The sequence below is a fragment of the Adelges cooleyi genome, unplaced genomic scaffold (genome assembly GCF_023614345.1).
Source record: "Adelges cooleyi isolate 19-005CV unplaced genomic scaffold, UGA_ACOO_1.1 ACOO_flye_CR_arks_rails_tigmint_CR_PRNA_248, whole genome shotgun sequence".
In the NCBI taxonomy this organism is placed as follows: domain Eukaryota; kingdom Metazoa; phylum Arthropoda; class Insecta; order Hemiptera; family Adelgidae; genus Adelges; species Adelges cooleyi.
Window position 1 is genome coordinate 447,622 of NW_026095913.1, and position 144,179 is coordinate 591,800.

The 144,179-nt window shown below is 31.9% G+C and overlaps 8 protein-coding genes, 2 long non-coding RNA genes and 1 pseudogene across 14 annotated transcripts; 9 read left to right on the top strand and 2 right to left on the bottom strand.

Moving 5' to 3' along the window:
• Positions 1-30,967: 30,967 nt before the first annotated feature.
• On the bottom strand, positions 30,968-32,062 carry LOC126837379 (uncharacterized). The gene is made up of 6 exons (XM_050571288.1): positions 32,006-32,062; positions 31,781-31,931; positions 31,494-31,570; positions 31,244-31,415; positions 31,118-31,176; positions 30,968-31,027 (listed from the first exon to the last, which is right to left on the bottom strand). The coding sequence occupies exons 1-6, from the start codon at positions 32,060-32,062 to the stop codon at positions 30,968-30,970; spliced, it is 576 nt and encodes a 191-aa protein (XP_050427245.1).
• An 11,739-nt stretch (positions 32,063-43,801) lies between these two features.
• Positions 43,802-46,993, top strand: LOC126837292 (uncharacterized). Its single transcript, XR_007685491.1, has 5 exons — positions 43,802-43,967; positions 44,686-44,789; positions 45,282-45,473; positions 45,735-45,963; positions 46,562-46,993. It is a non-coding gene; the product is annotated as an uncharacterized LOC126837292 (long non-coding RNA).
• A 1,212-nt stretch (positions 46,994-48,205) lies between these two features.
• LOC126837340 (polycomb protein Sfmbt-like) lies at positions 48,206-55,875 on the top strand. 3 transcript variants are annotated; one of them, XM_050571212.1, is made up of 16 exons: positions 48,206-48,340; positions 50,420-50,562; positions 50,683-50,923; positions 51,240-51,439; positions 52,101-52,343; positions 52,414-52,543; positions 52,614-52,748; positions 52,843-52,960; positions 53,048-53,166; positions 53,254-53,501; positions 53,742-53,966; positions 54,048-54,294; positions 54,392-54,513; positions 54,590-54,697; positions 54,778-54,909; positions 54,977-55,874. In XM_050571212.1, the coding sequence occupies exons 2-16, from the start codon at positions 50,425-50,427 to the stop codon at positions 55,115-55,117; spliced, it is 2,547 nt and encodes an 848-aa protein (XP_050427169.1). In that variant the 5' UTR covers positions 48,206-48,340; positions 50,420-50,424; the 3' UTR covers positions 55,118-55,874. The 3 variants fall into 3 exon arrangements, with proteins under 3 accessions (XP_050427169.1, XP_050427168.1, XP_050427167.1); XM_050571211.1 differs by lacking the exon at positions 48,206-48,340 and adding an exon at positions 48,746-49,094 and having other exon boundaries at positions 50,470-50,562; positions 54,977-55,875; XM_050571210.1 differs by lacking the exon at positions 48,206-48,340 and adding an exon at positions 48,747-49,094 and having other exon boundaries at positions 54,977-55,871.
• Positions 55,876-56,973: 1,098 nt separating this feature from the next.
• Positions 56,974-84,764, top strand: LOC126837284 (transcription factor AP-4). The gene is made up of 6 exons (XM_050571126.1): positions 56,974-57,452; positions 60,607-60,832; positions 77,010-77,175; positions 82,585-82,781; positions 83,515-83,907; positions 83,998-84,764. Exons 1-6 carry the CDS (start codon positions 57,370-57,372, stop codon positions 84,124-84,126), a joined length of 1,194 nt encoding a protein of 397 aa, XP_050427083.1. The 5' UTR covers positions 56,974-57,369; the 3' UTR covers positions 84,127-84,764.
• A 2,007-nt stretch (positions 84,765-86,771) lies between these two features.
• Positions 86,772-96,467, bottom strand: LOC126837283 (transient receptor potential cation channel subfamily V member 5). Of its 2 annotated transcripts, XM_050571124.1 has the most exons (17): positions 96,196-96,467; positions 95,828-96,006; positions 95,484-95,568; positions 95,227-95,403; positions 94,908-95,097; positions 94,657-94,810; positions 94,147-94,297; positions 93,975-94,078; positions 93,828-93,910; positions 92,232-92,673; positions 91,959-92,138; positions 91,716-91,867; positions 90,442-90,551; positions 89,777-89,958; positions 89,214-89,330; positions 88,978-89,103; positions 86,772-87,051 (listed from the first exon to the last, which is right to left on the bottom strand). In XM_050571124.1, the coding sequence occupies exons 1-17, from the start codon at positions 96,284-96,286 to the stop codon at positions 86,905-86,907; spliced, it is 2,670 nt and encodes an 889-aa protein (XP_050427081.1). In that variant the 5' UTR covers positions 96,287-96,467; the 3' UTR covers positions 86,772-86,904. The 2 variants fall into 2 exon arrangements, with proteins under 2 accessions (XP_050427081.1, XP_050427082.1); XM_050571125.1 differs by lacking the exon at positions 86,772-87,051 and having other exon boundaries at positions 88,991-89,103; positions 91,763-91,867.
• A 3,868-nt stretch (positions 96,468-100,335) lies between these two features.
• Positions 100,336-102,776, top strand: LOC126837320 (uncharacterized). Of its 2 annotated transcripts, XM_050571180.1 has the most exons (6): positions 100,336-100,436; positions 100,565-100,665; positions 100,971-101,142; positions 101,573-101,652; positions 102,289-102,460; positions 102,657-102,776. In XM_050571180.1, the coding sequence occupies exons 2-6, from the start codon at positions 100,579-100,581 to the stop codon at positions 102,716-102,718; spliced, it is 573 nt and encodes a 190-aa protein (XP_050427137.1). In that variant the 5' UTR covers positions 100,336-100,436; positions 100,565-100,578; the 3' UTR covers positions 102,719-102,776. The 2 variants fall into 2 exon arrangements, with proteins under 2 accessions (XP_050427137.1, XP_050427136.1); XM_050571179.1 differs by lacking the exon at positions 100,336-100,436 and having other exon boundaries at positions 100,495-100,665.
• A 2,431-nt stretch (positions 102,777-105,207) lies between these two features.
• Positions 105,208-107,231, top strand: LOC126837318 (uncharacterized). Its single transcript, XM_050571177.1, has 5 exons — positions 105,208-105,367; positions 105,673-105,844; positions 106,201-106,283; positions 106,830-106,998; positions 107,155-107,231. The coding sequence occupies exons 1-5, from the start codon at positions 105,281-105,283 to the stop codon at positions 107,223-107,225; spliced, it is 582 nt and encodes a 193-aa protein (XP_050427134.1). The 5' UTR covers positions 105,208-105,280; the 3' UTR covers positions 107,226-107,231.
• A 5,741-nt stretch (positions 107,232-112,972) lies between these two features.
• Positions 112,973-115,664, top strand: LOC126837319 (uncharacterized). Its single transcript, XM_050571178.1, has 5 exons — positions 112,973-113,237; positions 113,575-113,746; positions 114,494-114,573; positions 115,195-115,366; positions 115,565-115,664. Exons 1-5 carry the CDS (start codon positions 113,151-113,153, stop codon positions 115,630-115,632), a joined length of 579 nt encoding a protein of 192 aa, XP_050427135.1. The 5' UTR covers positions 112,973-113,150; the 3' UTR covers positions 115,633-115,664.
• Positions 115,665-123,244: 7,580 nt separating this feature from the next.
• LOC126837360 (uncharacterized) lies at positions 123,245-124,057 on the top strand. The gene is made up of 3 exons (XR_007685510.1): positions 123,245-123,390; positions 123,459-123,665; positions 124,011-124,057. It is a non-coding gene; the product is annotated as an uncharacterized LOC126837360 (long non-coding RNA).
• Positions 124,058-129,722: 5,665 nt separating this feature from the next.
• LOC126837353 (uncharacterized) lies at positions 129,723-132,384 on the top strand. Its single transcript, XM_050571243.1, has 5 exons — positions 129,723-129,832; positions 130,146-130,323; positions 130,578-130,657; positions 131,134-131,296; positions 132,213-132,384. Exons 1-5 carry the CDS (start codon positions 129,746-129,748, stop codon positions 132,272-132,274), a joined length of 570 nt encoding a protein of 189 aa, XP_050427200.1. The 5' UTR covers positions 129,723-129,745; the 3' UTR covers positions 132,275-132,384.
• A 3,206-nt stretch (positions 132,385-135,590) lies between these two features.
• Positions 135,591-138,574, top strand: LOC126837381 (60S ribosomal protein L38-like; annotated as a pseudogene).
• The last annotated feature ends 5,605 nt before the right edge of the window (positions 138,575-144,179 follow it).

A 144,179-nucleotide genomic window follows, 5' to 3' on the forward strand; every position in this document is an offset into this window, starting at 1 on the left:
AGTCTTAGTTGACAAAGAGCATATTTGTAAATAACAAATGCTATTTGTATATCAGATGTTTTTATTAATATATATTCCAAAAATAATGTGACAACGATTTTTATTTTTAATTTATTATGTTTTGTGTTTAATCAAATTATTTTAGTCTACGTGTACATGTATAAGGTTATAAAATAAAATGCCACGTTGACACATTCTATTTAATATCCAGTTGTTAATATATATTTGTCTTATACAAGAAGTCAGTCATACACAATGTTATGTTTATTAATCTATACAATAAATCGGTATTTTGACGCTAATAATATTTTAAATATTTTTATTGTAACCTTTCCCTCAACGCCGTATGCGAAACCCAAATTGTAGAACCAATTGTTTAAAATTTCATCAACGTAACAATTGTATTCGTTTACTATATATTCCACCATAGTCGCTTCCTCGGGTATTATCTCGTTTTTCTTTTTGGATATACAATCTTCATACAATTTCGATGTAGTCCATTCGGTTTCTTTCGGAATAACGCAATGTCGCTGGACGAAATGACACACGTTCTTATCATATACTTCGGCGAAATATTTGCCTATGGTTTTTATTTCCACATCGATCACTTCCACGTCGATACGGTGTGAGGACAATTTTGATGACGTTGCCGGCCCTACAGTTGAAGTGTACTGGGTCAATCTCTCGGTAGCGACCATTATACTATGCTTAGGTTTTGATTTTGGAACTAGCGAGTAAATTAATTCTAACGCGTCTTTCATGCAATTAAATCTCGATGACACGCTGTGGAGTTTGATCAGAAACAGACGAAAACAAGCGTGATATTTTTGACGCACATCGTCGGAATATTTTTCGTTTCGGCAAACCCGTATAAAACGTTGTATGAGAATCTTGTACTTATAAATTATCTCGCTGTACTTACACATAAGCAATATCCAGATCTCCCTATATCTTTCCAGGACGTTGGACTCGTCGACCGGATTCCGGTTTGTCGATATGGCTTCGAGTATTACGGACATGGGATCCGAGATATCTTTGTTTTTTATTAATCGAACTTTAACGTCTTGCATGCCATCCCGCCATCCCGAATGACGTACCAACATGTTTAATTTATAAGCTAGTTCCGATTTTTGTAAATGGCTCGTATCATCCGAAACAACGTTTATAAAACAAAGTGCAGCCACCCAAACTAGTATTAAAATCAACGTTTTCGAATGCATTGTCATAGCGACTATAAAACAAAACACGGTATCATGACACGGTGTTAAAAATTGTAATGAGATGTTAAAAAATTAAATTTTTCATAAGCACACCTCACGAATATTTCCTTTTATTAGTTTTTACACTACATCCCGCTGTTCAATAATTCAAAGGCATTTTTAATTGACACGGTGACAGCAGAGTCGGCGTGAATCCGTATATTCATATGTTTCCACAATTTAATTAAAATCACATATTGGTTTAGCGCATGTAATAATTAAAATTTTGCAAATTAAAAAAAAAATCTATCCTTTGAACAAATAATTTATTGCGTTATTGTATTGTAATTTGTTTTCTTTGTATCAATAAACAACTTTAGCCTGCTCGAAATAAAGTAAAGGGACTAAAGTAAAAAATCACCACTTTTATAAGCTAGTAGGGTTCGCTACAATTTTTGAGAAAAAAAATTAGGGATTTTGAAAAATTGAATTATGGAATGACTAAACGGATTTCTTTGATCATAATATGAACTAACTTTGCTAACTGTGCTTTGTTCGGATTGTGTTGGCTTATACTGAGCTTGATTCAAAGTTCACTTTGTACGGGTTGTGCTTGGTTTAGACTGTGCTAGCTTACACTGTACATGTTTAGACTGTAATCGGTTTGAACTGTGCGTGATTCGGGCTGTGCTTGGTTTAGATTTTTCTTACTATTTCCAAATTCACATCGAAGCGTATAATTGTGAGAAAATAACAGTAGTAATTACTTTGACCCAACTTCCTTTTTACTTTTTTATACGGTATTTAGTTTAGAGTGTACTGGTTTATACTGTGCCTGTTATTAATGTACACAGTCTAGTTTTCTACTTCATTAATTTTCTTAACAAGGTTTTTTATTATGATAGTTTTATATTATACACAGATTCGCTTCAAAACGTTTCATCTGATTAAATTACTTACAGATACTTACTTCCTAATGTATTGATATCTACTGTGTCTATATTTTATGCTTTACTAGGTACAGATTGTGTGATCGATACTGTATTGGTTAAAAACTGTAATAGTTTTTAACTAATACTTGTCTACCTTTTTTTTAACTAGTTAATTTTTACTGTATATAGTATTTTTTTGTATTGTAAAAATATATTTTAACAGTCTGAACCTAGCACAGTATGAAATTACCAAACTAGGGTCCAGTATTTATAGATTCACATCGAAGCGTTTTCTAAAATGTAATTTTATTACTACCTTTAAAATCACAGGTTTTATTATATTGGTTTATAAACCAGCTACAAGATTAAATACTGGTACCTAATTATAGAACCTTACATCATATGCTAAATTATATATAACTAGTTTAGGTTTATTATTCAGATTTTCTAGACCTGGGATTATATTTTTGCAAATTGTTATATGATGACCACGTCATCAATATAGGTAAATTTATAAAAATAAATAGGGGCAGTGCTTCCGATGACTCGAGACTGATTACTAAACAATTAAATTAACTTAACGCTTAGTTGCAAATTGTAAAACAATATAAAAGGCAATACATGGTTCGTCGCTGTCCGTCTACAAGGTTTAAGTTCGAGAGTTCGTTAATTTAACACCTAGTAGTCTCACATTAGAGCTACATTCATTTTTATTTCAACAAATCTCTCACTAAAAAATAAATGTAGGTATTTTGAAAAGCACTAATTTTAAGTTGCAAGGTTTTTATATCCCAAGCCCAAATGTCCACCAATGTTCCACACAAATTTTTAATATACTATATGCGTTTGTTTAATGAATATAAATATCCTTGTCTATTAAGCAACAAAATACCTAGGTATCATCCTTCGGCGGCTCGGTAATTTTTTTATGTAGCCTTTAAGCTATTAGGGTGGCTAAAAGTAGTATTTTCGAGTTCATCTAAATGGCGCAAAATGGTAACATGTTTTGTACCACGGAGTCTAGATTATGCGAAAGCAATATAGATGCAAAATACTGGGAATCAGTTGTGATAGACTAAATGAGCACCAAAATCACAATTAAAATTAATATAAACCATCTTTACAGAGCTTACCTTACAGGCTATAGTAGTTTGATTCTTCCACAAATAGAGGAATTAAAATTTCCATGTCTTATTTGATATAGAGAATATTTGTAAATAACAAGTGCTATTGGTATATCGGTTTTGTTTAATTAATAAATTCCAAAAATTATGTGACAGTGATTTTTTTTTTTTTTAAGTTCATTGCTTTTTGTGATAACTCAAATTATTTTAGTCTACGTGTATAAGGTTATAAAATAAAATACCACGTTGACACATTTTATTCGATATCAAGTTGTCAATACATGTTTGCCTTAAACAAAAAAAACAGAAAAACACACTTTTATGTTGATTAATCTACACAAACAAAGCGGTATTTCGATGCTACTAATACAATTTTAAATAATCCTTATTGTAACCTTTTCCTCTACGCCGTTTGCGAAGCCCAAATTGTAGAACCAATTGTTTAAAATTTCATCAACGCAACAATCGATTTGGTTTACTATATATTCCAACATGGTCGTTTCCTGCGGTATCAGCTGTTTACTCTTTTGGTACTTAAAATCTTCGTACAATTTCGGTGCAGTCCATTCTGTGAGCATCGGAATAACGCAATTTCGGTGGGTAAATTGATATACGTTCTTATCATATACTTCGGCGAGATATTTGCCTATGGTTTTTATTTCCACATCGATCACGTTCACATCGATAGCGTGTGCGGACAATTTCGACGAAGTTTTCGGCCCTACGGTTGAAGTGTACTGGGTCAGTCTCTCGGTGGCGATCATTACACTATGTTTAGGTTTCTGGTTTGGAACTAGCGAGTACATAAAGTCCAACGCGTCTTTCATGCATTTAAATCTCGGTGACACGCTGTGGAGTTTGGTCAGAAGCAATCGGAAACAAGCGTAATACTTTTGACGCGCATCGTCGACATTTTTTTCGTTTCTGCAAACCCATATGTACCGTTGGATGAGTGTCTTGTACTTGTAAATAATCTCGCCGTACTTGCACATAAGCAATGTCCAGATCTCCTTGTGTCTCTCAAGGACGTTGGATTCGTCGACCGGCTTTTGGTTTGACGATATGGCTCCAAGTATTACAGACACGGGATCCGAGATATCTTTGCTTTTCATTAATCGAATTTTAACGTCGTGCATGCCATCCCGCCATCCCGAATGACGCACCAACATGTTCAGTTTATAAGCTAGCGCCAATTTTTGTAATTGGCTCATATCAGCCGACACAACGCGTGTAAAACAAAGTACAGCGACCCAAACTAGTATTGTATTCAACGTTTGCGAATGCATTTTCATGACAATTAAAAACAAAACGCTGTAGAACGACGTGCGACAGTGTTAAACAATTTAAGTAAATTGTTTAGCAATTCAATTTTTATTTAAACACATGCCCAGACTATTTGCCAATAATGTCGCATCGACCTCTTGATTTATACGCAACGTCCTGTTTACTTTTTTATTAGGTCGGCAAACATATTTTTTTTTTTTGAAGTCATGTATGCTCTGAACCATGGTTATCTACTCTGTGTATCTACCGTTTTAACCCTAAAAGCAAGTTATATTAATTTATTAATAATATAAATTTATATTTTCTTATATTTCGGTATCCAAGACTAAAAATAAATATTTCATTTATACTAATGTTTTATACATACAAGAAATAATAAATATCTATAATTAACTAATAAATAAATAACTAGCAACTGATATTCAAACAATAGTTAAATAATTGTCTTGACCAGAACAAAAACACTATACAAATAGTATTGGAATAAACAGCTATATCTGATAAAAATGATGTTTTATTTCAATATTCTTAGTTTAGGCATTTAGGATCAATGATTGAATTTGCTTGGATGTTTGATAATTTATCCGTAAGATAGCGCTAATAATTATGTGTGTGATTTTTTTTCTGATAGTATAGTTAGTAACGAATATAATATTGAATAGTATTTCATAATAAAAACCAAACCAAGACGATAAATAAATGCTCACGTCCCAACACGGTTGGTTGGACAATGTGTTAAGAAAACGCTTAAGCATTTTCTCTTTGATCATATTTTGAATAATTTATTATTACTTTTAATTGACTAAACATATAAATGAATCCGTGCTAGTAATTTCATAGTTATTACCATAAAAACATGTCAATTAATTTTTTATACTCGGGGTAGTGCGTTTCATTAGTATTAATCGTGTAACATCTAATGAAGCGTATAAGGGTGTGATATCGAATGTTAATCGGGCGTCGCACAGTGGTCTAGAAATGAATTCTAGTCGCTCAAAAGTCCTAATATTAAATATGCAAAAAATTGACAAATCATATAATAAAAAAAAAATGCATTTGGGACTCAAACCACTGAACTGTTGACAATTGGCATCGACCGGCTGTAAGTGGTTTACCTTAAGTGCACGCTAAGCGGCACTGCGTACCGCATTTTCGAACCATTTTAATTTGCGCGGTTATTGGCCACGTGATTACACCATGATCCCACTTTATCTCTTGTGTTATCAATACACTAGATGATCATGATAGCATTGATTATTTATGTTGTCTTATCAGTGTGTGATGGTAGTTCAAAGTGGTCGGATTTGACACCGCGGCACTCCGTACCGCTAGCGTTCTAAAATGTTAGTATATTTTTATTATTTTTGCCGCAGTTTCTCCTTGTTTTTTTACTTTTTCTAAACCGTTGTACAACGTAATTATAGTCATTAGATTGCAAACTTTATATGTAGATTTTTAATTATGTTAATTTTTAAGTGGTCATAGTCCGGAAAGCGGCCAAAATTCGTAGTTTATTATCACAATGGTCGGGTAAATAAAAATACACGACTATTCGGGTATTCAACCACAGTGTTATTCTAATGACGTGTCAAAATTCAAAACATTGAAATATCGATAAAACATTTTTTCGACTTGTGTAGTTTTGCAATGGAGGCGACGTTATACTCATTTTATTCACTTAGGTAATAGAAAAAAAAACTGCAAGTTGCCCACTTGAATTTTATCAACGTATGTTTCAATTTTTTTAGGTCCTTTCGAAAAACGTTTCATAGACCAGATGATGTCGCAAGGTTTCTCCAAGAACTATCTGAAAAAGAATAGGACGAGCCTTTTGATTTTTCGTGATGGCGACGATGAAATCATCATACAAGACAACCATTCCAGTAACAGTGAACTTTCGGCTGATGAAGATAACATACAGCCAACTGTAAATGTAAATGTATGTGATTATGAAGTATATTTTGGGAAGAACGGTGAAACATTTTGGTTCAGTAATTCGTTGGCCCTTTCTACCAGAAAAACAAAATCTAAAAATATAATCAAAACGTTGCCTGGACCTACTCGTATTGCAAGATCTGCACAAACTGAGATCGATGCTTTCCTCAGATTTTTTCTTTTGAAATGATTGACAAAATAATTGAATATACCAATTTATACATCGAGAGAAAGCGTTCAGCCGGAGAATATGCCAGAGACAGGGATTACAAAATTACTGTTATATCTGAAACGATGGCTCTCTTCGGAATTCTGTTTATGTTATCAATAAATAAAAGCCACAATACTGATGGTACCGGGTTGACGATATGTAGAGCCGCGTTTGGCATTAATAGATTCCGGTTTTTACTTAGGTCACTCGGGTTCGATGATTTGTCGATTAGAAGAGATAAAGAAAACCCTGATAAATTGGCAGCAATAAGAGAAATTTGTTCTCAACTAAACGATATTTTTCAGAAAAAAGTTTTTCAGCCGAGTCTACAACCACGAATGAGCATTTTCATGTCTCGTTGAAGTACCGAATAAATATAGATTAGTTGTGGAATTATAATTTAAAAAAAAAAAATTACATGGAGCTTCCAGTTATTCATTCAAATTATGTACAATCATGTTTCTGGCTAAAATTGTAGTGTTTATTATCTGGCCAAAAGTAACTTAACATAGTTTAATATATAGAGAATTAAACTATTTTGAATTTATTATTTAGTTCTAATTTGAACGTTGAACGTACAACATATCTCTTATCTCTTATCTTCTATATCTTACCCCTATCCCCTACCCACTATCTACCGTCCCCATCACTCACCCCTATCCCCTACCCCTATCTCATATCTCATATCAGATAACAGCGAAACACTTTTTTCGTTACGCTTTTTTGATAACGCTTTTTTCGGTTATGCACCACAGCTAATTCCCACCCCAACCCAAACCCCATTCCCACCCCAACTTCGTCTTCAACCCCATTTATTTTTTCGTTACGCTTTTGTAACGAACGCTTTTTTCGGTTATGTGCCAGAGCTAAGACATGAAAATGTCAAATTGGTTACGGTTAGGTTAGGTCGCCGGCGTTGCGGTCTTCGGCCAGCCTCGGCACTCGTCGGACGGCAGCGGCATGGTAGCAGCAGACCATGTCGTCGGCGGCGGCGGAGCGTCTGCCGTCTAGTTCCTTTGCTGTCGCCTGTCATCGTCGGCGGCAAGGTTGTCTGCGTCTAATAACTCCGTCGTCGACACGACGGCTGTAATAATAATTATTTTTTATCATTAGCACATAAGTGTCATTTTTTTTTATTGTTTATTATTTTGATATAAGCGACATAACACAGAGCCCTGCAAAAAAAAAAAAAAATCTCAAGATGACAGCATCGCACTATCGAGCGATTCAAGCCAAAGGTTAGTTAACTGTTTATTTTATTATGTAAAACAGTATTTTATGAAATAATAATTAATTATATAATAATCAAATATTAATAATAATAATGGTAGAATTATTATTTAATTTTTGGGCACAAAATCCCTGTAAGTATATAATATTTAAAAGATTTAAAAGTAATACTTTAGAAGTTGAAAAAAATAATAATAGTTGTTTATTATTATTATATTATTATTTATTATATTATTAATTTATATAGAGAAAAATGGTAAACTATTATTGTTTATCCAGTGAGTAAAAAAATTGTATTTAATTATTTCCACTTGGCTTATTTTATTTAAATTTTGAACATAGTTGGAAAAATAACATAAAATATAGAACAAATAACAACTAAAAATAAGTGTATGTTATACCTCTAGTTGTATTAGAAATGTTTAAACGATTTTTTCTTATTTTCCCAAAATTGCAAAGAGTGTTGATAATTAGTTTTGGCTACTCATACTTTATTTATCGACTAATTTTAATTCGATTTTATTTTTGATAGAAAAGGATGTCGACCGTAACAAGTGTTATTTTATGTCTGGTTATTGATGACAGTGATATCGACGGGGGTCAATATATTACCTATTATTATATATTATTGTATTATTTATTGGAATCTCGCCGAGGTACTGTCTTTAAAAACAGAACGAATGTCGATCTTAAATTCAAATCTTTACAAAGTCATAAGTGGCGACTAATTGCTAAGGCCCCTGGATACCGACCGTTTTTTTCAGCCAAAACGCATCTTTTTTTGTCCATCGCACAGGTCTAACCAGTGATCCGATTAGCAATCTAAAAAAATGAATTTTTTATGAAATTCACTTGAGATCGGTCAGAGCTTTTTTTTTCAATTTTTAATTTTAACCCTTTCCAAATTTAAATTTGAATTTTGAAATTTTATAAAATGTTCAAACGTGTTTTATGCGTAATAAGAATAAGATATCAAAAGAGTACGCTGACCGATCTCAGGTAAATTTCATGACAAATTCAAATCTGTTTTCAGATTACTTATCGGATCACTGGTTCAGCATGTGCGATGGACAAAAAATGTACTATTATATTAACTAAAATGGCTTTTACTCATAGACAAAATGATTTAAATTAAAAATAATACCATGATGCTTTTAAAAATTAACCGGTAAATTAATTGGCATGGTCGAAATGTGTTAAACCACTTTTTTCTTAAATATTGCCTATAGACAACTCCTTAAAAATGATCGGTATCCAGGGGCCTTAAGAGTTAAAAATTCAAACGGCAATATTTAAAAATTTAATTTTTTCCTATCAGGTTAAAATTAAAACTTTTTTATTACTGGACCAATTCCTTCGAGTAGCAACTCTATAAATACAATTTAAACTGGTTTAAGACTGGTTTAAACAATTTAATCTAGTTGGTACTGGGGGGGGGGGTAAAAGTTTAAAAAGTTTATTTCTTCACATTTAAAATTTGAAAAAACCAAAAAAAAAACATAGTAGGACGGTGAATGGTGCAATCCAAACCAAGCACAATGTAAACCAGCAGAAAGTATTAAATTGCGGTGCTGTATTTACAAATAAGCATCAAAGCATTTATTTGAAAGTTATTTTATTTACTTTTATCACTTTAATTTATAATAATGTCTGTAGACCTGTGACCACTTCGTCCCCTGTACGCTTTGATTCCATTATGCCTATACTCTACTGTGGTCCTCTTGGATAAAATCACTTTCAGATTAACGCTTTGATGCATAATTAAAATATACGAAAACACAGTTTTCCGGCAATAAAAGAAAATCTGTAGTGCCGAATTTTTTTTCGTTTAATATGTTATGGATATATACGATTTCTAACTAATGACGAATTTTCAACTTAAAGGTCCTGAAATTTTGGCTAAGAAACCCAAAAAACAAAAAAACAAGTACCAACTAGATTAAATTTGTGATTTATAGAGTTGCTACTCGAAGGAATTGGTCCAGTAATAAAAAAGTTTTAATTTTAACCTGGTAGGAAAAAATTTAATGTTTAAATATTGCCGTTTCAATTTAATATCAGTTTTCAATTTCACTAAGCCAAAAAAAAAATTAATTAAAACCTAAAAATGGTACTTGAGTATCAAAACTTAATAGTATCCTTCTGAATAGATGTACATAAAAATGACGTAATAATTTGATAAAGATTATACATATTTTTATTTCATACGTTTTATTAATTTTGTATTTATATCCAATATGTGGGCCTGGTGCAGTCGCACCAATTGCACCGTCCTTCTGTCGGTCCTGGTTAAGACATTTATAAATTATACATGAACGCAATATAAAAAATATTACAGGATAATTATTAGAAAAATAATTTAAATTTCTGTAAAAGTTTTCAATTAAATTTTTTAATATGCCGTATAATGATAGTCTGATTTTTTTAGATGACTACATACCTACATACGCTATTTTTTCATAAACGGAATATTGTAAGTTTTGCAATTTTAAACGTCAACCGTTTTCTCAAAGAATATATTTTTTTATGCTATTTAATAGAAAATACAATTTAACGGCCTTTAAAAACGTGAAAGCAATTTAAAATGCAATATTTTTACTAAAAGAAATACAATACTAATAAAGTACCTGTTATATAATAATATTAAAAGGATGTCGTACAGCAAATTTTCAGCAAGTTAGAACATATCTATATTCCGTTCCAATTAGGAAGGCAGTTATTTGCGAATCTCGGCCTCTAGCACTGCCAATTTGTTTCTTTTATTATACATTTATCAAGAAAATATATCATTATTCTTATTATCATGACTATGTTTCAGCGTATTAATTAAAAAACCAGTACAGTGGGGTCAGGGCATAGCGGGGACGGGTAGGTCACAGCTCTACAGAAATTATTATAACTGAAAGTGATAAAATCACTTTTAAATATACACTTCGATGGGAATCTGTGGATAGTAGAATAAAACCAGTACAGTAAAAAAGTATTATACGTGAGTAGTGAGTAAGGGAGGCTGGAGGTTCAGAGTATACAGATAAAAATAAAAATATCTACAAAATAATTTTACCTAATGACAATTATGTGCTTAAAAATTCATTTTTAGCATTAGGGTGGATATGTCTAATGTATTGCCTAATTACCCATGTATCGTAGTTAACAATATAATACAAATATTTTTTATTACATGTTGACTGTTGATTCACTTACGAATAGCAACTTGAAAATTGATTAAGGTTGAAGTGTAATATTCCCTCCTTTTTGAGAGGATTTCCTAAAAAAAAATAGCTTAACAACAAATTTTTGAGAAAATTGTAAATTTTATAGTTCCATTTTAGATTTACTTTCGGTCTAATTTTCAGAACTAAATCCCTTAAACTTGTTTTTAAATCTGTTGTTCCGTATGACCAATTAACTTTGGTTTGTAATTTTTACCACTGAATGTTACAACCTAACACCGTGTTTGTACTGTCATCGGACAAAGTAAAATGGCAACAGAATAAACCAAATATTTAAATTCCAATTCAATAAGCAAGGGCTAACGTCGCTGTAGCGTAATTTTTATACTGGACATTTTCATTAAATTGCGTTATTAAAATGTGCTCTAAAACTGTGAATAAATAAACACATGTATATTATATAATGTATATTATACAATATAACAAAGTATAAAATCACTTTGACGATTGATGGTATTGACTATAGACATTGCTTACTCAATATTTTAATTTTAATATTTTGTTTATTTTGTTACACATATTATTAGGAGTCCTGTGTATACATGGAGTTTTTAAATTTGTTGTAGACTAGTAACTTGTTCTGTGAAATAATGGTATCAACTAAACAAGTTTTATTAGAGCGTAGCTATTACAATATATTGCATTTGCTTTTCCAAATTTAAATTTAATGTTAAGGTCTCGTTTGAAACTTTTTAAACTAGAATAGACCAAAATAAAGAGCTTTAAAGGAAAAAATATAAACGTTACATATTCTTTATAATTTCATTATTAAGTGAATAAATAAATAAATTACTGCCAAATACAGAATAATTACAGATGAGTAGACTATTCGGTATTTTCTGTTTTTCTACGCTTAAAATGTGGCATTCCTGAACTTGAACCCATAACTTAATTTATTACATTATTAATTATTATTTTTATTGACCTAAAACTTTTTTAGCCAAGATACCTATTAAGGTCATACAAAAAATGTCTGTAAAGTAAAATGTTGGCCATGCATTATTAGAGATCTTTAGACAGAATTCTTTCTTTTGTTTGTTATATTGTACGTATATTTTGCGGTTTTTGCAACAAATTAAATTAACTACGTATTAAACGATGCACTACACCGCGTTAAATATGAAAAATAAAATGAAAGGATTTAATCATTGTTGTATATTTACAAGCCTTTGTGTTAATTTAACGCATGGATAATTTCAGACTAATCTTCTGTGCTTATTGTCTAGAAATAATACGAAAACTTCGGCTTTGAATAAGCCGGCTCTTGTTTATTTTTTCCCTTTTATTATTATTATGGCTATAGTGTAAAATAAACGGGTCGATTAATGCCGTTTTATGGTGGACCCTTCAAAGCATTAAAATTGTTTTCCCCTATACCTATCTCTTGTTTGTGTTGTGCGTTCAGTTAAGAACCGCGGCTATACTGCGCTGTATTAGTAGGGAAAAAAAATTAATCACATACTCATACCAAACTTTAATGCATTGTAGCTGCAAATAATAACTTACCTTTGGCATTAAATAATGTATTATTTAAATATGTATTTTTTTTTCTTTTTAATATCGTGTCTACGTGGCATTTTGAATAAGCCTATACCCATTCAAAGTGAACCTGCAAAGCATTTTATTTCCTCTTCACGGGACCATTGTTTTTTTTGCTGTATGTTTAGCTGTGGACCTCGATAATACTGTGATACATTTATCTTTACCTGGTACCTATTATAATTTATATGTTTTCAAGTTAAAATAAATCATTATTTTATAAAATAATAATTGGAAATGGAGCTTGGGATAACAGCTTGCGTACGAGTCCGCAACCACGGAAGACATTTTATATTTTTTTAAATTATATATAAGGATATCAGGATATATAAGGGTATATAAGGATATCAGGATGTAAAGATATAAAAGGATATATAAGGATGGAAGACCCACGCTTTTTTATTTAGTCAAATATTTTTTTCGGGCTTTACCCGGTTTGACTCCCGGAAGTTGACTTTTTCGACTTTTGATTCTCCAAAGTACCAATCGCATACGACTCCGGATCTAAAAATGGTGCTGCACAAGTAATTCGGTTCACAGGAAAAGCGATTTTATCACAATTTTAGTTATAATAATTTCTGAAGTCGTATAACCTTGCCGCAAATCGTACTGGCTACTCCAGGTGGTGCGATAAAACCAGTAGGTAGGCTTAGGGTGCCAATTTAACAAACAGTTTGTGCTTAGAGCAATACCGGTGGACTTAACTGTATTTTTACTTTGAATTGTTTTATAATATATAATTAAAGAATCGTCTTTTGTTTTCAGGTATGAGATGGTTTCTTGACGATGTCACATTTTCGTTGGAAGTATACTGTGAAAATTAGGATCAACGCCGCTTGTATCTACACGGATACACCAAAATTAAAATGTTTTGCAAATTGCAGGTAGTATTTAAAGGTTATCACAGTAAAAATGTATTGCCCTCGTGTGTTTCACGTAGTCTGCAGAGTATATAAAAACCCATGTACCGTAGCTTAATTAAAGAGAAGTAATTTATTTATTAAATCACCCGGAGAAAGACATTTGTTAATTTCTCATTTTACAGTATTATATTATTCTGTTATTACACTTGTAACAGATAAAAATAATACATTTTACCGTAGTGCTTATTAAAGACCTACTAACAGGCAGACGGCAGATGTATTTAGACAATAGTTGATGAAGAAATAACCATTAATCGGCAGAAGGGAAAAATATAAAATATATATTAAGCTGTTTTTTTTACATTTTTGTTTGTTTTTGCTACGGATTACTTTCTGGTGAACCTATTGGGCGATTAGATTAGATAATAATCCTATTGGAGTTTTTATACATTACTTTTGTCGTTAACCGGTGTAAATTATTTAACATTTTTCATAAAATTAAATAAAAAAGTTGATATAGTTTTTGTTTTCTTAATTTTATAGTAAATACGGTTGAGTGCATCCATTTGAAATCAACACAATAATACTCCAACTCAGTTAAGTCTTAAGTTTTTGGTATTTATTCCAAATAGTAAAAACAGTTATTATTAATATCTTTAGTTTATATTTTGAATGTTATAGATCATATTTGCTTTCTCTCCCTCCAACATTTTTAAGAACTAAAATAATAAGAATTATTTTTTTGTTTAAATTAAAAATCAGTATTTTTCATCTAAAAATGTTGCCTTTATTAATAGTCTATAATTATAGTATATTCCTATCGAAGCTTTTTAGAGTTATAACTAAAAATATTAAGAGGACGCCAAAACATCCATTAGTGTAAATTATACGACTTTACTTTTTAGCCAATTATTTATTTTACATAATTAAGAAATGAAGCTTACCCAAAAATTAAAATAAAGTTCCCTTAAGTAGACAACGTAATTTTTTTTTTTTTAATATGTTTTACACCCTGATCGTTATTTTGGCTTGTCATATGCGATTTGGATTCTCGCTAAACTCACTTGGAATCGATTGGTCCGTTGCGAGACGATGGAATAATACCAACACATTATCAACACCTAACTGCACTTCGACAAGAAATCGTTTGCGTTCTTTGAAAATCATAACAATAGATCAAAATGTTCTAGCGCCGAGATTTCACACCAGGTATTCAACAAATAGGGTTTATTGAAAAAATATATATTAAATACACAACGATGCAATAACTTAGTAGGTAACAGATGGCATTAGTAAAAAAAGGAATCACGATACAATTTCTCGGCTCAGTGAATTTACTGGATTTCTTATATTAAATACTGGGGTATTATTAAAGTGTTTGTTGTATATTATATAACAGAAATATCCTGTAATAAATAAATAACAAACATAAAAATCCTCCCCTCTACATGAAATTTAAAGACAAGCATGCCATTCCCTTTACTCGCATTTTCAGGAAAATATTTGCCGTCCCTCTAACTCGAGAAACATATGTCTATGCAAACCGCCTAAATACTAGTGTAGACTGTAGAGACCCCTAGTTACACAAGGTTTCCAAGACTTCAAAAAAAAAAAAATGTACATAATTAAAAATGTTTTTAGGACATCCCCACTAATGGCTGGTGATCATTTCCATATTTATGTTAATTTTTCCATCCTTCACTTAGTCTATCTACAATCTCCTCCCTCCATATATTTACAATAGTCTTATAGTTTTCGGAAAAATTATGTCGGACAAACGGCAGCAGGAGTTTTATGAAGAAAACTCTAGATAGGCCCACTCCATTCTAAAGTGGATACTCTACAGTATATTTATACATGTATATATATATTTTTTTAGATATAGTAATTAATCAATAATACTTTAATAAAAAAAAGCTTTAAAAATATCTAAATGACTAAATACCAAGTCCGATTTAAATGTATGTTTATTACTTGTACGATAAATACTGTACATGCACATTGAAGAAAAATATTGACCAAAATAAATGACATTTAATATTCTCAGTATTTTATAAAAGGTTCCACAGGCAGTTTTTATAATTCTCAAGTCTAATTATGTATCTAAACAAGCACGAGAAGATAGTATATATATTAACTTTTGTTCCAGTGAATTTTTATAAGATTTTTTTTTTTTAATTAATTTATATTACCACTTTTTTTATTGCACTTAACTATTTTACTTATTTTAATTATTTTTTTTTGTTTTTTCAAGATATTCTTTACACCCAGAATAATTTTTAAAAAAGAATTGGTGAAAAAAATAACAATTATTCATGTTCACATTTTTCAATGTTTTTTTTTTTTACTGATTATACAGATACTTACAACTTAAAATATTATTGCTATATGACTAAGAACTAAAATTATGGGCGTATTTTGCAGGGAGCTTCTAGACTTTGAATTTAGATAGTGTTAAATGTGTATGTAGTGATTAAGTGTAAGCTGTATTCGATAACTGGTGAGCACTGAGCGTTGAGCGTGATTCCGTGCGAACAATATTTAATAAGTGTAAATGACAAAATCTTCAGAACCAATGCCTGAAATAGACTATTGTGAGAGTCTCTTTAATGAGATGGTGGACTTAAAACAAGTTTGTTATACATACTCATTTATAAAAAAAAATAAGATCTAATATTATATAGATATTGAAAAATAATTCTTAACCTATTATGCCTAGAATGTCATAAGCTACCAAATAACTAACGAGAAAGATGTAAATTTATACGATTTAAAAGAAGGGAGTTTACAAGAAAACAGCCTCTTTTTAATTAAATAAAACAATTTTTTTTAAAAACATGCTTTTCTAAGAATATAGTAAAAAAGTGAACTAAAAATTTAAAAAAAAAATTTTACTACAATAACAATATTTACCAATCAATTGTAGCACATTTTATTTCAAATGTCATTTACTTTGAAAAATTAACTATAATTTTAAACATAAGTTTTGACTAAAAAGAAAGCGTGAGCCCTATTCAAAAAAGTCTCTAATAAGTTTATCAGATAAAATTTCAGATAATGTTTTATGTTGTAAGTTATTTTGTAATTTAAATTTGGTTGAATACTATTGTGTGACACATACATTTCATAATATTTAAACCAATGAATTTGGACTTTGTTGAATAGGACCTGCCCTTTTCTTTTTAGTCAAAAATTAAAGATGTTAAACATTATTTAAAATTTTAGTTTAGGAAAATTACACACTAAATAATAAAATACAAATATTACAACTGGACAAGAGTAACAAAAGCGATGAAATAATAAAAATAAAAATTGAAAAATGTGAACATGAATAATTGTTTTATAATAACATGGTTCGATGGCTTGACATCCATATTAAACGTTAAGTAAAATTTCCAATTTTCAATACTTTCATAGTCATAAAACTTTTTAATGGATGAATAAAAATACATTTTTTTCAACAATTCTTTTTCAAAAATTATTCTGAATGAAATGGATATCTTGAAAAAAATTGTGAAAAAAAGTAAAATAGTTAAGTGCAATAAAATATCTTTTAGTTTTTCTCCGGCAATTTAACAACAGTGACACTGTACGGCAACATTATGGTGACAACGAGCGACTCAGGACACCCGACACCAGGTCCAGGTGGGCACCGGATCGTCCAAGTAGTAGAAGGGTACGTCGTCCAAGCACACAATAACGATCACAATGTCCGGAGATTTGGCCAGCAAGCACCGACAAAGTGGACGGCCCCGCTGGCGGCTCCGACAAGACCGACCAACAAGCCTCGCCGGGTGGCTGCAGCAAGTAAAATTACTGCTCGAGCACAAGCAGTGCATATCGCTGTCCGAGGATCGAAAAGCGGCCAAGACGTTGGGCGTCATCATGGTCGTGTTCGACGTCTGTTGGCTGCCGTTATTCTTGACCTGTCTGTGCTTAACGTACTGAAAATATTGCTGTCCCAACCTATCCTAAGCGGGTGACCACGTCGATGAGCACCTTGGACGAGGGATAGCAAGATTTGCAGAACGTTAAGTCCGGATAGTTCAAGAAAAACGGCAGCCAGCAGACGACGAACACGCCCATGAAAATACCCAATGTCTTGGCTGTTTTCCGTTGCTTGAACTGCGATATACAGTGCTTGTTCTCGAGCCGTTGTTTTGCTCGCTTGCAGCCGCCCGACAAGGCTTGGCGGTCGGGTTTGCCGGGCCGCTAGTGAGGCCGTCTACTTTGTCGCTGCTGCGGACCGAATCTCCGGACATAGTAGACATTTTCTTGCGCTTGGACGACGCATCCTTGTGTTGCTTGGACGATCCGGCGCCCACCTGGACCTAGTGTCGGCTGTCACAATCTACCCGAGCATTCACATCAGGCGCAACACGGACTTCCAGAATTGGTTCAAGAAATTCCTGCACGTGGACTACAGATGAACTAGCGTTTGAATTTAACTCAAACACCCAACGCATAGTGTATCGTTTTTAGCTGATAAAAATATCGAATATATACAATTTTGGGTATGCAAATTACGCTTTACTATTTCAATTATATGTCATAAGTATAGTAGCTGCTGTAATTATTCAAAATATATATAATAATGACATTTTATCAAGAATGACACTTAGAGACATAATGAGATTGATAAGTTAAGGTTATTTTAAGTAATTAGTGATGATTATTTTATTATCATATACTGCCTCGTCTTAATTTGATATTTTAATTCTTTAAAAGTTTATAAAATGTTATAGTAATAGATGGAACTATAATATGGATTATAATAAAATGTATTTCAACGTTTCTTGATTTTGACTGTATATGACCTATTTGTATCATTACCCTGTCCAATATAAATACTTCTTATTTATTATAAAATACTTTATTTATTCTCTATCATTGTTTAGATTGTATGTGCGTATCTAAAAACAAAAGCATCTACTAGCAGTTAATGGCATGTGTAATATTTAATAATAATTTATAACAGACGTGCTCCAGTTCATTTACAAAATGAAAAAAATATAAATCTAAGATTATTTCAGGATTTTAATAAAATTGTACATTGTTTAAAATTAATTTTAATTAGATTGAAAAAATTGTATATATTTTAATTTTTAAATAGGATGATCATAATTTTACTTTTCATACACTTATTTATTATATATAAATTATTTTATCTAACAATAATCTAAGTGAAAATTTTTCGAAAAATTAGTATGTATTAAAATTAAAATTCTTGTTTTTTTTTTTTAATCTATTAGAATTCTACATATTTGATTTACTTTCTATCCATTTTTTTAACAAACTTATGAGAATAACTTAAATAATTAGATTAAAACATTTTTTTAAAGAGTTTCTTAAAACGGAATAACCCCTAAGTTACCTTACATAGTACATGACATTTTACATTTGTATTCATTTGCTCTTATCATATTGTTATAATGTTATATTTAGTTGAAACTTAAAGGCCTTTTTAAAATGATTTCTATTTATTTTCATCGTATTGTTTTTTTTATTTGGCATAAAAACCCATGTTTAAGATTATTTTACTGCTTATTGTTTACATTTTTATAATTTTAAGGAAAACTGTTTTGATTTGTATAATACAGTATTTGTTATTAATTATTAACTATCTTTTATGTACTAATATTTGTCAAAAATTTGTTTTCAACAACATTCCTCGTTAGATTTTTTAATAATCGTTGTTTAATATCACTAATAATAGTCGTTATGCTGATTTGAGTAAATATCTGTCATTTATCGAAAAAAATCCTACTAACATTCAGTTTAAGTTATGAAACAAAATAAATTGTTTAAACTATGATTAAATTTTTTTTTTAATTGCTGTACATTGCTTGTGGAACAGAATAATTGAGTTTTCTTTGATGGTTTGGGTAGGATCAATAATCTGCCTTATTCACAAAAATCATGAGGTTCCTTTATTTTTTATTTTTTATATTATCTATAGAATTATAGTTGCAATAATACAATTTTTGAGTTTGTAATGATTAAAAGGTGCCTAAAATCTGGTGGTCACAGCTAAAGACATTGTAAGTTAATTGTTTTAAATATAATCATTATGTACATAATGGTTCGATGTTCAAAGAGTTGAAGTTTAAAGTTTAGGAAATAGTACCTAAATGTAAACCGAAATAAACAATTTGTTTTTTAGGCATATTGATGTTTTAATTGAGTTTATCATTTCATCGATCTACAGCTATAATAAAGTTTGGAAATTATATTTGATGGTTCAAAATTTAAAGCTAGGAGAAATGAAAAATTAACTGATTAATAGGTATTTGTAGAGAACTAATTTTACTACAACACACAAATTCTACATCAATAATATTATTGATTTGATATGCCAGATATTGTTATTAAGCTAAAATATCTCGATGCTCGAAAAAAACCTTTTCTAAGGCATTTTTTTATGTAAAACTGCTGAGAAGTTGTAATTAAGTAAAATTTAATGACACCTGTACCTTACTATGTTAATATAATAGATTGAACAATACATATACTCTCTAATATACATTTTTGCATTTCTTAATATTAAAAGACAACGTGACTTTACACAGGGGTGGACTGAGCAAAAGTGATCGAATATCATAAATAATAAAATACCAAGATAAGTGGAGTGAATAAAAAAAAATAATTTTACTTAGACATCCTCTTTGGATGGGATGTAGTTTAAGAAAAACTATTATGTTCTCAACAAAGTATCCGCAGAGTGGCGCGGCGGTTTGTATACGCAAAATAGGTACATGAATGCGTTGGAAACATTTATTTGTATACTCAACTTAACAACTACAAAGTGCGCTTAACCCCGAAAAAACTTTTCCAAAGAACACCTAGTTTGTGTACAGTAACTTATTCTGAATTATCAAAATATTCTGAATAAAATTGTTATCTGAAAAAAATTTTTTAAAATGTAAAATAGTTGAGTGCAATAAAAAAAGTGGTGCTCACAATGCAAATTAGTATAAATTAATTAAAAAACTTAAAAATATTCACTAGAACAAAAGTTATTTAATTAGTTTTTTCTTTGTGGGACAATCTGTATAATATATATTTATATCTTTTAGTTTTTTTCCGGCAATTTAACAATAGTGACACTGTACGGCAACATTCTGGTGACAACGAGCGACTCAGGACACCCGACACCAGGTCCAGGTGGGCACCGGATCGTCCAAGTAGTAGAAGGGCGCGTCGTCCAAGCACACAATAACGATCACAATGTCCGGAGATTCGGCCAGCAAGCACCGACAAAGTGGACGGCCCCGCTGGCGGCTCCGACAAGACCGACCAACAAGCCTCGCCGGGTGGCTGCAGCAAGTAAAATTACTGCTCGAGCACAAGCAGTGCATATCGCTGTCCGAGGATCGAAAAGCGGCCAAGACGTTGGGCGTCATCATGGTCGTGTTCGACGTCTGTTGGCTGCCGTTATTCTTGACCTGTCTGTGCTTAACGTACTGAAAATATTGCTGTTCCAACCTATCCTAACCGGGTGACCACGTCGATGAGCACCTTGGACGAGGGATAGCAAGATTTGCAGAACGTTAAGTCCGGATAGTTCAAGAAAAACGGCAGCCAGCAGACGACGAACACGCCCATGAAAATACCCAATGTCTTGGCTGTTTTCCGTTGCTTGAACTGCGATATACAGTGCTTGTTCTCGAGCCGTTGTTTTGCTCGCTTGCAGCCGCCCGACAAGGCTTGGCGATCGGTCTTGCCGGGCCGCTAGTGAGGCCGTCTACTTTGTCGCTGCTGCGGACCGAATCTCCGGACATAGTGGACATTTTCTTGCGCTTGGACGACGCATCCTTGTGTTGCTTGAACGATCCGGCGCCCACCTGGACCTAGTGTCGGCTGTCACAATCTACCCGATCATTCACATCAGGCGCAACACGGACTTCCAGAAGTGGTTCAAGAAATTCCTGCACGTGGACTACAGAAGAACTAGCGTTTGAATTTAATTCAAACACCCGACGCATAGTGTATCGTTTTTATTAGCTAAAAATATCGAATATATACAATTTTGGGTATACAAATTACGCTTTACTATTTCAATTATATGTCATAAGTATAGTAGCTGCTGTAATTATTCAAAATATATTTAATAATGACATTTTATCAAGAATGACACTTAGAGACATAATGAGATTGATAAGTTAAGGTTATTTGAAGTAATTAGTGATGATTATTTTATTATCATATACTGCCTCGTCTTAATTTGATATTTTAATACTTTAAAAGCTTTATTTATATTTAACCATTAAAGTTTATACAATTTTAAGGTAATAGATGGAACTGTAATATGGATAGTAGTTAATGTCATGTGTAATATTTTATAATAATGTATAAGAGACGTGCTCCAGTTCAAATGAAAAAAATAAAAATCTAAGATTATTTCAGGGTTTTAATAAAATTATACCTTGTTTTAAATGTAATTTTAATTAGCTTGAACAAATTGTATTTGTTTTATCTTTTTAAAATAGTATGACCATAATTTTACTCTTCATACACTTATTTATTATATATAAATTATGTTATCTAACAATAATCTAAGTGAAAATTTTTCGAAAAATTAGTATGTATTAAAATTAAAATTCTTGTTTTTTTTTTTTTAATCTATTAGCATCCTACTTATTTGATTTACTTTCTATTTTTTTTAACAAACTTATGAGAGTAACTTAAATAATTAGATTAAAACATTTTTTTAAAGAGTTTCTTAAAACGGAATAACCCCTAAGTAGTTACCTTACATAGTACATGACATTTTACATTTGTATTCATTTGCTCTTATCATATTGTTATAATGTTATATTTAGTTGAAACTTAAAGGCCTTTTTAAAATGATTTCTATTTATTTTCATCGTATTGTTTTTTTTATTTGGCATAAAAACACATGTTTTAGATTATTTTACTGCTTATTGTTTACATTTTTATAATTTTAAGGAAAACTGTTTTGATTTATATAATACAGAATTTGTTATTAATTATCTTTTGTGTACTATTATTTGTCAGTAGGGGTTGATTTCAGAAGCTCATGTTCGTCATCAGAAGATTTGAGCACAGTTATATAAGATGTTTTCAGCGACTCATACAGCACATGTAAGTAACATAATATTGATCATTCTAATATTGTATTATTTAAAAAACAACTGCAAAATTTCCACTTTAATTATTGAATTGTAATAATTAAAATGCAAAAAACTCAACTTTTTTAAAAACGTTGTCAAGGGTTGTTTAGTACATTTTTGTATATATTTTTCTATAAATAAGTGAAGCGCGAATTACATTTTTAGGATTTTTCCCATTAAACAGTTGTATTGTTAATTCACATTAAATATTAGAAAAATATGAGTTGTTAAAACTATGGACTCTTATATAGTTCATAAACGTTTAAAATATAAATTATTACTTATTTGATTCTTATTTCTAAAAATATATATATATATATATATATATATAATGCTTTCATTTACTTAGAAAAACCTAATAGTAGGAATATTTCAAATTTGAGAAATTCAAATCGAATATAAGCACATTTTCAATTAAAATATCAAATACTCATTCCCACATTAGTCTAGAAAACAGGCCGACAAACTCAAATATTTTTACAGAATTAAAATCGGACCACCCTAAGTAGACGTTATTCTGTCAGGTATTTAAGACTAAAACGTCCAAGAAACTGACCCCATTCAATCCCCTTAAAGTTAGTCGGCATATTTAAAATGGCTACTTCATCAATTTTTGTAATATATGCCTATCCTGTGCCCCTTAATAAATAACACTTTCCGTTACCCTTAAGAGAACGTTATACCCTTATTTATTAAAGCGTTAGGTTTAGGCAATTCGTTACAAAATTGTAATTTAAAGGTTAAACTGTGATGTGTAGTATTAGTTCAGTAATTAGTTTTTTTATTTGATAGTTAAATGACTTTTTGGACTATCAAAACATCCCTGACAGCGATTTTAAAAAAAAATGCATCTAAACATAGTCCTGCATGTTCTATATTATTGACTAAAATATAATAAAAGTAGACATTTTTTTGCCACTATTATACGAGATACGAACATAATATAATATATTTTATTGTTAACTGAAAAAAGACTATAATATTACCGTTTACATAATTTAAATCTTAATAGGCTTACGTGAAACTTGTCATGATTTTATGGACACCCTTTACATTAAAAATAATAACTAATCAAACGTGTTAATACATCTGTTCCTAGTCGTTATTTACCACGACTTGTTCATGAAATTGTGCTCTTATAAACTCTTGCCCATGTCATCTGAACCGGAATGCAATACATATACAAAAGGAGTTTCCACTAGATTACTTTTTCCTTGCATACCTGTATATTACAAAGAAAAGTTGTTTACGTACTGCGTTGTTAATTTCACATCCCAATTATTGTTATCGTACACGGTACGTTCGTTGAACTTATATGGCAATTGGCATTCCTTGAAATCAAAACTTAGTATTGTTAAGACTTAAGAGAAAACGAGACGCGCTGGAAAATCCTTTGTCGCGCATTTCAGTAATGTTTCAACGATTCATCTATACATATATACCTATGTTTTTCGCAAAACTAAATGTAGGAGGGTTACGCTTTTATTTCGTTTAGACGTATTTAAAGTTCCATTACCTGTACAACGTACATTCTTCGCGCACTTCTCCAGTACAACGCAAATGAATGGTATTTAATTAAATCTCTGTTAATCCTGGAACCGTAGAAGCCGGATCCCAGACACAGACGTTTTCAAAATAATTATTTGAAATATTTTCAAATAAAATTCGAAACTTGACTTATTTTTCACTATTGGTGTGAAGAGATACGATCACAATTTCTGAAACCGACAGCAAATAATTTATTTGAGTTAAAAAGCCTTAATATTAAACAATTGTATAATATTATATTATAAAAAGAAAATTAGATTTAATATATAATGTAAATATTTTACTTAAAGGGTGCGTTTAGAGGATCAATTTTAAAAGTGAGATAGAATTTTACATATTTTATTTGCTTCGTGAACGTACAATAACCTTATATAGGCTAGTCGGTTACCACTTTTAAGTGAAAATATAGAAAAGAGAGGCAAATAAAAATAACATAACAGTCCACCCCATTCGTCTCCAATATTTTTAAACGATAAAAACAAAGAAAGTATATTTTATTCAAATCTGGTTATCGATCAGGTTTTATTTGTAATACATTAATCAACATAATATATCTGCAGGTGTTGCTATTTGACTTTTAAAAGTCACCCTCGTGGCTAGCAATAAGGAAATAAAATATGTAAAATTCTATCTCGCTTTTATTCTCTAAAAGTTTCCATTTACATACAATTTGTATACTATCTATAGCGTTTTTTTTTTTCAATAATATTATACAATAAGTCTTATTAACTCAAAGAAATTATTTTATAAAAATAACGATTGAAAAGTAATATCTACGTTATATTTATTTTGTACTGCCATAACATATTATACATTAAAAAAAAAATTTTGAATTACTAAATATTTACACATATTTTTTTTAAAATAGCTTCCTTCACCATCCGTTGTATAAAGTTTAATTCAAACAATTGCGTAAACATATACAGTAAAAAATAAGTACTTAAAAGTTAAAAGTTACAGGTCACTAAAGTCACAAGTTTGCATTATATATTAATCAACACTAAGGCATTGAGTTTGACTAAATCGTTATCTTGCATTTAAGCTTTACCAATTTTTTGGCTAAAGAAAAAATTTAGTCAGATCAATATTCTAGTTAAAACTTTTGAGATCCATTTGATGCCGTCTTTTCTTGATCTCTAATACTGACCACAATCTCAGATGTGAACAACCTGATATCAAAACGTTTTAATTGTCTTTATTGAACAATTTAAAGCAACATTTTTACTATAACATTATTTTCTTTCTGTGTTTCACGGTCATCACCAAAAGCTTTATGTGCTTAAGTTAGTTTTAAGGTGAAACTATTTGAAATAATAAAAGTAGTTTTTTGGATATTTTTCTCGATTTTGAAGGTGCAAACTTTTAAAACTGAGTAAACTCCGTTAAGAATATCCACATTTCATGCAGATACATCAATACATGGATATGTCCTGATAATTATATGGTTATTTCCGATCTATAATCTCCTTGCGATGTATGATAATAGTATAGTTCCAAATGTATGTTCTGACTAAACGTTTTTTAGTAGTTTTATAATACCTGGCCTTCATCAATTTACTGGCAATCATTATTATTACTCTGACCTGGCAACATTTAATCTATCGATATTTAACATTTTATTTCTCATAAATACGTTTCCGCGGTTAGGTTAGGTTACCTGACAAATTAATTTGACTATCTTTATTCCTTATATATTTATATTATATCCTTCCATAATCCATAATGACGTCAGTACTGGGACACTAAATGTGACGGACAATTTTGCAGAATAACCCCCAGTCATTAGACATATTATTCATGTCATCAATAGTAGTAAAATATTGAAAATACCCCTCACCACAAAACAGAGATACTTAGGAAAGCGCTGAATATGATAAAATTATTATTAAAATACCCGCACACCGGATATGAGCTACTGTAAAGTGTAACACTTGTAGTGAATGGTAACGTTTATATTTGAATTGCCTAACAACAAGATTTTTTACGAGTCATTTCAAGGTTAGATAGTTTTATTCAATGGTTTAACGTGTTTTTAATTTAAAGTACCTAGGTACTAAAAATCTATATGAAGTTTTGTAAATTTACTCGGTAGGTAGGAATTGGGGGGAAATTAATGGGAATTGAGTAGCGAGTTCACTGTTTGTTTTAGGTTTATTTCGATTATGGTCCTTACTGGTTTTCTTTTAGTTATGATATTTTTAAAGATTTCAAATCCTTTGTAGTTTGCCATAATGATCTTCGTTGCAGAGGGCACATCTGGCCGATGAGTGTTAGGATTTCTGTGACATTCTGTTGAGGAATAGCTGTTATCCCCACATTTTACGCAACGTGGTTGATGAGACGAATAATTGTTTGTATGAAAGTAAGCGTGACAGTTCATGCACTGAGGAATAATGTTATGTTTTCGTGGTTTTTCAATTTTAACACGTGTACTTAGAAAAAATGAAATATAAAATATCTGAGTGTTGCTATCTGATAATTCTAAATCAATTCTCCAAAAAGGAAAGGGAAGTTTTCTACAGCGATGATCATTTGTTCTACGATTTCTGGATTCAAGGGTCTTTTGCTTTGTTCTAATTTACTGTCTCTCTCTCTCTTTAGATTCTTTGTCATAATAAAGTTTTTGAAATAAATTAAAACTTTTTTTTTGAAAAAAAAAAGAAATACTATGGGGGTGGGAATGGGAACGGAGACGGGGTTGAAGTATATATGTTGTATTCACATCGGTCCATCTATAACTAAAAATAAATTCAATATTTAAGAGGTCATATTCCTATGAATGAATTGTTTTAGGCCAGATATTATGAAAACACTAAAATATTAGCCAGAAACTTGATATGTTCACTAGCCATTTTTGATACTAGCTTGTTAATATACTATTTCATAATCTATAATTCCACCACTACACTAAATTTATTCGGTACTTCAACGAGACATGAAAATGCTCTTTCGTGGTTGCAGACTCGGCCGAAAAATGTTTTTTTTGTAAATATTTTATTTAATTTAGAATACATTTTTTTTATGATAAACATCTCCGGCATGACCGAAGAATATTATATTAGTCATATTAATCTTATAGGTATATAAGATAAGGTATTAATGCTTTGAAATAGAATTAACTTCTTCTATCAAACATATCAGTCATATAATATATATTATTTATATATATATATATATATATATATATATATATATATGTATATAATATTTATCAGGAAATTTCTCCAAGGGAAATTGCTATTATGAAACTCTGAGTTTTCTAAATAAGTAACTTGGCATTTTCATCTCAACTGAATACAAATTGATTTTCTAAAAGCCTTCGCAGAAAATAATTATTTCTAGCGTTATGTCATTTAAAAGGGATGAAAAATTAATGCTTGTCCGATGCACGTCTTGGCAGTTGGACAGTTTGCGTAACCTTTCAAGTAGACACTTTATTTGAAGTGATAGCTTTTCATACTTTGTTCTATTTATGAGACCGGATAAATCCACGGTACTACGTCAATTACAATTAGTACTCGTCTGACAATTACTTATGCAATTTCAATTAAACTCAAAAAACGTCATCGCAAAGACGGCTTTGTTTGCAAGACCTTTCTCACGTATTAAACAAACCTCTCGGGACACGGTAGTATTAATTTTCATACTATATAATATAATTATTGTGAAAATCATTAAAACACTTTAAAAATTGCAATTTTTCACGTATAAATTTACTAAAAATATGTTCCAAATATTTTTTTCAAAAACATTACATATATATAGTATTATATAAATTTGTTTGTATTAATTTATAAAGTTAAAAAAATAATAATCAAAAAATATTGACTATAAAATTACTCGTAATTTTTTTTTCATCAATTATTAATTCCCATTAATTCTAGTAAAAAAGTCGTGATTTGTGATGTAAAATATCATAATATATTTAAGAAAGTACACAAACATTTTAGTCAGCAATTAAAATTTTAAAGCCGGCATCTTCATTTTGACACCCCCCCCCCCTTGAATATTTCTTAGCACCGGCCCTGTGGACAGGTAACTGATTATTATTTACAATGTCATATATCTGTAGATTAAGTAAGAGATACGTACACTATATCTATATGATAATAGCAGATATTCAGATACCTATGTGATAATTGTATTGTAATACTACATATACCACTACTTAACACCGACCTTTAGACTTTGTGTTCCGACTGTTTGCACGAAATACGCTATAACTGATAAGTGTGACACTTAAGTTTTTTCTACACTTAGGTTTTTTCTAACGATTTTTTATTTTTAAATTAGATCTATTCGATCAGGTTCGATTATAATGTTTACAGTTTATAGCAACAATTAATAGTGTTGATACTTCTAGAATATTGTAAGACTGTTTTTACATTTTAGTATGCATACTTGTTTTGTGTGTCGTTCAGGAACTAGTTGGCTTGCAAGCTCTAGGAGAGGTGATTGTAATGATTTCGAAATGAAAACATAATTTTAACGGTATTACATTATTTATTTAATCGTTTTATAAATGAAAACATAATAATGTAATAATAAAATAAACATATGTAAGTAATAAAACATAGTACAACACAAAAATAAAACATCAAATTTAAAACTGATAACCCATAGTTAGAACACCCACAAAAAATATTCGTATGTAAATCATTCTGTATAATTTTTAATTCAGCAAAAACACAAACTTTTATATAAAGAGGGGGCAAGTGCCACCCCGTTGACAAAAAATAATATTAAAAACATTAGTATACGCCTATTCTCAGCTATATTATAACATCATTCCTCCTGTAGAGTGTCCTCTCTTATGAACTCGTCGACGCTGGGCAAGCTATTGTCCACTTCCTGTAACCCATAGATGAACTCCACTATGTCCAATTTTTCGTCATCTAAAAAGTACAATATTTTTAGTTAAGAAGTTTATTTTATTTTGTCGCTAGATTTACTTCAACGTTTTGGCCACTATAATATATACAGATTTATTGTGATAAAAGTCAGCAATCTTTTTCCCACGAAGCTTTGTATAATTGTAAAATTACTTTTTCCCCGAGATGTTGAAATTATGAAAATATCCGTGTAGAACAATTAACAAATGTATTTACCGTATCCTTAAAATATCAACCCTAACGATCATATAAAAACCCCAAGAAGCTTTATCATTAGCATAACCTTAAACTAATGGATACTTTTCCTTTTTTTTTTAGAGGTAGTTTTTGGATCTGTAATAATAAGAAACAACTTTTTTTTCCCGGCTTATTTACTAACCCCAACTGTAACACATGCAAAACCACCCAGGTCCTACTTTATGCTCTTCCTCGATATGGAAGTTATTTAAAAAAATTAAGCCGATTTCGTTAACGTTATAATTTGCAATCTTACTATTGGCGTCGTGACTTTCTAGTTCAGTCTCAAGGTATCTGTCACCGAAATGTCTAAGTTCATTTTTGTTGAGTAAACCGTCTTTGTCTGTGTCTAACTCATCGAATTTCGATACAATTTGCCTAACTATATAGGCAGGTATAGCTGAAACCTGAAATATCAACAAAGTAATTAATATAGTGGGTACTTCTTCAGATGCACACGAGGGCGTTATTCACTCGACATTAATAGTTGTAGTCTGACAGCATGGGGTTTGCATGAATAAAATAATATACTCTATGGGCTGTGATAGTATTGAGTCCACCGGATTTTCATAGTAAAATAAAGGAGCATAATACCAAAGGCAATTTTTTTTGGTGGATCCGATAATTTTTTTGTCTTTACATTTTTACACTTTAAGTTTTTTCGTATTTTCTAATAAATTATTAAAATTTAGTCGAAACTTTAGCTTTCATTCGCGCAGAACAGCTATATTAATGTAAAAAAAAATGTATAATGTTTTTCTATAGAAATAACTGTGATAGCCTGACAACATTGCTGTACTAATATGAATGTACACTATGGTGATTTAACGAAAAATGTCCTATACTTTACTTTACTTTAAATGAGTGTGTGCGCCGTCGTAAAAGCAAATAGAACGCAATCGTAATCAAATTATTAAACTTACACCGTCTCCTTTACTGTATTCTGCTGTGATAACTACCAGTTCTTCTAACTCCAAAGCAGCTTGACCTATAATCGAAATAATGAATACATTTTTTATTTTACTAAAATATATACATATTACATATAATCATAGAATCAGAGTTGGGAAAAATGTTTAAATAAAACAAAATAATAGAATAAATCTTAGTTAAATTACAGTTGTTTCGTAAATAACAAAAAAAAGATAACATAATTTAAAACGATATAAATTCAATAATTGTAATTGTAATTAATTTGTTTATTCGTTTTATTTTATAGATGACAAATTTTCTCGATTAATTTAAAAATAATTAAACCACATACTATTAAGAATAATATCGATAACAAATATTTCGAAGCTAACAACTAGTGTTGATTAATTTGTTCATAAAAAAGTCAAATAATAAAATTCGATCAAGTAAAAAGAATTTGTTTTACTTATTGCTTCGTTTAAATAAAAAGTTATTTTGCCAAACCTGAATAATAATAACAAACGAGATAATATTAACAATATATTCTTACGAATTGGAGTAAAGTTCAAAAGTTCCTTGAGGTCTTCTCCGACTATAGATAACTTTACGAAAAAGTCTGTTATTTCTAAATCATTAATTTGATTGCCTGTTTTTTTTTCTTTTAATTGGGCAAGTTCTTCAAGCTGTGCCATGTTTATACCTCCGTCCTAAGTACAAGTATATAAATCATGTAAGTATACGAATGGATTTTTTTCTGTATATGCGCCAAAATGTATAATACGACAAAAGTATTATAGTTATATGTGTGCTTCGTCGAGGCTTTAACGAAACCATAAATACTTACTCTTGGTTTTACACTCAAATAGGCTTTCACTAACTCCGCGGCGTTAATTGCTGTGTCATCTAATAAAATTAATTTAAATCATCAACCTTAGTAATAGATTTAACTGCTTAGCTAACTCAATAATACCTGTGTCAAATGCGCCTTTTAAATCATCTTTGAACTCTTGTGTTAGACTTAAACTATCAACGAGGTTTTTTAATTCATTGTAGTCAATAAGACCATCGTTAACAACCTTTTCGTCGAATTTTCTAAACACTGTCACGATAATTGTTACTTCGAAGGATGATACATTTTTTTTCTATAAAAAAAAAACGCATATGGTAACAAGAAAATCAGGTTAATTTGAAATTTTTCCATATTTTTTTTTCAATATTACCGTCCAGCGGTCAGATGTCTTATCGTTATTGGCCAGAAGTATCAAAAGATCTTGTGCTTTTTGAGCGTCAGTCAAAGCTATAGTTTAAAATAAAATAGAAAAATATATTCTAAACAATTTTCAATCGAACTACCCAAGTCGAGTGCATTAAATTAAAAAACCGTTAAATACTGGAAAGATGGACATTATTTTTTACAGACATCAAATTTTTTTCCAAGTGGGAGGTGGGGTAAGACTTGATTACAACCAATAAGTTTAAACCCTGTTTAAAAGATGCTTTTTATTACCTTCGTTGTATGTAAAATCGTTCATGTCTTTCATGCCAATGTCTATTCCAAAACTCACGATATCTTCTTTAGGAATTTCGTTTGTAGTTGTTTCGAAGTCATTAAAAAAATCAACAATATCCGCGGCTTGCTGCTCATTGAGTCCGGCGCTCTATAAAATACCATAGGTACAATAAAAATAATAATACATTAACTGATGAAATGTTTTTTATTAAGTACTTTTACCTGTGTCACGGTCACGAAGTACAACATACAAAGGATAACGGCATTTTTGAAATGCATAATGGTTGTTTATTTTTCAAACACTTTGTTGAACCAGAAGTAAGTCTTCAATACCAAAGTCGGGTGAACATTGAAATTCGATTCTACTCGGGGTGTCTTTTATACGGTGCGAATGATAAAAACAACTTAAGTTTAGAAATGGAAAATATTGGTAGATAGTTGTTTTTCGTTTCATTTTATTTACATAGTACACGCTTCAAGTAATGTTTTTGACTCAAATGTACAGTTGTAAGCACAGTGTAACCTAAAAAAACACTGCATATTTGCTTATGTGAAACGGCATAGCAATATATTTTGTACTTGATATAAATCGCACAAACACAATATAGCGAACGATGAATATTATTAAATCTTCATACAATAATATTATGCGTTTAAATAAATTAAATGATTTTCATACGCTGTATTTCGCGATAACATGTTTTATTCGAGGGGTGAGAAAATCCTTCTAAAATGGTGTTTAGTCACCAAACTAAATATTAGTAGATAGTTGTTTTTCTTTTTTTTTTCTTTATACGTATGTACTTAAATAAATGTTTTTGACTAGGTCGTACAGTTGTTGTAAGCACAGTGTAACCCAAAAAAACACTGCATACTTACTAGCGTGAAATGGAATAACAACATATTATTCGCTATACATTCACACAAAAACAAAAACAATTTAGCCGACAATGAATGCTATTAAATCTTCGTGTAATAATATTATTCGTTAAAGAAATAATAATAATAATTTCCATACACTAAACTATAGTTAGACATAGACATAGTCTTAAATAATTACGGCGACAATACGTCAAAAGATTTTCCAAAGATTTTAAACGAGTACAAAAAAAAAGGCTGCAAAGTTGGATTGGTGCATAGTGGGGTTGGTGACGGAACATATTGGGATGGGGGAGGTGGTTACTGTTAAGATTCCGTAGTCTGTCTAAAATAATTTACGCCAATGTTTCCCATGTATAAATAATTAAAAACATAATGGGAATATTTTGAAAATGTATGTTAACAAATTTCGGTTCGCTTACATAATATTCATTATTCAAATATCTATATTAAACCTAACAAAAATAGTTAACGATGTTCGAGTTTAAATATTGTTTTTAATACCAAAATACGCAACATCAGTAATGATATTATTGAATTATATTATTATAAATACGGGGTCATTTACAAAATCGATTGTGTTAAGTTTCGTGGGATTTATTATTAAATATCGAACCAGCCTAATACTAAAAATACATTTTTAAGCACATTATTGACAATGATTTTGTATACTATAATTCAAGATCGAATGTTCTATAATACCGTTAAAAAATAACATATGATATAGTTTTTTTGTAAAAATATTTAATTATCACAATTAATAGGTATTAAATTTTGATGGCCTGATATTGTAGTATTAATACGTTTGTCATTAAACATTATTATTATTCACTTTTTTAAAAAATATGTATTGCAGAAACTGTTTGATAGATCATTCCTTTTCATTTTGAGTTTTGTTTTTTTTTTTAAAGTTGAATTGGCAATAAATCTAAAAAATAATGAGCAACAATTGACAGTCTATAGGGAATGATTAAAGCACGGCCAATCTCTATAACAGACATTTTATTATTTTGGTCTAAGAGTATTTCTTCTGTCGGTCTATATTAATTGCATGTCTAATTGTCACACCTCGAGTCTTATAACTATGCCTAACAAGCGAAATTCAAGAAAAGATGCTACCATTTCTCGAGGAAACGGTTTATGGTATTTTCTTAGGTTTTCACCGTACTTCGGTGATACTATATATCTAAAGAATGTCGCATACAAATTTGGATTAGACTTTTTAAAAAAGATTATAGCGCACCGTAATTTTAACATGAAAACATGTACGTTTTTAGGATATTTTCCTAGAGATTCATGGTATAAAAAATTATATATGAAAAACATATATTACTATATATTTTTTTGTATCTGGAAAAATTTTAACGAAAAGAACAATAATTTTCTAACGTGTATAGAACCCTTTAACCAGAGGCCCAATTTTGGGTTTCCAATTGATAATGTACTAGGTTTTATATTATACTCTGAATTGGATTTTCTCTCGTTAGGTTATGTATAAACCGTCACAAATGGTCTTATAATTTTTAACTTCCTACCTAGTTTATTTTATCTATGCTGTACTGTTAAACCGAAAAATAATTTGAAATTTCGCTGTGTCTTTTTTAATTTTCAGAAACCTTTTTTTACTGTAGTCCACATTTCAGTGCTATAAAAGTGCAAAAGCTAACCGTTTTTTTCGGCCCTTAAATAATAAATTAATTACCAAAACAAAGAAAACTGCACACCTAAGAGGGATGGAATAAAAATCACTTCGAATAAACAAACAATTCATTTTATAGTCTCATATTCATGAAATGCAGTTAATGTAGAAATTACAAATATTAAATTTAAAAAACATTTAATCATTTGTACACAAAAGTTTCTTTTAAATGTATAACAAAATGGAAACTTAACATTTACCCACTTTGCTGCCTGGTTTTTTTCTTTTAAATGTACCTATCATAAATTATATTTTTTTTAAGTAAATCGTAAGATAAGTGTTTGAAAAGTCGTTGTTATGTTTGTTTTACAATCAAACTCTGTCTAGAGTTTACACAGTGAGTTTTTAATTGGTTGTGTATTATTGTTATTGGAATCTAATATTTTTTATGCCAAAGTGGCAAATTGATATTTATTTTATTTATTGAGCCCAAGAGGCTATTGTTTAATTTTGTGCTATTTATTTATTGCAGTTTTTTATATATTTAATTATTTATTGATTTATGATTTTTATACACTTTGTGATAACTGCGCTCGAGTAAATTTGTTTATTTATTATTTAGTAGCTTAAGTTTATCACCTGTTACCTGTTTGCTTACATCTCCCAATTATGTGTAGGTACCTCCTCTCACTTTTTATGTGGTATGTGAGTAACCAAACGTTCCTATAGTATCAAATAGTCCATTCATTCCTTCATCCCGAGAGTATAGTCGCCGGAATAAGCGGCATACTACTTGAATCGCTTCATGCAAAAAGGGCCTAAGTCAATATTTTATACAGATTATTACAGATTCATTATCAGTTTACTTAGACGCATCGATTCATGTTAAAAAAAAATTGAGTCCCATTACCAGAAATTACTAAGAAAATTATTAACTTTTGTTATTTAAGTATTAAATTGAGGTGGTGTATTTACAAATAAGCATCAAAGTGTTAATTTGAAAGTAATTTTATCCGAGAGGACTAATACAGTAGAGTATAGGCATAATGGAATCAAAGCAACGAGGGGTCACAGGTCTACAGGAATTATTATAAATAAAAGTGATAAAATTGAATAAAATCACTTAAAAAATTAACGCTTTAATGCTTATTTGTAAATACAGCACCTCAATTTAATACTTTCTAACTTTGCTGGTTTATACTGTGCTTGGTTTGGACTGTACTGGCTTGAAAATACTAACTACCGATTTGCATCGAAGCGTTTTTTCGAAAGTGATTTTATCACTTTCAGATTTAAAAATTCCTGTAAACCTGTGACCTCCCCGTTCCCACTATGCCCCGACCCCACTGTACTGTTTTTTTTTTGCAAAAACATAGTGGAACAAATAACACATAAACAATGTCTTGTTAAATTTAGTTGGATTGGTCGACGATTCATGTTTCAATCATTTGTACTTAACAAAATACAACTAAAAAAACCTTTTCATAGATCCTTAAATTGTAACGGGTTTTCCCATTTAAATACATTGGAAAATCACCCGTTTCACTGCCCCACCCTGTATATTAACTTCTTGTTGTTTACTAAAGAAAAATTGAGTTTCTAACATTTAAATTAAAATTAAATCCTATACTGGTACTTTGATGGTAAAAAAAAATAAATTTTATTTACATACATTACTTGTTAGTTAAATATTACTAACGTTTATTTACCCAATAAAACGTGTATCTATTGTAATCAAATACAAGATTTACTAGTCTGTACTATCATGTAATAAACACAATATTATGATACTGACCGTTGGGTCCTAACTTAACCTAACACGGGCCGATGTTACCAACCGACAGTTATTAGCGTCTGTTCATTTCTCACATCTGGTACACCCACCATGTTTGTAGTTAAAAAAAAATGTAATACATTTTTTTTAAGATTTTAGGGTTTTTTGTTAAAATGTACGCAATCTGCGAAAACACAGTTTCCGGAAATTAAAGAAAAACTGTAGTGCCGAATTTTTTTGTCGTTTAATATGTTATGGATACATATGAGTTCTAACTACTGGCAGATTTTCAACTTAAAGGTCTTAAAATTACGACTGAAAACCCCAAAAAACAAAAAAACTTGTACCCTCCCTAGGAGGGTGGGAAATGGGTATAATTAAAATTTGATACAACTGACGTGTGCGGACATACCAAATAAATATTCCTTATACATTTTAACTCGATCCGACTCTTTTTCTCGAAATTATAGCCAGTAAAAGTTCTAACCTAAAAACTCGTACGGTTTTTTTTCTTCAAATTTCGACTATAAAGAAGTAAACTTTTTCAACTTTTACCCCCTTTAATAGCAACAAGATGAAATTTGTGATTTATAGAGTTGCTACTCGAAGGACTTGGTCCAGTATTAAAAAAGTTGCAGTGTAAACAGATAAAAAAAAAGCCCACATCAGAGTAAAACCAACACCTTCGCCGCTCTGCATCGGAGCTAAAAGTATTTCATTTTTTATAATATTGATTGGGGCATAATTAACCACCCTGTATATATAGGTACTCTATTTAATCAGTATAATTGGACAACGGCTTATTTAATTAATAAAGCACTTATACTATTGCTATGAAGAAAATGAGTTTTAATAAATTGTTATAATGGTTAATGTGCATTTTATTTTTCGAGAAAACGTGGTCAATACTTTATATGGAAGTAAGATGAAACAGGTTGAACATCATGGATGTTTTGCAAATATTATAATATTTGAAGTATTTTTCTGTAAAACATTTTTTTACATAGGTTTACTATCGACTATATTTTTTTTACCGTTGGTGTTAACACCTTTTGCCGTCTAACCATGGCTTAATCAAATATACGCAATGCGATTTATAAATTATTTCAATTTATTGTTAGAAAAGTTTTTGTATATTTTCGCAAATCGGCGCACGTGATTTAAAAGTGCCACCGAGTTCAAAAGAAAACGAATATTTAAAAATATGATTTTAAGTGTTGTTTATCGAATTCTCGCCTAAGCGTTTACACGAAAACACAATTTTTTTATCACAATTTTCATACCTGTTTGATATAAAAATAATATTAAATGAGAAAAAAAACGTTATAAACATTACTACTTCGCACAAGATGGTATAATAACAAAAATGAGTAAACGTTTTCAAAATTTTACCCAAAAACGTATAGCTGTAATTACATTTGTATGACCAAAGTGTAAATCTGGGTTTACTGTTTTTCTTATATTTTTCGATAAATATTATTTTGACACCTTACAACTGACAATATTCCTTATCATCAACACGATGACTATGATTGGACTCCTCTTACTTAAGATGGATGTGTGATTTAATAAAATATTTAACCAAAATTTGTATCATTTGTTGTCCTACTTTGATCTACAAAAAAAAAAACTTTAAATCGAATTACAGAATTAAAAAACAATAAAGTAAACGTTCTATTCATAAAATTAATACACTACACTGATGTTTTAGGTTGTTTGTTAGACCTATCTTTAGACTAATTATCAGTTTTTAAATCTTAAAAATGCGCCAAAAATATATCAACCTCTCTCGCAGGGGGTTGGGGGGTTGTCAAAATTTCGGTTTATCCATGTGCGATTTTGTTGGGAAAACTTTTTATTCAAAAAATGCTAAGGTTATAATAAATCGAAAATATTTTCAAAAAAACAAAATTTCGGCACTTGTGTACACATGAGAATGTCTGAGTACATTTTTTTTCCCACCGATAAATATTCATACATTTTAGGCAGAAAAAAACGTCGATCTAACGACAAAAACAATGTATAAAACTGTCAATGTTTGAATTTTCATTTTTTTTTCATTTGCACATCTTAGCGTTACTTTTTACACGTTGAAAATCCAAAGGTCATTGCGAATCGTCGAAACTTGAAAATGTTATCGAATCGGATACACTATTAACATACCATTTGCGCACATAGATATTGTATTATTGTACGACTACTGCCCGTAATAGTCCGTAAAACAAATAGTAACCTAACCTTAAGTATGGCTGTCAACGGATATTCACAAGGGAAAAAGCCATTAAAATTGGGGTCGGGACTTAAGTTGGACCGACTGACTGAATGTGATAAAATCACTTTTAAACAAGTTTTTCAGCCGAGTCTGCAACCACGAAAGAGCATTTTCATGTCTCGTTGAAGTACCGAAAAAAATGTATAGTGATGGAATTATAGATAATGATATAGTATATTAAGAAGCAGTAACAAGCTAGTATATTAAAACATCAAGTTTCTGGCTAATATTGTAGTGTTAAATATCTGGCTTAATACAATTCACAAAGAATTTGAGCCCTTAAACTATTTTGAATTTATCATTTAGTTCTAATTTGAATGTTGAACGTACAAAATATCTCTTATCTCTTATCAGATAACAGCGTAACGCTGTTTTCGGTTATGTGCCAGAGCTAATTTCTACCCCCAACCCCAACCCCATTCCCACCCCCAACCCTAACCCCATTCCCACCCCAACCCCATTCTCACCCCCTATCTCCCACTCCTATATCCTACCCCCTATCTTCTACTCCTATTTTCCACCCCAACCCCATCTCCGAGTGGTAATTTTTCGTTACGCTTTTTTGGTAACGCTTTTTTCGGTTATGTGCCAGAGCTAAGACATGAAAATGTCAAAATGTCATTAAAACCTAAAACTTATGATTGGGCACTCAAAACTTACCGGGACCACTCTAAATAGTATCCGTTAAAATATTGGCATGATTTGATAACTTTTTTTTATTAACATTTAACATCTGCGAAAAACAGTTTTCCGGCAATTAAAAAAAAAATGTACTCCCGAAATTTTTTATTCGTCTAATATTTTATGGATACATAATATTATGAGTTCTGACTCCAGAAAACTGTTTTCAACTATTAGGTCTTATAATTACGGCTGGAAACACGAAAAACTTTGCACCCTTAAAAAAGTAGCAGTCTATACAGACGAAAAAAAACCTACAACATAATGCAAATATATTTCAGATACCAGCTGTTGACTGCTGATTCACCCTTACTCATTACAACCTACAGACCTACTACTTGGAAACTCTTATTGGAATTCATTATATGTGATTAAAAATTACAGTCTGGCCAATAATATGATATCGCTAGTTTAACGTATCAGTTGAATGGCTCTGAAAGAAGTTTCACTTCATCCATGCGAACTGGTTTTAGCTTCGATGGGGAGCTGAGAAGGTATTGTTTTTACAATGATGTGTTTTTATTTTTTATTTTTGTGTCTGGGCCCACGATATCTCGTAAACCGCTGAACCGATTCCTTTGTGTAGCTACTCTAAAGATCAGAAATCATACCTGGAAGGTACTTTAAATGGGCCAAAAATTAAAAAAAGTCACCCCTTCCCCATCAAAATCGAGAAAAACGCCCAAAAAATGTACAAATTTTTTAACTTAAAATTACGATGCTCTATAACTTTTTTTTAAAATAGTCGAAAATGTTCCAAATTTATATGAATTGTTCTTTAAACATAGTATTATCGATAAACATTAACAAACCAAAAAAATATCATAAACCCTTTCCCTTAAAAGGGATAGAATTGTTTATTTTACTTTTTCAAGCAAAGTTTTAGAGATTTAGATCTGAAAATTAGACCGAAGGTAGATCTAAAATGGAACTTTAACATATACAATTTTCTCAAAAATCTGTAGTCAAATTTTTTTTATTAAGGAAAAACCCCAAAAATAGGGTAAATTTACACTTTGGCCGTAGTAAGTTTCTAGGTTGCTATGTGCGAGTGAATCGACAGGCAACAGGTAATGAATATTATTTTTATTATATTGTTAATTACGATATATGGATAACTATGACAGTACATTTTTATAGACAGACGATCAACCCTTATCGTATCCACAAAACTAAATATTAAATTTTAAGGACATTATTAGTGGTCCCACGATATCTTCTAAACCGCTATAACTGGTTTGAACATACTATCCACAGATTCACACCGAAGAGTTTATTTAAAAGTTATTTTATCACTTTTAGTTATAATAAAATCTGTAGACCTGTGACCTCTCCGTCCCCACTATGCCCCAACCCCACTGTACTGGTTTTTTTTTTTAATTAAATTATTGTTTACTGAATTCTTGCCTAAGCTTTTACTCGAAAACACAATTCTTTTACTTTAGAAAAACACTTGTGTGATTCGATGTGCGTTTGAATTTTGCACTGTTTGCATAAATGAAATACAGTGCTCGTTTGTGTTAAAAATATTATACAATGCCAAAAGACTGTGTCTATTTTTTAGATACCCATGTTAAACTTGCGTTTTAATAACGGCGTACGACAAATACTCATGGTCTTTGGATTTTCTAGGCCAACATGACTTGTTAACGATTTTTTTAAAGTTATGATAAAACCACCTATGTGAATCATTTTTTTATTTTTTACCATACAATGATATTTCAAAGTCATTGTGATTTTTCCGCCCTTGGGTAACAAGATTTAGGGAGGGGTGATTTTGGAGTCTCTTATAGCAACCTGTTATTAATTTATTTATGCTTGTTAAGCTATTTTTTCGGTAAAAGAGAATTTGACTGAACTTTGAAGTTTATAACGTCAATTAAAAGATCCGTAGCCTTTTGAAATATTTTTTAAAAAATGAGATTTCTACAATAACCGCAAAGCATTTGAAAGACTTTAAATCAATTAGTTAGATAAATTGGGTTATTATAATTTTTATATAAATATCCACTGTTGAATTAATAGGTTTTGGCTGAACGTGGAATTATCGTTAGCTTCGTTTTTAATAATTGTTTAAAACTAATTTTTTTCTCGTTTTAATTTACTAAAATATAAAATTATTTAACTAAAATATAAAAAAAAAGATGTACATCGTATAATAAATCGTTAGTAGTCAATCAAATTCTAGTTCCTGTTGACTACAGTGAATGGGCAACACCTATTGTTTCAATTTTAAAATCTGACGACACAGTAAGAATTTGTGGTGATTTTAAAATTACAATTAACCCAGTCTTGGAGGGGACGGAGTACCCATTACCTAAAATGGAACATCTATATGCAAACATTAGCGGTTCAAAGTATTTTTCTAAAATTGATCTTAATGATGCGTACCAACAAATGGTAATTAAAGAGACATATCCAAAGTACTACACAAAGGTTTTATTCAGTTACACTCGAAATCCATTTGGTATAAAAATTCAGCAGGTGAATTTCAGAAAGCTGTGGAGCTTGCCACTTCAAATTTAGAAGGGGTAGGTGTATTTCAAGATGATGTAATAATTGCGGGTAAAACGATAGAGCATCATAACGATAGGTTAAAAAAATTACTTGATGTTCTTTCGGAATCTGGTTTAAGAGTTAAAAGAAATAAATGTTGTTTTCTCAAAAAATCAATTGAATATTTAGGTCATAAAATTGATGAGCAAGCCATTGACCATCAAGCAAGCCTTACCATGACGCATGTGACGCTCTGCATCGGAGCTAAAAATCAAACCGTACAAACTACTGTTACTAAAATGATTTGTGGTCACTTGGTCAGAGTGGTCTTGACATCGATAGGTAAAATTTGTAATGCGTTTGTAGTAATGGATACTAACCGATAAGAATTTAGAGCAATGCTATAGCAGGTATAGTTTAGACTACAGCTGAATAATAAAAACAAACGTCGTGTATTATATTGTTATCAGTTGTCAGTTTCATATCAATCAATTATTCTTATTGGAATTTGGATAATACACAGCAGCTATCCAAAAAATTGGCTTTAGCGTCTCTTACATATTGCTGAAAGATCGAAAAAATATTTTACCCCCTTCACTGCGCGTCTTTTGCTACTAATGTTAATAACTCTAACACTAATTGTTCGAACTAAGCTTGCGTTATGTAATTTTTCTTAAAATAATATTATCTATTTAAAAACGAAATTATTTAAAGGGGTTACTATTAGAAAATCGGAAGTTGGTGTTGAGTTTTCGTGGAAGGGAGGGAGATACAAAAAAAAAAGTATTATATAATAAGTTGGTTCACAGTTCATACATTTTTTTTTGTAAAAATCTAAGTAGTTTTTCAGTAAAGTAGTGTAGAGCGTTAAAAGAATCCCCCTTTATATCGGTAAAATATATTTATACTTATGATAAAATATATGTTCGAGATTTATATATAATATAACTCTGTAAAATGTATTAGTTATAAACTTTAAATCGTTTTTTCCCAAAACTATAAATGTTGAGTTGTAGCAGTCTTGTTCTAGAAGTACGAATTGTCTCTTTCGGACAACTGTAAATTTGACATTGCTTTTACTCTATCCTTGTTGAAAACATAAAAAATAGTAGTATATCTTTTTAAATATTTACTGGGTCACAGTTTAACTAATCACCCTGTATAAATACTTTGCATACATATACACAGTTGAATCAGTATAATTTAACAACGGTTTATATAATTAATAATTTATATTTTTGCACACGAACAATATGAGTTTTAACCAATTACTATAATGGATAATATGTATTTTAATTTTCAAAAAACGTGCGCTAGATTTGTAACAGTAGTAAGATGGAAGATTGGAATGTAGCTTATCATGAACGTCATTAAAATATCATTTTCAGCCTTTTTTGGCTCCGAACTTAAAAAATTGAAGCGATATCTTTTTAGATGAGAATGTAATATATTACATTCCGGTTAATAATGTGTATTAGATAATGGATATTAAATAGATATACAGCATTAAATAAAATTATTACAATTAGAATGGACAGTATAAACTCAATTCATCCTAATTCGATTAACTTGGGACACAATTGAAATTTCGTTTATATTTAAATCGATTATTTACTAAAATATAAATCTTTAAATCTTTAAAGATTTTTAACCAAAAGCAAGTACATTTTTTAATTAAAAAAAATTATCTCACCTCGCTCATTACTATAAAATATGTAAAAGATATGTCCAACAATTATCTGAGATAACTCCCCATTGATTAAACCTTTTTCTTTGCACACAACGGATTTAAACGACTTATCATAGCTCAAGTATTTTTTTTTTTTACTACAGCATAATAGCAGCACAGAGAACCGGGAATTAATGTATCCCGGGGAAGCTGGGTGATAATAATACAAAGGCATATAGGTGTTATACAAAAACACATTTTAAAATAGTCATTGTAGTAGAATATCAACATACTATTATAACATACGAATAGAAATTAGAAACTTAATTAATCTCATAGGTGCCTACCATTTTGATTACAATTCTTATTAAAAAAAAAAACACTAGAGTAATACAAATAAATAAACGATTCCATTAAATGCGTACCTACGATATAATTATTTTATGTTAAAAAAACTATTAACAAAATGTAAAACGTCATGCAAGTAAAAAAAAAATAGCCATAGAACATTTTAAATTGTGTTATCTTAGCAATTAATGGCGGCCACTTCTATCATTTAATCAGAAACGTTATCACTAAACTTTATCAGGCGATGGCTTGCTTGACGCTTGTCTCGTTCTTTGAAACCGTCTACACTCAACATAATATTACACTGTACACAGCAAGTACATAGCAAGTCTGAATAGTTAGAATCTATTTTGTTAATTGTTTTTCTAGTCGTTAAATAAAATTTCATTGGCAGTCGTTAATACCGTTTGTTCGGAAACTAGAAAGGTAATAGGCGTATGCAATAATTATGTAAAATAGTTATTTTAATTTACTCGAGAAACTGTCGATACGCAGAATTCTATCTATAAATCAATATTATGGTTGTTAATTTGTTTGTACTTTATATTTAATATTATGAGAAGGACGAGTGGCCTAGTGGATAATGCCGGGTCCACACAGAGATTTATAAAAATAACAAAACAAAAACTCACCTTCTCTTCTGTTTAGAATACCTACCTAAACAAAACTGTAAAAAACATTTATTCAGACTGAATTAACAAAAACCTCAACAAAATTCAAATATTATGGTTGTATTTTTTTTTTTTTTTTTACAACTAGCCCCATACTGAAAATATGGTTTTAAAAATGTGTGTTTGTTATAATTGTTTACTAGTTATCTAGTTTGTTTTGTTTCAATTTAGTTAGTTTGCTCTGTGTGGACTCTGCATAAAGCTTCAGTAACTTTGGCGCTTACTGTCATCGGCTCGACACTTGGTCTCAGGCTCTGTTTGTCGGATGAGAAATTATTTGGTTAATAGGAGGTTCCATCCTCCTCTCCGACGTCAGTGAATTAGTCTAGTAACCATCATCTCATGATGGCAGGGTTGGGCCTTCAAGGCATGTTAAGCTTACATGTTGATGATGATTATATTTAATATTATACATAAACTATAATATTAATAACTATTTATTTTACTAATTAAAATGTTTTTATCATTTCCAGACACGTAATAAAACGTTTAACTAAATTTAAAATAAAAGCGGATACCCAAAGAATGTTTGACCACAAAACCCAAAACTCTGAACTTCACAATTGCCATTTTTCAGGTAAGTTACAAGTACAATTTAATAATGTTAATTTTTCATATTAATTACAAAGTATGATGTTCTTATAAGTTTTCTACTTTTTAAAACTTAATCATTCCGACTGTGTAAACAATTTTAAACAATTTTCAGTTATTTTATATCAACTAAATACTGTAATAACAATTTTGATTTTCTAGCAACTATAGAATTTAAATAACTAGATAGTTTCTTTTTTTTTACCTTATTCAATAGAAATGGGCTCGAAAAATGTGCTTTCTTTGTCACCATTTTTTTTTTTTTATAAAATTCTACTAATTCCATATCCTTATTTATCACATCCGACTGCTTCTTCTTTGGTGTATCTCTACCTCTAAATCTTTATATCGTAGTTCTTAACTTGTTTTACTATTTCAAATCTTAACCAAAAAAATTATTTTAATTCTAGAATACAGACTTATTATCTACAATTTTTTACATTTACGCTGTAATAAAATATTCATTGATATTTATTAGGAATAACACCTGGAAGAATTTGGGAATTAAAACTGAAACAGTCGAGAGTCGGATATATCTTAGACGGAAAATGTATGTCAGCCGTTGGAATCACAAATTTTGAATAGTTTAGTGAAAAATTTGAAATTAAATTACTCAAAAAATGATGAACTAGAAATGTGCTCAGAAGAGAACTGTGGAAAATACATATAGGTAAAGAGATTTCTGCAGTAAAATATTCAAGGCATTTTTAATTTATAATTTGGCAGTGTTATTTGGGTTATTAGGTTCCACACGAGTTAAATTAAGAAACCTTAAGTAAAAAAATATTTTCAAGTTTAGTTTATTTCAAATAATTGCTATACTAATATATTAAAATAAATAAATCTTAGAATATATTATGCTAAATAGAAAAATCATTTGATTTATACACAATTGTATTTTTTTAATCAACGTGTCATAATTAACTTTCAGTTTTGGTGAAAATGTTTTCAAGGATGCTGAAATAACAATCGAAGAAAAAAATGAAACTATCGATTGCAACTATGTAACAAAGATAAAAATCAAAGAAAAAGATGAGCCATTTAATACACAATTTTGCGATGACTTTGTGAAAGATAAAACCAAAATACTTTAAAGAAACTTAAGTAGTTTGACAGAATAGAATGTACCCAGAAACAAGAATAGATGAAAATACATACAAGTAATGTGCCTTTTAAGAAATTTAAAATCCCTAAGCTCATGCGATTAAGATAATCTGCTGAGCATATTAGTGTAGGCATTTCACGAAAATTTATAAATAATTTAAAGTAGGTTTAAAAATGTATTTTTTTTACCAGAATCGAATAGGGAGTAATCATTATGTTTAAATTTTGGACATCATGCTAATAAGAACCATCTTAGTGCATACATTCTAGATCCCAATAATTAATGCATTCAACTAATATTTGTTCATTTTGAATTCATATGTATATAATGTATATCTGTGGCTTGGAGCAAGAAGGGCCAATGTCAATTTTGTGCATAAACGAGTTAGTCCGCTAATTTTAAAAATCGAATCATTCTCTATATACTGTGAAAAAATCACACTCTGAGGCTAAAAAAGGAATTACTCATGAAGAGTTTGATAAAAAAAATTAACATAGAGCCTAATGGAAAATAAAAACTTCAAAGCTCATTTTCCGAAAGTTGCAAAAAGTGACATTGGCCTTTCTTGCTCCAAGCCACAGATATATTAGTATATAAGAATATATATATATGTATATATATATTTATTAATAAAACTATTGTACATGTTTTAGTGTTGAGATGACGAGCAATAGACTGAATATTAAAACTAAAAGAAATAGGAGTTACATATTTTCACTCGAAAAGAAACAGACAGATGATGATCGACAATGAAAAAATGGCAAATAAAAAAAAGGGTTGTTCCACTGCAACGTGTGTCATTTTGTAAAACCGCAGGCTAATACTTAAAAAAAGGAGAACAATTGCTCTGAAAACCCATTGTCAAAATTCTTGAAACTACTGCCAACAAACATGATCTAAAGGAATAAGGCTGCCACAAATGTGATGTCTATTTAAAGTCTTTAGTAAACTTATGTTTGCGTTCAAGATCCGCTTGCAGTTTACGATTTTATAAATTTATTATATTGTTAATGTAAATTGGAATTTTTATTTACAATAAAATATTCTACTTGTGTGTTTATAATATTACACATAATGTAATTATATTAGGCACATTGTATAAACTTTTTCTTTGTACTCTAGAGTATATTAATTGGAGTACTAAAAATTAAAAAATTATTTACATAATATTTTTTTTAAGTTGTTTATTAACTGTAAAACATCAATCTTATAAAATCCTGTAAAATAATTAAGTTAAAGCTTTATGATAATAAGATTAAGATAAAAATTTCTTACAAACTTGTATGGACCAAAATAATATATTTTCTCCTTGATGTTGGGAAACCTTTTTTTTAAAAAAAAATGTGTAGTTTTGGGTTATGAAAATTAGACTGGAGGTGGATCTAGTAAGGCTCTATAACATACAATATTTTTAAGTCTAGTCAAACTTTTTTTTTAGAATATATGTGGGATTTTACAATATTATAAATATTCCAATTGACTAGTCATGACGTACAGTAGATTATTCTCCAACTCAATTGAAAATGTAAAAAGGTAAATTTAAAATAGTCAAATTGGTTGGTTAAATATGTTGGGAATGTTCTTTTGAACATGAGAAAAGGTTGTTTCAAATATTAAATTAGTTGAAATAATTAAAAAATTCAATTCAATTAGGTACAATATTAATAAATAGTTAGTTGAAAAATATTGATGATTAATTTGCTTAAAATAACGATTTGTATAATATTATAATTTATAATAATAATTAAATTTTTCCAAGTAGAATTTAAAGTGTAGATAAATAATATTATTTATTTGATTTTATTACAGTAATTTATAAACTATGGCTATTATATTTTTTTTATATGAATGTAAAATTGAACTAAAATCATTGTTCGTTGGGCTGTCATAAACAATTACGCAAGTAAACTTTTTTAAAAATGAAATTTGAACTGTGTTTAAGATTAGTTTTCTGAAAGCAAAATCTTCAATTTCACCGGTTAAGTTAATTTATTTTCATGTTCTGCGATTCATAATTCATAGTTTTAAATAATCTACCTTTGACCTTAATTTATCATTATATTAATATCAAACCTACTTGACTTCAGCTGTTTTTGTATGGAATAATTTAACTTATCTTTTGAAATTAAGGTCAAAAAACAAAATACAAATGTACAAAATAATAATAACATAAAATATTTGATAAAAGAGTCATATTTGTAAAAAAAAACAGCGACTCATTAATTTTTTAGAATTTTTCATTAAAACAATATTACTAAATACTTATATTTTACATTAACAACGAGGTTTGATGTTCAAAACGAAAATCCGGTTGAACAGTGATCGAATATGTATGCGAATTCTGCAGACTATTTGAATAATTCATAGTTAATGATTATTTTAATAATAATTCAGTACGGTTGTATTCAACATCGAATACCGAACAAGACTAGGTATGTTGTTATGTAATATCGCAGACTATAATAATATGAGACTCGATAGACTATAGTCTGTATTAGTAATATTGCGGACAATAATAATAAATAATATCACGAGTACAAGTACCTACGGTAAAATTATGAACGGGCAGAACTCGTATTTTTTTGTGCATTATTCATAACGGTTTTTTTTTTGCGCTTTCGCAAAACTGAAATCGCTAGTGAAAAAATAAAAGGGGGAAAACGGTGATGTTTTTGAGTTACATTATTCGTTATCAGTCGCTTATCAATGAATTTGACAAACTTTTTCATTGTAAACAGCGGCAACCTCTCCGCCCCCCCTCTTCTTCGGCTTCTACCGTCCATACCACACCGCATTATCACTCACCACAAGCGTATGTTTTTTTTTTTTTATTGTATATTTTCTTTCTTTCTGAATTTTTCGCTCTCGTTTTTCTCGCCATCGACCGTCATTGTCGTTTTAACGATATTTGCCACCGTCTCGTGAGTTGTGTGTGTGTGTGCGCGAGTTAAAACTTAAAATGGTCGTTTCCATTAGAAAAAAAATTCATTAAAAAAATACTCATGTAGGCCACACCGTTGCTTTAGTAGTACTACCCGGCGATGGCCCGTGCTCTTTTCCGCGTTAACGTCGTCCACGATGTCCGTTTGATATTATAATTCGAAAAATAATAAATTCGTCTATTAAATGTTAATGGTTTTTGGTTTGCAACCGAAACCGCTATGGACTACCCTCCCGTGCATGAAGGTATGTACATATATACAGTAGCTTCTAAAGCAATTTTAATTTTCATTAAAATTCTTCGAGTAAAATGTTATATATATATATTTGTTTTACCCTCTCGGCAATGCGTAAACTCGTTTTGTAAGTTTAAATTGTTCAAAACGATTTGGAAAAAAAAAAAAACAAAATACACGGGTAGGTATTGTTTGTTGGATTCGAAACAAACAGACACTGTTCTAGGTCATGCCAGCGATGAAATTTCCAATTTTTTTTCCCCTCAAAATTATCGACTTTTTTTGATAAGATGCTTAAAACGTTGCTTTGACCGTTGCTTAAAATGTACTCACCCGTACCGAACGATAATTTTTTCTTAACATCTTGGTTATTGTATTATTTTGATGAGTATACAATTGGCTGGAACAGATTTACTGTGTCGAATGTTTTTGATTATTTGCGTTCTTTTTGTCTAATATCGTCAAGAGGCTAATCTAACCTAACCTAACTTTTGTCTATTCTGAATTAGTGCTGTATTATTAATAAAGAAAATAATAATATTGTTAAAGGGAAGTAAAAGAGCTTTTGAGAAATCCGTCTTCTTATCAAAACGGTAAATTTTAAATATTATAAATCCATTTTTATGATTTTAAGAAACCTTCAAAATTACAATTTAACTAATAGGTATGACTTATTTGGGCATAAGCAACATTTTGTGATACATGATAAAAATGTCGATAGTATGATTGTATTGTATTTCAATTTTTTTTGTCATATGGCAATCGGTTTTAACACTAAATGAAATTATTAATTAAGGTAAGGGTAGGTTTGCACTCGCAATAGCTTATTTACAAAAACGATAATCGTTTTAAGTTCAAATAGAGTCTGTAAATTTTTAAATTGCAGTATTGAAATAAAAATAAAATTTAGATTCTAACATAAATCACCATAGTTTTTGGCAAAGTAAACATATTTCGCACATTCGGCAGTTCATACATATTAAAATAGGTTAATCATTTTTTGTATCTCCTATGAAACTGAACAACATTTGTGTTCAATATTGCTATAATAATTGAAAACAAATATTGTAATTAATATAAAATGATAAAACCTACTTATTTATTGATACAAGTGTTTCATCACATAAATGCCACTTTTACGTAAATAATTAAAATAAATAAACTGAGTCTGTTGTTAGTCATAATGTGTAATATTTGGCTGGGATAACTATTAAAAATGTACCTACTTATGTTTAGTAATTTTATGATTTAACATTATGTCGAGACATCAGTCATAACTAAATTTGATGGTATATTAAAAAAAAAATATTACGTTAATTCAAAATTAAATTTTAGAACACATGAATTTTGTATGGATGAACGGAAACGATGTTTTTATATCACAGTTGCAGAGCGACCACGCTTTGGGAACAACAGCCATGGATCCTGTGTTTTACGAAAACACAATACCACAACTGGAAACAATTCAACCGAGAATAGTATGTATCAGTTAATTTAAAACACAAATATTTCGGTTCGTAAAAGTCAACTGTATTTGTGCAGATTAACCAATCGTGTACAGACTCTTCAGTGTAGGTAATAATTTCTAATTTTTTTAGGAAATGAACAATTATATTGTTTACGACCAAACAAAAGACGTTGAAAACTCATCTGGAATTTGGGGTTTCAAAAACAACGAAGAAAGCCAACATATAAACGAGGGTTGTGCACAAGAGAAAAAAGGTTCTGGTTCGCGAAAAATCAAACCTATACAAAACCCCGCACTCAAGTTGAAAACCCCAATTGCATATCAACGAGACTCCGATCCTAATATGTTACCAATCGAAAAAGAAGGAAGAGGTAAACCGTACCTACATAATATATTGGTGTTTGGAAAGTTAATTAAAATAAACAAACTAATTTATGTTCGACGTCAAAAAAACCAACACATATTTGCTTGCAATCATTTTAAAAATCGCTATCGCAGATGAACAAAAAATAATAATGGCTTGTTCGAAAATTGAACACTTTATTTCCAAACACTGAGTATAAAAATGTATATCGTCTTAAACGTTACTGTTTAGGTGTTGAGACAAATAGAAATTGACTGCTTGTTTTTACACACAAAACGAATTTGAATGTAATTAATTAAAATTGATATTATACGTTTTTTTAGCTGTATGTGTTAATTGTGGAGCGATCGGCGTCAAGCATTCGTTTTATACCAAACGAAGAAACTATTGTAGTCAGTCATGTGTTAAAGCAGCAATAGAAACGTGTGAAGATTTGGGCGAAACAACGAGTCAATCTGCTCTAGAAGAAACCGAAGTGTCGGCAACCAATCAATCAAATGAAAATTTGTCTTTAAACGAAACAGTAATTGCTTCAATTAAATTATTTGTATTAAGAGGATTGGATGCGGTCTGTTACTGAGGAGTTTTGTATAGGCAATATTTAATTTTGGGTCCGTCAGCAGGAGATTGTTAGTCAATTAAATTTAAAAAAAAAAAGGCCAGTGGAGTCCGAACAGAGTTAGGACCAAGTATCGTGGGGACGTGGGAGGGCACAGATTTACATTTATTATAACTGAAAGTGTTAAAATCACTTTCAAATAATCACTTCAATGCGAATCTGTGGTTAGTATATTCAAACCACCAGTACAGTCCAAACTAAGCACTTAGCATCAAAGTTTTTATTTGCAAGTGATTTTATCTGACTAAGCCAGTACAGTAGTAGGTTGGGGCATAGTGGAAACGAGGAGGTTAGGTTACTGGTATACAGGATCACTTTAAATAGGTCTTCATAAAAATATTACTTAAATATGATGTGATAATTTTTTTCTAAATTATAACGTGTTTTTGTGAAAATATAGAAACACTGAAAAAACACTACAGACTAAAAAAAAGCTCACATCAAGTAAAACCTATACCCTCTCAGCTTCGTATCGAAGCTAAAACCTTAAATATCATAATTTTTTTTTATATAAACCATATATATTAGGTTATTTTAATAAATAAAAAATAATAACTTTTTATAGCCAAAACCGGATGTGAATAATTTTCTCAATCCAATCGCTAAAGAACAATCTGTTGCACAACAAAAAACAGACGAGGAATCTAACGACGACGAGTCAGTTTCGTATGTAATGTATCCCACAGACGATGATGCACTTTTTCCACCAGACAAAAGGCCGTGTCGTCCCGTGCAACAATCGTACAACTGGGTCAAAGATTTGACGACCAAAAACTATCAAGTGGCGCCGGTGCATTGTTTTCGTTACGTACGTGTATTGTTTATTTGACTGTTAGTTGTTATTGTTTAAACTAAAAAGAAAACCATAATTTACTTAGGCTCCGATGTCGGATTGTTGGGACGATATGACCGTTGGTATTAAAGTGGAAGTAGTCAATACGGATTGTGATAATTTTAGCGAAGAATATCCGGATTATTTTTGGGTTGCCTCCATCGTACACATTGCGGGTAAGATTCCAAGTTTTATTTGATTTGGCGACTTGATTTTTTAATCGTTACAATTACTTTGTTATTTTAGGGTATAAAGCAAAATTAAGGTACGAGGGATATGAATCGGACGACAGCAGTGACTTTTGGGTAAATTTATGCTCTAGCATAGTGCACCCTGTTGGATGGTGTGCGACCCGGGGTAAACCCTTAATACCGCCTAAATGTAAGTCTCGTGTGTGTTTAGACTATAAATTATATAATGTTGCACTGACAAATTGATAAAAGTACAATTTATAATCTTAAATTTATTATTTTAGCTATTCAATCTAGGCAGCGTGATTGGAAGGAATTTTTAGTTCGACGTTTAACTGGAGCGAGAACATTACCTTCAAATTTTCGCATGAAAATTTTCGAATCTTTAAAGTCCAAATTTCGGTAAGATTTAACTTTAAAAAAAAACGAGGCTCATTGTATTATTGTCAAATTACGATTAATTATTTAAATGTAAATTTGTATTTACAGTATTGATTTAACTCTCGAATTAGTCGACAGAGAATATATATCAAAAGTGAAGGTGGCTAACATTTTAAATATAATCGGTAAACGGTTAGAATTGAGATACTACGATGATGAAGAACAAGGTAATTTTATTAAATCACCTTTTTTTTTACTTCTTCGATTGTATTAAACTGACATTATTATTAATTTTTTTTTTTTTGTCATACAAGTGTTTTGGGTACACGAGAATTCGCCATTGGTTCATCCGGTAGGTTGGGCCGGTCGGGTAGGCCATGACTTGTGCGCATCCGATGAGTATCGTGATCGTATATCCAAAGGACTGCGAGATAAGGACGACGCCACCGAAGATCTGTTTCCCATGTCGTTGTCGCATAGAGCTGGATTTCTAGTGGGAATGAAATTGGAAGCAATCGATCCTCTTAATCTTGCTACGATATGTGTCGCGACAATTATGAAAGTAAATACTATTAGTAGAACCTATTGATTTTGTATTTTAAAGCTAAGCCACCAAACATTTAACATAGAATGTTAATGAGGTAATTTTTGGAATGAACGTTCCAAACACTGATTGGAAAATCCTAATGTACGAAGTAGTAAAGAGTGATAAGTGGCGATGGCTTATCTGTAGACTGCTATTAAACTGACAATACTAGTTATGAAATTATATTTGGTTTATAATTATTTAAACAATTTTCAGGTGTTAAACGACGGCTACTTGATGATCTCCATAGACTTCTACAACAGCACTCCGAAAGATTGGTTTTGTTATCATTGTAGTTCTGCTAGTATTATGCCGGCTGGATTTTGCGACACTCATGGCATAAATTTGAAACCTCCTCAAAACTACTCTGAACCGTTTAAATGGAAAGAATACTTGGAACAATCGGGCAGTGTAGCAGCTCCTAAACATCTTTTCGACCTGGTAAAACTATTCATTATGAATTTATACACATGTAAACATCTCACGCTGTTACTATTTTAAACCAACTAAATGTTGTTCTAGGAGGTGCCTAAACACGAGTTTCAAACCGGTATGAAACTTGAGTGCACCGATTTGATGAATCCTCATTTAGTGTGCGTCGCGACCATAGCGAGAATCGCCGGAAGACTCGTCGAAGTTCATTTTGACGGATGGGAAAACGATTTTAACCAGTGGGTGGATTGTTGTTCGCCCGACATATTTCCAGTTGGCTGGTGCGAGCTGGTCGGATACAAACTCGAAGGACCCGTTGTCAGTCAGCAGACTAACGGTAATTGTTTGGTGTAATATTTTGTGTTTGAGTTGATGACCGTGTGTGGTGTCGACATCAACAGTTAATGTGTATAACTACGGTTTTCTCTTTGCAGAAGTGCGGCACGCCAAACCGAAAGTGAAAAAAGCTAAGAAGCGAATAACAATAAAAAAATCCACCGAACTATCGCGTGTGATGCCATCAGCTATCCCAACATCTTGTTACACTTCGTTCGATGTATGCATAATACAATTTTTGATTTGTGGTGGCTTATTAAAAATAATTTTTTTTTTTTTCCTTAACTGTTTTTCAGTTATGCCAGACTTGGGCGGCAAATAATAAAATATCTTCAAACTGTGAAAGAAGTCCAGTTTCGGCCACCGAACCTTTGGGTCCGGATCAGTCGTTACCCGTTGCTTGTGTATGTGTCCACTATCGATCGTTAAATGTCGATTTTTATTTAAGACTGCACATTATTCATTGTTTTTTTTTTATATTTAGAATGTAACTACTATAAAAGAGGACCGTTCATGTGACAAATCTTTCCTAGAAACAGATGCCGAAACGTGGAGCGAAAGAGACGTGTGCCAATTTTTGACGTTCAACCACTGTGCAGCGTATTGCGGTGTATTTGTAAGACGATCACGTAAAAATGTATTTTTTTTTTGTTAGATATTTACATTTATTTTTTTATTGGTAGAACGTCGATGGCAAAAAACTGTTGAACCTCACAAAAGAAGAGATTATCCACATGACTGGTAACAAAGTGGGACCATCGCTGAAAATCTTTGATCTTATTCAACAGTTAAAAAACAAAGCGAAAAGGAAAAAATATTTATGAACTGCGCTTTTATTATTTTTAGGAACAATTTGTAAAAAAAATATTTTTAAAAATGTCAGATTTGACACTTTTATTAAATTAAACCATTGTATTTAATTTTAACGTATATTACAAGCTAATATTACTAATAGTAATTACAAATAGCAATAGCGTAACTTTTCAACTTATAACTTAAACTATGCAATATTTTGAAACGTTGAACGAACCTTTTACATGGTGATGTATTAAACAACCAAGAAACGATATGTCGAAAACGGCAAATAGAATAATTTTACGATAAAACCACTTGCTCAAAATTGTGCCCTTACTATATTGTTATAGAGAATTGTACTGATTACAGTCTTTAGAAAATTCGAATTTATATTATGAAAAATTGTAAAATGTTTATTGACAAATGTTTAAATAATAATTAGTCTAATTTCTAAGTTATAATGTTGAATTTTAGATTACGAATCGATTATTTTTCTAAAAACTATTATTGTATTTCATTCGCATCGTCAAATGTGAGATTTAAGTGCTTTTAAATTTATATAAAATATTTTAGTATTAAAACGACAATTTGATGTATTGTACACGATTTGCCTTGTATAAGTTAGCTAATATTATAATGTTTACCTATATTTGACAGAGTAAATGCTTGTTTTACAAAATAAATAATTCAATGTGATTTGTTTGGATGTTGATAAGTCTTGGTACAATGATAAATCTTAATTTTGTTTGTTTATAATAATAATTATTATACCTATATTTTTTTTCTGTAATTAAATAAACAACAAATGACAGTAGATGCGAACAAAACCGATCGTCTATTGTCGTCTTGATCTAGTTTTAAAAGCGTTCTTTTCCATCATTGTTGCATTGTTTTTTATTCCTTGTGCGTGTCGTTAAGTTGTTCGCTCTTATGATTTTATTCTACAATCTTGAAATTGTTGTAACTATGAAGAGCAAACTTGCCTAAAAAAATTTTTTTTGTGTCTTTTAATTTCAATAATCTAACTGGATTTTTACGTTATTTATCGGTTTATCGATTGCATCAAATTGCTTTTTTAATACTATTTTATGTTATTATTATAACTGTATTTTAACCGACTGTTGTCGTTGAAAGTTTTTAAATGATTTTTTAATTAATTAAAAATTAATTTTTGTTTGACCGACAACGTGTTATGGCACGACTAAACGTAAATACACACTTGTCACGGTTTATGGCACGTCTCTGATTAGACGGAGGCCGATTTAGAAAACCCAGAGAGGGGACTCCCTCCTCCCCCCTGTTTGACAGCTGATCGGAACGTAAACAATAACAACGTTTTGCTTATCGTCGGCGTTGTTGTTTACGGTGGAAACGCAAATAAATAATAATAATAATTGATTGCGAGGAGACAATTGCGTCTTAACAACGTCGTCGTCGTCGTCGTTTTTTTTTCCCGCTATTGTCGTCGAAGCAAAACAATGTTATCGATTCCTCCCGCCGGTCGAGCCGGTGTACGATATTATATATTATTATAATATCGTGTGTTTTCAACACACATCAACGTTGTCGAGCATAAGGGGACTCGTTTGTGTGTGTGTGTGTGTGATTTGACGGATAGGGAGGGGGAAATTGTTTTTCAGGGTCGGCCAAAATGTGTCGGTTCACTACGGCCCCTCCCCCCCCGCCCGGCCGGCCGGCCGGCGACAGCTCTGGCGAGCAGTTCCTTCTCCGAAAACGCGGGCCCGGCGTGCGTGGCCTTCGGGCGGCCGGCCGGTCGAAAAACATGGTGGCCGCGTGTGCGCGCGCGGCGTACGAATACCGGTGTGCGCGCGCAACCCGCGTCGGTGGTGGTAACGACGGCGGCGCGTACGGCACAGCTGTTTCCCGCCATAACGCAGTCCATTGTGTCGGTGTACGTTCGTGTGGTAACGTCAGGCGCGCGCCATTTTTTTTCTCCTCTCTACACCGTCCGTTCGGATAAACATTATTATATTGTTCGCAACGCAATCGGGCCGAGACAGCCGCGATCCGTTTGCCGACGCCGTGTAAGTTGTTCGATAAAATTTTTTTTTAAAACTGTTATCGGCCGCGTGCGTGAGTGCGAGTGACGAAAACAAAAAAAAAAACACCGAAATTAACGACTACCCGGCGTGTACTCGCGGTACGCGGTGAGCAATTTCGAGCGGCGGCGGCGGACCGTCGTGAGTACATATACGACGCCGCACGCTCTTCGGTGGCTGCGCGTGATTTTGGCCACCGCGGACGCCAGCACCACCGAGTCATGGACACGGCCATAACGATCAGGACGGAAGACCGGTTCGACGATTTACAGCAATACGACCACGAGGACCTGAACTATTGCAGGTGAGCGCAAAATATTTTACAAACCCGTCGGCTTTGCGTACGCGCAATAATTAAATACCTAGGTGTACACTCTTGTTTGTTTTACACGCGTAGCGAAAATATTATCTCACCCGGTACACGCCCGCCACAGACGTCAGCTGTTGTGTATTTTTTTTTTTTTTATCTGCCGCTGCACTTCAGAATAATAATAATAATAATATTGTACAAATACATTTTTATCGCATTCCTCCGCTCCCGATAAGAAACCGTACACTGTCGTTGTTGTTTTAGTAAAAAAAATATAAAAATATCCGTTTTTGATATTTTACACTTGAGTAGAAATAGTACAATAATAATAATAATTATAAACCACGCAGTCGCTTCTTTTTGCCTCATTATTATTATTTTGATCCTTCCAACGTGACGGCGGCGGCCGGTGCGGCAGATGGTCGCCGGTATCCAGCTGTTGGGCCAGCTGTCCTCCCCTATTGTCGTCCCCACCGCGTGCCCGGCTCGTTGCAGCCGTGTCGGCCGCCGCAACAACCGGTTTATTATTATTTTTTTTTTTGCCAGACCGTACCAGCTGTCGAAATCGGTACCTAATGTAAAAACCGCAAAGACCTTTTGGTCTTTTCAACGTTTCTCCGGTCACGACATCTAGGCCATCGCGTTGAGCCTCTTTATTTTTTTGTATTGTATTATTTTTCGGTAAGGCCCTCCCCCCCCCCCAAAATAAAGAAAAAAAAGAAAACGGCCGAAGGTCGTCGTTTGCCGGCCGGCCGGCGAAGACGACGGGCCGCCGGCGGCCGTAAGCGTGCGCGCCCGCGCCGCCGTGCCCGTCTCGTCTGGAGGTCATATATCGGCGGCCGCCGAGACGCGTCGTACCCGCGTCCACGGCGGCGGCAGCAGCAGCAGCAGCTGACGGTCGAGGATAATAATATTTTTGTCGTAAGTCTGGAGGCGATTTGATCGCCGGGTGAGGGGCGCGGAGGAGGGGTGGGCAGCCAGACGACTGTAATTTATGGCGCACAAAAGTACCGCAAGGACGTGGTCCGAAATTATTTTTTTTTCGCATTGTACCTATATGTATATATTTATATAGTGTACTCAGTTTCGAAATTTGCTCGCCCGCAGTAGAGATTGCACATTGTTATTTCGGATTCATGGCCACGGTAAAATAACTACACACGGGCGGGTGCGCGATGGTGTACAAAGAAGCCGCCCCTCGTGTACACATTGTGTCTCGGAAACGCTTATCTATTCACAGAGACGATAAATATGTATACCGTTAGTCACTGGCCGTGTGTGTGTGACTCACGGCCGTATTCGCCAAACGCACACTCGTATGACGCTGACGGCGGAGTTGGCTCTGGAACATGACATTATGCATTGTATATTAATTTAGACCAGACCTCTCCGGTGTGTGTCTTTTCGGACAGCGATTTAAATAAATTTGAAGAAAAAAAACCCACTTTTGTCTGTTAACATCAAACGCGTGTGTCTAATGTATTCCAAAACATGTGCAGAAAGCTTTGTTGTTGGGGGGGGGAGGAGGAGGAGGTGGTGGTCGACAATACTTGGTCGCACACAAAGCTAGAATTTTAACACACGAAAACCTACGGCGGGCGCGCGTGGGCCTCGCCGGTGGTGCCGCGAGGTTGTTGTAAACAGGTGTTTTTCTTTATTGTTCATATTATATTTAATTGTACACAAGACGTAATGTCGCAACGTTTTGCAACGTGTTTGCCCCGAACGGGAGGGTGGCGCGCGTTTTTTTTGGCAAAATACAAAAGCTGTGCCATTTTCGCCATCGCTGTCGGGGTAGGACATCATATTACTTGGATAAAAATTGCTTTTTCGTCAAAACGTCTACTTTAGACTGTGTTTAAAAAAAAAAAAAAAACCAATAATTTCCTCTACACGTGATTCGACATAACATATTCACGTATAACATGCGCGAGCACGGAGTGGGTACCTCGTTAGACAACACACGTTTCTTATGTTTAGTAAGAAACTCGAAAAAAAAAAAAAACCGCCACAAGGTGTTTACAATCTACACCACACACACACACATACCAATGGGCGTGCTTCTTCTTTTCTGGGCCTTAAGAGCACCTGTCGTTCCCCCCCCCCCACCCCACAGCCGCTGCCGTTAGACCTACACGCATATGCATTTATAATGGTGGACGGCCCTCGTCGTCGATTCAGAGAAACGCTCTCTCTCTTTGGATGTGTGAATATACACAATAATAGGTATACAGTCTGTTGGCAGCATAATAATAATATATAACGGTCGTTTTGAAAACGTCGTCACGTTTCCCAACCTGCCCCAACGTCACATAACCGCAGGATTGTTTCCACGAGAGCGAAGAGAAAGACCGAAAAAGAGAGGGGGGAGAGGGATGGATGCGAAGACGATGTGTGTGTGTGGTATATATAAGTGCAAGTTAAGTTGAGACGAATAAGAACGAATAGAGAACGGTTGCACTGTCGTTTCGGACTTGGTAGTTTTGCACAGAATGTGTATGATATGTAGAAAGGGCTTTTTTATTAAAAAAAAATGGGTCAGCCGGGTTGGCGTACAACAAAAACCGGATGATAGAAAAACGTTAAATCTTTGGCGGCGGGTTGAAAAAAAAATCCCGCCGAGACCGGTTTTAAAAAAGGAAAAACTTGTTTTTGTCACGTTGGTTTTCGGTAAAACTTAACACAGGTCCTAAACCATCGTCGCTGGTACACACATGCACACCCACATTTCATATATTATAAAATATAACCCTTTTTTTTTGTATTATTATTGTCTTAAGTCTTCCAAGAACAATATTATTATGGTTGGGCGGTTAAAGTAGTTTATAATAAGAACGTATTATCGTGTTGGAATCGACTTATTTGCTGATTTTACACCTAAATTGAAAATATGAAATAGTGTTGTGTGTTCGCCTTGGTGGAAGGTTAGGTTAGGTTTAGTTGGGGGGAAGTAATGCCTCACCAGGCGCGTTCCCCCCCAGTTGACTATGGATGCAGGTAAAAAAAAAAAGGTTAGGTTTAGTTAGGTTAGGTTAGGTTTGAAGGTTTTTGGAACTTGAAAGTTTCTCACGCCTGATCCGGGGGTTTTTCTTTTTTGTTGAAAAACTTCAATAATCGGTACATATTTTTTTTTTTTTTTCGTCCACAGTCTGACGAACGCGTCCGAGGAAGGAGCGGACTCGCCGCCGTCGGGACTGACGCCCATCGTGGTGGGCCACAGGACGCCGCAGATGAGCGCCACGATGGAGCACGAGAAAAGGATGCGCCGGGAAATCGCCAACTCCAACGAGAGGCGCCGCATGCAGTCGATAAACGCGGGATTCCAGAACCTGCGCACCCTCATACCGCACCACGAGGGCGAAAAACTCAGCAAGGTGAGTGCGGCCGGATAAATATAAATTGTTTTTTTTTTTTACTTCATTTCCCGACCGATCACGCGTCCGCAACGTGTTCCATTTGGATTGCGTTACGGCCGAAACAAAATACACAACAATCGTTGTGCGTCGCCCGGACGCGCTCTGTCGGCGTTTTTATTTTTATTTCTGTCGGCGGTAATAATAACTTTATGATGATGATAAATGAGATAATAGCGATGATGATGATGATAATAATAATAGGATGCGGCCGCCGCCGCCGCAACATCGTGTATCGTTCATTCATCAACAATCATCACATTGGCGGTAAAACGGAGACGGAAAACCACGCCGCCGGTTTAATATAATAGATAGTAGTGTGTGTGTGTGTGTGTGTGTGTGTAGTACAATCATAGCGGCGGCGGCAGTGCTATGGCATGGTTTGTGGGGCCGCGGTATGGGTGTAGCCGCCGCCGTCGCGGCAACCGGCAATCAGCTGTTTGGCTCTGGTTTATTACATGCCGACGCCATTCCTCCCGCCACCTCCTCCTCCCGTCCGGGCGCGCGTAAGGAGTAGATCCACAGCTGACGCGTTTTTGACGGTGCGGCAGAGCCCGTCTGTAAATGAATAAATAATAATCAATGTTGCCAACCTCTCGACGTGTGCGCGTTAAAAAAAAAACAAATATAATGTTTTGTAATATACTACATTATCGGGGGGAGGTTTCGAAAAACTACAGTAATACCCTCGGACGTGTGTGTGCGCGCGCCGTCTGGTCGGTCGTGTAGTAGGCAACGAGAGTATTGCGCCGTAATTTTTTTTTTACCGCCCGCGTTCGTCTCGTACGTCGTATATATTTAATTGTTTATTATGAATCCTACTCGCTTTAGTATAATATTATTTATATATATATATATGTTACACACTACTATGTTGTTGTGCGGCAGTAGTACTTGCTGCTGTCGCGCACTAACGCGGTGGTGTAGGAGGAGGAGGAGGAGGTGGAGGCGGCGGTGGTGGTTCAACGCACTCGTTGTCCTTCACGCCTAGTTTCTTGTCCCGCGCGTTTGCCGCCGACGGTTCTCGGAAACGTGCGCCTTGCTTTAATATATTGTATTTATATATATATGTATGTATAGTTTTTCATTTCGTCTAGAACGCGCGTCGCGCGCGGTGCATTCTATTATTTGTCCCTCTCCCCCCTTGGTTTATTTTTTATTTTTTCCAAGAAATGCATTATCACGGCCCCGGCGGCAATAATGACCGGCCGTGTCACAAAGTGAACGTCTTGGCGGTTAAAAATAAAATAAAAACATTATAACCGCCATCACCCACCACCTCTGGTTATTTGTCCCTCTTCTGTTGCGTTCCACACTCACACACTGACCTACGGCGTCCGGTGACGATGATAAATCGTGTGTAATAACCCGATCCCCTCCCCCCCTTAATTTCGTTGTAATATCAACAACAATAATAATAATATAGATTTTTGTTATTTAACATTTTCTGGTTTACCCGGAAAAAACCCGCACACGGTGTGGTGAAACTATATCGCCGGAAGCGGAGGGGAAGGTTTGTGGTGTTGGTGGCGGAGTGCCGCAGACGTGTCCGGTTATCGCCGCCGCAGCCGCCCAGCTTTTCCGGCCGACGTTTATCGATCGGTCGGCGGCGGGCTCGAAAGTGACGTCAGCGACTTGACGCTTGCGCCCGGCCGTGACGTCAGCCAGACACCACCGGGTGTATCGACCCTTCCTCTCGTCCGCGGCGCGCAAAGCTTTCGGCCGCCGTCTCGGAACACCGCACGCCGCCACCGAATATTTCCGGGGTCCACTTCGCCCGTCTGGTTACCGTGGCAACCGCGTTCTCCCTCCGAGCGGAAGGCGTTTAATTTTACCTTTACTTTTTTTTTTATTCCTCGAAACATTTTTATTATTTTTTTTCCTTCTTCTAATGAACGGCGGCCGCCGACTCGAGTGTCTCTTTTACTACGGAAAATCGTATTTATATTTTATTCATCCGCGAGTTACTACCGTGTGTATACATTATCACATGGCTACTACTACACACGCTTTTTTTTTTTTTTTATATAAACCCGTCGAGTGGTTGTACATTCCGCCGGCGTTCCTTGCTTAACCACCGCCCGTCACGCGCAACAGTACTCCCCGGGAGCTCCCAGTTCTCGGAACGCATTCTTCGTCGACGACAAACGTTGCGGTGGTACCGTAGCGACACATTGCTAATCGGGTGGTATAGGTAGGACGGGAGAAAGTCGCGCGGCGGCAATTGACCGACAGGAAATGACTCAGACCGGTGGTGTGCTCGGCGGCGGCAGCGGATTTCCATTGAACGCGCGCGTTGTGCCTGCCGCGTATGGATAACCAGGCGCGCAAGCCTTTGGGGTCAACCGACGCCGGCATTCCAACCGCGGCTGCGACGACGGGTCACACGACGCGGTGGTGCGCATGCGCACGAGTGCATACCCACGTTGCTGCTCGTAGGCTGTATTTTTAGAATGCGGCGGCCGCAATGCTTCCTTAAATGGCCGATAACGTTAAAACGTTGCGCCGGCACATTCCGTTTGCGCGTGTCGAGGAGAAATAAGTTAAGATGGAAGAGATGCTACTGGAAACGGCTGTAGTTCCCTAAGGAGGATTAGGGCAAGACAGGATTAGGAACACGAGTATTACAAAGGAAAAGTGATTGGTTGGGATGGACCTGATTTTTGTTAAATATAATGTATACTTAGTTAAGTATATATTTTACAATCAAAACACGCCGGTCGTCGTGCGGTAAACAAGATTATAAAGGGTTGCCGGAAACCCTAGTAAAAAAAAAACCCCGTTTCATATTGTGTTACCGATTATCCATTATGTTTCCAATTATCTTACACAAATGTTGACTCCCCCCCACCCCAGCGTGGACACCGTGTGTTATAATAGTATTGTTATTATAGCTAAACGCTGTTGTTATTAATACCTACCATGGCGGCGTTTGCCGTGTTTCCATCACACTTCTTGTGTGGTATTATTTCGCTTTTAATCGTGCACTAAGATATGTATACGGATAATATGTCCGTGAGAGAAGGTCTTGTCTTAACTGATAATAAATGTTAATAGCAATCATGTCGGCTACGAAAAGCAATATAAGCACAACAACACATCCATTCAGAACTTGTGCCAGAGCTAATCGTCGGTTTTACTAAGAGCTATTGTATCCCGCAGTGGTGGTTACAACCAGGGTACTTGATATGTACCTTTGTTACCTCACATGTTAGGTTTGGTTAAGTTGGGTTAGTTTCGGTTAAGTTGTGTTAGTTTTGGTTAGGTTAGGTTGAGTTGACTTGGGTTAGGTTGAGTTGACTTGGGTTAGGTTGAGTTGAGTTGGGTTAGGTTTGGTTTGTTTTGGTTAGGTTAAAATTTGGCTTAATTTTAGTTAGGTTGTGTAAGTTTTGGTTAGATTAGGTTAGGTTGAGTTGGGTTTGATTTGATTTGTTTAGGTTGTGTCAGTTTTGGTTAGGCTAAGTTGGGTTAGTTTTGGTTAGGTTAGATTGGCTTAATTTCGGTTAGGTTAGGTTTGTTTTGTTTTGGTTAGGCCAAGTTAAATGTAGGTTTGGTGTGAGGTTAGGTTAGTCAATCAGTCTGTCTTCAAACATTGATTCACAATGGCATAGGTACCATTCGTTGTTTTATCGTATGTCAGCCTTTTTTTCTTTTCTGATTAAATCGTAAAAAGGAATTCTTTAAAAAAAAAACCCGTGTGTTTAGCCACAATTGGAATAAGAGAGTGATCTATTACATCTATACAAAAAAAAAAATTGTGTCACTGGAAAAAAAACAAACAACGGGCCAAGTTTTTTTTAATTTTATCATTCCACCGCTAATATTTAGGCCGGCGACGTCTTATCCGGTCGTTTACACACGGTTTATATATACACATTGTCAATACTAGGAAATTGTGCGGCACAGTAGTAGTAAGCCATATTTTTTATATACACTGTTGTTGTCGGAAAAGGTATTTTTTTTTTCATTTACCGTTAACCAAGTCGGACTTTCTAAGACTTGTCGTAAATCAAACGTCTCGTCATGCCGTTACTCGACGCACAAAATGCATATACAGGGTGCCTGCCAGTCAATATTTAATATGTTTCCGAAGAGAGAGAGAGACAGGACTGTTTTGTAAAAAAAAATATTTCCAAATCCATTTTATACTACTACTGCTTGTTGCTATTGCCAACTTACACACACACATAGTTAATTGTCGTCTTGTGGCTTACTTACATTTGTTATTATTGACTGGACTCGTGCTGTGTGTATTTGTAACGGTGTACGGTTGTAGTGTTTATACTTGTATGTGTATTTTATAGTGATTATTGCAATTAGTAGGTACATGAATATATGTTTTATCGCCCTTTTCTGGGGGGGGGGGGGGTAATTATAATTAAAATACCGCTGTACACTTGTGTGCAATAATAATTAACCTAACCGCATCGTTGTTGTTATTATTATTATTATTACTATCAAGTATTATTGTTGTCTAAATTGTAAAACGCAGTAACCCATTTGAAGGCGCTGCTGGGATGATGACGTTGCGGTTTTGTCGACGATTGTGTAATCAGATATTTAATACCGAATTTTTAAACCCATTTTTGGCCCAAAAAGGGGGGGGGGTTGCGTTGTGTCAAACAGTGTCTTGGCGTTTAAGAGATTTGGCTAGGTTGGGTTGCGGTCGTGCGCAATGTGTGTAACTTAACCTAACCTAACCCAACCTAACTAGTTATGGTAATACCGACGTTGCGGTGCAGTTATAGTTGCTCGCGACTGGTTTTCTGCATCCAACAAACGGTCGAAAGTAAAACTGTGCTCAATATTTACCGCCAACGTTTGTTGACGTTTTGTTTTTGCAAATAATTTTCGGGAAAAAAGTTGGAAGAGGAGGCGTCGGCGGATTTGATTTTTGAGGAATTCAACACGTGGACAATGTTTTACGGCGGCGGCGGCGACGACGACGATGTCCCACTCAAAAGCTTCGCCGGTGTTTACGTTTCCGGAAGGGTCACGTGCCCCCCCCCCGCCCCTCGTGTGATCGACCGGACGGGCAGTGGCGTGCATTTATGTTGTTGTATGTGTGTTTGTTCGGTCGTCGTGAGTAATTTGCGAGTACGATCGCCGTGGCCGTAGGTTACGGTAAGTTCCGCGTGGCGTGTGCTCGCGTAGCGATACGCGGAAGCGTGGTGTCGGCGGTAGTGTAATAACGCCGGCGGTGGCGGGCCGTAGGCCTTTTATTGATCCGTCCCGCGTACCTACCACCGCCGTCCCACCCACCGTGTCCCTACGTCGGCGCTTTCTGGGTGTGGTCGGTCCCTTTTTTTGCGCGTAACGTAACGGCCGTGCGTGCTTTCCGCCGCCGCTGACATACAGAGTGATCGCAAAAGAACAATACTCCCAACCAAACTTGATAATGATCGAGAAAGATGTGCAAGTTAACAAAATAACTTGAGAAAACAAATGGTTGCAAAAGTCGTAGGCGACTTGTGTTGCACTTTAACGTTGTTTTTGTAAATATCATTATTGTTGTACTTTGGCTCGGTGGTGCGCTTTTAACGCCCACGGAGTTGCAGTTTGTTGTTTGGAAGTGTCCCTGTTTATGAGTTAGATAACTTACCCGCCACGTGGTGGTCAGAAAACGATTTGAGAAACTTCTTTTCAAAGTTAGTCCGTCGCCCACGTGCTTCCCGCGTGTGTGTATAATAACACAACACTGGCGGTCGATGGAACATCAGAATGGCCAACTTAACAGTTTTGGTCAGATGGGGGTAATTTTTCAATTCTTCCTCTTTCGACCAAAGTCCTGTAAATTTGCCGTTTGTTGTCTTGTTTTGAGGGGGAGATTATGTTGCCCAACAGAAAGTCGCCCCACGTGTTTATGGCTTCAGAGCTATATATTTATAAAAAAAAAAAAAAGTAGAAATAGCAGTTGACATTGTATTGTTTTTTTATGGACAACCTGAATTATCAGTGTTATCACTGGCTTATTGAGACTACGGTGTAACGTTTGTCAATTCAACGAAGAAATCTACATTGGTTTATTTCCATATCTTTTTTTTTTTCATCCATTTTGGATGCAAAAATGGTTACTGGCGTGTAACTCCTTATAAAATAAATAAAGGTGTGGCCCGTCCGTCGTTCCATTACACTAAGCCTCTGGTATAGTGTGTGTTTATTTTTGGAAAATAACATATTTTTCGGTTATTAATGTAATATACATAATATTATTAGATATATATTTTTTTAAATCTACCGTGATAGGTTATTTTTGTTTGTTCTCTTCCCCTCGCATACCTGAGTCCGGTCTGCGGGCGAGGTGTGTCTCGTCGAAAATCTGTCGGACGGGAAGTCGTTTTTTCGAGAGAAAAAAAAACAAGCAATCTGGCCTATACTTATTTATGGTAGTCTTAGAAAACGTCTAATGCGGACAGCCGTCGTAGGGGACGGTTATTACAACAGATAATATACCTTAATAATCTCAGGGGTCAGTGTGACTTAAACAATAAGCCTTCTGATGTTGTACAGTGTGGTCAAACGATTGTTATCAATCATCCGTAACGCGTTATCACTATCGACCATGTGTTATCAGTAATTCTTATCAGTTTACGTTATCAATATTGTAAATAGCGCGTACAATATTTTCGGCACTTTAAATTTTTGGCCTTAATGCGTTGAGTTTAATCGAAAATCTATTTTATTAAATCCGTGTTACATTGTATTAATATTATAAGACGTATGTAATAACTGAAAAAATATCAGCTACAACAATAGAATTTATTTTATCTCTTACAAACAGGTCCGTATTGTGTTTCTTATTGCTGCAGCTGTGTCGTCGACTACTTGCAAGTGTGTTTTTTGTGTTTACTCGTTCTCGTCTTGGGCGGGTAATTTTTTGTTTTCCACGCACAAGAAAAACGATTCTGAAAATTGAATATTCGAGTCGGCATATTATTATTGTGTACAATATACAAATATAATATAATAAAGTAAACATTTTTTTTTTTAACGATTCCCAGAATACAAATCCGATATCAGAAATACACTATTTTTTACCATTACAATAATCCGCATATTGGGTTACTCGTTTGGTTGTTGGCTTTTTTTATTATTTTTTTTTAAAACTGACAAATTTGTGTATTTATTCGCGTTTTGGCCGGAAGTCGTCCTCTTGGAAAAAAACTAAACCGATGGCCTTACCTATTGAAAAGGACAATAGGCAAATAAAACAAGTTATTGGACTAACAATAGTATGTTTTTTGTTTTCTTTGAATGTATTTATACACAAAACAAGTTGTTGTTGTCGCTTTCGTCGACAACATGTTCCAATAATATTATTATTATTATTTTGTGTTGTTGATTGATTTTTATACAAATCTAAAATCCTAAAAAGACCACGTGGCCGGGTTTAAATTAAAAAAAAAACAATTATCCGACTACCGACTCCTCTTGTATTATTTACAATATTGATAACGTAAACTGATAAGAGTTACTGATAACAGATGGTCGGTAGTGATAACACGTTACGGAAGATTGATAACAATCGTTTAACCGCACTGTATAATATCAGAAGGGTTATTTTTTTTTTTTTCATTTTTTAGTGTACTATCTGGTGTTATATTTGAAAAAAATATCTGTTACTTAGCGTTAGCCTCGTTCCCACGTGCTTTTTACCGATAATAATAATTATATATTCCATTATGGAGAGGAGAACGGGGGAATGAATAAGAAGAAGTAAAAATTAACAAGTCCATTAATAACACACCATTGTGTTGTGTAACACACACCGAGACAGTGGTAAATACTAAACGGTTCAAACACACACCCCATTATATTGTTATTATTATTATTATGACGGCTGCTCGACTTGTGGGTGGTTGTTGTCCTTTACTCTACAATAACCGATAGCGCACACAAAACTAAACGGCAATTTGTTCTCTGAAACAAAAATACAACAATAAATAATACACAACGTGCACGACGACGACATGTAATAAATTATGAATGGGAAAAAAAATATTAAAATAATAAGACATAATTTACCACTCTTGTCGTCTTGTGGCCGTTAGTCGTCATAACAGCAGCTAAAAAAAAAAAAAATACAAACATAAGAATTTATTTTACTACAAACAAAAAATGCACAGTGTCTGTCTCGGTTTGTTGTTATGTTTGGTTTTTTTTTTTTTATTATTATTTATTTTTAATATATACTGTATTTTTTTATACAATAGTTCTATATAATGGCGGAAGACGTGTCTGGTTGGGTTTGCGTGGGCGGTTTTCGGTTTTACAAAATCGATTCCGCCTCGTGCAAATTGTATATGTACATACACACCGACTGCTGCGGATCATTGAATGAACACAGAGCAATAGTAGTAGTAGTAGTAGTAGTAGTAATAGTAGTAGTAGTCATTACTGCTACTGTTGTGCACAACGTTCCTGTGAAACCGTGTGTCCATTGATGCCGGCTTCAAAAGCGCAGCACACACACCGCAAAATACCGATTGCACTTAATAATTTTACAATAGTATGTGTCATAAATATGATTATTGTTAACTTAAACCGACAAAAACACTTCGAGCGAGTACCGACCGCTCGACAATGAAATTGGCTAATAAGTTACAAGAAAATCAGCTGATAATCGATGAGGCAACGTTGTAAACGATATTGATAGGCGGCACTCGCTGATAACATCTTATTATAAGAAATGTCTGGCAACCAAAAGACATGTAAGCTGAAAATTAAACAGGAGATTATTTGCATTAATTTAATTAACCGAACGATAGTAGTTATACAGCGGTGGCTTTTATTTATTTTTTTAAATAAAAATATTATGATTGTTGTCAATTGGACTGTTCGACAAGAGATAACGAACAAATCCAATCTAAACTGACCTAATCTGTTCAATTCAAATTGAAAAATGAATAAATTATGAAAAGGTCACGAGGGAAATCGATTATCGCTATTGGCCGGTTGTTTGAGAGAAATAAACTTGTGTTTTTTTGTGAATAAAAAAACAATCGTCTTGTAATAATATACTATGTGTTGTAATCCGGTGACCGCAAAAACTTGACCGATTGACTTGGATAACAATAATTGAATTGTATGACCGTCTCGAGAGTGCGATCACGTGCGGTATTTTTCCCCCTCCTCTGCTTCCATTGATAATTACATACTACCACGTTATTATTATTATTGTTGTCGTTGATGTAGTGCTTACAGTTTGATAAATAGCTACTCTCTTTCACTCTCACCGTGTATACACATAATATTCAGCTATCGAGTGCCTCGCTTATTATTGTCTGTGGTTTTTCTGATAAGTGCAGGCGATTGGGCGAATTGGTTACAACTCTTGGATAACCACCGATAAGAGGCCATAAATCAGCTGAACACACATGTTGTTTATGATCTAATGTGGTAGGTATATTTAAAACGATTGAATTTCAGCAAGGCCTGAATTTTTAGACTTGGTGTATCTTTTTGTGGTAGATTTATTGATTGAATTAGCGTTGGTAATTCAGAGTTTTTGAATATACTTAGTGCTCCTCCTCGAAATCAAGTTTGGCCATTTTTTAAGACCGCAGTGGGTTGTGCCCGTTTCGACCAATCTAAATACATTGGTTTGAGGCCTCTTAACAGCTTAAAGACCACTTAAAAAACATGCGGGGGACTTAGTATTTTGATTTTTATCATTTTCAGCCTTCACTCTTTAAGGATGATTTATTGGTGACGTTTTTTTGTCCACCAAAAAATAGTCGAAACAGGTGTCGCGCCCTTGCTGCTCGCCCATGAGTGTGGCCTTACCCAACCGGCCATCGGCGCGTCGAGGTTCTAAACGTTTCGAAATTGCCACCACAAACGCGTGCCGCGCTTACACCCGACCGTCGGTGTTGTTGTTGTTGTTGTTGTTGTTGTCGGGAAAAACGATTGGGTGTTTGGTTTTCCTCGTCGGCGGCAATGAGGTATTTTCCGCGTGTTGTGTCGTCTAAACAAACGCGTGTAAAATGATTGTTTATTGTATTTTTTTGATTCTTTCGGGTAAAGAAAATAATTATATATTTTATATATACATAAAATATTATTACAATCGGGTGGACATACAACGTACACACGTTGGTGTACCGTGGTGTGTGTGTACATTACACACGATAACAATCTCAAGGTCAGTAGTTCTTTCACCTGGACGACGTCGGCCGACCGGTTGGCCTTGGATTCCAGTCGCAGCTCCCCAACGTCACTTTTGTGTGTGTGTGTGTACTCAGGACATCATCAAACCGGAGAAGAACTAGCGTGTGTACTTTGGTCGTTACCGCCGCCGCTGCGGCGGCTGGGTTGTTGTTGCGTTCTAATAATAATGCCGCGGCCAAAGTGTGTTGTTGTTGTGTTAATAATATTCTTATTATTATAGCGACTACCGGCGGCGGTGGCGGCCCTAGTACCCATTTTTAGACCAATAATTACACACTTGTCGCGTCTGTCCGGGTACACCGGCGTTGCGTGCCTGCTCCTGCGCCTAGAGTTGTGCAATTAGTGTTTTATAAAAAAAAAATTTTATTAAAGATGAAAAGATTTGAAGGAAAATGAAACAAACATAAACGAAAAAAGAAACAGTTAAAAAAAAATACATAACAAACGCAATAATAATGTTTTAGTATTATATATGCAGCATAATCCACAACGGAAAATTGCGGCAATTGCGCACAATGTAGTGGCGATGCGCCACCAACGGTAATCTGTTGTTGTTGTTGTTAAAAACTTAAACGGCGGGTTTGCTTGTCTAGAGAGTGAGAGGAGGAGGAGGAGGAGGTCACTAATCGGTTAATTCGAAGACTACATTGTTGTTGTACGTAAACAAATTTGCTGCTGTGTTTAACCTTGGTGTGTTTGTTGTTGCACAAAAGTGCACTTATGTTTCTGGTCGTGCTGCACATGTACAAAGTGCAGGTACGTGACTAAGACAAGAGTTTTGCCCCCCCCCCTTTTGCCGTGTAATTTATTATTATTCGATTTTACAACAATACAACAGCTATGATGTCATATGATTAGAAATGAGGAAAATATGGGTGATATCATTGAGATAACGATAAAAAGGCTATTGTAAGCCACAGACTACAATCGCGCATGACTCAAAATGTAATCAGTGTGACCAACAGACTCGAGCATAATATATAATTCCATAATAATATCGCAGATTAAACCTGTCGGTTATCGTTTAAATCTTACGATTAATAAGGAGTCTGTAAAAATATAAGTTTATATGGGAAAAAAAACATTTTGAGTTGGTAAAAATATTGTCTGCACTGATATCTTCGCGAGTAGTCCCTAATCAGATTTTTTTTAAATTTCCTTTGTTTTCAGCCGAGTGAGGCAATTTTATATGAGGCCTTCTTACTTTTAATGACTGAACAATTAATTCTATCGGTTAAATGTGTTCGTATAGAGCGTTTGTTTACCATATTAAACAGTGCGTTGCACTATGTATTTTTTTTTTCGGTCATCCGACAATTGTCATTATTGTTAAAACTAAACAGAGCGAACATGTGGTACAATATTATTGAAAGGGGTTAAAAACGGACACAGGTGCGCCACGTTCCAGCGTTTACCATGCTTCGGGTTATTTTGTATTTTTTTATTGTTAATGTCTCTTCGGTCGACCCTTTTTTAGAAAAAATAAAACAAAACTTATTCGTCATCGTTGTGTTGTTGTATTTTTTTTTTTTTTTTACTATACGATGCATCGGTTTAGTGCAACTGCGTCGATATAATGTATATATTTAGTTGGATGTACGGTAAAAAGCATCGACGACGGCGTGGTAGGTACCGGTGGGGAGGAGCAGGGTTGTCAGTAGGGGTCGTTTACCCCTTGGCCACGTAAAATACAAATAAATACAAACCGAAACGATAGTTAAGTAAAAAAAAAAAAAAAATTCTTCCCCTTTATTATATTAAAAAAGCCATTCGGCCGTTTGAAACCATACACCGGACGTTTCCTATTTCTCAATCGGCGGTAGCTGTGTGTGTGGCCAGAGTTGGTTGAAAACATCAATCCTCTTCAACCTCCCCCCCTTAAAAAACACTCCCAACGGTTTTTTTTTTTTTTATTAAAATCCAGCAGACGTTTGAACACAAAAGACAAAATTCGAAATGATGTGCATTGAAAATATAAAAAAAAAAAAAACAAATTCCCGTTATAGTTGCCTAAGAAGAAAAATATTAACCGACTTCTCTTACTCTGTTAACATTGTTTAAGCGTAGCAATACTTGCTATGTTGTTGGAAGTTTTTAATGTCATTTTTAATTTGGAAAAAGAAAAGCGTTTTCTCAACCGAGTGAAATTACAACGTTAGGTTTGGCCTTTTACAACATCATTAAACGTGGTCAGCTGTATAATGTGTTGCGTTACTATATGTATAACGATATAGTTGCTGAACAAAATAAGTTTTGGGCGCATCCTTAATTCCGTTTAAGTCTTAAAGTTGGTGGTTTGTATGTACTATGTACATGTTAATGCGTTTACCAACAAGTTCTTGGTAGTTTTTTTTTTATGGCTTGAATGTTTTGGCCCTAAACACACGTGCCATTGTGCTTTATCCTTTTTTTTTTCTAATGTGATGATAACAATATTGCGCAATTGTTTTGTTTTGATTAAAACCCACGAGCGGAATATTTCTGCGAAAAATAAAAAAATTGTTATACTCTGTTTCTCCCTTTTTTTTTTTTGAGTGGAAGAGGGGAGGGTAAACAAGTGTGTTTTTTATCGTCTACCGCTGATGTCATGGAAATGAAAATAACAAGTAGGTGTAACTGCGATTTATAGGCATTGCTTAACCCGCTTTTCAAAATTATTTTCACTTACTGCCTATACTTGGTGTGTGTGTAGACAGTTGGTAGTTCAACAAGCGGCTTTACGTTGAGTATATTATAAAGAAAACTAAAACTGAATAAAAACTACAAAATTATTATTATTTAAAAAATAACAGGATCGCATCTTGTCCTTTGAATACATAAAAAAAAATATATTAAATCTGAAAAATACTACAACAAGTAAATTTTTGGGTCCAAAGTATAAGAAAAGACTCAAATCAAATTGAAAATTACGTTTTTCAAATTTAATTTCTCAATTGACCGTTGAACGTCAGACCTTAAATCCAAAAACTACTCCTATATAAACGAGATAAAGAAAAATATATTTCACCCCTTTGAGAGGAAAAGATTTTTAGGTTTTTTTATTTTTTTTACCTTTTTTGGTGGCAAAGAGATGTTTTTTTTTCACATTTGTCCTTTTTTTACGCCCTTTGGGGGTAAATACTTGTTGGCAGGATCATATTGAATTTACTCGAAACCAAGTGATGAGGGGGAAGGTGTGTTAAGTTCTAAAAAAAAACAAGGAGAGTCCATAATCCCTGGGGGGGGGGGGTGAGGTCGTTACACAACTGAACATTATTATTATTATTAATTATATTACATTATATATATTTTACTATAACACGGTCACAGCTGGCAATCTTGTTGGATCGGTGACCGTCACACACGTGGGTATATTATGATAATAGTAGTAAATAATTATCATCATTATCATTATGACTAGATAAAAATTAAAAAACGTTCTACTGAATTTAATAATAATTGCACCCGTTAACGCGGGGTCCCGTCGACCGTGTATAAATATTGCCCAACAATAATAATAATAATAGGTAGTAAATTTCAAATACGACCACAATCCATGTATTGCCTTGTTGTAATATAGAAATTATCATATATTAAAATGAATGATACCTTACGTATACACTTATGTATCATTTTTCTAGCCGACGCCCCGGATTACTGTAATATAATAGACTTTATTATTGCTAGTTTTGAATAAAATATACGGGTTTATGTGTAGATTTATGTGTCTAAATATATCTAAATATATATTTATACGGACAGAATTATTTTTAGCCTCGAGAGACGGCATTAATTAATCATTGTGCCCACGTTTATCATCACGTGATCATCTTTATAGCCATATATTATTATCATAATATTATCACCACCGACCCGAGGAAAAGGACACAACCGCTGGTTTCCTTCTTCCACAGGTGTACGATGTTTTTTTTTCACTCGTTCGAAAATGGTAACAAAAACAAATGTTATGCTTTGGACCTATTCCAAAAAAAAAAAAAACAGCCGGTCGAACCAGAATCTTAAATTTTACACAAACGTGTGTGTATGTGTACCGAACGCGAGGTGATACCACACTTGACAAATGATCTAAATTAATATAGCATAAAAAAAGCGATTATATGTATAATGATAAACTCCACAAGAAATCAACTGATGAGGGGTAGAACATAAATTAGGATGTCGATTCATGTGGGTGGAAAAACCAACGCTAGAGATAACGTGTGATAATGGTAAATATGCAATGTTTTATCATTTCTAAAGTGTTCTGCAACTTTTTCAGCAATGTCTGCTACTTTAATTGGAATGTTAGTTGTTGTATATTTTGAAAGGCTTGTAAAATACTCCACACACACACGTCCTCTACATATGTATATAACATACCTTTTTTTTATTAGTCAACGCTCACTTTAAAAGTACGCGCCCCCGTTTACTTCTATAAAACTGCCAGCTCAACAAAAAGCCACGGTAGACCCCCTCGGCAGGACGACGCATTGTAATACCGTAAAATGTTTTTGGCTTTGGGCGACGGATAATAAAAAAGTATTAATCAGCAACCCTCTGAAACGTCAGGCATTTTTTTTTTTGCTTTTTACATTATACGCCGCTGTCGGTGGCGACGGCGGGGCTCTCTGAATTCTCATAATATAAAATATGCTCCCTTGCGGATAATTAATCGACTATCGGGGACTAGCATAATATGAATTATTTATCAGCAACCTAGTTGTGTTCTACTTAAGTACAAGTTACAACAGCGGCACTGCTATCGGTGTACGGTCACGACGCCATGGGCGGCAGGCAGGGGTTTGGCGTACAATAAGGTTTTGCGCGTTTCTGAACTCACCGGAAATTAGCTGATAACGCAAATATTATGATAGTGATAAGAACGGTTATTGATAAAGAGAAAACAACAAGCGGCAATCGACTGATGAGCTGTAGCGACATGATGATTCACAGGTGTAGATTGATTAATAAACAAGGTTAGACTAGGCGAACCCTATTTATATAATCGGCCAATTTTTTGTGGGAGGCGAGTATCACAAATGAAGTTTCACAATCTGCGATTAATGATAAATTGATCTTGAATTGTCTGATGGAAATATGCATGATTAATATCATCAAATGTATTTATTTACAATAAAGCATTACGCATATTATAATTGTTTAGAATAATTTGTTCTCAACCAACAAATTGCTTTTATTCGCCTTGGGAATTAATTTACTACGTCTTTGCCTATAATTGATTGGAACACGCTGATAAGAGATAACTGATTACAGATTAGAAACGATAGCGCTAAAGTCAATCTTTTCTCTATCGGCTTTTACGACAGTTCGGCCCTTTAATATGATTATAACGCAATAATTCCATTAATAATGATTTTTAACTGCCGATATTTTTATCTTATACCGTATTATTATAACTTTGTCGAGTTGTGTTTTTTTTTTGAAACTTGTTTGTGTGTGCGTTTTATAAATTCGGTTCGTCGAATTGTTCCAACGGCAAATACAGAAGGAACACCATCGCTTCCCCCTCCCTCCTCCCACCCAATCGATACTTTGTAATTTATTATTTTCATCGTTTATACCATTATGGAGATTTATGACACACGACCCGGTGTGTAAACATACTGTTTGTGTGTGTGTATGTGTACACCTTGCCGGCTACTGTGTTTCTCAGTAACAATAATTAAAAAAAAATAATCCCTCCCCCCGTCGCCTCCGGTGTATCACACGGAGTTCTGCTAAAAACCTTCTCTCTTTGCACCTGTGTAAATCGCTTACCTGATGTGCACCTAATAAATCATACACACAACGACGTTGCGCGCTAAGTAACAGAAAAATATGTATATATATGTGTGTGTGTTCATCTCGACTCTATTTTTTTTTGGCGCACCTGCAAATTTATCCGACCGAAAAAGGTTATCGACGATTGTGTATAATCGACATTTTGGGAAATTTTTTTTTGATATCTTCTTTTTGTATTTGTTTGCAGGCCGCCATACTGCAACACACGGCCGACTACATTTACCAGTTGGAACAAGAGAAAACGAGACTATTGTCGCAGAACTGTCAGCTGAAACGGCTGGTCAGCAAACAGGAGGGCGAACTGCTGAGCACGGCCAGCGTGCACAAGAAACGCAAATTGGAAGACCCTGCGGGTAAGTGCTGTGCCAAGACCGTGTTTATCGTATAGATAGTGTTACTATTACTACTAATTAAACACAATAATAATTGACGACGTTATGCGATAACCTGAGCTCTCTGAAAACGCCTACCGGGTGTTGCCCCGGGGTCGTATGTCGTTGTTTAGGCTAAAGAAAATTTCTAAGCAACACGAGTAGAGTCGACCGCCGCCGTCCATTGACGCCCACTTTTGTTGAAATTATCAAATACCTACATGCTGCTGTTGGTTCGTCGATTGGCTTCTGTTGAACGATCAAACGTGCATGCGCTCTTAATGCTAGAAAAAAAAAATGTTTTAAAATAAATTTGTAATAAACTACCGAATAAACTCGAGTATAATAATTAAGGTCGAGTTAGATTACAGTAATGAAATTTTATTCAACGCTATATTAATATTACACAATTATATTATATTCATCGAAATGGTTCAAATGTGGCCTAATCATCATGGTCCACCACCATTGCCGCTATTATCAGCTGTCCTCTTTTTTTCCGCATTCTTATCACTTCTGTTATCCTTTATCAGCTGATAAAGGTGTAAGCAAACATATTAATATCTTCCACGTTGAGTCAGTCTAAGAACAAACGTTTCTCTAAAGGTAATAAACAACCACAGTAAAGTAAATGTCCAAAAACAACAGTATTAGCCTTTTTTGAATCGAATCCAAGATCCAACTGGTAGGTCAATGCCTTTTGCCCTCTGTGATTTTCACAAAACTATTCCGTGTGATAAAATGCTTGCAACATAACATTATTATTGTTATCGTAATCGCACGGTTTTTAAAATTCGGTAAATTCTAGTGAAAAAAATAATATATATTTAATTACTCCAGTAGCTCGTTAGAGAAAATGCGTGCATAATAATATAATTATCTATGTAAAAATATTTAAATGCGAATGAAACAAATAATCGGGTAATTTAAATACAATGCGATGCAACAACTTTGCGTTTAATACGATTTTAATGAGAACCGACGACTCGGATTTCCAAACTGAACCTTTTTCGGTGCAACTTAATATTATTAGCCAAATTGCGTTTTACTGGGTTTGCACTTTTTGTGGCTTTAGGGGAGAACGCCGTATTCGATTTTTCAGTACACTAGTTATTCGGCTTCTTAACACCTACCTAGGTACCTATTTTCAATTATTATTTGTCAAAATAGATACCTGTAATAACACAACCCCTCCGTGCATGTTGTACATAGTGTTACCATTGTGGTAGTGGTAGTAAATCCGGCCTTTCCCCGGGTTAGGTCCTTCTCCTGCACGTCTATGCCATCGACCGACCTTTGATTAATGGTCGATTTCGTTGCTGTTGTTGTTGTGCGCTGCTTCGCGTTTATTATTGTTATCATACAGGAAAGGGCGGCAGGCAAAAAGGCGACGGTGTTATTACCGGCGATGGCAGCACCACCTGCCGCGTCTCCGTTTAAATTGCGTTTTGAATTTTGCCAAGCAACAACAACAAAAAAAAAATATATATATATAAGTATATAATAATAGTAAAATGCTACCAAGTACACACAATGCGACTCGTTAATACAATATAGGTACCTATTTCGTAAGGAGGGCAAAATGCATTTATACATTATGTGTATTATGTTATTATTATTATTCCTTTTGCCCCGATCGGTCGTCTCTACCACGTCCTCCATTGTCGTCGTCTTAGCCTGAAAACCATTATAATTATATATATATATATATATACAATGTGGAGCAGGTGTTTATTTCTTTATAGTATTTCTCTATTTTTCCATTTTCCCTCGGGAAACTGTCGTGTGTCCGTCTTATATGTATCGGGCCGTTTTAGGCAAATGCTAATGGTGGTGATAATAATAATAATAATAATTGGAGGCTAACGGGGGGGGGGGAGGATCTAGGAATGAAATAGGTAGAGGAGGGGATGTGGGAGAATTCCTGGATAAGGGACGGAAAATCAGCCGATCGAATATACTTTTTTTTTCAGTCATAAGTAGTAAAAATCTTTGCCGTATGTATCGGTCCAGATGGTCGTCCAGACCTGAATTACTATTATGGTTGGTTTTTTTTTTTTTTAGTCAACTGATTTTACCATGCGTGTGCAACAACACCGTCGTCATCATCACACATATAAATAAACGGGTTAACGCACCGTCGCTGTGTATATGTGCACATGCAACAGTATATTATATATTCGAATGCAATAACCGCCGTGTAATATTATAATAATAATAATGGCGCTCATAAAATGTAATATACATTTTATCCCTAGGGCGGCGGTCCACATGGGTTTTGTGTACACTACACTACTGCCGGCACACGTTTTAATGGTCCAATAAAATATATTGTATTCTATCCTAAACATTTGGCCCGCTGCACTTTTATAGCGTACGCGCATTGGCAGTTTGGAGATGATTATAACAGCAGCTATCTTTGTTGTCGTTTCTTTTTTTATTATGATAATAATATATAGTTATTATTTTGCGTTTAAAAAAGCGTTGTTGCTGCCCTTGACATTCGCCGCTGCCGACCGTGAAGGGGGTAATATTTTTTCTATATATACTAATAAAATGATAATGCTAATTCGTTGGCCCTCCAGTGGTGGTGCTCGTCGTTGCGCAAACTATTAATAATCAATTTGTATAATGTATGTTGCAATTTGACGGTTTCAAGCGAACCCGAGCTTATAATAATAATCGAGGACGTCCGGGGAAACTATGATGAGAGGATGTAATTAGAATTTTTTTTGTTCATTATGATTTCCCACGTGTCTGGCTTGTTGCCCGGAAGTGTGTGGTATGCATGTGTGTGCTCGTTTTAACGACAAAAATATTGTGTATTTGTGATATATTTCATTCGAATAAGCTCTTCGAGTCGAAAAGTCGAAACCCTTCAAAAAATCCAATCCGTTTTGATTAAAAAATAACACTATTTATAATACTTTTAGGTTTTCATTTTGAAAACATTTCTATTTATGTTATTGTACAATTTCATAAAATTACCCGATATTTGCCTCCTTTTTTTTAGTATTTTCCTATCTATCGACTTTTGAAAGTAGAATAATTTGCTGAAAGTGTCGTCCGGTCGAAAACCATTTTTTTAATAATTACCCTTAAAGCTATTCAAGTTTAAAATCTAGGACTGGATGCAAGGTGGATTGTGCAGTATTTAGAAGAATATTATCTTCTGGCTTATAATAAGCGTGACTATTTTTTGATGGACCGAATTGTTTTCCTTCTGTCATTGTTTACAGTGAGGGTTTTTTTAAAAATGTTTTCATACTCTGGTTACTGTGAACATTTGATGTTGATTTTACAACAATTCCAAGACCTGGTTTTGATTCACGGCGTCTCCTCTTGAAAGAAGTGAGTGTGTGTGTGTCTTGCGTTGCCTATGGGGATCACCTTTATTTTTTTTATAATAATATTTTTTAAATATTTCCCCCTAAAAATTACTCTTTATTTATGTGCATTACAATGGAATTCGCACACCAGAGAACCTTAAGATGACAGTCGCCGTTTTTTTATTTATTAATTTTTTATTATGTATCCGTTTGTTTGTTGTTTTTGTGTTGGAGGAAACATAACCCGTTTATCGTTGAGGGGTAACCCCGACGTGTGTGTTTTTATTATATGCACTTAAAATAATATGTCGAAACGCATTAGTAACGTTGTGATAATGTTATTGCTGGTGGAATTTTTTTTTTTTTTTGCGTTTATAATATAATTTCCACCGGTTCGTGAAACGACTTAGTGTGTGTGTGTGTGTTTGTGAGTGTCTTATACTCGCCCAAGACGTCTGTATATATGGACACGAAAAAAAAAATAACCGAGGAATTTTGATTGATATATATATCTAAATTATATATAGGGAGAAAGAAAGACACTGAGTGAGAGAGAGGTAGACCTATCCCCCGTGTTGCCCCCGCGGTGGTCTCCGTCGTTGGTGTTGTGTTTGCGGCCTTCGGCGAATGCATTGCGTAGAAAATGCTGAATCGATTCATTGACCGACCATGTGTGTGTGAGCGATGGGAGATAATATAATATAGTAAGAGAGAGAGAGAGAATTAGAGAGGTTACATTGCTGCAGTAGAGGTACACGGTTAACGTGCATTAAAATGTATAACAATAATAATAGAAAAGGCGCAATAGCGCAGCAGCATCGTGTTGTTGTTGTGCGTTATTCGCGTTTGAATTATATTTATTTTTCAACATAACGTTATAAATAGGTGCAAACACAGTGATGATAGTATCAAAATCAATACCAAGAAATTTGGCTGAAAACCGTGAGATCATGGACATCAGCTGCTTTTCTCTTATCAATAATCTCTTTTTATTAATAAAAACAATTTTCACTATGTCGTTGAGAGATTGCTGGGGCTTGAAAGTGTACACGCAAATGCATTGTTTTTTACGAAATGGGCAAAAAAAATTACTAGGAAAGCTACGAATGTTTGCCATTACGCTTTAAGAAGAATCCAAATTCAAAAGCTTGTTTCGCATATTTGTCAATATTTGTAGCATTTTTTTGTATGTTTTACATTTTTTTTTTATCTTTATGTACCAATAAAAACATCGCAATAGGTATAAGAGAATATTTTTTTCTAGAAGAATAGAGAATTATAGAAATCATAAAATTAATACTTTCGGTGGAAAAAGAAAATCCGCAACAACGGGAGACATTTTATCACTAATCTCTTATCTCTCTCTTGTCTTATCAAATAAATCATTAGACATTTTTGTTAGGTTTTTTAACTGTCGATTTTTCCGGTTGTGTGCCAAAGTAAAATAGACATAAAATGTCAAAAAGGTTCTGCGACAAATTAGCATGGATCAACTTTTTTATTTTAGAGTGATTTTATCATTTGGCAGTTTAATGCCAACACCTAGTATTAGTGTTATTGTACTATTCTTGTTTTGTTTTTGTTCAATAACCGTTTAGTGGGCCAGTTTAGAATTTCCATTAAATGTCCAATTCGGTCACCCAGTAGGTCGCAATAAGTAGAATACTATGAAGTAAGCGAAAAGACGAGCTGCAGTGTGACCAAAATAACGAAATTACAATGTATTTTCAATTTATTTCACTACTGCAACCGTGTGTGTAATACAAAACACACATGACTTGCCAGTTAATCATATGAAATTCGAATTTATCTATAAATTGATTTGTTTAGTCAGTCGATATGGATTATACTTGTGCAGTGTGTTCAACGGCCTATACAAAAATGATTTATTTTTATTTAAAACGGTCACACTGGCGCTCGCCTTTTTGATTACTTCATTGCTGAGGAGTACAGGGCGTTATAACATTTATGATGTGTTACAGCTGTATATATTTTTACTCTATATCGGTTAGACCCGAAGACCAACGAATATTTATTTTTTTATACATTTTTTTTTATCTAGGTCTCGACGACGGCGGTATTATGATGGACGAGATGACCGAACTGCGAGCGCACCTAGAACGCGAGCAGAGCCTTCGGATGGAGCTCGAGGAGCAGCTGAAAGAATATGCTGCTCGTTTGGGAGAAACGTACGTGGAACCACCCAAGTCCAAGGAGAGCTCTCAGACTACCATCCAATACCACCACAACACGAACACGGTAAGATGTCTCCTTTGTGGAAACCCAAAATGTCTGAGAAACCCTAGTTTTTATGTCCTTAGAAAAAAATTGAGTAATTAGAGAGAATTAATAAAAAAAAAAAAAAAAGAAGTTTCCTCTTCAAGGAATGTACACATCACTACTTTCTCCGTCTGGTACTTGGCCTTTTCTTCAACGTTAGGTTTTTGTTGGTGATATTATTTTAGGGAAGTGTCCTTCTCGATTTTATCATCTACTCTGTGGATCTATGCTTTAAAATTAAAACAACTACCTTTAAGCATTTTTTTTTATTTAACTCAAAAGTATGAGAACATTTTATTAATTATTTAAAAATAACTTTATATTTTTGGTCTGTATGGTATTATACACCTCTACGTTTATTACTCAACACATTAGAAGGTAATTTAATTTTTTTAGATCCCCATTACAAAAAACAGATTTATCAACTATTGACTTTTTGTCAATAATTATTTTCCTTGTCTCACATTCAAACTCACTGGTGTGCCACTTAAAACGATATAATCACAATTAATATTTAATACATATTTTGTATAAAAACAGAAAAAAGGTTATGATGTAAAATTTAAATAATAATAATAAAAAAAAAAACAGGAAGGCAATTGTTGTAAAAAAAAACATTTGTATTCATTCTCGGATGTGTCTGGGGAAATAGAGTGAAACAAATTCACGCGCTGATAATCATATAACTAACTTTTTTTTTTTCAATTTTCAGTGTGTAGTCGGCGAAGAAGCCGGTATGGAGATCATCGAAGTGAACGATTCGGAAAACCTGGTGGTGCAACGAGAGCCGCAAGACGATAGCTCGCTGATCAAGACTGAACCCGATGTGCTGGAAGACGATCGGCTTAAAGCGGTGGTGGACGTCGTGGAGTCGGTTGTTCAGCCCCAGCAACAGCAGGAGCCGCAACAGCAACCACAGCAGCAACAGCAGCAAGTGCTCCCTTCCGCCAGGGTCTACCTGACCAGCACGTCCAGGCAAAACTTGGAGACCATCGTCGAAGCCATCAGACACCTGGAGGGCGACCATCTGTTCAGCGACGATCACCAAGACGCTCCGTTAGCGCTGACCAAGCACGCGGCCGCCAGCAATCAAAAATTGCTCAAGGTACATAACGATTGCGAATGATGATATTATGCTGCCACCGCTTAAACAAAAACTTTGATGATAACTTGTTCTTTTTATTTGTGAAATTAGGTGGAAATGAATCCCTTCCTCCAATTCCACAGTGGTTCCCAGACGTCTCAGGGTTCTACGGTGGTAACGTCCAACACCTCAGTGCGACCGTCCAGGCCTGGTGTCATTGTCGGCAAACAAGTGTCGTGACTTTGTTCGAGTTAATTAAGTGTACATGTTAAAGAAAAACATTTTATAATAAGATAAATGAAAAATGAAAAAAAAAGAGAGAATGCTGTATGCTTATGTTACCACCGCAATTCCCCACTTTTTTTTTTAATATTAAAGAAAAATACTAATTGATTTCTACGTGTGTAATCTTTTCGTCGGGAAATTGTGAAATGTTTTTCTTCGATTGTGATGTGTCGTGTGTGTTCGGTTTCAGATACGTTAAAAAGTAATGTAACAAATAATTTAATAAGAAAAAAAATCTACGATATTATTATTCTCATTTTTAAATTAATGACTGTGTTTTTTTTTTCTCTAGTTTTTAGTATACATATATATATATGTATAAACCATTTTGATTGATTTTACTTTTGTAATTATTATATATGAATAATAAATGTTTACTGTCATACACTGTACTCGGAAAAAAAAAAAAGATGCCACAACAGAAATATGTTCAAACAGTGTTGTTACTCTATTTGATCTTGTCCGACAGCCATAAAAAAAAAAACAATTATATTTTTTTATGAATTTTGTAACATTGTAAATTAACGATTCATTTTCATTGTATTCTTTCGTTTGTTTTTGACATTTATTTATATATCACATGTTGATTTTTATTTTTTATTTTTTTCATTATCATCAAGAGTCGACATCTATGTAAATATAAAAGGTACGATTACTACTGCACGGTAGCATTTCCAATTTGAAATTTTCTGATCGCCACTTATTAATTTTTTTTTTCTCTGTTTAGAACTGTTTTTTTTTTTTTTTTTAATCGCAATATATATTGTTATAAAAATATAGTATAATATATATTTTATAACTCGACTATTTGCAATATAAAAGTATACGCAGTACTAATACGTTTAGTAGTTTCTATAATATTATTTTTTTGGCTATACACACATATATATATTATATATTGTTATTATTGATATTAAAAAAACACAACGGTTAACTTGTGTGTAGGATTATGTTTTACAATCGACCCTTTTATTATTATTATTATTATTTATTTTTTATTCTCATTCTTATTATTATTTCTTTAGAGTTGTATAGTTTTCGTAATATTATGTTACTCCAAAGATGTAGTAACGGTCGGTTTTTGAGAGGGAAAAAAAAGTTAGTAAGACTTGCGCTGTTTTTTTTTTTTTTTTTTATAAAGTTATTTGTAAAAACCTATAGTAATTTTATACATGTATATCGGTGCTATCGATCTTCAGTTTTCTGATTTTATAATATTGTAATATATAACGCGTAACGTGTGTTGTTGTCAATAACGACAGTTATTATTCAAATTTTCTGTATATTAAGAATATTTTGAGATACAAAAAAATTATAATAATAATAATAATACTTTGTAAGGGAAGAGAGATGAACAGTTGTGGTCCGAAAGTAAGCCGTCAACGTTACCAATGCGATGACGAGTCGTACTGACTACTACCGTTTAGTGTCGAACGGGCGAAATTCTCTTTTCCATTTAGTTGTTGTAGAGAAAGTTCACGTTTATAATTGAATTCTTCCCCTCTCCCCCCACCCATTGTAAACAATAGTTTAACATATTTTGTTTGTTTGCGCTGTGTTATCGCGCTGTACGTTTCTGGAAAAAAAAAGAACTAATAATAATAATGATAATATTAAACGACAGGCGGACCGTAGTAATATTTTTCTTTAACGTTTTGTTCTTATTATTATTATTAATTTTTTTTTTTGGCATTATCTAAAATTTAAAAAAAAAAATCGACCCTAAAAGAATATGTGACGCGTGTTGTTTCTTTCGTACTATAAATATATGATAATAATAAATGTATTGTGTAATTAATCGTCGATTGGATTATTATTATAAATAGAGTAATGTGTAAAATTAAGTATTATTTTGTATAAACGTGTGAAAGATGTAAAATATGTGTCTTAAACGGAGTGAAAAAAAGAAAAATTATGTTTAAACGCCATTTTTTAAAATTATTGTCACATTTGTTAGGTTAAGCGCTTTTGTCGGGAATTGGAGACTGATAAAAATCAACTCTTTGAGTTTTAGAGACTCGATTTTTAGTAAACTTAAGATGAAATAAAATAAGTTTTTTACTATATTATCATGAATCCTATAAAACAAAAATAATTATGTTTAGCGTGTGCCCGTTGAGTTGAAAATTATATTAGGTATTATTTTTGTTTTTTAAATTAATGCAATTTTTTTTTATTAAAATTTTTTTTTAAAAAAAACTAGTTTAAACGAAATTCCACCAGTTATTTTACATTTTATTATGATATAATAGTCAAATTTATATTAACGACGTAGCCTGATATTGTAATTTTTTTAATGTTACTTGATTTTTTTTTTACCTTAGGTGTTAGAATTTTTTTTTTGGACTATAATCTGTTTGTAAGCGTTTGATTAAATGAATTACTTTGTTTTTTTTTTTTTATACTTAGGATTTACAATGTTGATTTTTATGTTGTCTTTTCTTCTACCTATAACAAATACAATATATACATATGTGTATATATATTTATATTTTTTACATCTAATAAACGTCTGTGTAATTACAAGCTAACTATTTTATACAATTTATTCATATATTTATATAAATAACGTAAAGTTGTAATTACATAAATACAACACGGTTATAAAATTGTATGTAATACGTATATGTATATATAAATATATATATCGGCACAATACGGTTTCATGTACATAATTAATCCCCAGTAAACTAATATTATCGATATTATGTAGACACACAGGACGTTATCGTTTTATTTCGGTTTTTTCTTGGCCGCGTCGCTTTTGGCGCACGACGACGACAGCTTGGTGCTCAGATCTCGAGCTTTCATTCTTTCCACGTACCTGTCGTGAATGCGTTTCATTTCCAATATTTCTTTCATTCGTTCTTTGTCTTCGTCCTGTTAAAAAAAAAAATCTAATAATAATAATAATAAAAATTTGACTCCTTAACGGCCTTTGTGTACAAAACTATCTTCCTTTCAGAGAATCTTACTAATGATTATTATTTTTTTTTTTTTTTTTACCACTTGGCGTTTAAATAGAATTTTTTTTTTTTATCGATCGCTGTATGTTTTTTTTTTGTTCAATTTTTTTTTATGTTAATCGTATTTATGTTTTACGATAATATTACGATAATTATACTTTTGTTTTATACATACGTAATTATTATTAATTTTTTCGATCTCATTTCTGTATGTGAGAGAATACAGTTGAAAAGTAATTTGATAATATAATTATTTCTCGATTATTATTTTATTACTTTTTTTTTTTTTATTATTACTATTAATAATTATTATTTATCATATAAGTTTACTTATTATTATTATTATCTAATATGTCAAATAAACCGATGAATTCAAACAATGAGTTTATTTCGATAAGACTGCGTATATTATGTTTTTTGCAAGAAAAACTAAAGATCTGTCGACGAGACATTACTGTAGCGACTTTTCTTTTTAAATTATTAAAATACACTTTCTCAGCTATGCATCGAACATCACATCGTCTCTTTCAGTTTCATTAATTTCCTGAATTATCGTTTGCCGCCGTTTGTTTTAATTTTAATAAAACGGGCTGAGGCAATAATACGTATACGGATTTTGAGAATAGTATTTGTGGTAATAAAAAAGGACAAATTAAAAATATTTACAATTTTCCATGATTAATTGACAATCATTCCTAAATATTTCAATAATTGTTCTGTATTTTTTAAACATGATTAAGCTTTGTGCTGTCCGTACTTGGTCAGTAGTTCAACATAATTTGGCACGATACAAGTGTGTCGGTTTCCGTTACTGATGGTAGATAAATATTAATAATTGGTTTACAAAAAAAATACCAAGAGTATAATATTAAGATGTTAATGTTGTGATAAATTTTCAAATGCTTATTTTTTAAGTACATATTCCAAGTTCAAATTTTGGGACTAATTTTTTTCAAATTTATACAGGTACAATTTAAGGGTCAAAATAACGTTGTATCTTATTGATATTTTTCCAAATTTACATATGCATTGTTATAATATCTGACAACACACTTGACAAAATTCCGGAGCAGAACGCTCGTTTTCCAAGTTGGCATTAATTATAAATGGACTTGCGTCGAAGACATGTTGTTTGGACGCAAAGAAAATTAGTTTTTGTAAGATTAGGTAACACCCAGAATGGGTCAGCCCTGGGCTATTCATTTCATTAATCCGGTTCTGATTATTATTAGGTATTATATGATTTTGAAAAAAAATCTACCGATACATATTATTATCACTACACGCCTCCTCCAAGTATATTCTGTCCTTTGTTCGTTTTTCAAGACATTCAATGATTTCGGTACATCTGGTCGACCACATGGTCCATCGTCTACCCCCCTTTGTTCTTGTTGGTATTTATGTTTTGTTCCCGCTATCGTGCAGTATAAACCGGTTGTGATCACTACCACAGTAAATATTAAAGATTTTATACACATACAGTGTATACTAAACGTATAAGATTTTACGGAGTATTAAAACCACGTGTACACTCTAAGTATACTCACTGATATAAACAATCGAGCGTATAGTAATTTCAACAAAAAAAAAACTTGGCCTTTTGCCTCTTATGACACTTGAACTACTTGTGAATTAGAAAAAAACTCCCATAATACAGCGCACATGGGTACTTGAAGACGACCGGACAACACGACTTGAGAGTACTCGAGTACAAAATACATCATTTTTGAAAATACTTCAAATATATATCATAAAGACGCTAAATTTGTGTATAATAAATATGGACTTAAACAAGATTCAATAATAATATTATGTCATGTAATTAATATGTTGATCTCACCGTTTGGTTAAGTCGCAGGATCAATGCTCTACGACCGTCCGACATGGGTTGAGAATAACGCAACAGATTTTTGTGCCTTTGCAACGGGCTTACACCTCTTTCTACCACCAACACTATCCTGGCCCACTAAAATTATTTAAAATTATTAGAAAATAACTTGTTGAATGTCAAAGTCAAATAATGTCTAAGTCAAACAAATGTATTATATAATATGTATCGTCGTTTTGTTGGTATACCTGTCTCTGCCATTCGTTTCTGGTCTCTGCAATCTTTTGATATGTGTTACCCATCATGGCGATCAACATGTTGACCAACAAAATCGCCACGATCACCATGAAAACGATGAAGCAAAACTGTACAGGAGAAATTCAATCGCAACGTTATAGGTATTACATATTAATATGATTATAGTTTACGTTCTTGTGCATTGGACAATATAATAATTAAGTAAAATATTTTTCGAAGTAAGCGATAAGGCGAGCTGCAGTGTGACCGCAATGACGAAATTACATATTTTTTATTTGTTTCAGTACAGCAACCGCGTGATAAAAAAACATGTTGCTTATTACCTGTTATAATAATAGTATCATGTGAAACTGGAACTGACCTATTGATCTGGACAGAGTCGTTTAAGGATGTTTATACTTGTGCAGTGTGTTTACCAACCTATACGAAAATGATTTTGTTTTTTTATTTAAAGCGGTCACACTGTCGCTCGCCTTCTTGATTAATTAGTCTCTGAGCACAGGTCATCATTATGGTACATGTTTACTCTGTGCAATCGAAAGATATAGCGTACCTTCGCCACCAAAGTGTGACTGGTCTTGTCGAAAGCCTGATAATACTCTGAGAACGCGTTGACCGACATGAGAAACATGGCCATGATGGACTCGATGGGCGACGGCATTGGGTTCTCTACGGTGTCGTCGATGTTGTCCGGGGTGTACGGGTTGTCGAACGATAGAAATATCACATAATAAGCTGAATCGGCGAAAATAAAATAGCGAAGAGATAAAAATTATTAGACAACGGTAGTTATGTGTTCAAATTATACTCTGCTGTCTCGCGAGAGAACGGTACCGCGCAGAAACCAAATGGCGTCACCCCTATCTGCGCATGCGCGTACGAGGATAACGCGTTTCTGCGCAGTGCCGTTTTCTTGTGAGACGTAGCCGTAGAGTAATGAAGAGGAGAGTTGTTCCATCAAAACAATGTTGATTCGACAAGGCGGCAATTTTCAGTGCAACCACTTTGGAGCGAAACCCATAATAATCGTGGCGGCACTGCTTGTGTTATCATTTAATGTTACTTGTCACCATGGTTTAAGATAATATTGTTATTTAAAATTGTACTCATCACGGAAGTTGGTTGTCAAAACATAATTTTTACACGTCCATTTTTTTTTTTCATGGCCATGATAAAGCTGAAAATTAGCAACCTTTGTCCAAACCATGTGATACATACCTTGCGAAAAACCCATGACGAACACCATATAAATGGACACGAACCTCAGTAGATCTCCGATAATCATTCTGTAGATCATGACCACGAAAGGTCCGACAGTCTTGAAACCTCTGCAAACCCACAGGAAAAATATCAGTTGCTTGTATGATGTAATATTATTTAGACGAAGTTACACAATAATAATTTTTGAATCATTGATTTTAAAATGTACTGGTAAACGGAGCCGTAGTTACACAAAGAAGTCAACCGATTTTATGCGAAATTTAATGTTTATTTTTAAAAAACAAAAACCCACTCCTAATTTTTTTTAACCTTATCAACCTAAGATTTTAAAAACGACTTAAGCTTGGCTGTATACACCTTAAAATCAATGCTTGGCCTAATAGTTAGTATATTCGTATGGGTCTTTTCGCGAAATGTGGTCAATTTCAGGATTGAAATTTTAATAATTTTAATTATCTTTTTTATCACTTTAAAGGTCAGAATCCAAAAAAGTTCGCCATAGAAACATTTTGTTTTTCACTTGCCCAATAATCCCATAAGTCCAATTCCAAGCGAGTGAGGCCCAGGGGTGTGACTCCATGGGAACTGAGATTGTCATGGTTGTTTTGGGAATAAAAAAGTACAATTTTAATCATGTGGATCTACTGTAGATCATAATTATTCTGTGACGTGACTCATAATTGGCACGGGAGCGAAGTGAGGGAAATCCATATCCAAAAGGCAAAAATTCACTCTATCACCACGCTTTTACTGATAACATATACCGCTTCCCAGACAAAGTCGACGTTTTGATTGGTTTTAGAGGGAATATAACACCAACTCCTAAAAAAAAAAAATGTCTTTACCCATTCCAATCCTGGGACCGAATTCAAAATTGGGCAGGGAAGTGAGGATTTGAAGTTTGACCACACTTAAAACGTGAGCCTCATAGTTTATTGTCGATTGAATGGTATTTCTCCAAAAACTATCTTTTACCACCCTTTACACCTTTTACTATTCCAATGTAGCTTTTTCGAGCACTATGTCAGAATCGGTTTTGAAAGGGTCATAGGACACCTTTGCACTTTGAGCCTGGCCAGGAGTGTGAGGTAATGGCTGTTAATTTATTTTTCAACTTTGTTATTGAAATAGACAAATGATTCAGATTGGCAAATTCTGTTGGCCCGAATACACCCTAAATGAAAAATTGTACCACTTCAGGGGGAAATGACCCATATACGGTTTAAATATAAAAAAAAGAACTATGCGTTGAGTGCACAAGTGAGAATTACCTGCAGAAGAATAAAAAGTACGGACAAGTAGTTAACATGATGATTACCGCTATAATGTCTTCGGCTTTATCGTAGCACGTAAACCTCAACGGCGGTATAGTCATCATCAGAAGACACGAGAACAAAAACATCACCCTTGCCGGTGCTATCGCCTGTAAACAAATAGCACAAAGTGTAATAAAAAAACAGTCTAAGCATGTCTGGTTAAATTTTTTTTATTCTATATTCTAATAAAACGCCGACCAAGTTTTCGATGAACATCTGAAGTCCCAAAAAGCTGGCTTCTCGGACAGCGGCTAACAAGTAAAGGAATGCACCTACGAACATGGCAACTTCTGAACCCATTCGAATCAAGTCATCGGTAGCATGGACAGTCAAGAGCCTGCAAATTCTTTGCCTTTTGTTCCACCAATACTTTTTCGTCTACATAACAGGTAAGTTCATTAGTCGTTTGGACTGATCGTGTTCGGTAAACTCAAAGTAACCGATGCGTTGTCCAAACGTAACTGTACATACCTTGTTGTAGTTGTTGGTATTATTGGTACCGTTTCTGTTGGCCGTGTCCCAATTTCTGTGCTTTCCTCTATCGGAGCTAGAACCTTTTCCGAAAAGACTTACTGTATCAGCTGGTCGAGATTTGCCGGAAAAGACCAACGTGTCGTTCAGATCTTTCGCTTCAGTCGTGTTGTCCAGTGACATCATCGCGGTGGTTGTTTCGGTATTGAACACGGTAGTCAGTGAACTGAGATCGGTTACATCGACAATTTCGTCATAGATAACATTCTCGGGTATGGTTTCATTGTCCATAAAATCCATCGGAGTCGTCGCCGTGGTCGTGGACGATGTGTAATTATTCAACGGCGGTTTAAGACCACTTGGCGGTGGGCCCGGGCGTAGCACGAAGCAAACCATTGATATGGAGAAGTAAAAAGCGAAAAGAAAAAATTGCCTGTAAAACCTATAATATAAAGACATACCAAGACAAAATGTCAATATTAGATGGCTAATACAAAAATGTTGTTCACGTTCGCTGCTTGTAGTTGAATCGCTTCATGCAAAAAGGGCATAAGTCACCATTTTAACAAATGCGTGATTATTACAGATTTGTTAGCACTCTACTTAGACGCATCTATTCATGTTAAAAAATAATTTAGTCCCATTACCAGAAATGACTAGGAAAATTTTTGATTTTTGTAAAAAAAAAAAAGCATTTTTCAGCCGAGTCTGCAACCACGAAAGAGCATTTTCATGCCTCGTTGAAGTACCGAATAAATTTAGAGTAGTGGTGGAATTATAGATAATGAAATAGTATATTAACAAGCAGTAACAAGCTAGTATCTAAGGTGGCTAATAAACATATTATCAAGTTTCTGGCTAATATTTTAGTGTTTTCATAATATCTGGCCTAAAACTATTCATAGGAATATGACCTCTTAAATTATTATTGAATGTATTTTTCAGATATAATTTGATCGTTGTAAATACAACACATAATTTAAAATAACAGCGTAACACTTTTTTCGGTTATGTGCCAGAGCTAAGACATATAAATGTCAAAAGGGTTTAAATCCACTATACTTAAATGCTAATAATCTGGACTGCATTTGAAAATAATAATATTGTTTTACAGAATGTAATTTTAAAGTTTAATATCTATTAACTTTGATAAAGCCCTTAAATGTTTATGCACTTTAAAACATATCAAACGTTTTTTTTTCATTTTTCCAAAAGTTTAAAGTTAAGGACTAAGGCCTTTTTTGCATGAAGCGATTTACTTTATGTTAAATATGGTTAACTGATGACACCAAATTTTGCGTAGGTCAATACTAAATAGCCTAAATGATGTAAGCGAATTTAAACCGACGATTAATAAAACAAATGCTTTGAGGGTTATGCTAGTACAGTTGCTACATCAACAAATATATAACTTTCTAGAATAAACTAAAAGGGTCTAGTATAATTTTCAATAATATGACTGAAGTATGCAACTATAGCTTTAGAAAATTCAGACTGAGCTCAAGAACGGGTTTTAAAGATAGAAACATTAGTTCCATTTGTAAATCTAAGACGTCGTACATCGTATTATTCATAGATTTAACCATAAGCATTTACCGGAATTTAATGAACGCATTCCATTTGGCATTCAACAAGTCCACTAAAACACCGTCCATCATCTCTAAATGTTCCGGGCTTTCCTTGAAAATAAAATTGTCATCGTTAGACCAAATCATTTTTGAAAATAATGTAATTTACGCTCACCCCAAAGACGACCAGATTCAGCGCAGAATTTTTACTTATTAGTCCTGTGTCGTTGTCGATGGTGTCTATCTGAGTCAGAGGATAGGCGGCACATGTAATACTGCCTGTCAAACACACCGAGTTGTTACGTTTTAAGGGTATAGATGTTATTGTGGAACTCGATTCATCTTACCGATTTGCCAGTAAATTTCTCGTTCGATGTTGAGTATATGGAAAAAAATCTGGATTCGAGCCAGTTTCGCTGCCAACGTGAGAGGCGTCAGATTCTGAACGTTTCTAATGTTAAGTTCCGCCCCAATCTCGTAAGCCATGTCGAAGGTCGACTGCCGACAACATTACAGTTATTTTAGTTATTTAAGTGTGTACCGTTTTAGGACCCCGGGAGTCCAAGAGTCCATTACCAGGTCCTTTTGTTATAAATCATAATAGACTCTTGGTCCAATGGTCCAATTGTTAGTGATACATTCAACAACTAACCAAAATCCAAATGCTAGAATTTAGTTGCTAAATCACCGTAGTTTGGTTAAACAGAAAGCTTAGATCTACTTTTAAGTTTGAATGTATCGATCATGAACTTAAGTAAAGTTTTTAACGCAAATGTAATTCCTTTATTCGATAAATGATGCTCTTCCATTACACCTTAACGCCAACAGCAGATTACTTAATAAGAAATCATGATTACAATTTTTTCGTAGATGACGAGCATGTGCAAGACCGTGTTTCCATTGGTGTCTTGGTTGTTGGGGTCGGCGCCTCTAGCCAACATCAAGCGGTAACTCTCTTCCTGTCCCAAGCATGCGGCAAACGACAGTGGGTATTCACCCCAATAAACATACCTGCAATTTCGATCATTGTTAATCATGCTCGACACAATCCAAAATTTGTTTTGAACTTCATCGAACCGAGAAAGTAAATTTAAGCTACAGTACTTACCCTTCGTAATTGGTATCTGGGCAGACGTTTACCCATTCGTGATCCAGCGAATCTGACCGAGAGGCCTTTTGATCTTCGGGGCACATGAAGTTACCGAAACATCGTTCGTTTAAGTTGGCACCGCTGTCCATCAGCACCTTGACCATGGCCGGATCTTCGTTGACGATGGCTATGTGCAGTACACTTTCGCCTAAAGTGAAGTTAAAACAAATTGAATCGACGGAGACTCCTATAGACCGGTGTAAATATCCTCGTGATGACAGAAGACAAACAAATAAAAATGGTTGTGTATTAAATTAGAAGACCGAACCGTAAGTACCGTAGTATTCGTCGACCATGTAAATGTCGTTGACCAGTTTCGGATAGAATTGTAGCAACCGTTTCGCCAGATCCGCATGTATGGAAGTGGCGTTCAACAGGCACAAATGCATCACCGTTTCACCGACTGCGCCTCGTTCTTTCAGGTCCCAACACACTTCCCGGTATTGCACTTCACCTGTAAAAATGAATAAAATAACACAAGATAAGACGAAGTCGAAGCTTTTTGAAGATTTACTTTGGCGCTTAAGCGATTACCAAGTTTCTCCAGTTCCTCCAATGTCGGTATGTCTTTATCGATTTCGTAATCGTTCGGGTCTTCTAGGGCTTTCAAGTGTGGGAGCTGCGAAAACCAAATGACATTAATCACAAAATTACGGTGAAAGGTGTGCTTAAGGTCAAGGTAACAATATAGTATGTTTTCCATAGAATAAATCACTGGCACTTCTCACAAAAACGACCAAACAGTGGTTTCACTATTTATCATTATAGTTAGCGATCTTGTTTATTATTTTTAACCCGTGAGTTCGTAAGCTACATGACAGAGTTAACTTCTGTGAGGTATTTAACTAGATAATATTAAAATTGAAATGGTCACCTACCTGTTTGGCTCTGGACCTGTCTCGGTTCCTGAGTAGCACCAATTTTGCAATAGGAATCTTCCTGCCCTCTCCTTTGTTGTACAATAAAGGTTCAACCTTGGTTTTAATGGCATAGTCTAATTCGGCGAATTGCTTGGTTTGCACAGCTCGCTTAATCAAGTCTACCAGCAAACCGCCTCCTGTAACATCCGATGGACACAATAAAAGGCTCAGTCACAGAATTAATTAAAAAACTATCGGTATTGCTCGCAAATATTAACTCGGATACTATGAGAATAACAATTGAAAATGTACATCTCCTCGTCCTAAATCTAGCTAAATCTTGTGCACAATTTCACGGTGCATTCACAGCTGTGTCTTATACGAACCTTTCAGATCCACAAGATTGTAGATCTGTGTGGAAGAGGTGTCCACCTGTTTCTTGACACCACTGGCCACATTGCTCTCGGTGTTTCCCATCGCCCGGATCCGCTACAGGACCGCTTGAGACAATGCTCATTTGCTATTGGAATTTGTTTGGATGGTCTGCGCTTGGGGGCTCATAACGACGGTAGGTACCTTGGCGAGTTTATCGTTCAAGACTGGTGGCAATACATGCGAAGGAATCCTATTTGCTACGGTGGTGAAGTGTGTGTGTTTGACGAACCCACCCGTGCCAGGAGCCGAGCGACACGCTAACCTACTCCTCCGCCGCCCTTACGTGCACGAAGAAATTCAATACCATGTAAATCCACACGAGAGGGTCAAAATTATATCTGGCAGCATGTACAACACAATGACTATATCCAATAAACAATTCCTATCCGGCTGTGGTCGTGTGCTCGGTGCTGTTTTTTGAAATACAGACAAAACCACCCTCTTCGAAAAATTACCATGTTTTGTTTGTTCGCAGCACGCTGTGGTTTTGCGGTTAACCTATTATGCGTGTAAAACATGTCTCGAGGTGGGTGAAGAGGGTTAGGATGCACGTTGTTGGAAATTATTATTCATATTCGTACAAAACAGAAGGTAGACAATCGTTTGTGAAGTGTTGTACTTATACATTAAAGTATATCAAGGTAAATTCTGCACACATAGTATACAAAAATAAATATCACAAAAATTGAATAAAACAATTTACAAACACTGAGAAGATGTATAAAAAGTACATATTATTATGTTGAAATTCGCTTAGACTCGTTTTTTCATGTTTTAAACTGACACTTATATTACATTTAGTTTGATTGTCTAGCAAATTGATAGCGAAACTATTTTCTTACCTCCAACAAATTTAAAAATGAAGAAAATTTTTATCAATTTATTAATATATCAGAAAATGAGAACATGGTACTAAAAAATGTGTAAACTATAAAACAAGATATTATACGTAGGTGAAACAACATTTGGTTTTTAAGTATTATTATTGGCTTTATACAATGTATTTTATATTCGCTATAATTTTTTTTAACAATAAGATACTATCATACCGTATTAATCTTATTTTATATGTATAAAAAAAAACTTATAACGCGGTTTATAAAACATATTTTTTCTCATATTCAGGTAATATTTACAGATAGAACCACATGTTGTTTTCGACACCGTACAACGGCAGTACATTTTTTAACTGAAAAAAGTGTGCACATTTATAAAAGATAAAAAAAAAAAGAATATTTCGAATTTCTTAGTTTTTTTATTTTCAGTATTACGTTTGTACAATGTTCTTTTTCCAAAACTTAAATATATTACCATCTATTTTTTTTGGTAAATCCGAGTTTCAAAAGATTCACATCTAGTAGTTCATTTATACTCTCCATCCTAGATTTCCCTAAAAGAGGTTGAAGCGTGTACCTAAAAAACATAAAGACATTTCAAAGATCATCTATAGCCAACTTTTGAGTATTCTATATATTTCTTAATTAACTTTTTTCGTCTATATAGGTGCACATCGGAGTATTTAAAATTTTAATTATTTTTTAACTATGGTTTTTGTATTTCATAAAATAACAGTAAAAAAAATCTGATGTTATACTATAAATAAAGCGTTCATTTGAAAAAAAAATAGCATTAATTTGTTTCCATTGGATCTAGTCTAAAAACTCTTGTATATAAAATTTATAAATCAATTATTAAGTAATATACCTAAATTTATTATACAGGGTGATCCAACTAACGTAAGACACTCATTTTCTCTGAAAATATGAACATTTTGAGAATTTTTTTTTCCCTTAACTTTTAGGTACATATTTTACTACAATATTCAATGTTTTGATCATTTTTATCACCAATCCTTAGAAGCCAAAAAGGGGAATTCTAACCTGGAATCTAAGTAATCTGTAGATAAGAACCGTTTGTCTATCATTATTTAAAAATCTTTTACAGTGACTTCCTAGTTGTTAGAATTTTATCACAAATTGGACACTGCAAACATAAATATGAATTTTAAGTTCTACCGGTTTTGGAAAACCGAAGAAACATGATAATATTTATGAAGAGGAAATGTAGTATCTCTACAAAGTCATAGCTAATGAACAGATTACTGAAAATAAAAAATTCAAACGCTAACATATTTTTTAATTTTTTGTTTACAAAATTATATAAATAACTAAAAACATCTAAAAAAACCAAAAATCTCCGGCCTTTCGGCTTATAACATAATATAATACTATTGTAAGAGTTCTACGTTAAACTTTGATCATTATGGTACAACTACAGTTGTACAGATAAAATATGTAGGTACAAAACTAGGTTGACCATTATTGTACATTAGTAATTTCTTAATACATGTTTTTCTTAGTTATTTAGGCGAAACGGTTTATAATTGTGATTAAATAATTCGGCTATGTTTACACATCGAACCACAAGTTGTTTTCGATATCGTACAAAGGGTTTTCTATTTTATTTTTTTACTGAAATAACATTTTTAAACATATTTTATTATATTACTTTTATTTGTGTGTAGGGAAATAAATAATTTACAATGATTGTAGTTTATCTTTTAAAAGATTTAATTGACGTGGACAACGCCGGGTCGTAGGTGTAAGGACTTCATAAGGTCAAAACATAAAGCTAAGAAAACTGTACGGTTTTTTAACCCAAGTATATATCATAATATATTAGTAGACAAATAATTATTCGTTATGTATTTACAAAATGCGCCAATGTTTGCAATAGGTCTGTCTTGCCTACCGTGTGTCACCTGTGTACACTGTACATGAACGACCAAGAAATACTAACAAAATTCCCCAAATGTTTACATCAATAGGTAACAATAATACATTTTTTAAGGGTTTTTTAAATAATCGCAAAACTCTGATAAAATGTTTTAATGTTATAGCTATTACAATTATTGATTAAAAATAAATTTACCTATTAAACGTAATATGCAATTTATAAACTTAGCTCACAGTCCATAGGTACTTGGTAGGATATCACAATGTGAATTTGATGTAATATTATGTTATTTTTTAAAACGCCCTGTTTTTGTAGAATAATAAAAAAAACGGAGGTATGTTAATAACTCAACTTGTAAAAATTACACAGTCACAATGACTTTAATATGTACTGTGTCTGTAGTTGGTGCATATTTATTTTTATTAAATATTCAATATAATTTGTACCCAAAACGCATTGAAAAAGCTGTTTGAATTTTCTATAAAGTTTTGTCGTTTAAAAAATTCTAATTGTTAACATACAATTTACATTTTAGATTTTGCGCACAGCAAAGGAAGTATTATTGGTTTTTAATGATAGGTTATGCCTTTTATTGGTTTTTGCGTTTCAATAATTTCGCATATATTTAGGCTTGTTAAATGTGATGTACTTAAACTGTGGACAGGTCACACTAAACACACCCTACTCGATTGTTGAATGACTTTATTTGATCTGGTTGTAATACTACAGTTAGACCTATCTTCAAACTAAGGCACGGGGATACTCAACCAAGACAGTTAAAATTAAATATTTTTTTTTTTTTAATTTTAACATATCATATTGTCTTGCAATAAGTAAAAAATCAATAAAAACTATAGGTAATAGGGAAATATGAATTAAATTAGAAAGTTAAAAATTATTGTACTTATTAACTTCAATTTGAAATGTACTCTCAGAATTAGTTGAGAAAATTATAGTATAATTTTAGCTTCGGACCGGAGCTAAAAAGGTATAGTTTTGGCATGATGATTTTTTAATGTATGTTTGATTGATATTGGACACATGATTTCTTCTGAACGCACTGAACTAATTTTTTTAGGCGGCATGGCCAAAGATCCATGTATCAGAAATAAGACCTAGAAGGAACTTAATTAGGCCAAGAAAACATCTAATATTTATAGCTAAATTGCACTACTCATTTGTTTTTAATCAAAAGAACACTTGTTTATTACTAGTTTTGTTTGTCACATATTTTGTTTACACAAAAAACCCAAATACTGTTTTTAAGCATGTGTTTTTAATTTATAAGAAAAACAATGTAATAAATAATACATAAATGTGTAAAAATCTTATGTATACATAAAAGTTATAACAATTAAGCTACACAGCTTGGAACTGTTTTCAATCTTGCAGTATCCATTCTCACAATAAGTACTGCGGTAATTCAGAAACCATTTAAAAGCTATAACTATAGCTGGTTTGTATTCATTTTTTTACAACAATAATTATAATACAAAAATACATTATAGGTACAAATATTAAATTGTTTGAAATTAGTTTTGACTTCAAATCTAATAATTTAATATTTTAAATACCTGTTTATAGTATAAAAAGTTAACATGTATTTGAAAAACATTATACTATTAATCTGCGTGACGCTATACATTTCACAATGTCTGGGTACTCGTATATCTAATGATCAACGTGTAAGTAAAACGAGCAGTAGTTATTAATGATTGATAGAAAATTCAGTGATTCTAGATGAACAATGTGCAAAATGTGTTATATTGTTAAGATAATTTATTAAATGTTTTATCCTTCCCCGTCTTCGTACCGAAGAGTATATTTAAGTTATAACTACACTTGTAAACAATACAATAACAATTAAAATTAACGTTAACACTTTGAAAAAATCCGCATAACAAATACGTCTGGAAGTTTGGGGTTTTCATTTTTATGTGTAAATTATAATATACATTTTAACGTCTAATTCTTATTCTAAAAACAATAGGAAATTATTAGTTACATAGTCGAGAAATATGCAAATCCAAATGGCATAGACAATGAAGAAAATGGCGATCTGAACCTAATAGGCGTAAAAGAAGTCATTGATGATGTAGAAGTGCAACTCCAAATAAACAAACCTCTTTCCAGTGTTGAAGAATTAAAAGTGCTATTATCAAGTAATAAACAATTCAAAAATATCCAATAAATTTATGGAGTTAATTGTTCAGGAAATATTGAAAAGACATTTTAATAATCAAGTTTGTCATTTGTATAGGTGTAAATTCGTTTGCATATAATAACAAACATTTTTACTTAATAACTAGATAAAAAATTTAAAGAAAGGGGGACTTTTTTTAATGATGTAGAAAAAAAAATGTGCACATTGTATAGTATAATATCAATTTTTTTTTTTAGTTTAAAATGTTCGATAAAACTGTATAAGTATTACATTATAATTATTATTATTATTATGTCCAAAGCATCTATATAAAGTCTGGACACGATAAGAAGAATTAAAATGTTACACATTATTTTTTTCTATTCCTTCCAAGTAAATAATCCTAATTTGGTTATTTAAAAAATGTGCAAATTTTTTTTCAATTTCAGGCTATTTATTCACATTTGACGATGTCAAAAAGTACTTCGCAGAATACACAGGACAAGTTTTGAAGCCGGGAAGGTCTTTGGTAAACAAAAAACTATCTGCCAAATAAAATTTTAGTTAAGTGTTGTGTGCTGGGACACTCGAGATATTCCAAGTTTTAACTATTATATATAAAATAGTTTGGAATAATTCTTGTAAGATTTTCGCTGATTTGTAAAAAAGGTGAATTATTGTTTGGAGAATTAATCTTATGATTGAAACAATATTTTTAGGAATTTTTACAGTTTCAGTTTTTTTTCTTCTCGGATCTCGTACAATACAGTTTTTCTCTTAAATCAAAAAATATATATAGATACGTGCCACCAGTAAAACGATAAGATGTTCATAGCAAATTATGTAGTCAATGATTTTCCACACATAAAAAAAAAATAAAAACAATAACTATTTTTTACCGATTTCATGCAGATTTTGTCCCAAAAAGGAGAGTACATACAATAAATATTATTGTTTTTCCTCATATGCTTTAATTTCTATGAAAATGATATGATTATGCTAAAAAAAATCTAATGGTTAGGCCTTCATATGTTGCTGTAGAAAAATCAGTTTTGCTTAAATTTTTTTAACGTCTTACACTAGTTTAATCTTAAGATAGTGAACAATTTGTTGTTAATCTTTTTGAAAAAATTCTAATGCCTAGTATTTGTTCTAAAATTAATAGACTAGAATTACAGATCTTTTTAATTGGTATGGAAACACAAACGGAATAAACTTTCAAGTTTTAAAAACCCTTCTTGGCGAATTATCTCCGGGTACAAAGTATATAAAAGCCGGCGGATTTCCATATCTTCAATTCCCGAAAACCGCAATACCGTACAAAACGGAAATATCAAGTAATAATCAATATACTTTTATTATTATTTTAACTTTACTGATAATGTAATATTTAAATTTAAATCATTATATGTTTACTTACAATATTTTGAAATAAAAAATGATTGCAAGTGTAACGCATTCTTATTCACAACTTATTTGCTGTTAATTATTTGATTAGCTTGTTAAAAAATGTTTAACAATTTGTACTTTCAGTAAACAAGTTTGCTAATGAGGAAGTTGAGTTCATCGTCGTTGATTATTTTTTCAGTAAATAGTTGGATTTATATTATAACTTTTATTAAATTTATCTATATATGAATATATATTTTTGTACGTGGTTTGTCACATACAATTATTGTAGTTTTGATTAAATAATAAATCATTTTGCTCTTTTATTTTGTTAGAACTTATTATATTACTTTAAGTATAAGTACCCGATCGCGGCTGATTTAAACATGGATAAGTTTTTGTGCTGGATACACATTTGAAATTTGCGTTTCGTTGATATATAACGAAATTAAGTGATTCATAAATTGTTTTATTATAGGTAAGTTAGCTACTCTAAAACGTATACAGCCAGTACAGCGGAGTAGGCGTATCGTGAGGTCACAGGTTTACAGGATATATTACAACTATAAGTGATAAAAGAACTCAGCTGTAAGTATGTTCAAACCAGTACAGTCTAAACAAAGCACAGTACAAACTGTTTACAAATTAGCATCAAATGTGTTTATTTGAAAGTGAATCTATCCCAGTAAGCCAGTACAGAGGGATTGAGACTAATGGGATCAAAATATAGTGGGGACGGAGTGAGGAATTTTTTAAAATAAAAGTATTAAAACCACTTTTAAAAAAACGCTCTGATGCCAATCTGTAATGGTAGACATACAAATATCGATAAAAGTCAAAATCATAATAACAAAATTTGTTATAGCAAAATTACAATTTCACAATGTTCTCGAATCAGTCATCACATTTTAGGTTTTTATCACACAGATGTAACTGTATATTCTTTTTAAACTGCTTATGTGAACTGTGTACTGATACAGTACTGTAGGGTCAGAGTATAGTGAGATCCGAGCATATTATAGCTTAAGTGATAAGACTACTTTAAATAAACGCTTCGATACGAATCAGTATACGGTAGGAATATAAATACTGATAAAAGAACTATCGTGAAAAAAATAAATTTTACTCCCAGTAAAAGCAATGCCGCGATTACGAGGGCTGGAAAAGGACAACTCACTGACTTGGATGGAAATATTAAAAAAAAAACTGTATTCAACTACATAGAAGTACAATTTTTTATTTAAAAGAAATATTATACGTATACAGGCATACAGCTATTTTTCTGTTGGTCACATCGAGATGCAAAATTCAAATTATGGTGCGTGATTTGGCAAAGAATATCACATGTGTTCTGCGTATATTTGAATAAGTCAAGTTTAAACGGCACAAAGGTGTTAACACTAAACGTAAAAATAAAATATAATAGGTAGTAAACCGGAGTAACTAAGTAAAAAATAAAAATTGTTATAGAAAAATGCTTGAAATAAATAATAATTTGATGGCATTAGTGATAAGCTACGTCCCAATCTTTCGACTTACTTCCAATAAAAAGTCTTGACCGCGTTTTCTCGAAAAACACAAAGTATATTAATCATTATAATATTTGATTGAAACTCATTTTATTCATATGCAACACTATAAATTATTTATAAATTTTATAAACCGTTGTCCAATTATAATACCTTAACAGTAAATATGCTATACATACAGGTTGATACAGGTCATTCATAAATTGCTTATTATAAGTTAGCTTTTTTTAATATGTAAAAACTCTAAAAAAAATTCTAACAGTTTTTTACACAAGTTATTTTTAGTATATTTTGTTGAAACTTTTACAATTAATATCATTAAATATAATATGTTTAAAACCGAAACTGTTAGTCAAATAACCTTAATAATAAAAATACAACCTATGACCTCTTAACTGAACGTCGTTTTTTTAATATATATATATATATATATATTTATTAGCATTTCGGATCTGTAGAGGTGCTACGAGTAATCAGGTCGACAGGAAAAGAAGCTATCATGAGTACAGATTAAGTCCTTGATAACACAGCTAATGAAAACTGTCAATTTAATAAACTGATCGATATTATGATCACAATGATTAAGTAAGGTCAATTTGCATAAGTATTGTCATAGTATTGTCAGTATTATCATATTGGCAAAAGACATCGTTACTTTAAAAAAGACTATAAGTGTAGAATAGTGCAACAACATAATATTATTCTTATAGTAAAAGGTTTTAAATTGAATCATGTAACAACATCTTCATCATCGCTGGACTAGGATAAGGTACGTGGAAATATTATATAATAATAATTACTAAACTCGGTTTGTTCGTTACATATTTTGTTTACACAAATAAATAAAATACTGTTCTTTTAAGCGTGTGTTTTTATCTTACAAGAAAAGCAACGTAACAAATAACAAATAAACGTTTAATAATCGTATGTATATATAAACGTTATAACATTTGCAATAACATAAAATAAAAATATGTTTTTTCTATGAGCTAAAAAAACTTGGAGCTGTTTTCAATCTTGCAGTATCCATTCTCACAATAAGTACTGTGGTAATTCAGAAACCATTTAAAACCTATACAACCATAGCTAATTTGTCTTTATTTTTTTACAACAATATTTTAATCACAGTCGTTAAATAAAGCAACATTGGTACACATATCAAATAGTTTCAAATTAGTTTCGACTTAAAATCTGATAATTTAATATTCTAAACTCGCGTTTATAGTCTAAAAAGTTAACATGTATTTGAAAAACATTATACTGTTATTCGGCGTGACGTTATACTTTTCGCAATGTCAGGGCGATTTCATACGTGGTAAGGATCATGTAAGTATAACAGGCACTTATTAATTATGATTGATAGACAATTCTGCGATACTTGCCTATTTATGAGCAAAATGTATTCTATTATTTAGATACATTTTTTGGGGTTTTATTCTTCTCCATTTTCGCACCGAAGAGTTTATTTAAGTGATAACTACACTTATAAACAATACAATAACAATTAAAATTAACGTTAACACTTTGAAAAAATCCGCATAACAAATACGTCTGGTAATTTGGGGTTTTAATTTTTATGTGTAAATTATAATATACATTTTAACGTCTAATTCTTTTATTGAAAATAATAGAGAACTATTAGTTACATAATCAACGAATATGCTAATCCAGATGGCATAGACAATGAAGAAAATGGCGATCTGAACCTAATAGGCGTAAAAGAAGTCATTGATGAAGTAGCAGTGCAATTCCAAAAAACCGAAAAACTTTCTAGTGTTGAAGAATTGCAAGAGATGTTATCAAGTAATAAACAATGCAAATATATCCAATAAATTTATTGAATAAATTGTTCAGGAAATATTGAAAAGACATTTTAATAATGATGTTTTTCATTTGTATAGGTGTAAATATTGTTACATATTTTAATAAATTATCCTAACTAAATATCTAGATAGAATATTAAAAAAAAATGGGGGACATTTTTCAATGATGTACAAAAAAAAGAGCAAAGTTATAAATGATAAATCTTCATAAAACTGTATATTTACCACATTGTTGTTATTATTAAAAAGTTAAACTTTATTATTTTCAATTCCTTTGGGGTAAATAGTCCAAATTTTGTTCTTTAAAAAATGTGCAAGTTTTTTTTTAAATTTCAGACTATGTTTTCACATTTCCCGATGTCAGAACATACGTCGCAGAATACATTGGAAAATATATGATGGATTCAGGAAATTTTATGGTAAATAAAAAACTATATGCCATATAAAATGTTAGTTAAGTTGTATGTTCTAAATATCTCGAAATTCAACTATTCTATATAAATAAGGTTGGCATAATTTTTGTAAGATTCTTGCGGATTTGTACAAATTAGAAATTATTGTCTAGAGCAGTGGGCGCAACCTTTTTTGATCCACGACCCTCAAATTAATTTACCTCGATCAGGCGATCCCCCATTTTTATACTAATTACATAAGTTTAATACATTGTAAATTTTATTGGTGACCCCCTTTTAAAATTTGATGACCCTCAGGTTGCTCACCACTGGTCTAGAGAATTAATCTTGTAATTGAACAATTTTTGTAAGATTGCAGTTTTTCCACATATGAAAAAATGCTTTAAATGCTAAGAAATTGATATGATTATGCTAAAAACGCTATAGAAAAGCCAGTTATTATTTTAATTTGTTTAACGCCATACATTTCCTTGTTCTTAAAACAATGTACATTTTGCTTTTACTCTTTTTGAAAAACATTCTAATGTCTAGTTTTTATTCTGAAATCAACAGAAAGAACTAAAAAAACTATTTGATAAGTATGGAGACACAAGAAAAATAAGCTTTCAACAGTTAAAAGACCTACTTGGCAAAATAAATCCGACGAAGAAGTATGTAAAAGTCGGATTTCCATATCTTCAATTCCTGAAAACCGCAATACCGTACAAAATAGAAAAATCAGGTAATAATCAATATAATTTTTAAAACATTTTTAACTTTACTTATAATGTAATATTTTAATTTACATCATTATACTTCATTTACAATATTTTTAAATAAAACAAATTTGCAATTGTAGCGCATTGATTTTTTTATTAAAAATATTTTGTAATTTTAGAACTCAAGTTCACGAGGGACGAAGTTGATTTCATTGTCTTACGTTATTTTTTTCCTAATATTTTGATTTAAATTATAACTTTTATTAAATATATTACATATATAAGTATATATTTTTTATGTATGAAGTTTGTCACATACAATTATTGTAATTTTGATTAAATAATAAATCATTTTGCTCTTTTATTTTGTTAGAACTTATTATATTACTATTGGGTTTTATGAATATTCGAAACGGCAGTGGAAATAAAATTTACTAAAATGTCTGTGTGCACAAATCCCAAGGTGGTTTGTTTAATACGACAATATTTTCAATTTATGATTTATTATATCCTTCAATATTTAATTTAAGGTCGTTTAACAAAAAAATGTACTTTGTAAAAATAATAAGATACATTTTCTAAACAAAAAAGTATTAAATAAGTATATACTACTTACCTAAGCAAGAATTTTAGTATTTTCTAATTATCATAAATATCAAGTGTTTGTCATACTCACAAGTTCTTCTGGAAGAATCGATTGAAGAATAACACCCTGACAGTGCAAGGAGCATTGCGCTACCACAAAGAAAAATAGAATATTATTTTAATACATTACAATTTTTACTAAGAAAACTACTCGATAATTGTTCCTACGGCACTTTATATATTATTATAACCAGAATATAATTCTTATTTAATTACTTGAACATGACTCATTGCAATCCTTTTTTTTTTGCAATACAAAAACAGTAAACTCAATAATATAATACATAATAATATAATACAGATTGTTTTTGTAAACGCCCAAGACTAGATAAAAAAAAAAATAACGATAATGTTTGCCTTAAATATTATATGAATGTTAATTTTATAGTAGAGACCTAAACGAGCTAATTGTAATACCTACTAAATCTGACACATAATTACAATTAAACACATTGATTATTATATAATTATGAAGTACCATAATGATATTAATTTTTTATAAAAATGTTTTAAAGTTCTACCCTTAGAAAAAGCTAAATTTTTAATGGGTCGTTAAATGCCGGTTTATTGTCGATTTTCTATAATAATAAAAAAAACAACCTATGTGAATAATTTTTGGTTTTTTTATGATAGAATGTTATTTCAAGGTCATTGTAATTATCTCCCTTCAGTAAGAGGTTTTGGGCGGGATGATTTTGGAATATCTTAAAACAACCTGTAAAATATATTTTGATATTCATATTTTTAGTAAAATAAAATTTGATTGGACTTTGAAGTTTATAACATCAGTAAAAAGAGCCGTAGCCTTTTGACATTTTTTTTTTTTAATTTGATTTCTACAATAGCCGTAAAGCATTTTAAAAAGAACCATTAACATACGTTAACCTAGAAAAGTGGCAAATATTTTTACAGAATTGAAATCTAACCATCTTGAACTGGCGTAATTATGTCAGGCTTTTAGGCATAAAGTATTCAACAAACAGGCCACTTCAACCCCACTTAAGATGGGTCAAAAAATATTAAATGCAATTAAACTTATAATTTTTACAAAAGTTATTGGCTTTTTTGGAACTTCAAAATATGAATTTTTATCATAATCCTTTTTAGTGACTTACAAAAACCAATTAATATTAAAACATTTTTCAAAATTAAATTTGAAGTTTTTTTATAAAATATGGTACATTTTTTATGCAGCCACTGAGCTAATAGGGAGGGTTATCTAGAGATGGACCATTCACGGTCCACCCCATAATTACGCCTATGGTTTTGCATAGAAAATATCGCCTTCAATGGTGCATCAGCCCCATTGAGCCGAAATAATAATTATTACAAAATATACACCAGTCTCAAATAACTCAAATTTTTTACCATCATAAAAGCTACATGTCAAGAGCGCGAGTGAACATAATTATTTATTTTTTGACAATTTTTTAAAAATAATATCGGTAAATGAAAAGTTGTTTAATAAAAAAATGTTTGATGTGGGTATCCAAAAATAATTTCTCTTTCTACGTATTTAGAAATCTGTTAATAAATATAACTTCTCAAACATGGCAAAGGCCGTTATTATTTATAGGATGTACTGATTACTTTTAACAGTATTTATTTTTTTTTTTAAGGGGCTAATATGTAGAAAAATTGTATTAAATGAGTATTTATTACAATATAATACTCTATTGTTTGTTCAATATATTTTGGTTTTGTTTTATCATAGCACCATACTGCTTATAATTTTTTTGTTCTTAGGATATTATGGCCAATATTTTTTGAAAATTGTTCTCAATTTGCAATATAAAATATAAATAGATATTTTATCGACGCATAGGTTTCAATTGAAAATCTATTCATTGTTGTTAAAACAAAATTGTTCTTATTTTTTTTCTGCTGTTTTTGTCGTTGTAACTGTTCTCATTTGTACAGATGTTTCATATGTGAAAACATTTTACTGAAAAACAACTTATTTTTTGTTCTATATAGGTCAATGTATACTACTATTAGTTTTGCGAATTGTTGTTTTTAAGTTTCCACAATATTTTTTGTCCCTGAAAATTATTTTTCTGTTAGAACATATAAAAACCAATTTTACATGTAATATCACTATACACTATACAGTTTACCTCTCTTTAAGTTTAATTTTAATTTCTATAACTACGGTTAGAAAAAAAAAACAAATAAAAAAAATTTTCAACCACTTTTTCCTACTATTTTTCAAAACATATATTCTTTGCTTAAAAAAGGAATTTAATATAATATTCACTAAATTATTAAATTTTAATACATACAGGGTGATTTTTAAATTATGAGCCACTCAATAACTCATAGGATTTAATAAGAAATTACAATTTTTTTGTCATATTGTTTTTATACAATGTGATCTCAATTTTTCAAAATTTTTTTTTGTTTATACCCTCCTCCAAACTTAGTTTATTTGATAGCAACTTGTGAAACTTAAATGGTAACGTATATATTTGATTAATTTTTCAAGTTCAGAATAATGTACTAAAAATTCTGACTGGTCGATAACCAGTTTCGGGTAACTAATTCATTGACAGTCATTGAAGTTTCAAGTTTAGGGCAGGAGGAAAGGTGGAGTGTAGTATTATTTTTATCTGCGCGCATTTCCCAACCGCACTTCCCCTCCCACCCTCGAGGGATCAATAAATAATGTTTTATCGGCTCTATACCAGTAACTCTGATACCGAAATTTCTTTTTCGTCCAGTTTGGAAGAAAAAATCGTTAAATTTTGGCAGTTAGAAAAAGTAAAAAATAAGACCGTGTACAGGCTGGATAAAATACTGTGTAAAAAGCTTTTTGAGCGAAGCGTTAAGCACGACGTCGACGGTCAATTTACAGTGTCGCTTTCTTTGAAAGATAGCCCGACCTATAGGGAAATCTTATAATATTGCTTTACGCCGTTTTTTAAGTTTAGAACGACGATTACAACGCGGTTCGGAACTTAAAATCAATTATACTCGATTTACGGAAGCACAGTAAGAAAGTATTAAGGTGAGGTGCAGTGTCCACAGATTACAGTCGAAACGATTATTTGAATGTAATCTTATCCCTTTCAGTAATAGTAATTCTTGAAGACCAGTATATCATCTCCGTCCCCACTATGCCCCGACCCCACTACACCGGCTTTTTCGTATTCTAGGTGTGAATCATAAAGACACATTTTGTTTTTTTCATATTAGCTTATCGGTTAGCCAGTTGTTTTTTTTTTCGATAATATTTTTTTTAATGATAAAAAGTCTACGGCTATACCAAAATCGGTATCTAAAACTCTTGTTATTGTAATAAGGTCACAGCAGTTGTTCTTTTAATATTTTTTTTCAGACTTTTGTTCTGTACTTTACATAAAAAATCGAATAATATAAAACATTTGCAATTCTACAGGGAGTTAAAATAAATAATAGCTATAATAATTATCAATTAATGTACACATGGTATGTTTAAATTTTAAAAATGAATTAATATTTAGTTGTAACAGTCTTGGTTGAATATCCCTTATTGCCTTAGTCTGAAGATAGGTCTAACATAATATACCTTTTATGTACCTATATCACGTGTAATAAAAAATACCTACAGTCAACATTTTTTTTTTCATGGTAAAAGAATCCAAAAATTGACTTGAACACTATAAATGGGAATTTCGAATACTATTATGGGCTTACAGACATTGAATTTTGGTGTATGACCTGTTCATAATTTTTACATAGATCAAACTGTCGTTTGTATTTTACACTCTTTAGCTATGGTTATCCCCTCTCAGGCTGCTTGACAACTACTCGAGGGACCACACAAAACTCATTTGGAAGTTAAGTCTATTTGGTTATCCAATTCCAAGGTTACCAGTCTTAAAAGAAGAAAGGTATACACAATTACATACGAATCATTAACCATACTTTCGTGCCTTGCCCATTAAACGATTGGTGAGTAGCAGTTAAGCGTGGCTAAACAACTGGACGGCAGTAGGCCTGTTGTTTTGGCTTTTTTAGGGTGTGATTATGCGTCACTCCCATTAATAGTAGGGAATTATAAAATGTCCCCATGTAGATGGTTTTTTCATGCGGAACGCTGACTCAGTGTATTTGTGTATTATTCTTTATTTAAAATAACATTTAATTTTTCAATTTATTTTAATTGTCATACTTAATGATATTTAAGTATTTAATAATTGTGTGCGATACTATGATTGGGGCATACAGTTGATTATAGAATGTATAATTTATACTATGTATTATAACATTATTTGATTGTGTGCAAATATAAGATTTAGTGCATGCAATTTGATTATTACAATGGGTTGTAAGAATAATAACCTATGGAGTGTCCATTATAGGCGTACAAGGGCACTAAGCTAAAACTCAGTTGTTTGAAACCTACCCTAACCGATTTCCATACACTTTATTTCATTCAATTGCTTTCGATATTCAAGTAAAAAAATACCAGCTAAGTCGGGTAACTCATAAAGTCATATATTAATTTATTATTAAGTTTGATAATACATTTTTTGAGTTATTGATATAATATAAGGTGACGGAAAGGACTAATTAGTATGCACCCAAGTATAATGGGAAAATCGCAAAATAAACAAACAAATATTTTATTACTTGTATTATATTAGTTATTAAATCGTCAGCAGTTATACAAATGTATTAAATAATCTATTGATTGCTGACAACCATTTACTCTTGTATGTAATTAATATTCTTGTGCATAGTTCATGTTTCATACTATTATTTTGTAATATCTGAAACAAATATATACTTTTAAAAAATGTTTTTGTCTTGCAATAAGTAAAAATTCAATAAAAACTATAGGTAATAGGGAAATATGAATTAAATTAGAAAGTTAAAAATGATTGTACTTATTAACTTCAATTTGAAATGTTTTCTCAGAATTAGTTAAGAAAATTATAGTATATTTTTAGCTTCGGTCCGGAACTAAAAAGGTATAGTTTTGACATGATGTTTTTTTATGTATGTTTGAAATTGGACACATGATTTCTTCTAACCCACTGAACTAATTTTTTTAGGCGGCATGGCCAAAGATCCATAGATCAGAAATCGGACCTGGAGGGAAGTTAATTGGGTCATGAAAACATCTAATACTTACAGCTAAATTGCACTATTCATTTGTTTATTACTGAACTAGTTTTGTTTGTCACATATTTTGTTTACATAAAAAAACCAAATACTGTTTTTTAAGCATGTATTTTTATCTTACTTCTTGTAAAAACAATGTAACAAATAATAGATAAATTTGTAAAAATCTTATGTATACTTTAACTACACGGCTTGGAACTGTTTTCAATCTAATAGTATTTTTCCTTACAATAAGTACTGCGGTGTTCAGAAAGCATTTAAAAACTATAGCTCATTTGCCTTATCTTTTTACTACAATACTTTAATCACAGTCGTGAAATAAAGCATCATAGGTACAACTATCAAATAGTTTCAAATTAGTTTGACATAAAATCCAAGAATTAAATATTATAAATCCGTCTTTTTTTTCTAAAAAATTAAAATGTATTTAAAAACCGTTATACTTTTATTTTGTCTGACGTTATACTTTTTGCAATGTCAAGGTGGTTTCATACCTGGTAAGGATCGTGTAAGTATAATGAGAACTTAATAATTATGATTAAAAGAAAATTCAGTAATTCTCGTTTAACTGTGCAAAATGTATTATATTGTTAAGATAATTTATTTAACGTTTTATCCTTCCCCATCTTCGCACCGAAGAGTTTATTTAAGTGGTAACTATACTTATAAACAATACAATAACAATAAGAAAAACTACTATGATATTAATGTTTTCACACTGAAAAAAATAGCAAAGCTATTATATTATGGTAGTTTTTTTGCATTATTTATGGATTTTTTTTATGGGTAAATTATAATATATACATATATATTTTAACGTATAATTCTTATTCTAAAAACAATAGGAAATTATTAGTTACATAGTCGAGAAATATGCAAATCCAAATGGCATAGACAATAAAGAAAATGGTGATCTGAACCTAATAGGCGTAAAAGAAGTCATTAATGATGTAGAAGGGAAAATCCAAACAAACAAAGCTCTTTCCAGTGTTGAAGAATTACAAGAGATATTATCAAGTAATAAACAATTCAAAAATATCCAATAAATTTATGGAGTTAATTGTTCAGGAAATATTGAAAAGACATTTTAATAATCAAGTTTGTCATTTGTATAGGTGTAAATTCGTTTGCATATAATAACAAACATTTTTACTTAATAACTAGATAAAATATTTAAAGAAAGGGGGACTTTTTTTAATGGCGTAGAAAAAAAAATGTGCACAATGTTTGATAAAACTGCATTATTATTATTATTATTGTAATGTCCAAAGAATCTATATAAAGTCTGGACACGATAAAAAGAATTATAATGTTACACATTATTATTTTCTATTCCTTCCAAGTAAATAGTCCTAATAATTTGGTTAAACAAAAAAACAAGCACCCTTCCAGTGTTGAAAAATTGAAAAAACATTATTAAGTAATTAACAATTAAAAAATATCCAATAAATTTATTGATTAAATTGTTTGGAAAATATTAAAAAGACATTTTAATAATGAAGTTTGTCATTTGTATCTAGGTGTAAATTCTTTATTTTTTTAATCTCAACTCGATATCCAGATAGAATACTAAAAAAAATAGGGGGACTTTGTTTAATAATGTACAAAAAAAACAAGCAAAATGTGAGGTATAAGATGAATTTTTTTTTTTATAAATGTTCTCTATTATTTTAAGATTACACGTTATTTTTTTTTATTTGCATCTAGGTAAATAGTCCAATTTTGGTTATTTAAAAAATGTGCACATTTTTTTTTTAATTTCAGACTATGTTTTCACATTAGACGATGTCGAAACATACGTTGCAGAGTACACAGGACGAATTTTGAAACCGGGAATGTTTTTGGTAAACAAAAAACTATTTTATTTAAGTTGTATGTGCTGCGACACTCGAAATATTCGAAGTTTCAACTATTATATATAAATTAGGTTGGAATAATTCTTCTAAAATTTTCGCTGATTTGTAAAAAAGGTGAATTAAGGTTTGGAGAATTAATCTTATGATTGAAACATTTTTTTAAGGGATTTTTACAGTTTCAGTTTTTTTTCTCCTCGGATCTCGTACAATGCAGTTTTTCTCTTAAAATCAAAAAATATATCCCACCAGTAAAACGATAAGATATTCATATCAAATGATGTAGTCAATGATTTTCCACACATAAAAAAAAAATAATAAAAACAATAACTATTTATTACCGATTTCATGCAGATTTTGTCCCAAAAAGGGGAGTTAATACAATAAAGATGATTGTTTTTCCTCATATGATAAAATGCTTTAATTGCTATGAAAATGATATGAATATGCTAAAAAGTTCTGGTGGTTAGGCATTCGTATGTTGCAAAAAAATATCAGTTTTTGTCTAATATTTTTAACGCCCTACACTTCTTTAGTCTTAAAATAATGGAAATGTTCTAATACTTATTTTAAAAACATTCTAATGTCTAGTTTTTATTTTAAATTCAATAGAACGAACTAAGAAAACTATTCAATGCGTATAGAAGCGGAAGCAAAATACAATTTCTAGATTTAAATGACCTACTCGGCCAATTACTTCCGGGTACAAAGTATGTAAAAGCCGGCGGATTTCCATATCTTAAATTTCCAAAAATCGCAATACCGTACAAAATAAAAAAATCAGGTAATAATTAATATAACTTTTTTAGTTTTTTTCAACTTTACTAATAATACAATATTTAAATTTACATTATTACACTTCACTTATAGTATTTTTAATTAAAACAAATTTTCAAGTGTAACGCATTCTTACTCACAACTTATGTGCTGTTAATTACCCGATTCGTTTATTAAAAAAAGTTTAATATTTTGTAATTTTTAGAAAACAAGTTTACCAAGGAGGAAGTTGAGTTCATCGTGGCTGCTTATTTTTTTCCCGAAATAGTTTGATTTGAATTATAACTTTTATTAAATTTATATAAATATATAATATGTATATTCATGTATGAAGTTTGTCACATACAATTGTTATATTGTTGTTTTGATTAAATAATAAAACTTTTTGTTCTTTTGTTTTGTTAGAAGTTATTATATTACTTTAAGTATAACTACTTGATCCCGGCTAATTTAAACATAAATAAGTTTTTGGGCTGGATACACATTTGAAATGTTCGTTACGTTTATATATAACGAAATTAAGTAGTTTTATAAATTGTTTATTATAAGTTAGCTACTTTAAAACGTTGAAAGACAGTACAGTGGAGTCAGCGCATCGTGGGGACGGGTAAGTCATAGGTTTACAGGATGTATTACAAATGAAAGTGATAAAATGATGAAAACGATAAAAAAGTGATTAAATCACTTTCAAATAGACGTTTTGATGCAAAGCAGTAATTAGTATGTTCAAACCAGTAAAGTCCCAAACCAAGCACGGTATACACTGTTTACAAATTAGCATCAAATGCGTTTATTTGAAAGTGACTTTATCCCAGTAAGCCAGTACAGAGGGATCGAGGCTAATGGGATCAAAACATAGTGGGGACGGAGGGGACACAGGTCTACAGGAATTGTTATAAATAAAAGTGTTAAAACCACTTTTAAATAAACCCTTTGATGCCAATCGTTAATGGTAGACACACAAATATCGATAAAAATCAAATTCATAACTACATAATGTTATAACAAAATTACAATTTCACAATGTTCTCGAATCAGTCATCAAATTTTAGGTTTTTATCACACAGATGTAACTATATATTCTGTTTAAACTGCTTATGTGAACTGTGTACTGATACAGTACTGTAGGGTCAGAGTATAGTGAGATCCGAGCATATTATAACTTAAGTGATAAGACCACTTTAAATAAACGCTTCGATACGAATCAGTATACGGTAGGAATATAAATACTGATAAAAGAACTATCGTGAAAAAAATAAATTTTACTCTCAGTAAAAACAATGCCACGATTACGAGGGCTGGGAAAGGACAACTCGCCGACTTGGATGGAAATATTTAAAAAAAAAATTGTATTCAACTACATAAAAGCACAATTTTTAATTTAAAAGAATTTTTATACGTGTTCAGGTGTACAGCTATTTTTCTGTTGGTCGCATCGAGATGGAAAATTCAAATTATGGTGCGTGATTTGGCATAGAATACCGCATGTGTTCTGCGTATATTTGAATAAGCCAAGCTTCAACGGCAAAAAGGTGTTAACACCAAACGTAAAAATAAAATATAATAGGTAGTAAACCGGAGTAACTAAGTAAAAAATAAAAATTGTTATAGAAAAATGCTTGAAATAAATAATATTAGCTACATTCCAATCTTTCGACGTACTTCCAATAAAACATCTTGACCGCGTTTTCTCGAAAAAAATATTGCATATTATTCATTATAATATTTTATCGAAACTCATTTTGTTCATATTATGCAAGAATATAAATTATTTATGAATTTTATAAACCGTTGTCCAATTATACTGACTTAACAGGGTACATACAAGGTGATTGGTTATTGATGATCTTTTACAGAAAAATGTGTATTTTGTGTTGACAAAATTTTATTTTTGGGCCACTCCATAGCGGTATTTCTCCAAATCCGGAAAAAGTCGACTTAATAAAAAATTACCCAGTTCCGAAAACTGTGCAGGGTTTAAGGATATTTTTGGCCATGATGAATTTTTACCGTAGATTTATCCCAAAAGCAGCCGAAACACAGGCGCCTTTAAACAGTTTTCTCAAAAATAGCAACAAAAAAAATTGACAAACGCCTTAATGATTGGTCGGAAACCTCATTAAACGCGTTCGAAAAAACAAAAAATGATGTTGTAGAAGCAACGCTACTTGATACTTTATAACTAATCGCACTAAATGTTTTTATTATTTATTCAATCAATTCACAAATGGAATATTTTTTTCAATATTTCTTCTTCACTTCAGTCGGCTGTTATTGTCAAAATGTTTAATTTTGATGCTTCTTTACAGTTTACATGCAAGTACTTATTTTGCACTTTTATTGCGCCGTTACCAAAACCAAATCTTCTTAACATTATCGTGAATAAGTTTTTATTTCTAACTTCTTCAAATTGATGAACATTTTTTTCCCAGAAGAATGTAATCAAAATTCTACTTTGGCCTTTGAATTTTGATCTTCCCATTGGTAGATTTTATCAAGAGGCGCGCTTGGCGTGGTCAATATACAAGATCATTTATTCTTAAAATAATCGCAATTAGGTATGTAGTTTTTATTTTTGTGAACATTTTTGTTTATGTAATTTTGCAAATTTGTAAAATTACCAAATATTAAGTTTTTTTAACTATTTACTATACCTTTATCAACTTAAATGTTAACGTACATATTTAAATTTTCAGTAGTCAGTACCAATCTTATTCGTCTTATAATACTAACGATTTGCCATGTATATAATTACAATCTTATTTATTTTATCTTCGACCATTCTTTAAAAAATAATACCTAATGTGTTATTTCTTGTGTTTGTTTATACTTAGCTTCACAATAGACACTAATCACTAGACAGTTGTCCAGGTCTACACTCTAGTGTATCATATATAATAATTCATAATATAACAACAAATATATTTATATAAAAAATTACATGTTTTTGTACATCCAAAAACAGTGCTGCGCGTTACAATAATTACACGATACTTATCAGTCTAAACATAGTTCCCACGCTGAAGTAATTTAGGCTAGTAGTAATAAAAAGGGGCTTTACCGCCCCCCCTTTTTTTACTAGCCATTTGTAGTAAACTAAACTAGTAATGACCACGCTCTTTATCCAAATTCCAGTAAAGCAAACTAGTAGCCAATAACAAAATCTTGTTATGTAGCATGTGCCATAGGTAACCTACAGTAGTGATTCAGTATGTATCAGTTTTCTTAGCTAGGTGGCTGAGCCGAATAAGATTAATACGATTAATTTTAAGCCAACCCGTTAACATTATTGACACTTATGCGTGGACCGATTCTCCTATTGTCTTGTCATATGCTAACGGTACCCCACGTGACTCGTTTAGAGTCCAAGTGTCGAATCGGGTTCACCGGATTCATTGTGTGCCGTTGGTCGTATTGGCCGACTTAAAAAGTTGTATTAATTCGTTGAAATGTATTGTTATATTTTGGACGTATTGTCTGTTTCCCTTTTTTTATGCATACAAACTTTTTGGGTGTATCTTATAGACTTAATTGTTATTAATCTGCACACAAAGTATGTTAGAAACTTAACCGTTTCTCGTTAAGCGTCGATCCAAAGCACGAGTCTCGATAGTGTGTTTGCTCACATAAGTAAATAAACGCTGTTTTCTATAGGCCTTTATATATATATATATATATAGTGTTCTATGTACTTTTACCTTTTACCTACTGAGAAATTAATTTCGAATAGGTATTAAATGAAAATTTGTGTTTGTTTTTTACCGATCATTGTATTTACTTTGAACTTGTTCGGATATAATATTATATTATAATCTCGGTGCGAAAAAAAACAGGCAGCAGAGTTCCATTGTCTAGCAGATTGTATACACGCCACGTAAATATTTTGAATAACGATGAATTTAAAAAATATCATAGCACTTTTGTGTGTCGTTTGTTTGGTCAGTACCGTAGATATCAGTACAGAAGATCAGACACCAGAGACATCAGAGAAAACAAAAGATATAACGGAGGGAATTTCTCAGGTGGTAAGTATCTAAAATTCCAAATTCTATTAGAAAGTCTACGTGACAAAAATAATATTATCTACTATAACAAAAATACAAGGACCATATAATAATAATCTTGTTTAATTTTTTATCTAAATAATTGTTAAAATAAATATGTCATTCGAATGACCAACAAATAATATTTCTATTCGAATACCCGTCAAATAATTGTTCATAGAATAATTTCTATTAAAAAAAAAACTGATTAAATGATTTATTCTGAGTTTACTCTAACTCTAACCATAAAAATCGAATTCAATTAAAAAAAAATATTCGAGTATAAAATGTTTGAACAAAGTAATTATTTGGATAAAACAGTTATTCAAATAAAAAAAAAATTATTCCAATAAATAATGCCCAACTCTGGTTGTAAGACATTATAATTTTTCACGATAAGACATAATTATTATTTAATCCAAAAATAATTATTATCATAGACACTTTAAAAGCTAATTGTAATAAGGTTAAAAGCGTTAAATCCGTTATAATTAGTCAGTTTATTATACAGGGTGATCCATTCGATAAAAGACACTCGTTTTCTTGGAATATATTCATATTTAAAAAAATATTTTTTCCTCTAACTCGTAGGTACATATTTTGTGGTTATCATAATTTTTAATAATTTTAACATTTTTATCTTCAACCCTTTTAACGTAAAAAAAAGTATGGACTTTGGTTTTTCATATTGTTTTTAATTCGATAAATATGTAAACAAAAATTTTGTAAAAATTTAAGAGTTCAAATTTTTCATTTTCATCAATCTGTTTGTTCACGCTATGTATTTTTGAAAACATTAATTTTTCTCATATAATAATGCGTCTTCGGTTTTCCAAAAAACTAATTGACGTGTTTGAACAGGTAGATATGAAACGCATGCCTTGATAATTTAAACATATTTGATTGTGTCTGGTTAACGGTGTTAACCGTTGCGAACACAAAATATAATATGCATATAACGGGCTACTAGTTTTTGGACATCCCAAAGAAATAAGCCAGTTTTGATGGAAATGTTATACATTTACAAAGTTGTAGCAAACGAACCGATTGATGGAAATTAAAAAAATTCAAACCCCAACGTTCTTTAACAAGTTGTGTCCACATATTTATCGAATTAAAAAAAATATGTTCCCGTTTGAAAAAATTAAGTCGATACATGGTTTACATATAAGCGATTAAGATAAACATTTCCAGAGCATTGAAAATATATTAAAATGAGTACATATTTAGATTAAAAAATACCTAAGTATAGCAAAAAAAAAAAAAAAATTTCAAAATATTCATACTTTCCAAGAAAACGAGTGTCTCACATCAGATTGCTCACACTACAAAAATATTATTTAATTTTTTTACTTATGATAACGAATATTTAGCAGCATAGAAACAACAAACTATAGTAGAAATATTTGCTTTTCTCGTCAGGAACTGCATTATGACTAGGTTTTAAAGTGGTTACGGACATGTTTTTGACATTTTTATGTCTTTGCTATGGCACACACACGGAAAATCGACACCGACACCGCTCATCATAACGAAAAATAACAGCTGATTTATCTGTTAGATAGGGGGTAAGAGATGAGGGTTGGGATTGGGGTGTGAAGGGGGGGGGGCATATATGTTGTATTCACAACGTCCAAAATAGAAATGAATAATAAATTCATTAATTTAAGGGGCCAAATTCTCTATGAACTGTTTTGGGCCAGATATTATGAAAACACTAAAATATTAGCCAGAAACTTGATATGTTTACTAGCCACCTTAGATACATAACAATGTGTCCCGTGGTATTGCGGACTCGTACGCAAGCTGTATAATACTTTAGATACAAATGAAGAAAGGGGAATTTGCGTTTGTTACTCCCACTGATCGGGGATTAGACGGTTTAGATTTGGCATTTTTTTTTGGTGTTTTTCAAACATTTTTTGGAATTGTTGACTTTACCCTATTTTGATAAAACGAATAGCATAAAATTTCACATAATATTCTAGGAAATAGACGCAGTTCTGGATGACCGTGTATCCGATGAATGGAAAAAGAAATGGCAAGTTATATTCACCAAGTACGCGCACAAAAAGCATCATATGCTCTCCGCAGTGGAATTACAGAGCCTACTATTCAATGAGTCAATCGGATTAATCCCCATTTATCTAGCAGAACAATTAATATCTGTGCTTAACCGAACCCGTAATAATAATTCAGCAAAAGCAAACGTTATTGGATTCGAACATTTTTCAACTATGAGTCCGATATTGGAAATTTTGTCGAAGGTATATTCAGCTGTGTTATTGTTACTATTTTATATTGTAGGCAGATCCATTTAACGAATTATACTCATTTCCTTTTAAAATAATTACAATTTTTGTAGTTTATCTTTTTGAAAACTTTTTTATTTTTGTCGCTGAACGACATTATCTACAAATTTTAACTTATATACATATACACTAGTATACATCGATAAAAGCATTATAAGTAAAAGATATTAGCATTTTAGTAAAGGTAAGGACAGGTTTAGGTTGCACTTGTGTAAGACTTAGGTTAGGCCTAATTTGAATTCGCGATATAAAGAGAAGAGTAGTGGAGAAGAGAAGAGCTAGTAGGGAACAAATTTATTTTAGTATCTAAATTGGTTTATATAGTTAAAAGATAATTTTTTCCCCTAAAATACTAACGAGATATGAGCTTATTATTACAATATAGTTATAAAGCTTTGCTCAGTTAAATAAAAACTTACTTTATTTTTACTGACGATTCCATGATTTTCATTTGTTTTATACAAGCCTTGCACTCTTTTTTGTAGCATCTCCAACGTTTGCCTGCTAAGTAGTATTTAAAATTTTCCAAAACTAACATTTTTTTTCATAACTTATAATTTCAATTAACTCCATTCTAGTTACTGAAAAGAGCTATGCCCCTTCAAAAAGATAAACTAATTTCTTAAGAGAAAATGAGTGTCCTGTCCTTAATGAATTAAGATCTGTGCTAATTTTTTTTCTTCAGCCTATGCAAATAAATATTTATAAAGTATTCCTAACACGCGTTACATATAATTTATTAGAGAAAAATAAAAAATTACCCAGAATACGGCAATAGGAAAATTTCGGTAAAAAAATGCAATGAATTACTATGGAGGATGTTTCAAAAAACACTATTTAAGAAAAAAGAAGAAGCTTCAGAAATCACCAAACTTATGGGTCTTAACGGTATTAATAAACTTATATTCATATTGAAATTTGTTTTAAAACTATTCACAACTGCTTTCAGAAAATGATGAAATTACAATGACAAAGGTCGATGAAATAGAAGACATGTTGAGAGCTGCTGATATGGTTAACAGTTCATATTATCTTTACTTTATTATTATGATAAATCATATGAAGGGTATTGGTAAAGGATAATATTAGGAAATGTTGTAACTGTTATGCGTGTTTTTTTTTTATATAAGCTGAAATAGGTGTTTCAAACTAGTCGATTTAAGTGTTATATAATCGAGTTGATAAAAATTCCAGATGACAAGATGATATTCCAAGTTGTTGATCATAAATAATTGGCAACAGTATTTGCACAACAAAAGGAATTTTTCAAATTAAAGAAGAAATCGTCAGTTAATTTACGCCATTTAAAAAAACGGTTTATAAAATATGTTTTTTTTAAAAATATTTCTTGATATTTTTACTGGACTAAATAGTATAATAAAATTTGAATGTAGTGTATAGAATAGATTCACGTATCATTCAACAATCTTAACGAATAACATATACGCATATTGTCTTATTGTCTTATGAGTTAAAACGCAACGTAGGTATTTAATACAATATTGTTTATTTTTAAATACTATAGTTGGACGACCTACTCATAACTTTTTTGTTATACGACAAGAACAATGATGGCGTCATTTGCAATGAAGATTGGTTGGAAAAGATTAAAGACTATACGAGTAATGCCACCATACATCATGCTGCACGATCGATAAAGAAATATGATATAAACAGTACCTACATACTTTGGAACATCATTTAAGTGGAAATTGCTAATTGAATGATATTTACATTTTTCCAGATGATGGTGTGATCGATTTTCCTGAATTTTTGAGAATGATGAAGACTCCTTACAGCGTAAAAAATATGTTTAAGGGTATGTTTATTGGAAAACCAATAACCAGAAAACAACTTAATGATTTAGTTCAAAAATCAACCGGAACACTTCTTGATGAGGACGCTTTAAACTCGATAGATCCTGAAAATAAAAATGAGATATCTTACACAGGTATAATAATTATTATACTGTTAATCGCAAACATTTTTTTTTAATTTAAGGTGTTTATTTTTAATAAACAATTTTATGAAATATAATTCGTAAATAAAAAAATCGAACCGTGAATAAATCTTTTAAAACTTTTAATTTTTAATAGAGGAGTTATACTTATAGAGTAATTGATAAAACTTAGTTGGAAAATATCACACAGATAAGTGTACTGACAGTTCTGCTTACTAATTGTTGTGTAAAGTTGTGACTATATATATAATTTAGAATACCATAAGTTATAACATATAATTATTTTTGTTTATTACAAGACCGAAAACATATTTAAAAAAAGTATATTTGTTTCAGATTTGGAAAGTTATTACAGACCACTTTAGTAAGGAATACACTCCACGCAAGAATATTAATTACATTTACTGAATATTTCATTCATACTTTTCAATAGGAATATACAGTTGTCAATAATAATCAATAAACTATTTAAATAATTTGTAGAACAGTTTAAGAATTAATAAATATAATATACATGTAATAAAAAGAATTGCTTTATTTCATCAAAACTCAAAAATCTTATACAAACCGGATATTGATTAATATATCATGAACAAACTAATATTTAAAGTTATTTTCCAAACTAGAATATCAAAATTAATTAATGCATATAAATAAGTCCTTTCTTTCGTCTTATCTTACATATGTTAATAGCACAAAAGTATTTTATTCAAAACCAGAATGCTTCTTCTTCTTCTTCTTCCTCATTTCAACGGTCCATTCAGGACCAGCGCTGCCATCAAAATCTCTCTCCATCTATCTCTCTGATACGCTGTCTCTGAAAGTTGCGTTCTGTTCTATCATTACTATATCTTTGGCAACTACGTCAATCCATCGGGTTTTGGGTCGTCCTAGGGGTCTTGTTTTATTTATTCTGTTGATTAGCACATTTTTAATTAACTGCCCATCTGCTCTCCATGCATGCCCGAGTAGACAACTAATCAGTAAGAATTTGACATTTTAAACCAAAAATAGTATAAATCAAGGAACTAAAACTCAAAACGAAATTCTAACGTGTTGTCAAAGGTTATTTTCAAGATAATTTAAAGAAATCAATAGACTTTTTTTGACATAAATGAGAAATTGCATTAAACATGTTATATAGTTTATATTTCGTAAAAAGATTACAAAGAAAACATTTAACATTTTAGATCATACATAGATAAATAGATAGCACAAACTTTAAAATAAATTTGTTAAATGTCACTAAGAGTGCGATTTGGTCAGAAGTTAACCTGAGTTGGCTTGCCATACGATAGTCGAAAGGGCTATCAGACACGTATAGGTTTGATAAATAATAAATATAAAAAAAAATAGTCCCATCATTCACATGATAACTTGTGAAAATATAATTAGTAGTTATTTTGTAATTAAAGTGTAAATTGTATAATATTTTTATATTAGTTATACAGTATACTAATTCTAGCCTATAGAGAAGGGTTGAAGCATGGTAGGGACGGAGCATTTTTCAAATGAAAAAATGTATTCCTGAACACCTATAACCTTGTCGTTCTTAATAAGCTATAACGACAATAAGTCCCGACTTTACTTGGTGATTTTTTTAAATTTAAACAATTGATGTACCTATGTTTTTTCAAAAAAAATTGGTAAAATTGATGTACAAAATCAGGACCAACAAATTTAGTTTTTTCGCTATTATGTGTGTGCACCTATTAACATTGCTCGGCGTATTGTTACAAAAAATCAAAGGTTTAAACAAAATCATAAGTTGACAATATTCTCGAATCAGTCAACCTATTTTTTTCATAAGATATTTTCAGAAGATGTTTTTCATACACATATGTTTCGGTATATTCTTTTGAAACTGCTATAAGTGTTGTTTGAATATTCACCAAAAAAAAACAGATAATCATATATATATTATAATGTATGCAAATTGTACACATTGTCTTTTGCCTAGCCAGCTAGCAGAGTGGGTTCGTTACAGTTTGATATTTGTTTTATGGCTACACTCTCTTGTACTCTCTTGTCAGTGAAATGCGTGCTGTAAAAGTTTTAGAACAAAAGCAAAACAGCTAGAAAAGCCAGTACAGCGGGGAGAGGGGCGTAGGGGTAACGGAGCATATTGGGGGGGGGGGGGAAACACAGGTTTAAAAGAATTATAAGAAGTTGAAAAATATGTAAATTTATCGGTTGTTTTTCTCGATTTCAAAAATCAAGTATCGTTTTTTGTGTTTACAAGTGTCCCACACTCCACGACGTTTTCAAATGTAACGACTTGAGTTAAAATAGTCAGGAAAAAAAACTGCCGTCCCTACAATAAATAAATTAACACGTACACGTTATATACAAATAATTAGAAAAAAAATTGCTATTTACTCCTGAACGGCATTTGTCGGTTTAGATGACAAAAAAAATGTTTGGAATAAATGTAAAAAATGTCCTTGAAAAATGTATCAAGGATGCTGTGATATAAAATATTTGAAAAATTCGATAGAGATATTTTTTGAAACGATTTACTGTAACAACTTTTTATAAGTTACATAAAAAAATGTAGGTAACAAATTTTACAATTTGCCCATTGCATATATTTTCACCAAAGACGTATAATTTTTTATGTGTGCATTGTCAGCCATCGCAGCTGTGTTGCAAAAAAAAAAAAGAAAGACCATCGCCAAAAGTATAGTTCACTAACCGTAAACTAACGTCATCGATTGTTCGATTGCGTTTATAAAAAAGTTAATTATTTGTATGTGTTACCATTTAAGTTTAAAAAGTCGACCTTCAATGGACTTTGTAGACCCCAAGAATAGATATTATACGTTTTCACTCGATATCAGTTGCTATATTCGTTTTCTTTGACTACTTTAAAAAAAAACAAGTACAGGGTGGCGGAGAATGAAAGACCACATTTGTAATGGGCGCCATAATTTTAATTTTTGAGGTAGAGGGGTGAAACAAAAAACAAGTTGTTGCTAATTCAGGGAAATTTTATTGGATGTGAAAAAAATATTATTTGGGAAACAGAATGTCCGATAGATGGCGTTCTTGCACGGAGATGCATTCCTGGAGGCGCTCGCCGGTAGCGGGACCGAAAGACCTCATTACCACTTGGACAGTATCAAATACCAATAAACAAAATTTCCGATATTGGGCAAACGGTAACCCAAGAGAATTGCACTAATAGTCTCTTCACAGTGGAAAAGTAACAGTTTGGTGTGCATTGTTAAAAGTCGGAATTATTGGGCCTTATTTTTTTGAATATGAACGAGGGGTATGCAGTGACGGTGAATTCTGAGCGTTACGAGACTATGTTCCAAGATATTTTCATCCTTTACCTAGAGGAAAACGAAATGGATACTGAAAATATCTGATTCCAACAAGACGGTGCCCCTACCCACACGAATGAATGGCTACAATGAATCTGCCTTGATTTTTTTATGAATATCATTATGTATAAATGATTGACTTATACACTAAATGACGTTATAAATCATTATAAACGATTTTTTAAAGTGTAGTTCAAATTGAAATACTAAATGTCGGCCAAAATGAGATAAACTAAAAAATGTTAATGAAAAAAAATATCTTGGCCTAATTGCCAAGTTATAGACTTTAATAGGGTAGTCATATCAATTAAATTAATAGTGATTTATGGAAATTCCATTAACATGTATATTTAATAAAAGTTAATAATAAAATCAAACAATTCAGAAAAAAATAAACATTGACGATGAATTCAACTTCGTTCCTGGTAATTAAATTAAATTTTAAACAATTAGTAAATATTAAAAAATAAAATAAAAAACCGATCATGTATGCCGCAATTTTTTTATTTATTTTGTTCACCAATAATTTGGTTTAAAAATAATTATAATTTACAGCTATACAAACGGCAAACTCTAGAATGTTATTAGAATGTTTTTTCAATGGTTTTGATCATTTTACAGCAAAGACCTTGCTAGGCCTTAATCTTATTATCATTGTTTAGGTACTTAATTTTTGTAATGTTTATTTTACTTCATACACCGTACACGAACCGTTATAAACACACACACTGTAAATAATATTACTTAATACCCTTTACCTAACAACCAAGGCGCCTTTTAATAAGTGCGCATAAATATGGCAGAGCTCTAGTCGCGTCTTCCGGATTGATTCTGCCTCAGGTGCTTCACATCCAAAGTCGAGCCTATGATTATAAATAGCATAATGCCTCGGGACAATGATATTGTCTAGCTTTATAAATATAATAAACAGGTTGATAGCTTGAACGCAAGTACTAACGCTAGCAAAGAAACAAGAGCCGTACTTAAGTTTCCTCGGGAGGTGCGGTCTTTAATACAATACACATATTATTAAAGAACACTTGGTTTAAATTAAGTAAAAATCAAAAGTAACTCAACAATGAATAAACACACACAAAATTATAATATCCATAACAACAATGTAAAAACAATAAAATACGCGACCGACATAGTAGTTTGGGTGGCTTTTAATAATAAGCATGATTGAAATTTTTACTGTGTAGACAATATTGTTTAGTTTTGTTTTGATTATTTGGCCTACATTTGATTGCTTTAACAACTTTACTACATCAGATAAGTTATAAAGTCATATATTAATCTAATATTAGGTTTGATTATAAACTTTTTTTAATAATTGACAAAATATAATGCATGTTCTATACTATTATTATCTGAAACAAATATATATTTTTAAAGTATGTTTTTGTCTTGCAATAAATAAATATTTTACCTCCTTTAATTAAAAAAAGATGTATAAAAACGAAAAAAAAAATGAATTGCATAAAATGGACAAATAATATTATACCTTCGTAAAATATCGTTTTTAATTTAATCTTTTTATTAAGGAAAATCTAAAAAGAGAGAAAACTAACACTTAGACTATAGTCAATTTCTAGGTATTTCTAGGTACTTGAGAATATTTTTTAATATTTTTCAAGGTGCATGGGTAACTATGGCAGTACTTTTTTCAGACAGACGATCAATCGTGTTGACCATAGTAAGAAATTAATTTTTTAACTACATTTTTATCATTAAGTACAATGTTCTTTTAATACTACATAACAAATATTAAAATTGTATATCAACTATTGCAGATTCGCATCGTAGCGTTTATTTGTAAGTAATATTATCCACATGCCTTAAATTTGTTATTAATTTTAGTTCGTATGAAAATATGACTACTAAACCTTTCTAAAAACCAAAATACGAATTACGTTAGAAAATGAAAACAAAATATCAAAAATCTGTACTTATGCTTGTAAAATATAATTTATAACTATAATTATTAAAAAAACATTAAAAATGTTGTAAACATCTCAACAGTATCATTTTAGCATTGATTAAATAGTATAGTAAAAATGTTTGTATTTTTAACTTCAATTTGAAATGATTTCTCTGATTTTGTTGAGAAAATTATAGTATATTTTTAGCTTCGATCCGGAGCTAATAGGTATGGATTTTACATGGTGTGTTTTTTATTTTTATGTGCGATTAGTCCCACGCTTTATTCTAACCCACTGAACTGATATTTTTAGGTGGCATGGCATTAGTTCCGAAATCAGACCCGGAAGGAACTTTATTGGGTCACGAAAACATCTAATTTACAGGTTAACTGCAATGCTGTATTGTTTTTTGGTTTTTACTCAGAAGCACACATGTTTATTACTTGGTTTGTTCGTTACATATTTTGTTTACACTAAAAGTACAAAATTCCCTATTTTTATGCGTGTGTTTTTATCTCACAAGCAAAACAATGTAACAAATAATTCATAAACGTCAATACAATATTGCAATAACATAAAAATAAATATGTTTTTCTTTAACCTACAATACTTGTATATCTGCTTACCTAAAGTACTGCGGTAATCCAGAGGGAAACATTTTAAAAACTTAAGCTATAGCTGCTGCGTTATTTTTTATTAGTCATTATATAAAGCATCATAGGTACAAATATATCAAATAGTTTCAAATTAGTTGTAACTTCAAATGTAATAATTAAATATTCTGAATCCAAGTTTATTTGAAAAAAAAAAAAACATTAACATGTATTTCAAAAACATTGTACTGTTATTCTGCGTGACGTTATACTTTTTGCAATGTCAGGGTGATCGCCCAACTCGTGGGGAGCGTGTAAGTATATTAAGCGCTTATTAATTTATAGAAATTACTGTGACTCTTGACTAACTATGTGCAAAATTGTATTATATTGCTTAGATAATTTTTTTTATGTTTTATCTTTCCCCGCCTTTGCAACAAAGAGTTTATTTAAGTGATAACTACACATATGAACAACACATAATAACAACAAGAAAAACTACTGTAAAATTATTGTTAGCACTCTCAAAAAAATCCACTTAACATAATATATGTTTGGTAGTTTGATTTTTATGTGTAAATTATAATATACATTTAAAACGTTCAATTCTTATTCTGAAAACAACAGGAAATCATTAGTGGCATAGTCAAGAAATATAAAAAGAGACATGGCACAGGTATCGAAGAAAATGGCAATCTGTTCATAAACTTCAAAGGTGTAAAAGATGTTATTATAGAAGTATCACAGGTACTTTACGGATACCAAATGCCTCCAAGTCTTGAAAAACTGAAAAAGACAGGATCAAGTAATGAACCATAAATATGCAATAAATGTATTAAGTAAATTGTTTAAAAAATATTGAAAATACATTTTAATAACCAAGTTTGTTATTTGCTTAGGTTTAAATTCTGTTATATTTTTTAACAAAAAAATGTTAACTAAAAACCAGACAGAATATTAAACACTATTATAGAACGTTAAACATAATTTTAAATTCTTTCGAAGCAAAATTGTTCTAATTTGGTCATTCAAAACATTTGCAACATTTTGTAATTTCAGAATATAAATTCACATTATTGGAAGTTCAGCGATACGTCAAAGATTACTTACGATTAAAGAAGTTAAGTCCGGCATTATTGGTAAATAAAAGACTATATTACGGAAAAAAGTTAGTAAAGTTGTATGTGCGGGGACTAACTCGAAAACTATTCTATATAAATTAGGATGAAATTAATCTTATAAGATTCTTGTTGGTTTGTACAAAGTGTAAATTATTGTTTAGAGAATTAATCTTATGGTTGAAAATTTGGAATTTGTGAAAAAAGTGATTTTTCCAGTTTCAGTTTTCTTTTTTGAATCTCGAACAGTATAGTTTTTCTCTTAAATAAAAAAATATTTACATTCTTCGAATGTTCAATGCTTTGAATGCTTTGAATTGATATGATTATGCTAAAATATACTAGTAGTTAGGCATTATAATGACGCTATAGAAAAATCAGTTATTGCCTTAATTTTTTTAACGTCCTACACTACTTTACTCTTAAAATAATAGACATTTTGTTGTTACTTACTTTGAAAACATTCTAATGTCTAGTTTTTCATTCTAAAACAATAGGAAATAGTAAAGCTACTCTTCTCTCAGTACGAAAAGCCACAAAGCATAAACTTTGAAGATTTAAAAGATCTAATTGGCAAAGTACAGGCGGCTAATGCCAATGCCAAATTTGTGTATCTTAAGTACCCGAAAACGGCAATACCGTACAAAATGGAAAAATCAGGTAATAGACAATTTAAATGTAGCCATTTATTGGGTTGAGTAAAATGAACAAGACCATTTCAAAATATTATAGTAATGAAGTTTGTCATTTGTATTGCTGTAAATTATAATTGTTTTTTTACTAAAAAATCATAATTCTCGGACCAGACCAAATATTGAACAACGGTTGGTGTACAAATTAGGTAAAACAACATGTGAGATACATGATTAGTTTTTTTTAAATGTTTTAAGGGGAACGGAACACGTCAAATTTTTTTACAAATAACGACTAAAACGCAGAGTCACTTTTCGAAGTGTCTACCGAACCGATTTTAATAATTTTTGTTTTGTTTTATAGTTTAACATCTTTTCTATGGGGGCTAAAGGGCCGATTTTTTATTTTTGTTTTCAAAAAATGTGTATAAACATTTTTAGTTTTACTCTATAATAGTTTTTCCTAATACATCTAACCACTTTTTTAATCGCTCAATCCAAAATCGGCCCTTTAGCCCCAATAGTAAACTTCGCATAAAAATAAAAATAAATTGAAATCCGTACGAAATTGTACGCCAAAAAATGACTTCTACGAAGGTCATTTTTTATCAAACTTCATAACTTGGAGAAAAATAACTTTAAAAGTATTATAATTAGAAAATTGTAATACATGTTCACCTTGAAATTAGTAGACATATGAAAAATGGTTATTAGATCAATTTTTGTCAAATATTGCCTATCATTTGCTCCTTAATAAATAGCCCTTTCTGTTCCCCTTAAGCTTTACTAATAACATTAAATTAAAAATTACATCATTATACTTCACTTACAATATTTTGAAATAAACAATTTTTGAAGTGTAACACATTATTATTCGCAATTTATATGCTGTTAAATTGGCCTGATTCGTTTATTAAAAAATGTATAAAATTTTGTTCTTTCAGTATACAAGTTTACTAGGAAGGAAGTTGAATCCATCGTCATTCATTATTTGTATGCTATATAGTTTGATTTACTTATTAACTTTTATTAAATATATACATTAGGGAGGTCGTTAATTTCGATTTTAAGGAGCGAAGTATAGAAATAAGTTTGAAATGTCGGGGAAAAAAATGCTCTAATTTTTTCATATTTTTCACTTAAGAATATAAAAAACACAGTATATATATATATATATTGTTTTTTGTTTTTTATGTATGAAGTTTGTCGCATACAATTGTAGTTTTGGTTAAATAATAAATCATTTTGCTCTTTTATTTTGTTATAATTAATTATATTACTTTTAGTATAATTACCCGATCCCAGCTGATTTAAACATGGATACGTTTTTGGGCTGGATACACATTTGAAATTTGGGTTAGGTTTATCCGTAACGAAATGAAGTCATTCATAAATTACTTATTACGAGTTAGCAACTTAAAAACGTAAAAAGACAATACAGTGGGGTCAATGCTTCGTGGGGGACGGGGAGGCCACCGGTTTACAGGATTTCTTACAGCTGAAAGTGATAAAATCACTTTCAAATAAACGCTTCAATGCGAATCAGTACACGGTTGGGATAAAAAATATTGATAACAAAATTGTCATGAAAAAAGTGTGTGAACAATTTTACTCTCAGTAAAAGCAATGTCGCAATTACGAGGGTCCGAAAGGGATAACTCATTGACCCGGATGGAAATATTGTAAAAAAATGTATTTTATTATTTATGTATTTATACGCCTCGAGGGCAAGATTATAGAACATCATAAAAACAGTGATAATTTATACAACTACATATAGAACAATGGAATATCAAACAACGATAATAATAGCAACAATTATTGTTATAAAACTAAAAACTATATCTACGGTAGAAAAAAAAAGAAAGAGATGTAAGGTATTTACTATAATTTATAATAATTACGACAAGTAAGCGTGGTCAGAATTAGCTAATGACATACAGCGGCGTAGTGGTTCATTTAAACCATAATTAGTGGAAGAGGAAGAAAGGGAAATTGGAACTGTGTAGCAGGTAGAACGGGGAGGAACTTTGAAAGAAGAAATTTTTGAAAGCAAATAAGGTGAGTCAATTTGTCCATGCAGTAGTTTGACTAAAAAACCAAGATTGTTAGCACGTCTACGGTTAGCTAATGTATCCAATTGAAGGAGCTCAAGGACTGGGGTATAAACATGCGGAGGACACTCAATCTTTAAAGCATAACTTGAATAATTAAAAAAATTGTGTTGAACTCGCTCAAGCATTATAAAGTTTTCCGCCGTACGAGGGTCCCAAATAACCGAACCATATTCTAAGATTGGTGTAACCAGTGAACAATAGAGTGCTCTCAAAGGTGATTTTAATTTAAACTCGGAGGACACACGTTTAATAAAACCTAATGTTTTTAGAGCTTTACAACAAAATTTCTCCACGTGCAAATTTGGACTAAGGGTCGGACTGAAAACAAAGCCTAGATCAGTGACAGACTTGTCAAGCGACACTAAAACTGATCCCTTTATAGTATGACTAAATTGAATAGGGAGTGTGCGGCGTGTAAAAGAAAAATAATGGCATTTAGCAATCTTAAATTGCAGCCTTAGCTTATCTGCCCAAGAGACTAAACTGTTTAACTCTTCTTGGAGATTGTGGCAATCGTTTAGAGAGTCAATCTGATAAAACAATTTAATGTCGTCCGCAAATGCTAATAGGCGCACATGCTGTAAGACAAGGTTAGCAATATCATAGGAACACCTGAAGAAGCAGCAAGGATATAAGTTGTATTCAAAATTGAATATAACTTCATAGAAATATAATTTTTAATTTAAAAGAAATATTATACGTGTACAGACGTACAGATATTTTTTTTTTTTTTGTAGATCAAAGTAGGACAACGAATGATACAAATTTTGGTTATATATTTTATTAAATCACATATCCATCTTAAGTAAGAGGAGTGCAATCATAGTCATCGTGTTGATGATAAAAAATATTGTCAGTACTCAGTCGTATGGTGTCAAAATAATATTTATCGAAAAATATAAGAAAAACAGTTAACTCAGACTGACACTTTGGTCATACAATTGTAATTACAGCTATACGTTTTTGGGAAAAATGTTGAAAACGTTTACTCGTTTTTGTTATTATACCATCTAGTACGTAGTAGTAATGTTTATAACGTTTTTTTTCTCATTTAATATTATTTGTATATCAAACAGGTATGAAAATTGTGCTAAAAAAATTGTGTTTTCGTGTAAACGCTTAGGCGAGAATTCGATAAACAACACTTTAAATCATATTTTTTTTAAATATTCGTTTACTTTTGAACTCGGTGTCACTTTTAAATCACGTGCGCTGATTTGCGAAAATATACAAGAACTTTGCTAACAATAAATTGTAATAATTTATAAATCGCATTGGCCTAAAATGAAACCACCGATTTCTAAAATAAGCGAAATGATTGGATACAAAAATATAGGTTACAAGCATACAAATTAGACATCAAAATAATAAAAGTAACCGCGTAAATAAAAATAACCATCAATAACACCAAACAAAAATATTAAATAACTGGTTAACTACTTTACCTTTAACCCTAAAAGTGGTTCTAACGTCCCTCAAAGAGTTGAGACTAAAAGTGTATAATATTGAGTTGTTTTATAATTATTATTGTAGATGATGTATTTATATGTTTTGCCCCTTTAAGAAATACGGTATTGGCAACAGAACATACACCAACGCCATAACTAATGGTAACGTTATGTTATCAAATAACGCTAGACCGCGGTTTATTGCCAACTTCGTGCACGTAATTTCTTACAATTTTGATTAATATTTTTTATCCAGAAAATCGTCGTTACGGTTTTTTGAGGTTATAATAAAATATCGAAATCGATATCCTGAAAAAAGTGTTCATTATAAATTAAAAACTACGGCTCTAGTATTTTATTACCGAGGAAAAATGAAAAAAAAACCTAATTAAATAATTTTATTAGTCTGAAATAATATTACGTTTTCAGATTAATTACATTAGTTATAAACTACTATAGGGAATCATTACTATCGATATAATTTCACATCCAATTCGATTGTGTTGATATCTTTCGAGTCCGCGTTGCAAATTGTTTTCCTTCTCACCAATCTACTTGGAAGTGGTTGTCGATTGGCATTTTTTTTTTCTAGTTAATTTGTGTATTCGAGTAAAGTTAGAACTTCATCGGACTTCATTCGACAATTCAATTATGGTAAGCTTATGAACATTGTTTTTCATTTAACAAAAAGTATTAGAAACCATGTTTGTATTTCACGTTGTAAGGAAAGCACGATATTTCTAACCTTATAAACTCCATGGCCCACATAGTAAATTGTAAAATACATATTACTTTCTGACCTACGGATCGGTGATTTAAAGTACGGGCTTTAGTCTATAGAATTTTCTATTAATTTTTTAAAAATCTGTTTATTAATTAGAACATCAAAATTGATCATTGCATTTGTTTAATAATGTTAAAATGCATGGTAGTTTGTACGTTTCTGGTGGACGATTTAAATTTGAAATTAAAGTTCAACAAAATGTATATATTATGTTACGATATTTAATTTATTTACTTTGCCCCGATAACGTTATTTGTTCAATACAAATTTTACGTTTTGTTTTTAATAGGTTTTTACCTATTAATAATTTTATGATGATTCTTACGTAATGAAATTCTTAATGAATTTATATTAAGGGACGTAATACTGATAATTTATAAGAGTTTTAACATACCTTATACTTATGAAGTTATGTAATTTGTAATTCAAAAGAAACTGTACATTAACAAGAAAAAAAGGATAATTTTTTTACTGTCGATAATGAACTAATTATCATTATAGCTTAGTTGCAATACTGAAAAACTATAAGATTATTTACTTTACTGCTGGAATTATATTTTTATGTTGAATCTTTACGTACTGAATTATTTAATGATTTTTTATAAAGGGACGTAATTCTGAAAATAATATAGGTATCTAAATTTGTACGGTATTTCTTTTACTTTTTGAAATATTAATCAATGTAACATACGTGTTCTTAATTGTTTTTAAATTAATATATATATGTGTGTTCTCGTTTTCAAACATAAACTGAAAGTAAATGGGTCAACTGGTGATAATGTGACAACCATTTCCCCTTCTTTGATTGATTAATATACGTATAAAACAAATTTTGAAATGCCCGTGAGAAAAATATAAAAATGAACAACAGGATTTTCATCATAATATGATATAATATTATTAGTCTTTATAGTTAATATTATTTATTGAAGTACCAACTGTTTATTTATCTAAACACCATACAATTATTGCTGTATTGATAATATTAAATGTTGTTTTTTTTAGCCACAATAAATTAAAGAAATCAAAGACTTCTTGCTGAAGGCTAGGAGGAAAGATGCAAAATGTAATTATAAATGCAATTATCAAATGATATCCTTTAAAATAGTTATGTAATTTTTTTTTATCTATTTCTCAAATAGCTGTTAAGATCAAGAAGAATATTGAAAATGTAAAGTTCAAGGTACGCTGTTCAAGGTTCCTGTATACCTTGGTCATCACAGACAAAGAAAAGGCCGAGAAACTTAAACAATCTTTGCCACCTGGTATATATATATATATGTTTTATTATTATTATTATTTATGTCGAATTAGAACAAAATACATCACTGAAGGCAATGAATACTGAAAATTGCTTTTTATTATAGGGACAAAGTATGGGCAACATAGACAATAAATGATCAAGTAGTCATTTTAAATATGCCAACTTATGTTTAAGTCTGGTCTATGTTTGAACTATTTTTGTTTTTTGATGCAGGCTTAATTTCTTTAAACAATTGGGTGGGTGTGCCAAATTTGAACTGATCTGTTTGATGAGAGCATGTGTGCCGCAAAGCTTTCGAATTATAGATCTATCTTATTACCCTTGTACATTTTTGATAAGAAAAATTATGCATTAGTGTTTTTATTAAAAACAAGCTGTCCGGACCCAGTGCTGCCCGGGATTTAGTTTGCCTGTGCTGAGTAAAATAATTACAAATAAGATAAAAAAAAACTCAGTACTCCAGGTTGTATATTGTAGAGCTTTAGCATACCCCGTCTCTGTTTTTTTTTTATCTACATATCGTAGATTACATTATATTCTAAAGTGATTATGTTTCCCTCTTACTCAAGGGTCTCGGTCCCAGTCTCAGATTCAGTTCCAGTTCCAATGTTTAAAAGCGTCCCCAGAATCAGCCTGTTCATCACCTACCATTCGCTCGAGTGCCGTGGTTACCATGGTTACAAAGTGTTTATTTAGGGTTAGCAACGAAAAATATTTCGTATTTAAAGTAGAAAATACATGTTTGAGGTCATCCTTGGGGGTGTAATTTTTGAAAAGTACTATTCCAGTTACACTCAACAATTTCACAAAGTTTCATGGCGATCAGATGAGTGGTGTACTAATGCATAAAGGACACACACACACATACATACATTCATTTCTATATATATAGAATTAGCTTGATATGATATCACACTTCTTATTAAAACAATATCTTTTCATTTTCTGATTGAAAAACACTTCAGCTCCATGTTTATCCAAGATAAAGTATTGTTTTTGTTGTCCAAAGAACCTATTATTGTTAACTAAATGATTTTACACGGGTAACACCTATTTAAAACCAATAAAACGCCTTAACAATTTTACTGATTCTTAACTATTAAAATATTGCACATATTTTTTGGATCTATTTAAACAATCCTCAATTACTACTTTTATAAAGTTAAAATGAATATATATGTATATTTTATAACTTTTACTAGTATTTCAAAGGCTATACCAAAGTTTTCAAATTTATTAAAGGAATTGAGTGGGCATCCACTTTAAAGAAGAAGTTAAAATAAGGTTTACGTATCCATTTTTATGAACACATCTCTAAGCAGTGTGCATGTTTTTTGGATTTAGTTTTAACTTTGTATGTTGCGCTTCCAAATAACTAGCGTTGGTGTGTAGAGGGACGACCAACAACTGTTACCCTAAGTTAACTTATTGTTCATATGCTACCATGTCGCATATGATGATTTTCATTTAGCCTAATGAATAATAAATAATAATGATGTACATAAATATTGTCAATATTATTTTACATTTTTTAAATTAAAATATAGTATTAATTAATTTCTTTGTTACAGGTCTTCAAGTCAAAGAGATAAAATGTAAAAAGATGAATACAGATGACAAGGAGAAGAAATGATTGAGTGACTGTGAATAATTGACGTTTATATATAAATATAATTAATTTTATTACACATCATTATTATTCTTTTTCCTTTGTATGTAATAATGCCCCATCTTATTTTCATATATAAGCATGAAATTAATTGCGTTTAAAAGGTTAAATTTTAAGTATTAACAAACTTGTATTTCTGAACATTTTAATTGAGATGGTGTACACTAAGGCAGGTGAATTTAATGACTTTATATTGGAGTGTTTTTTGGGGCAAATGAAATAGCTGGTGTACAATTAGAGTTTCTTTACAAGATAAAAGCTAATGTTAACTTAATGACTTAAGTTTATTAGCTTTTGCTTAGTTTATTATATTTTAGACAAATAATTTGTTTAAATTTAAACCTTATTTTGTGATGCTAGTACTATAATTTAAAAAAGCGTTTTTGTACATTTGTAGGAGTATGCTTACCTACTGGGACGATAGACTTTTTGAAAAAAGTCTCTTTTAAAAAGCGGTTTTCGACCAATATTTGAATGAATGTTTATATAGTTTTTATTTTTATAATATCTAATGAGTCCAAGAAAAAATAATCAAACGTAAATACATAAAGTTATCTATTGTTATTTAATAATATTTTATAGCTACTACAGTAATCTCACAAAAGTTTAAACATCTTTTGGCGATAAACTATTTGTGTCTGAACTTTTTGTTTAACAATAACAAGTAGGTAAGTGTTTTTATTTTGTTGGTCGTTGATAGTTTAATTTATTCTTCAATCGATCCTACTCCTCACTTACTTGTAACTTACTCGTTCACTCTAGCCCACCCCCTAAGTACGATTGATTAACCAATGTCGAATATTGCCAATAGCTCTTAAGTTTTTAAGCCCCTTAAGAAAGAAACAATCGTTTATTTTAAATTATTTACTGACTGCCGGACTTATGACTCGTTGTTCAGTACTTGGTATAAGTATACCTATAATCTTAAATGTTTATAATACATCAAAATTGTAAAACAATATAATCTAACACACTTTTTCAAAAACAGCGAAGCGGTTAGTTTTGAAATTTGCGTGTAAACATTATTAATAATTTTGAACAGTACCAATTTGCGCCAAAATGTAATTCCATTGCGGCATACGCAGTTTTCCTAACGTTGAACACCTTAACTTGTAAATCATATTATCCCTTTATTATATATGTATATAATGTGAACTAACCTTGTTTATGGGTTATCTTAAGCGGTGGTCGAGGTCAATAGCACCGGACTCTTTATGATCGAAAAAAAAACCAAAATCTTATAACGCAACTGAATTTGTTTTCCCCCCTTTTTTTCGTTTTACCGAGAAGGAGACAATAATATAAGGACCAGGTAACCATTAAACCAACAAACGAAATCCACCGGTCTCGTAAAAATTATAATCCCGTAATAATACCGGTCGTTACGATGTACCTATACCTATAGCAGCAAGGTTAGCTTAAGTATTTTTAAGTGTATCCTGATACGGACGTTTGTGCGCCTATTTATTTTTATGGCACGCACAAATCCTCAGAAATCTTCAGTCGGTTATTAATATCGAAGGTCAGAGTTTTTACGCATAACAAACTAAAAAATAGGCGGGCCAAAGAGTAAAAACTCGTGGAAGACCGAAGAAACTTATCCATAGTGTTACATATTTTTTTAAATGTTTTAATAAATTATATATATTTTACTATAATATTGACCTAACAAGTTATGTGGTAGACTAATATTGTCTAATAAACTACTGTCATCAAAATTTTAAAATAATTAATTTTGTTAAAATATTTTTGGTTAGAATTTCTTGAATTGATCTATGATTATGATTATATTAACTGTCAAGTTGGTAATATAAAAAAAAAACTAATTAGTATATATAGATATCTATTATTTGACGTTATACGTTTTTATTTAAACCGATTTCCAAACCACCCATGAGGTAGAGTATTTGGCTCGTATTTGTTAACGTGGTATCTCCATGTGTGATGATGATGGTATGTATAGTGGAGGTGTCTTTACTTTAGTAGATAAATTAATTTGGTATAATATCATCAGACGTTCATACGACTTATCTGTGGGTACGCTTTTCGGACCGCATATGTACCAGATGTACTTGCTGGTCTTATATAGCACATTCATCATACGCGCTTCTATGAACAGCGAGACATGGACTTGACACCACAAATATTTACTAAATGATCCAATTTAATGTTTTTTTTTTTGGTTCTATTAAATACAGATAGTAGTTCTTTAGCAATCATAGGTCCAGTTCCAAATAAACAAAACACTGTATTGTAAAACCAATTAACACATTCTTAGATTCTCATCAAAACTAAAAAAAAAAAAACAATATAAAGTAAAACTTTAAAAATTATTTAGCAATAAATTATTTGATTTAATAAGTTTTCTGAAATAGCTATATAATTTCCTATCAGCCATTTAATTAATACATTTGAGTTTTGACTAATCATAGTAATTTTAAAATGATTTTGTATTTTTAAATTTCAACGAATAAATAATTTGACGGTAGGTAATGATTTATATTATTGTTATTTATTAATTATAATATTATTTATTTTTGTAAGCTGTTTACACATTTGGCTTTTTTCGTCGAACCCCAATTTGGCTTTAACATTTTTCTATTGCGTCAGGCCAAATTTGGATTCGACGAAAAAATCCAAAAAGAAATTAATTAATTTTGACCCTTGTTCCAAAAAAAGGTCAAAGTTTCTAGGTACGATTAATATAAAATCAAAAATTAATTTTTTTTTGAGAGAGAAAGTTGACAGCAATTAGAAAATGTATAATGTCTATTATAATTATAAAAAATGATGAAAAATTCAGTATAGCTAAGGTTTAAGCAACAAATCAAAAAATAATAGTTTTAACTACAGCCCTACAAGTATTCTACCCAATCAATTTCAAAATTATTCCTAGTCAGTTCACATAATTACACGAACGTAGGAATGTGTTTTATAACAACTACTATCTAATACTCACAATTTTTAATTATTTCTAAGTGTAATTTTATAGGGCTTGTATTTTGCTGTGTAATTTCGTGAGAAAATATAACTATTATAAATCGATTATGATATAAATTGAACTTTATACGTTAATTAGGGTGTATTGTATAACTACTTAAAAATATATAAATGCTCATAGGTGATTGCAATACAATTAAAAATTATTACTTGTGAAATGTTAGGTATAAATTGCATCCGTATACCAATTATGATTTATTTTAATAGGCAGATAAATGATAATTTATATTGGGTATAGGTGGATGGGACAGAACACCAACGACGAGCCCAATATACGATACACCTAATTTTAACAGAATACAAAAATAATGGACAATGTAAAAAAAAGTTTAACATTTGTATTACAATCTAATATAGAAGGTATATATGTTTTCGAATGGTATAGTGCTACTGTTCGTCGAAACTACAACGGGTGTACCATGAGTATGTTGTTTGGCCGTTTATCATGTCGTTGGTTGTTATTGTCAAGATAGACTCATATAAAAAAAAAAATAATTACCATTTTATACATAACGGGCGACACAGATGTATAATATTTCACTTGAAATTACCGATTATGAAGTTTTGTTAGCACGTTATTTATTTGACTTTCCCGTGAAGACGGTAGGTAGGTACTTAGGTACGTGTTTATAATGCGGACAAGCTTATACAAGCAGTACGAGTATCAAAAATAAATTATATTTACACAAAAATAGGGATAGGTACATAATAATATAGTGTGATCGTTTGGCGTGTGATTTGGTAGGTGTTTTATGACGTAACGTTCTTTGTAGAATGATAATAAAATGGTAATACGCAAATTTATGTAGGTACATCTTGTGTTTTCTATGGAGGCGCCTGATATCCAAAACGGGTGTTTAAAAAGTTACTGAACTCGGAATAAAATTATTATAAGAAAAAAACAAAACTATAAAGTAAAAATAAAATGAATCATTTGTTTCAAATAAAATAAAACATATCTATACGGCATACAGTTTGATATTTGTACCTGACGTGTCCTGTAGTATCAAGGGCGTATTAAGATGTTTTTTTTTTTGGGGGGGGGGGCTAAGGCATTAACTCCACTACTATAATTCACATCATATAGGCCCATAGTCAGACTAAAAAAAATTCGGGGGGGCTGGAGCCCCCTCAGCCACCCCCATAAATACGCTCTTGTGTAGAATGAAGACAAAGCTAGGTAAACCTTTTTTTTTTTTAAAACTAATTTAAGTAACGTTAATTTAAAAGTAACTTAGTATCAAAATTTGACGGTGCCACTGTTTGTTGTAACTTTAAAAGTAACTAAGCTGAAAGTTGTTTGAAAAAAAGACCTTAAGTTAAGTTAACAGTTAAAAGTTATTTTAAAATACCTATCTATTTTACTATTAACTTTTGTTTTTTAGTTTATATTATAGTTTTAATTATTTAAGAAAAATGGAGTTGTTAACTTAAAGAAAAATGTTATCTTAATCTTGATCATACTAGGGGTGGTTTAGCCCAAAATCCTCTTTATAGATGCTAAGAAGCAAATTTTGAATCATTAGATTTCAATATTTGTACATAATAAAGGCTATCAGGTATATTTTGCAAAACATAATCCATTTCTCAAAAAAATTAACTTACATATTATGATACCTCTGTGGTGTGTAGATATTATGCTATCAATTCCGCATGGTCTTAAAAATATTAAAACATTTTGTGATAAAGCAGTGTACCTAAATCTACTTTACCATAATTTATTCATCACAGACGACCGGATTCCTGACGTGAAAAAGGATTAAAATTAGAGTGATAATATATTGTGTTGATTTCACGTGTATATTATAATGGTTTATTAAAATGTTTAGAATTGTAAAATTTTGCTCTAAAACAATATAATAAACAGTATTTGCTTTTGTGTGTACTTCTGAATTATTCTGCGTTGTTTATTTATTTTTCAAAGTGATAAATATATAAAATCAATACAACGCCGTAATAGATATTAAGTTATTAGATAAAATTTAAAAACACTATTTTCCAATAGCTGTTATAAACACTATACGCACGGAATAAAATACAAATTTTAGGCAGTAAATTTCAATCACTTTCTAGCTTAATGATATGTTTTCAAATCGGTGGCCGCCTTGACCTGACCCCATTGTATTGGCTTTTGTATGAACACTCGTGCAACCCGATACACGTGGCCGATTACAAATATGATTATTATTAGTATGTTCTCCTGGGAAGGTAGGTACGTGTAATTAAGAAGGCACATAGGTAATATACAGTATAACCTAGGTTGAACCTGACCGATTCTAGATGGGCAACTAATCCGTTTCAAACGTGCGTTTATACACTGCACACAACTGCATGGGTTATTTTTAAAAGCTTTCAACCGCAATTATGATAATTTCGATAATTGCGCCAATGTCGATTCGCACTGCACAAAAATAATACTGCATTCGAACGGTATGCACGGTTTAAGATGCACGAGTATGAAATCATGCACGAAGTTAACATAGGGAGTAACTACATGATAAATATTTTTGTAATTTCATCTTGCAATCGACACGGGTAAACCCTAGTAACGATTTCTTTCTAAGTGTTATGTTTTTATGCTGTTTAAGTATCATCCGTATACATGAGGTCGAGGCACCTATGCAAAGTT

Excerpts from the sequence above, each read along its gene's own strand:
- LOC126837283 (XM_050571124.1), bottom strand. The coding sequence starts at position 96,286 with ATGGGAAACACCGAGAGCAATGTGGCCAGTGGTGTCAAGAAACAGGTG. Across the intron at positions 95,569-95,827 it reads ACAGGTCCAGAGCCAAACAG|CTCCCACACTTGAAAGCCCT; the intron begins GTAGGTGACCAT and ends TGGTTTTCGCAG. Across the intron at positions 93,911-93,974 it reads TGAATCTGGTCGTCTTTGGG|GAAAGCCCGGAACATTTAGA; the intron begins GTGAGCGTAAAT and ends TTTATTTTCAAG.
- LOC126837284 (XM_050571126.1), top strand. The coding sequence starts at position 57,370 with ATGGACACGGCCATAACGATCAGGACGGAAGACCGGTTCGACGATTTA. Across the intron at positions 60,833-77,009 it reads AGGGCGAAAAACTCAGCAAG|GCCGCCATACTGCAACACAC; the intron begins GTGAGTGCGGCC and ends ATTTGTTTGCAG. Across the intron at positions 77,176-82,584 it reads CAAATTGGAAGACCCTGCGG|GTCTCGACGACGGCGGTATT; the intron begins GTAAGTGCTGTG and ends TTTTTTATCTAG.
- LOC126837340 (XM_050571210.1), top strand. The coding sequence starts at position 49,070 with ATGGACTACCCTCCCGTGCATGAAG. Across the intron at positions 52,961-53,047 it reads TCTTTAAAGTCCAAATTTCG|TATTGATTTAACTCTCGAAT; the intron begins GTAAGATTTAAC and ends TTGTATTTACAG. Across the intron at positions 53,967-54,047 it reads CTAAACATCTTTTCGACCTG|GAGGTGCCTAAACACGAGTT; the intron begins GTAAAACTATTC and ends ATGTTGTTCTAG.
- LOC126837353 (XM_050571243.1), top strand. The coding sequence starts at position 129,746 with ATGTATTTCAAAAACATTGTACTGTTATTCTGCGTGACGTTATACTTT. Across the intron at positions 130,324-130,577 it reads ACTGAAAAAGACAGGATCAA|AATATAAATTCACATTATTG; the intron begins GTAATGAACCAT and ends TTGTAATTTCAG. Across the intron at positions 131,297-132,212 it reads GTACAAAATGGAAAAATCAG|TATACAAGTTTACTAGGAAG; the intron begins GTAATAGACAAT and ends TTGTTCTTTCAG.
- LOC126837319 (XM_050571178.1), top strand. The coding sequence starts at position 113,151 with ATGTATTTAAAAACCGTTATACTTTTATTTTGTCTGACGTTATACTTT. Across the intron at positions 113,238-113,574 it reads TCATACCTGGTAAGGATCGT|GAAATTATTAGTTACATAGT; the intron begins GTAAGTATAATG and ends TAAAAACAATAG. Across the intron at positions 114,574-115,194 it reads TGAAACCGGGAATGTTTTTG|AACGAACTAAGAAAACTATT; the intron begins GTAAACAAAAAA and ends TAAATTCAATAG.
- LOC126837318 (XM_050571177.1), top strand. The coding sequence starts at position 105,281 with ATGTATTTGAAAAACATTATACTGTTATTCGGCGTGACGTTATACTTT. Across the intron at positions 105,368-105,672 it reads TCATACGTGGTAAGGATCAT|AGAACTATTAGTTACATAAT; the intron begins GTAAGTATAACA and ends TGAAAATAATAG. Across the intron at positions 106,999-107,154 it reads GTACAAAATAGAAAAATCAG|AACTCAAGTTCACGAGGGAC; the intron begins GTAATAATCAAT and ends TTGTAATTTTAG.
- LOC126837379 (XM_050571288.1), bottom strand. The coding sequence starts at position 32,062 with ATGCATTTCAAAAATGCCGTTATCCTTTGTATGTTGTACTTCGTGACC. Across the intron at positions 31,416-31,493 it reads AGACATCTGACCGCTGGACG|AAAAAAAATGTATCATCCTT; the intron begins GTAATATTGAAA and ends TTTTTTTTATAG. Across the intron at positions 31,177-31,243 it reads AAAAGGCGCATTTGACACAG|ATGACACAGCAATTAACGCC; the intron begins GTATTATTGAGT and ends TAATTTTATTAG.
- LOC126837320 (XM_050571180.1), top strand. The coding sequence starts at position 100,579 with ATGTATTTGAAAAACATTATACTATTAATCTGCGTGACGCTATACATT. Across the intron at positions 100,666-100,970 it reads GTATATCTAATGATCAACGT|GAAATTATTAGTTACATAGT; the intron begins GTAAGTAAAACG and ends TAAAAACAATAG. Across the intron at positions 101,143-101,572 it reads ATTAAAAGTGCTATTATCAA|GCTATTTATTCACATTTGAC; the intron begins GTAATAAACAAT and ends TTTCAATTTCAG.